The 144,179-nt window shown below is 44.0% G+C and overlaps 2 long non-coding RNA genes, 1 other non-coding gene and 1 pseudogene across 4 annotated transcripts; 2 read left to right on the forward strand and 2 right to left on the reverse strand.

Annotated features, from left to right (window-relative positions):
- The first annotated feature begins 9,609 nt into the window (after nucleotides 1–9,609).
- Nucleotides 9,610–89,582, forward strand: LOC124007197 (annotated as a pseudogene). The gene is made up of 17 exons (XR_006833885.1): nucleotides 9,610–10,049; nucleotides 25,707–25,822; nucleotides 33,842–33,898; nucleotides 34,055–34,202; nucleotides 51,935–51,997; nucleotides 53,661–53,765; nucleotides 59,379–59,507; nucleotides 60,649–60,795; nucleotides 66,962–67,165; nucleotides 69,705–69,891; nucleotides 77,418–77,432; nucleotides 81,652–81,761; nucleotides 82,181–82,313; nucleotides 82,653–82,783; nucleotides 82,903–83,054; nucleotides 83,265–83,423; nucleotides 85,424–89,582. The product of XR_006833885.1 is annotated as a formin-binding protein 1-like (transcript).
- On the reverse strand, nucleotides 89,120–91,090 carry LOC124007198. The gene is made up of 3 exons (XR_006833886.1): nucleotides 90,729–91,090; nucleotides 89,979–90,624; nucleotides 89,120–89,262 (listed from the first exon to the last, which is right to left on the reverse strand). It is a non-coding gene; the product is annotated as an uncharacterized LOC124007198 (long non-coding RNA).
- Nucleotides 91,091–91,192: 102 nt separating this feature from the next.
- LOC124006659 lies at nucleotides 91,193–93,528 on the reverse strand. Its single transcript, XR_006833815.1, has 3 exons — nucleotides 93,291–93,528; nucleotides 92,877–92,919; nucleotides 91,193–91,210 (listed from the first exon to the last, which is right to left on the reverse strand). It is a non-coding gene; the product is annotated as an uncharacterized LOC124006659 (long non-coding RNA).
- Nucleotides 93,529–93,808: 280 nt separating this feature from the next.
- Nucleotides 93,809–93,936, forward strand: LOC124007596. Its single transcript, XR_006833975.1, has one exon. It is a non-coding gene; the product is annotated as a U6atac minor spliceosomal RNA (small nuclear RNA).
- The last annotated feature ends 50,243 nt before the right edge of the window (nucleotides 93,937–144,179 follow it).

The following is a 144,179-nucleotide window of genomic DNA, read 5'->3' on the forward strand; positions in this document are numbered from 1 at the left end:
ACTCACCGAGCGCCTCCTGGCGCACTCGAGGAGGAACACTGGCGGAAACGGAGGAAATCATAGATCACAAACGGTCCAGCACGTCCCGAGAAAGAACCCAACTCCTCTCCGCAGGACCGTAACGGAAAACGATAAAAAGGGAAACTAGGGTACTACTCTAAAAAAAAAAATGAGACACGGGTAGAGAACTGAAAGCTTTAGAGCAAACAGGACCAAACAGGACAGGAGAGTAACAACTAGGGACAGACTGAGACACAGCAAGGGCAGGAACAAGAACAGGAGAGATGCGGTGGCAGGGAACAGACTGAGACCCAGCAAGACCAGGAGCAGAAGCAGAAAAAAAATTACCAGACTTATTCTGCGCGCAGTCCGAACACGCAGCCACGAAACGGCGCGTGTCACGCTCCTGAGTAGTACCCCGAACGCCGGGGTGGCCAGCTAACTTGGCAGAGTGCGCCCACTGAAGAACAGCCAGACGAGTAGAGACAGGAACGAAAAGAAGGTTACTAGGACAAGCGTGCGGCGACGGAGTGTGAGTGAGTGCTTGCTTAACCTGTCTCTCAATTCCCCAGACAGTCAACCCGACAACACGCCCAACAGGAAGGATCCCCTCGGGATCGGTAGAAGCCACAGAAGAACTAAAGAGACGGGATAAAGCATGAGGCTTGGTGTTCTTAGTACCCGGGCAATAAGAAATAACGAACTCGAAACGAGCAAAAAACAACGCCCAACGAGCATGACGCGCATTCAGTCGTTTGGCAGAACGGATGTACTCAAGGTTCCTTTGGTCAGTCCAAACGACAAAAGGAACGGTCGCCCCTCCAACCACTGTCGCCATTTGCCTAGGGCTAAACGGATGGCGAGCAGTTCACGGTTAGCCACATCATAGTTACGTTCCGACGGTGACAGGCGATGAGAAAAATACGCGCAAGGGTGGACCCCATCGTCAGTATCGGAGCGCTGGGACAGAATGGCTCCCACGCCCACCCCCGACGCGTCAACCTCGACAATAAACTGTTTAGTGACGTCAGGTGCAACAAGGATAGGAGCGGATGCAAAACGCTTCTTGAGGAGATCAGAACAACAATCATACGACCGGTGAGGAGGAAGGGAGTTGGTTCTGGACCGACTGAAGACCGTGCGCAGACCATGATATTCCTCCGGCACTCCTGTCAAATCACCAGGTTCCTCCTGTGAAGAGGGAGCAGAACAAACAGGAGGAATAGCAGACATTAAACACTTCACATGACAAGAAACGTTCCAGGAAAGGATAGAATTACTAGACCAATCAAAAGAAGGATTATGACACACTAGCCAGGGATGACCCAAAACAACAGGTGTAAAAGGTGAACAAAAAATCAAAAAAGAAATGGTCTCACTATGGTTACCAGATACAGTGAGGGTTAAAGGTAGGGTTTCACATAATATACTGGGGAGAGGACTACCATCCAAGGCGAACATGACCGTGGGCTCCCCTAACTGTCTGAGAGGAATGTCATGTTCCCGAGCCCAGGCTTCGTCCATAAAACAGCCCTCCGCCCCAGAGTCTATTAATGCACTGCAGGAAGCTGCCGATCCGGTCCAGCGTAGATGGACCGGTAAGGTAGTACAGGTACTTGACGGAGAGGACCGTCTAGTAGCGCTTATCAGTCGCCCTCCGCTTACTGATGAGCTCTGGCCTTTAACTGGACATGAAATGACAAAATGACCAGCGGAACCGCAATAGAGACAGAGGCGGTTGGTGATTCTCCGTTCCCTCTCCTTAGTCGAAATACGAATACCCCCCAGCTGCATGGGCTCAACACCTGAGTCAGTGGGGAAAGATGGTAGTGTCGGAGAGAGGGGAGACACAGTTAACGCGAGCTCTCTTCTATGAGCTCGGTGACGAAGATCTACCCGTCGTTCAATGCGAATAGCGAGTTCAATCAAAGAATCCACGCTGGATGGAACCTCCCGAGAGAGAATCTCATCCTTAACCTTAGCGTGGAGTCCCTCCAGAAAACGAGCGAGCAACGCCTGCTCGTTCCAGTTACTGGAGGCAGCAAGAGTGCGAAACTCTATAGAGTAATCCGTTATGGATCGATTACCTTGACATAGGGAAGACAGGGACCAGGAAGCTTCTTTCCCAAAAACTGAACAATCAAAAACCCTTATCATCTCCTCTTTAAAGTTCAGATAATCGTTAGTACACTCAGCGCTTGCCTCCCAGATAGCTGTGCCCCACTGCCGAGCCCGACCAGTAAGGAGTGATATGACGTAGGCAATCCGAGCTCTCTCTCTCTTGAGTATGTGTTGGGTTGGAGAGAGAACACTATATCACACTGGGTGAGAAAGGAGCGGCACTCAGTGGGCTGCCCAGAGTAACATGGTGGGTTATTAACCCTAGGTTCCGGAGACTCGGAAGACCAGGAAGTAGCTGGTGGCACGAGACGAAGACTCTGATACTGTCCTGAGAGGTCGGAGACCTGAGCGGCCAGGGTCTCAACGGCATGCCGAGCAGCAGACAATTCCTGCTCGTGTCTGCCGAGCATCGCTCCCTGGAACTCGAGAGTAGAGTAGAGAGAATCCATAGTCGCTGGGTCCCTTCTTGGTCGGATCCTTCTGTTATGCAGGTGAATGAGGACCCAAAAGCGACTTGGCGAAAACAGAGTCTTTATTCCAGTAAAGGAAATAGGCAATACTTCTGGACAATCAGAGCAGAAAACAAAACATAAAAAACTTAATTCCACTCGTAGTGACGAGGATAGACTGGAGACTCGACCATTAACTGTAGGTTGCCTCGGGAAGGCACCGACCGTAGCAGACTCAGACACCTGCTCAAACGCAGCATCTGAGGGAAACAAGACACGACAGGGCGAGACAAAGACACAGCACGGCGAACAGTATACAAGGATCCGACAGGACAGAAACGGAAAACAAGGGGAGAAATAGGGACTCAAATCAGAAGGCAAGATAGGGAACAGGTGTGAAAAGACTAGATGATTGAGTAGGAGAATAGGAACATCTGGGAGCAGGAACGGAACGATAGAGAGAGGAGAGAGAGGGAGGGAGAGAGAAAAAGGGAACGAACCTAATAAGACCAGCAGGGGGAAACGAACAGAAGGGAAAGCAAAATGACAAGACAAGATAAGACAAAACATGACAATAACGTAAACTCACCCCATTCCGTACAAATGTGCGCAACCGCAACTTTCAAACGAGGCTACAAAGAAAACTAATGGGACTGTAGCAACTGTGTTGACTTCAAAACCGGGGGTGTGAACTAGGTTTCCATTCAAGCGTTGATCAACATGGTAATGGCTCTGTAGTATTGGATAAAAGTTGAAAAAAATGGACCCTCCGTTACATCGTGACGTGTCATGTCGTAACGTACAGCACGCATAAAGCAACTATTTCCGTCTTACAATCTCTCTCCACCAGGTGTAGAACTTCCCCCATCATTTAAAAACAAGAAATGGACAGTGACGGGGGTAAGGGGGGATACCTAGTCATTTTTTGCGCCATAATTGCATGCAATCAGCATTCTCAAAGCCGCTGTTCAAATTCGACACAAACCTTCAAATAGGTATGTAATGACACATTATATAAACTCTTTATAGTGTTTATTTACATCTTAGAGGCGATAAGGTGATAAGTTGGACAGAATGAGTGAAACAAAGCAATTTTTCCACACAACATCTCTCCTTCTCACTATCACGCATTAGTTTCGCTTCCCCACCCGACAGGGCTAATTGTCTTCGTGAATTATGCAGAAAAGGGCAGCGTTTAGGTCATGTAATTGATTCTGTTGGAAAGGGGAGAAATTGTGCTTTACAATGGTATTGACATTACAGTTGATCTGGAAGTATTACGTTTTTGGGGCGCTAAAATAAGGTGTTGTACAAGAGTGAGTGAGTTTACGTTATATACAAGAGTATGTGGACACCCCTTCAAATGAGTGGATTTGGTTATTTCAGACACACCCATTGCTGTTAGGTATATAAATCAAGCACACAGCCATGCAATATCCATAGCAAAAACATTGGCAGTTGAATGGCTTTACTGAAGAGCTCAGTGACTTTCAACGTAGCACCCTCAGGATGCCACCTTTCCAACAAGTCAGTTCGTCAAATTTCTGCCCTGCTAGAGCTGCCACGGTAGAGCTGCCCCGGTCAACTGTAAGTCATGTTAATGTGAACTGGAAACGTCTAGGAGCAACAACAGCTCAGCTGCGAAATGGTAGGCCACACAAGCTCACAGAACGCGATCACCAGGTGTTGAAGCGCGTAGCGCCCACTACCGAGTTCCAAACTGCCTCTGGAAGCAACGTCAACACAATAACTGTTTTCGTCGGGAGCTTCATGAAATGGGTTTCCATGGCCAAGCAGCCACACACAAGCCTAAGTGCTATGCCAAGCGTCAGCTGGAGTGGTGTAAAGCTCTCTGCCATTGAACTCTGGAGCAGTGGAAACACGTTCTCTGGAGTGATGAATCACACTTCACCATCTGGCAGTCCGACGGACGAATCTGGGATTGGTGGATGCCAAGAGAACGCTACCTTCTTGAATGCATAGTGCCAACTATAAAAGTTTGTTGGAGGAGGAATAATGGTCAGGGGCTGTTTTTCATGGTTTGCGCTATGCCCCTTAGTTCATGTGAAGGGAAATATTAACGCTACAGCATTCAATGACATTCTAGAAGATTCTGTGCTTCCAACATTGTGACAGTTTGGGGAAGGCCCTGTCCTGTTTCAGCATGACAATGCCCCCGTGCACAAAGCAAGGTCCATACAGAAATGGTTTGTCGAGATCGGTGTGGAAGAACTTGACTGGCCTACGCAGAGCCCTGACCTCAACCCCATTGAACACCTTTGGTATGAATTGGGACTACTAGCCAGGCCTAATCGACTACTAGCCAGGCCTAATTGCCCAACATCAGTGCCCAACCTCATTAATGTTCTTTTGGCTGAAGGGAAGCAAGTCCCCACAGCAATGTTATAAAATCTAAAGCTTTCCCAGAAGAGTGGAGGCTGTTATAGCAGCAAAGGGGGGACCAACTCCATATTAATGTCCATGATTTTGGAATGAGATGTTCGACAAGCAGTTGTACACATACTTTTGGTCATGTAGTGTACTTGTTAGCATTTTGTTAGCATTCTGGTAAGTTCTTTTTTTGGGGCTTTGAATATTAGTTTATTTTTTAAATAAATACCTGCAGTCAACTTGTGCACTAGGTAATAGATAAAGCAGATCACATTCATAATTTTGCCCCTTAGATCATTTTTTATGATGAAGCTTTTTCATCATGAAGCTTTTCCGGTACTAGGTTCCCAAAACAGAGGTTTGAGCCAGTCACTTGTGTTTGTTTACAAAGAAGCACAACAGGCAAAATGGAAGCTTCGTGAGGTGAGTCACTCCTGCAGCTCAATGTAAGTGCAGTGATCAAGTTACACTTGTATGAAATTCACTACTGTTTGCCAGCTATATATCTTAGAACTATTGAATTATAACTGCACATTCTCTCCAGCTGGGTTTTGCAAACTAAGTGGCTAACAATAGTTTGCAAGATCAAGCTTCTTAGGAACAGCAGCAGAGACACTCCCCTCCTGGAATAAATAATTGTTAATCTAACTGCAGTGTCCAATTAACAGTAGCTATTACAGTGAAAAAATACCATGCTATTGTTTGAGGAGAGTGCACAACAACAAAACATTTTTTAGCCCGGCAACTGGTTTGATACATTCACCTATGAAGGTAAATGAAGTACTTACATTGAGTAATCTTGCTCTGATTTGTCATCCTGAAGCCACTCCTTCGTTGCCCGGGTGGTGTGTTTGGGATCATTGTCATGCTGAAAGACCCAGCCATGTTTCATCTTCAATGCCCTTGCTGATGGAATGAGGTTTTCACACAAAATCTCATGATACATGGCCCCATTCATTCTTTCCTTTACACGGATCAGTCGCTCTGGTCCCTTTGCAGAAAAACAGCCCCAAAGCATGATGTTTCCACCCCCATGCTTTACAGTAGGTATGGTGTTCTTTGGATGCAACTCTTCTTTGTCCTCCAAACACGACGAGTTGAGTTTTTACCAAAAAAGTTTGGTTTCATCTGACGATATGACATTCTCCCAATCGTCTTCTGGATCATCCAAATGCTCTCTAGCAAACTTCAGACGGGCCTGGACATGTACTGGTTTAAGCAGGGGGACACGTCTGGCACTGCAGGATTTGAGTCCCTGGCGGCGTAGTGTGTTACTGATGGTAGGCTTTGTTACTTTGGTCCCAGCTCTCTGCAGGTCATTCACTAGGTCCCCCCGTGTGGTTCTGGGATTTTTGCTCACCCCATAGGGTGAGATCTTGCGTGGAGCCCCAGATCGAGGGAGATTATCAGTGGTCTTGTATGTCTTCCATTTTCTAATAAATAATTGCTCCCACAGTTGATTTCTTCAAACCAAGCTATTGCAGATTCAGTCTTCCCAGCCTGGTGTAGGTCTACAATTTTGTTTCTGGTGTCCTTTGACAGCTCTTTGGTCTTGGCCATAGTGGAGTTTGGAGTGTGACTGTTTGAGGTTGTGGACAGGTGTCTTTTATACTGATAACAAGTTCAAACAGGTGCCATTAATACAGGTAACGAGTGGAGGACAGAGGAGCCTCTTAAAGAAGAAGTTACAGGTCTGTGAGAGCCAGAAATCTTGCTTGTTTGTAGGTGACCAAATTCACTGCTCAAAAAAATAAAGGGAACACTAAAATAACACATCCTAGATCTGAATGAATGAAATATTTTTATGAAATACTTTTTTCTTTACATAGTTGAATGTGCTGACAACAAAATCACACAAGAATTATCAATGGAAATCCAATTTGTCAACCCATGGAGGTCTGGATTTGGAGTCACACTCAAAATTAAAGTGGAAAACCACACTACAGGCTGATCCAACTTTGATGTAATGTCCTTAAAACAAGTCAAAATGAGGCTCAGTAGTGTGTGTGGCTTCCATGTATTTGTATGACCTCCCTACAACGCCTGGGTATGCTCCTGATGAGATGGCGGATGGTCTCCTGAGGGATCTCCTCCCAGACCTGGACTAAAGCATCCGCCAACTCCTGGACAGTCTGTGGTGCAACGTGGCGTTGGTGGATGGAGCGAGACATGATGTCCCAGATGTGCTCAATTGGATTCAAGTCTGGGGAACGGGCGGGCCAGTCCATAGCATCAATGCCTTCCTCTTGCAGGAACTGCTGACAGACTCCAGCCACATGAGGTCTAGCATTGTCTTGCATTAGGAGGAACCCAGGGCCAACCGCTCCAGCATATGGTCTCACAAGGGGTCTGAGCATCTCATCTCGGTACCTAATGGCAGTCAGACTACCTCTGGCGAGCACATGGAGGGCTGTGCGGCCCCCCAAAGAAATGCCACCCCACACCATGACTGACCCACCGCCAAACCGGTCATGCTGGAAGATGTTGCAGGCAGCAGAACGTTCTCCACGGCGTCTCCAGACTCTGTCACGTCTGTCACATGTGCTCAGTGTGAACCTGCTTTCATCTGTGAAGAGCACAGGGAACCAGTGGCGAATTTGCCAATCTTGGTGTTCTCTGGGAAATGCCAAACGTCCTGCACGGTGTTGGGCTTTCTCTTGCATTTCAAAGACGATACCAAAAAAAATGAAACTGCATGTTTTTTTGTTTTTATTATCTTTTACCAGATCTAATGTGTTATATTCTCCTACATTAGTTTCACATTAACACAAAAGTGTTTCCTTTCAAATGGTATCAAGAATATGCATATCCTTGCTTCAGGTCCTGAGCTACAGGCAGTTAGATTTGGGTATGTCATTTCAGGTGGAAATATTTTAAAAAGGGTCCGATCCTTTTTAACAGAATAACCACCATTCAGGAGGATACAGACAGATCAAGGTGCTATCTCGACCCTAAAAGTTTTTTTTTAGCTGTCCCCATAGGAGTACTCATTGAATTACCCTTTTTGGTTCCAGGTAGAGGGTTCTACATGTAACCCAAAAGGGTTCCCTTATGGGAACAGCTGAATGACCCTTTTGGAACCCTTTTCTAACAGTGTATGCTTAGATATGCAGAAAAATAAACATATTTTTGACATAGAACTAAGCATAATGACTATGGCTCATGTTTGCTGGAAATAGCCATCCTCACATCCTTTATGCCCCCTCAGATTTTGGGGGTGCATGACATCCCTGCACGTTACGATAGCTTATAACTGGAATGCTCTGAAGAGTTTCCCTTGCTTGCTGTGGTCTGGGCCTGCATAAGCCTAGTGTTGGTAGCCTTGGAGAGGGATTGAGTCTTGCGTCTGAAATGGCAGCCTAGTACTTAGTGCACTACTTTTGACCACTACTATGGTCTGAAGTAGTGCACTACATAGGGAATATGGTGGCAATTTGGATTCAACCACAGTGCTATCTCTGGATAGCTGGTCCTCTGGGCAGGGGTGCCATTGTCGTGACATTACATTCACTGTTAACTGCTCGCCCTTGCCCATTAAACACGCCGATGCTCAGCGTGAGTGCTAGTCTGTGGCAGGGCATGGAGGCTGCCAGTTGGCTGTATGTTTGGGGCTTAAGGTTGATTCGTTGATGTAAAGTAGTAGGGCCACTAGCTAGCATGGTAAGGCCTACAGTAACAACAACACAGGGCCTGCACCGTGCAGCTGGGAAGATGTGGACTAATCGGAATCATCCTTCCATGTCACCCAGCCACCCAATGTTATCAAGGTCTAGCACAGGGTTGGGAAACTTCTATCCTCGTGGGCCGGAGTGGTGTCACACTTTCCCCCCCATCCCTAGCAAACACAGCTGTTAAACTAATTGCGTTCTAAACTGAAGATCCTGATTCGATTATTGGAGTCGGGTGTGTATGCTGGGGCTGGGGCAAAAGTGTGACACCAATCAGGCCCCTGAAGACTGGAGTTGCCCATCCCTGGTCCCAGACCAGATCAGATCCTGAACAGAGACCCTCTAGAGCAGAGGTGTTCAACTCATACCCTACAAGGTCCAGAGCCTGCTGATTTTCTCTTCGACCTGATAATGAATTGCACCCACCGGGTGTCCCAGATCTAAATCAGAGGTCCATAGTTGAGTTTGAGGGCTCTAGAGTATTGGAAAGCTGTATGGGTTCCAATTTCCTTATACAGTATGGATGTGTTCCAATTCCCTAATATATTATACCAGCAAGAGCCTATAAGCCTATAGTTCAGTATGCTTTAGGCTATATGTTTTTCCACCCACTCTTCATCTGCAGAGCGCTATCACATGGTTGGTTAAATCCTAGAAATCTCTCTTCATTTTCACCGTTTGCCTTTTATTCTAGACAAAATGCGATTATGTAAGAAATAAGACTTTGATCTCTTTCAAAAATAACAAACTCTGAAAAACAGCTCTAAGAACAATGGCTGACGTGTGTTCATTGGCCCGATGTAGTAATCTCAGAGAGAACGGTGACATTTGATTGGGTGGTGGGGTAGCGGGGGGGTCGGGGTGAGGCGAAAGGATTTGTAATCAGATTAATAACCACGTCAAAACCAGGTTTCTACTGAGTCATGTCATGAGTCGTGGGCATTCTGGGTAAAGGCTGGTCATGTTCTAGACTGGTTAGATTGGTTCTGGAAGTCTCTCTTCATCCTTGGTTTCTATCTTTGTCCCTTTTTGTTCTTTCACCCTTTTTTGTTAGAATCTTTGGTCTGTTGGACTTATTGTTGTGATCTACAAAGGACATCTTGGTCAGAACGTGTATTATTTTCCTCCATTGCTTTTTTCACCTTCTGAAATGGATTAAAGTCCTTGGCTGCCCTATACCATTCTCCTAAATTGGTGTGCAATGACCATGAGCATGTTGCGCAGGCGGAGTGAGTTCTTTGGACTCCTGGACACTGTGTGCTCGCCCAAAACAGACACGATGAAAACGGATGTGCTGAGAAGGGCCTCGGCGCCGAACCCGGGGATGGGTGCCGGGACGGGGTTGAGCCATGAGACCCAGCAGCTGACCCCGTCTGAGGAGTATCTGCAGACCCTACTGCAGATGAAGATTAACAGCTCTGTGAGTGTACATCAGTAACTGGTGATTCTCTCCTCATCTTCAACATCTCTGTCACAGTTAGGAGACAGTTACGCACCTGAGCTCCACAGTCTGTACAATACTGCATTACTTAAAAAAATACATGAATACACCTTACTTGGTTTAAATTAAATGTAGGCTATGTAACACTAGCACAAATCTACTGTCACTTGGTGTCAGTTGAACTTCGGAGCTCAGGGACAGGGCGTTTATTTGTCACATGGCGGCGGTTAGCCTAGTGGTTCGACTGTTGGGCCAGTAACTGGAAGGTTGCTGAATCGAATCCCCGAGCTGACAAGGAATAAATATGTTGTTCTGAGCAAGGCAATTAACCCACTTTTCCCTGGGTGCCGTGGATGTTGATTAAGGCAGCCCCCCCACACCTCTCTGATTCAGCGGGGGCTGGGTTAAATGTGGAAGACACATTTCAGTTGAATACAATCAGTTGGACAACTGACAAGGACTTTCCCTGATGAGCAAAGCCCAAATGATTTCTGCTGTAAAGGCCTCAATGAATGAGTCATTACCACCCTTCCAGTTACAGTGACTCACAGCCAGGGATCTAAATTAACATGTTTTAATTGGTAACACTGGTGCTCCAAACTTAAACAAGGCAACAATAAACATGTTGTCTCCCACAATTTAGGCAGCAACCCCCCCCCCCCGCCTGGAATTTGTGATAATTATTCAAACAATTAAGTATTTTTTTCCCCTCGCCGGAAATCCGCACTGATAGCTCACAATGGATGGGACGTCAGAGAACGGACTCGACTGCTTGATAGAGAGATGCATTGAAGTTTTCAGTTATTACTATAGCGCCTCCCTTTTGCCAATCAGTGTAATTTTTGTGAATGACGGATCTCCGTGGCGAGACACATCATTCACCCAAGTTTCGTCAAAATAGGGCCAGTGGTGTCTGAGGTATCGTGTGTAACTAACGCACGGCGATAGATTCATAATCCCACCCATTGCCAACGTTAATACATTGTTAGCTGCTTCTGTATAGAATTACAGTGCCTGTAGATAGTCGACACACTCTTTCAAAATGTTCACCATTGGTGAATGGGCGGAGCTTCTAGATCCTTATGGGAAACTTATTTCTCATGAGGAGATGCATATATGTACAGTGGCTGGAGAAAGTATTCACTCCCCCCGGGCATTTTTCCTGTTTTGTTCCCTTACAACCTGGAATTAAAATAGATGTTTTGCGGGGTGTTTGTATCATTTGATTTACACAACATGCTAAATATTTTTTTATTGTGAAACAAACAAGAAATAAGACAACAAAAACTGAAAACATGAGCATGCATAACTATTCACCCCCCAAAAGTCAATACTTGTAGAGCCATATTTTGTAGCAATTACAGCTGCAAGTGTCTTGGGGTATGTCTCTTTAAGCTTGGCAAATCTAGCCACCGGGATTTTTGCCCATTCTTCAAGGAAGAACAGCAATCTTGAAGTCATACCACAGATTCTCAATTGGATTTTAGGTCTGGGCTTTGACTAGGCCACTCCAAGACATTTAAGTGTTTCCCCTTAAACCACTCATGTGTTGCTTTAGCAGTATGCTTAGGGTCATTTTCCTGCTGGAAGGTGAACCTCCGTCTCAGTCTCAAATCTCTGGAAGGCTGAAACAGGTTTCCCTCAAGAATTTCCCTGTATTTAGCACCATCCATCATTCCATCAATTCTGACCAGTTTCCCAGTCTCTGCCGACGAAGAACATCCCCATAGCATGATGCTGCTACCACCATGCTTCACTGTGGGGATGGTGTTCTCGGGGTGATTAGAGGTGTTGGGTTTGCAACAGACATAGCGTTTTCCTTGATGGCAAAAAATATCAAGTTTAGTCTCATCTGACCAGAGTACCTTCTTCCATATGTTTTGGGAGTCTCCCACATGCCTTTTGGCAAACACCAAATGTGTTTGTTTCTTTTTTTTCTGGACACTATTTCATAAAGTCCAGCTCTGTGGAGTGTATAGCTTAAAGTGGTCCTATGGACAGATGCTCCAATCTCTGCTGTGGAGCTTTGCAGCTCCTCCAGGGTTATCATTGGTCTCTTTGTTGCCTCTCTGGTTAATGCCTCTCTGGTGGGCGGCCCTCTCTTGGCAGGTTTGTTGTGGTTCCATATTCTTTAAAAAATGTTAGGATGGATTTAATGGTGCTCCGTGGGAGGTTAAAAGTTTCAGATATTTTTTATAACCAAACCCTGATCTGAACTTCTCCACAACTTTGTCCCTGACCTGTTTAGAGAGCTCCTTGGTCTTCATGGTGCCGCTAGCTTGGTGGTGCCCCTTGCTTAGTGATGTTGCAGACTCTGGGGCCTTACATAACAGCTGTATATATACTGAGATCATGTGACATTTAGATTGCACACAGGTGGACTTTATTTAACTAATTATGTGACTTCTGAAGGTAATTGGTTGCGCCAGATCTTATTTAGGGGCTTCATAGCAAAGGGGGTGAATACATATGCACAGACCAATAAATATTTCTTAATTTTTTGAAACAAGTAATTTTTTTCATTTCACTTCACCAGCTTGGACTATTTTGTCTATGTCCATTACATGAAATCCAAATAAAAATCCATTAAATTACAGGTTGTAATGCAACAAAAATAGGAAAAACATGAAGGGGGGTGAATATTTTTTACAAGGCACTGTACAAAATGTCATGACTGTAGCTCATAAGGGACAGGATATATGCTTGTTCAAAGTTTGGTGGGGAACATAAAAAATGCAGGAAATATAATGGGCCGAGCTTATAGGTCCTTATGAGGGTTGAATGTTTTCCCAGTATTTTACAAAAGTTCCATCCCAAGAATAAATCACTGTTCTCTCGGGAAACCTGGTATTTCCCACCAAAACCGGAAGTCATTCAAAAGCATTATAAAGCATATACAGTACATTCGGAAAGTATTCAGACCCCTTAACTCTTTCCACATTTTGTTAAGGTACAGCCTTATTCTAAAATTGATGCAATAGTTTGTTTTCCTCATTAATCTACACACAATACCCCATAATGACAAAGTGTAAACAGGTTTTTAGAAATGTTTGCAAATGTATAAAAAAAATGTAAAACAGAAATACCTCACTTACAAAGTACCCTTTGCTATGAGAGTCGAAATTGAGCTCAGGTGCATCCTGTTTTCATTGATCATCCTTACGATGTTTCTACAACTTGATTGGAGTCCACCTGTCCTAAATTCAGTTGATTGGACATGATTTGGAAAGGCACACACCTGTCTATATAGGTCCCACAGTTGACAGTGCATGTCAGAGCAAAAACCAAGCCAGACGGAAGCCACTCCTCAGTGAAAGGTCCGCTTGGAGTTTGCCAAAAGGCACCTAAAGGACGTTCAGCCCTAGTCCTTATGAGAAACATGTTGCTTAAGAGGAGATGCAAATACTGTATGTACAGAATGTCATGACTGTAGCTTGTTCAAAGTCTGGAATTTTAGTTGATTACTATAGCCTATAGGAAGGAGGTGAAATCTAGTTTTTTGTTTATTATAAAAAGCTAAAATGTTGATACAAATACCTGCAAGCTGAGATCTACTGCTCAGATTTATTTTTAAAATGATTTAAAAATCTTAAGCCTATGCAACAATAACCTATTCAAAACAGTCTGTAGCAATGAGGTTTGTGCATATTGGCTAAGCTTGAATTGCCTTGCTGATGTTGTTCTTCTCAGACCATTTCCAAATGATATTTCAAAACGTAAGGTTTATGATCACAACGGTAATAGATCAGTTGTTGTATTGCTTGTGAGGCACAGCTGAGTGGGCATAAACTTCTTTTTTTTCTTTCAATTTACTGACAATGCCTGCATCTGATGATCAGTCTCAGCGGAGGGAGGGAGGGAGCAGCCCTCTGCTCTCTCACCGTCCGCTGAGACTGACCATGACCAAAAAGGGGACACCGTCTTCCAGCTGATGGCGAAACTCGAGTCACTCCGCATTATTTTGGCCTCATCCACAAATTCATGTTACTCCTATGACCAGAGAAAGTGAAGTATTTCCACTAATAACAACAATGCAAGCCTTTTGATACACTCGTTCATTGCAGCTGCAGTGCTGGTTGAAGTGGAAGAAGGGAGAAGCTTGTTTTACGGCGTATAAAAGTGTTGAATAAAAAAGGGGTTGACAGAGCTGAATGAAAACGTAAACATGAACTCACTCATAAAAACAGCAGCTCTTTGCTGTATTCGTCGACAGTCTCTCTTTTAAACGTTTGGAACTCTCACAGTGTCCATTTTGCTGTCCTCTGGAGGAAGCTGCAGACACTGTAATCGTAAGCCATCTGATTGACGAGCCTTAGGCCTATAGGTGCACTATAGGTGCCCGCGAGGTATGGCACATTCGGAGGCAGCACTACAGCAAAGCCTAGCCATAACAACGATTATTCCTGGTGATTGTTTTTCTTCTTCTCCCCTAGTCATATCATCAGCTGATATCTCAAAGTGCTGTACAGAAATCCAGCCTAAAACCCCAAACAGCAAGCAATGCAGGTGTAGAAGCACGGTGGCTAGGAAAAACTCCCTAGAAAGGCCAAAACCTAGGAAGAAACCTAGAGAGGAACCAGGCTATGTGAGGTAGCCAGTCCTCTTCTGGCTGTGCCGGGTGGAGATTATAACAGAACATTGCCAAGATGTTTAAATGTTCATAAATGACCAGCATGGTCGAATAATAATAAGGCAGAACAGTTGAAACTGGAGTAGCAGCACGGCCAGGTGGACTGGGGACAGTAAGGAGTCATCATGTCAGGTAGTCCTGAGGCATGGTCCTAGGGCTCAGGTCCTCCGAGAGAGAGAAAGAGAGAATGAGAGAATTAGAGAGAGCACACTTAAATTCACACAGGACACCGAATAGGACAGGAGAAGTACTCCAGATATAACAAACTGACCCTAGCCCCCCGACACATTAACTACTGCAGCATATTGGTGAACATATTGATGCTCTCAAAATAAAATTCCAAGTAGCACAGCTAAACATTTAGGAGCATATGCAACCACAATGGCCTCACTTTAGAGCCCTGCTAACAGCAGAACGCACACACGTGTGGACAGACACACCATGACTAGCCACGGTCGTGTTGCTATAAATATGTGCGTGGCATGCAAACAACAGCACTAACACACATGCTGATGTCAGCACACACTCAGACAGCTGCGTTTATGCAAAAAAAGGATGTGTGTGTATACATATTTTTAGAGGGCCGCTTTGAATACTTTATCAACAGCTCAACTGGGTGGAGTAAAACTCTCCGACAGCTGAAACAAAAGTGTGCTTATAGGAGGCTAAATATTAAGGGAGAACTTACATTCTAAACGCCATATGGGCTTTTTATATTGCATGGGGAAGATCAGAACTGGTTTTAGTCAGGGTGATGTGGAGTCATTGCTTGTGGTTCAGAACAGGCTGAAACGGCCACAAGAGAAGGGAAGGAGGGAGAGGTCTAGGTTAATGATTAGTCTTGTGTAAAGTCATTGTTTAGGGGGGAGTAGGGCAGGGGGGCGGTGGGGTTGAAGGGGGCACTTAAGGTGCTTTTGTGCCTTTTTAGTTCAGCAAGGCAAATGTTTGTGGTGATACTCACTGTCCAGTGGAGACCTGTGTGTATGTGCATTTTTGTGTGGTGTGTGTGTCCCTTTGTGTGTGTGTGTGTCTGTCCCCTCCGCCTAGGGGTTACTGAGTCCTCCAGTGGAGATTATTATTCCTTCCCAGTCCAATGGACAAAGCCTCTGTGTGCTCGGGGCCCAGGTCGGCATCTCCCACTAAATATTTGCCCTGGTGGTCGGACGCCCAATAATCGTGAGACACGCTGGAGTAGCCTAATGCATTGATAGGGCCGGGAGGAAACAAAACAACTATTTTGCAGAGTACAACTCTCCTCTCTGCTCTACTGTGCCTTTGTGTTGAGGTCAGAGAGAGAGAGAGAGAGAGAGAGAGAGAGAGAGAGAGAGAGAGAGAGAGAGAGAGAGAGAGAGAGAGAGAGAGAGAGAGAGAGAGAGAGAGAGAGAGAGAGAGAGAGAGAGAGAGAGAGAGAGAGAGAGAGAGAGAGAGAGAGAGAGAGAGAGAGAGAGAGAGAGAGAGAGAGAGAGAGAGAGAGGGAGATTGTTATATGTCATGACATTTGTTGGTTGTTTAGAATAGGAAAACTACTGAGCAATCATACATTTTCCTCCATGCTGCTGTAGTTTATTAGACAGGCAAGGACTAGAACTTCTGTCGGTGCATGTGGACTTGTTAGCACCAATTGGATATTCATCACAAAGAGCTAAAGACCGATTGGGCGGGGCGGAGGGGGGTGCTTTTACACAACCAACCATCCGATCAGGGATTTATTGTTCATCAGAGTTTCTCGTTGAGAGTTATTCTTAGGAAGACCTAATTGAAACCCCCCTTTCACCTCCCACTCTTGTGAAGTAGATATGACATACAGAGATCAAAGATAATGCCGTATTAGGAAAGTACTTTGTCCCTGTTAGCTAAACAACGATGATGCTGATGACCGTTTGCTCTGTATGTTTAGTTTAAATAATGAGTTGCAAGGACCACAAGTCCTAAGGACTTCAGGCTACATCATATGACTCGGTGCGTAGGTCCAGTAGTTCGGTATCTCAGCAACAAAAACACTTGGGGCAGCTTTCCTCAAGTTGCTAAAATCAGGATCGGATTCCTGATTATTATCCTGGTCTGTTATTTAGAAGAGACCAAATCACCCTTAATTGCGCTACTGTTAATACTATGTGATACTTTTCAGTGGAATGACTTATTCCTCGTGACAAGGGCCGGGAGTTTGTCTCTGACCATGTGAACTGACCAGGAAAACCTCTGGGCCGTAGTAAGACCTATAGCCAATCCATTTTTCCTTGTCAGGTCATATGATCAGGAAAGTCTCCTCTGAGCCCTACTCATAACATCTGGTCCACACTTCTGTCCTACGACACACTTCTATTCTATTCTACTGTGATGTGAAGGATCTCTGACCGAGACAATGACTTTTGTGCCCTCGTTAGTTATAGTCCCATTGTCTATCCTGTCTATCCGCCCAGCAGAACATCTGTCCCCTCTGTCTCTCTGTGTCACCTCTGTTGGGACATCTGGTGTCCCTCTCTCTCTCCACGTGTGTCCTGTGGTATGACTATTATTTCCGGAGGAACAGTGGGAGACGATGCCACTTCTGGCTCCAGAGTGGCGCAGCGGTCTAAGGCACTGCATCTCAGTGCTAGAGGCGTCACTACAGACACCTTGGTTTGAATCCAGGATGTATCACAACTTGCTGTGATTGGGAGTCCCATAGGGTGGTGCATAATTGGCCCAGCGTCATCCGGGTTTGGCCAGTGTAGGCCGTCATTGTAAATTGTAAAATAAGAATTTGTTCTTAACTGACTTGCCTAGTTGAATAAAATAAAAATACATTATTACTGGTGGTATTCATAATTTTTTTATATAACTATGTAAATCAGTTATGAACAAATTCTTATTTACAATGACAGCCTCTATATATATATAATAATTTGTTCATAACTGATTTACATAGTTATATAAAAAATTATGAATACCACCAGTAATAATGTATTTTTATTTTATTTTATTTTTTATATATATATAGTAGAAATAAATAAAAACCCTTGAATGAGCAGGTGTATCCGGTACTGTGTATATATATATTATTTGTACTATTTTCTACATTGTAGAACAGTCAACACATCAAAACTATGAATTAACATATAAATCATGTAGTAAACAAAGCATTTGTGATTCTTCAAAGTAGCCACCCTTTGCCTGGATGACATGATGTGTTTGAAAGCATGGTGTTTTGTAGACTCACTCCCATTTATGAAATTTCTGTGACTATGGGATAATAAGCTACCTATGTGTAGGCCTATCTTTAGCATCTGGTTGGTGTGTGCGTGTGTGTGTGTGCATGTGTGTGCATGAATGTGTGTGTGTGTGTGCGTGCGTGCGTGTGTCCTTAAGGTTTTGTGACCCACAGAAACATGTAGGTCCATGACTCTTGCTCACTTGGACAACTACTTAACAGGCTATTAGATAGTGTTCTCTTTCAGCTGACCTGTTCAACCTTAAACACGGACCCCCCTCTCTCTTTCTAATGGCCTATTGAATGCCTCTTCCTACTGGGCACAGCTTTCCATTTATTGAGAACACTGACCTGTATAGAAGGGTTGGAGGTAGTTGGTTGTGGATGGGCAGGCTACAACATTTGGATTTTAACTTATGGTAAGGTGTGAGACAGACTTGTCCTTGCCTGTAATGATCAGCAGGGTTTTTGAGTCTGTCCGGTCAACTAGTCTTTCATTGGTATGAATGGAAAACAGTAAACCACCAACCTGGAGTTAGGTGCCAATAAAATAATGGGAATCGCAATCTAAAAAGCTTATAGAGGAGGTTTCTCTAGATCTGGCTTCCTTGTGTCCTCTCTCCTGTCAAGAAGAGAGGGCGCCGTCTCAAACGTTTCATTAGAAGTCGTTGTCTTCTTCCAAGGCCTGTCGTGGTGAATCATCCTATGTTGGAGCTTACAGGGCCGTTATTATACACGTCTTGTCTCTGGGAGATTGCGGCTCTTTGGTGTTCTGTTCTGAACAGAGATTAAACAGAAGCAACAGCAGCAGTCTCTCTGGAGAGTTGAGATGTCGAGGGAGGGAGGGAGGTTCGAGGGGGAGAGAGAGAGAGCTTTCCAAAATATTTGGCAGTAGTCAATGATTTGCAGACCCTATCTAAGTGTTGTTGACCACCTTCGGGGGCCAGCATAATGGGGGCATTGTTGTTACCCTCTGTAGGTTATTGCCTAGGGGGCTTTATGCAAAGTCATTGCATTATTCTTCAGTGCCAACAGAAGTAATATTTTACCTTTCATTCTGTGTTAGATTACAGTAAGGGGCTAAGGAGAGAGGAGAAGGAAGAGGATGAGAAGTAGGAAGAGAGAGAGAGAGAGAGAGTGATACAGAAGGGTATCAGAGAGAGAGAGAAGCCTGGATAATATCAGGCGTGACACAGAAGGGTAGCAGAGAGAGAGAGAAGCCTGGATAATACCAGGCGTGACACAGAAGGGTAGCAGAGAGAGAAGCCTGGATAATACCAGGTGTGACATAGAAGGGTAGCAGAGAGAGAGAGAAGCCTGGATAATACCAGGCGTGACACAGAAGGGTAGCAGAGAGAGAAGCCTGGATAATACCAGGCGTGACACAGAAGGGTAGCAGAGAGAGAAGCCTGGATAATACCAGGCGTGACACAGAAGGGTAGCAGAGAGAGAGAGAAGCCTGGATAATACCAGGCGTGACACAGAAGGGTAGCAGAGAGAGAGAAGCCTGGATAATACCAGGCGTGACACAGAAGGGTAGCAGAGAGAGAAGCCTGGATAATACCAGGCGTGACACAGAAGGGTAGCAGAGAGAGAGAAGCCTGGATAATACCAGGCGTGACACAGAAGGGTAGCAGAGAGAGAGAAGCCTGGATAATATCAGGCGTGACACAGAAGGGTAGCAGAGAGAGAAGCCTGGATAATACCAGGCGTGACACAGAAGGGCCGAGGTCGGGCCGAGGTGCACTCTGAAGCTTCATCATGTATTAGCAGCCCAGGAGAGATGACCAAACCAAACTATGGGATTAAATATAAAATCAGATTGCATTCGCCTGCATGCTAATGCTTGTCAACTGGCCTACCTACACAGAGCCATATAGTAGTATAGAGATATATAGGTAAGCATATAGGCATAGGCCTTAAATAAAATCCTTTGCTAAGCTACTTTATCACAAACAAGCACACCTTTGTGCATTTTTGTAACATACTGTACAGCATTAGCCTCCTTAGTGCCTCCTTTGTTGTTCATTTCAAGCCTTCGCACATCTCATGGAGGAGTGGGGTGATATAGCCTACGGTACGGTATATTGATTTGACTAAATATAATTAAATGGGCCGATCCGATGTGCAGTACAATAGTGGATCGGATGAGGCCTGAAACAACAAGTGTAGGAACGGCTGTGCCTGTCCCAGATCTCTGTGGAAATGAAGTCAGAGGTTACAGCTGATACAGAAGTGGGGCACGAGCAGGGGGCCATGGGATAGGAGGGGGTGAGAGGAAAGAATGAGAGGAGGGGATGAGAGGAGAGAGAGGGACTGCGCCCCATAGTCAGGATGTTTTCCTCAGGAATGAAACAATGGGACAGCGTGAGGGGTTTTGAACACGAAGGCAGATGCCGACAGGGAATTTCTATAGATTTCAGATTCAGAAATAGATTGAAACAATGAAGATGGAGTGTCTCATGAAGCCGAGCGCCCAGGATTCTGATGAGCGAGACTACAAATGCTGTGACTGTCTGGCCCCCTGCCTCTTCCGGATTGTCTAAACACATTGTTTTGACGTGTCAAGGCAGTAGAGAATTGCGGTGATGGTTTTCTGTGATATCAGAGTGCACCTTTGACACAGATTCCTATACTCTCTGTCGTTTTCCTTGATATTTTGTTCTGATATGCAGTGTTATTCATTATTTATTAGCACTTTTTCCGCCTGTGGGAATCGCCTGGCCAAGGTGTTTTTTTTTCTCCCTTTCTAGAGGAAAGCCATTCGCTCCCTTTCTTCTCTCTCCTCTTTCTGAGATCTCTCTCTCTTTATGCGGTAGAACGTGTCTCCTTAGTCGTGTATTCAGACCACGTGTCACCATTGTGACACATCTTTTCCCAGAAGTGTCCCCCACTGTCCTGCCTTGGGTTGTCCAGCTAATGAATGAGGGGATGTCGGTCATCTGTATTATCTTTCATCAAAGTGACCCCTCCCTCTTTCTCCAGTCCAGTCCCTCTAAACCCATCCTATTCTTTCTTCTCCACCATATTTTACGTCCCTCTACCCCCCCCCCTCTCTGAATCATTCCTCCTCTGACATCCCACTGAGTTCATCTCACGCCTGACGGAGCATTTAGCTTGCATGCTCCCAGGCTACGGCTGGCCGCAGATGCAGAGTGTGTGTAGGAGGAGTGTGTGTATGTGTGTCTCAGTACTGTATCCCTCTCTCTTGCTCCGGGACACCTTCCCTTCGTTCTCTCAGACACACCAGGGTAGATTTTGGTCTCCTTGGTGAAAATAGGGTCAAGGAATGGTGCGCTTGAGCCTTCGAATGGTCACTGGACTTCCTTGGTAACCCTTTCTGTGTACTTTCAATGGGACTGGATACCGACAGTATTTTCTGGAGAATGATACCCTTTCCAACCGAACCACAGTGAGGCTTGACTGGCTGTTCCACTCTGGGCAGAGGAGAGTTGGACCTTGGTTGGATTTTGACGTTGGACAAGGGTGGATCTCCCCCCCCCTGCGACTATAGGGTACCATGCTGCCTCAACTGCCTCAACTAAGAAGGGTAATGTGATTTAGCCTACGTATTTCGGGTCAAATAATACATGGGCAAGATATGCATTGGATCCCAGAGGGTAGAACTTGAAACATGAATTTCCAAAGTGGTCCTCCTACTTCTGTGGAGGGATGCGTGTATGAGTGAGGGGGATGTTTGTGCGTGTCAGTGCGCGGCGTGTTTGGATGCAGTGGGGGTGTGGAGAAGTTCCGTATTATAGTACATTTTCATTTGGAGGGCGCTCATTATGTGGTTGTATGGTGAGATCCTGTCGAGTGGCTGCTATCCAGTGTTTTAATTAACCAAACCCTGTGAGGAGATCTGCTGAATCTATTTGGCACAGAGGCTGGCAATGAGTGGCGAGCACCGCTTCAGGGACGAAGGGATGAAGAAGGGAGCAGAGAGAGAGAGAGAGAGAAAGAAAGAGGAGAGCATGCTGCAGAGAGTGCGTGAGAGAGGGGGGAGTGAGGGATAAAGACAAAGAAAGAAAGAATATGATATGAGAGGAAGCTACACGGGCATGTTTTTTTTATTTCAATAGAATAGCCAAATGTTTTACAATTCTCTTCACATGAGTGGGTCCACTGAGGGATGTTTGTGTGTAAACCTTCAACCGAGTACGTATATGCCTGCTACATCAGGTTAGTGCGGGGCAGGGAGAGGAGATAGCACGATGGAGAGGGATAGAGAGCAGTTGTTTCGCAAGCTATCTCTACCTGAAAATACATGATCTAAGTGATTGATAGCTGCTATTCTGCAGTCATAAAAGTATGCCTTGTTTACTTTGAAGAACTACTAAAATAGTGATTGTGTCAGACAGCATAGGCGGCAGCTCTATTGAGATGAGATGATAACTTGAAATGAAATAATAAAGTCGTCAAATTAAACACATTTTAATATACACTTCAACTAATATATTTTTAAAAAGTAAAGCAATGTGAATAAATAAGCAGTAATGGGAAGTCACGACCATCATGGGACTTTTATTAATTGTTTTTTATTTTTATTTTTTTACAGCATTTTGCAACCCGCATAATGCATAGCGTTTACAAAAATAGTGGAGACTGAAATCGAAACTTGATTATTTGTTAATAATTTAACCCGACACTGAACCAACCTAAAGAAGCACTATTCGCTCAGCACTAATGATAGCCTACAGAAAAAAAGGACTGTCCCCCAAAAAAGTCTATATTTTTTTGGCATCAAGCCCATATACTAAACTGCAGAACCCACATCCACTTCCTGTGCCAATGAGCTAGCTAGCTGTAGCAGGCTGGCTGTTTAAAACGATGGATTAAAGCAGCACAAAAGACACCCCCACTAAGAACGCTGTCATGCTGACTGGGACGGTAGCTCGGTCGACAGTTGGGGAATATCCTGCACCGAGGGATTCTGCTTTGGTTGAGGTGGACTACAGATGATGGGGGACTGTTGGAGCTATACCAAGGTGGATTTGTTACTGTCAATACTGTAAGTGGACAGTAGCTGTAGAGAAGCATGATTGCGCGATGATTTGTGGTGCACTGGAGTGTGTTATCCTCTACCACAGTAGGAATGTTTTTTGTAAGCTACACACAAAAATGTTAAACATCTAAATACTACCAGATGGGGGTTATTTGGCTTATAACTGTTGTTGAACCCTTTTTGGTGATACAGTAGAACCCTTTTTTGAAGGTTCAGTAAAGAACCATCGTCATAAGGTTCTAAATGTTCGCTGCTCTGGCTCCCCAATGGTGGAACAAACTCCCTCACGACGCCAGGACAGCGGAGTCAATCACCACCTTCCGGAGACACCTGAAACCCCACCTCTTTAAGGAATACCTAGGATAGGATAAAGTAATCCTTCTCACCCCCCCCCCCTTAAAATATTTAGATGCACTATTGTAAAGTGGTTGTTCCACTGGATGTCATAAGGTGAATGCACCAATTTGTAAGTCGCTCTGGATAAGAGCGTCTGCTAAATGACTTAAATGTAATGTAAATGTAAATGGTGCTATAAGGAACCCTTTCCTAAGGTTCTATAAAGCGCCATTAAAACAGGTTATGTATAGTGGCCTCCCGAGTGGCGCATGGTCTAAGGCAGTGCTAGCTGTGCCACTGGAGATGCTGGTTTGAGTCCAGGCTCTGTCGCAGATGGCCATGACCGGGAAACCTATGGGGTGGCACACCATTGGCCCAGCGTCGTCCGGATTAGGCGATGTCTCAGCAATGTCGTCCGGGTTACGGGAGGGTTTGGCTGGCCGGTTAGTTCTTGTCCTATTGCGCTCTAGCGACTCCTGTGGTGGGCCGGGGTGTACGGTGTTTCCTCTGACACATTGGTGCGGCTGGCTGCTGGGTTGTGTTTCAGAGGACACATGGCTCTTGACCTTTGCTTCTCCTGAGTCCGTACTAAAGGTTCTATATACCACCAAAAAAGGGTTCCGCTATGGGTACAAACCTTTTTGGGGCTATATAGAACCATTTTTTTGTGTTCTTTATAGAACCTTTATGGAGAATCTGAAAGCTTCTTTCGAAATCATTTTGAGGAACCATGCAGTTAAAAAAAAATCCTGGATCCGCACAAATGCTCTCCATCCAACCTCACTGAGCTCGAGCTGTTTGCAAGGAGGAATGGGGAAAAAAATCAGTCTCTCGATGTGCAAAACTGATAGAGACATACCCCAAGCGACTTACAGCTGTAATCGCAGCAAAAGGTGGCGCTACAAAGTATTAACTTAAGGGGGCTGAATAATTTTGCACGCCCAATTTTTCAGTTTTTGATTTGTTAAAAAAGTTTGAAATATCCAATAAATGTTGTTCCACTTCATGATTGTGTCCCACTTGTTGTTGATTCTTCACAAAAAAATACAGTTTTATATCTTTATGTTTGAAGCCTGAAATGTGGCAAAAGGTCGCAAAGTTCAAGGGGGCCGAATACTTTCGCAAGGCACTGTATATATATACATGTATTCCATATGTGTTATTATTGTATATATATATATATATATACAGCTACCCTGTTTGTATGGTATTTAGATTTTTTCCTGCCACGTGGTGATTTTGCTGAGTTTAGCTTTAATAACATCATTAAGTTTTTCTCTATTCTACACATACTTAGGCTATATGACAGAGGAGAGACGTTGCGTGAAAAGGATTCGTGTGACTATCATGTACCTCATGCTTCCTGTTCAACTCCAAGGTACAGATGAGTACAGTTAGGTTGAATAACTGAATGAATCTATGAATAATTGTGGGTTAGCCTTTCACAAGACACCGTCACTGGCCATAGTCATGCATTTGACTGTAGGCTAAAAGTATCCTACAGTGAAAGTCCTTTTACTTGGAAGTGAAGAGAAAGCTGAATGTGTTTTTTTGTAAATGGTGGGGTCAAGGAGTTCGTCAGTGGAAGTGTTTCTGCTTGTAACCACTAGTGTACAGCAATACTACGGGGCGCCAGTATCTCATTTAAGAGACTCGGAGGACCATGGATGTCGTACCCACACTATTAGCTGTTTAGAAGAAGAAAGAAAACCAAAACCCCACAACGGCACCCAATACATGAATTACACATATCAGACAGTCTATAAAGTAAGTCAAGCGCTGTGTCTGATTGGTGGCTTTGGCTGGTAAAAACAGTCTCTTTGGAATCGGTACCGCGAGCTCCAAGAAGTACCAGACCCATAAGACTTTTACTAACAGACAAACAACGCTAAGTTAGAAAGGCTAGCTAGACCCACTGTTCAATTAAGTGACCTCAACTCTTTCTGTTTTACCCTGTTGCCTTATTAGAAGGCAGGTGTGCCAAATAGACTTGGATAACAAGTTAAGTGGAAGCAGCAACACGAGTGAGTAGGTCTAATTGTCGATTGTAAAACCCTTGGCCTTTTGAGAAGGAGAAAATATTAGCACAAACAGTGTTGCCGTGAGTAATTTTGTGTAGGCAAGGTACAGCCATTATAATGGATACCTGGAACTGTTAAACCTCTTGACATTTCAAAGCTGCTGCCGCATTATCAACACGCATGGAAAAGGTCATGTAGTCAACTTTTGGTCCTTGGCAACTACTGTAGTGAGGTTTGTGTCACTGCAAGATGGCTGCCCTTAACCAAATCTCAGAATGCTGCGTCAAAAACGCTAGAACTGTATTGGGATGTTAAATTCATTCTTGCATCGTTCTCTCTCTCTCTCTCTCTCTCTCTCTCTCTCTCTCTCTCTCTCTCTCTCTCTCTCTCTCTCTCTCTCTCTCTCTCTCTCTCTCTCTCTCTCTCTCTCTCTCTCTCTCTCCTCTGTTTACAGGATCAGTTTGATAACTTGGAGAAGCATACACAGTCGGGCATCGAGTTTGTGGAGAGGTACACCAAATTCGTCAAAGAGCGATCGGAGATTGAAATCAACTATGCAAAGCAGATTAAGTGAGTTCTGCTTCTTTATTGCCCAGTTAAGACCTTAGTATAGGCCTCTGTCTAGATGTTTCACGGGTGAATGAAATGGATAGTACTCTTTAATAATGTAATCATTTCAGTCTCAGCCTTCTTCAGCGTACTGAGTATATAATGATTATAACATATAAGATATTTCACTGCCATTAAAAACAAGCACGTCATGCTTCCGCACAGGCAAAGTCAATGACAGTTTGACGGTGTTCATCTCATCCAGCCTGCAGTGAGCACATCACTACTGTGTTGGTTTTTGTGAGGTCGTATCAGAGAGCCTGGCAGACTCAGCGATGTTAGCTTTTGTCAGGTGGAGGGCTAAATAAACAGAAAAAGGATGCCTGGAGCAGTAGTCTCTCTCTTTCTTTCTTTCCATCTCTCTCTCTCTTTCTCTCTACCTGTCTGTTCTCTCTCAGTCTCGCTTTCTGTATTTCTCTCTTCGTCTCACTCTCTCATTTCTCTCTCTCTCTCTCCCTCTGGCACGATAGTGTTTTTCTCTCGCTGTTTTCCGCTGGAGGCGAGAGGAAGTAAGGTGGGGGGTGGGTTGGGGGCATGTGTTGCCATAGTAACGAGGTATCATCATTATCAACCCCAGCCAGCGCTGACCCACATTTATTTTTTTCCAAACACGGGGGAGTGTCAGTCATTTAGTCCCGCCCCCCTTTTAAAGCTGCGCTCTTCCTCCCCTCAAATTCCATCAAACCACATTTTGGGATTTGGTTCCCCAGGAAGGAGGGTAGGGGTGAGGGGATATTCTTCCTAAGTCCTCTTACACCCCAACAACAAGCAGCAGGGATCTTCCCCCCAAATCCCTTATCTTGTTCCCTAGAGAGGGCCCATAAGAGGGCTAAACACTCTAAGTACTGACTACTGACCAACCCCATCCAGCACCCCTCCTCTGCACCCCTAACCCCTAACCCCACCTCCTTCTCTTTCTAGATAAATCTTCCTTTACCAAGGAGATAATAGAATTAGTAGTTCCTCACTCTCTGTTTGCATGCATAGCACACACACACGCATGTTCGTACACACACATACACACACACACACACACCACATGCCCTAATTAGTTTCCATCCGTGTCGGACTTTGGTATCTGTAACACAGCGATAGTATTTTATGGAGCGATTTCAGTGCCAACCAGCCTCACAACCACAGACCATGTGTATGGCGTCGTGTGGACGAGCAGTTTGCTGATGTCATCGTTGTGAACAGAGTGCCCCATGGTAGTGGTGGGGTTATGATATGGGCAGGCATAAGCTATGAACAATGAACACAACTGCATTTTATCGAAGGCAATTTGAATGCACAGAGATACCGTGGCAAGATCCTGAGGTCTATTGTTGTGCATTCATCCGCCGCCATCACCTCATGTTTCAGCATAACGCATGGCCCTATGTCGCAAGGATCTGTACACAATTCCTGGAAGCTGAACATGTTCCAGTTCTTCCATGGCCTTCATACTCACCAGACATGTCATCCATTGAGCATGTTTGGGATGCTCTGGATTGACGTCTACGACAGAGTGTTCCAGTTCCTGCCAATATCCAGCAACTTTGCACAGCCATTGAAGACGAGTGGGACAACATTCCACAGGCCACGGGTTTTCTGATCCACGCCCGTACCTTAAAAAATAAAAGTATCTGTTCCAACAGATGCACATCTGTATTCCCAGTCATGTGAAATCAATAGATTGGGGCCTAATGAATTTATTTCAATTGACTGATTGACTTTATATGAACTGTAAAAAATCTTAGAAATGATTGCATTTTGCGTAAGTATAGTTTTGTTCAGTATAGTTGAAATGCCCTGTCATAGCCCTTCTAGGGATAGCCTCTCCACTCCCTATTTAATATGTCTTTTGTGACTGACTGGGTTTAGAACCCGTTCTCCTGCGTGTCGCAAGACTGAGTTAGTCCACTTAGTTAAAGCCTATAAAGATAAGTTCATGTAAAGGACGACACGATGCTTGCTTAACGAGTACCCCTTCCCCCTGATTTAGCTCATACCGAGACGCAAACTCAGGACCTCTGCCTCGCAAACACGTGACCGCTCACCTGAAGCACTCCAACCCACCGCGCTATTGAAAATTGTGCAAGGAGCGACACTTCAGGCTGATAAGTGAGTTTCACAGATCCCTATCTGCTACATTCACCTCCTTAACTCACTCCACAGCGCCCCCAGTGGCTGAACCAGCACAACTGTAGATCTGAGTCCTGTGACACCATTGCAATGGACGTCACGCTGCCTGCTTAGCGAATACCGCTTCCCCCTGATTCAGCTCATATGGAGACTTGAACTTAGGACTTCTGCCTCGAAAACACATGTGACCGCCCTCCTGAAGCATTTCAACCCATCGTGCTATTAAAAAAAGGCCTACTTCAAATTGCGCAAGGGCCGATACTTTGAAATGAACTTCTACACTAATACAAGTCTTCGAAATCCAGCAAGGTGACTTGGCGTGGTTTGGAGATCCATGCTTATGTGATGAGAACCTTGCCTGAGACCTGAAAACGTGTTAGTTTGACATGTGTTTGTTTGTGTTAGACATAGTCTAGTTTCAAGCAGGGCAGACTGGCCACCTGGTATTTCGTGCAAATGCCAGATGGACAGGTAAATTTTTTCGCCCATTGGGCCTGTCTAACATGTTTTGGCTAAGTTATTTGGCTAATAATGGGGGCCGCATGGGAGAGGAATGGGCCGGTGTATTCAAAATGCCAGGGCCAGGTTTTGGTCCCAGTCTGCCCCTGGTTTCAAGTCTACAGCAAGGGTAGTCATTATAAGAAGAACATTTGACTCGGTTGAGACTGTGTAAGCCTGTTGAGCTAAAGCCTAGGCTAAAGCCTAGCCATTGGTCCTGTGACTTGGATGGATCTCTTCAAGTCGGTCAAAGGAGGGTGAAGTGTAACACAGGTGGTTCTGTGACCACGCTCGTGTGATAAGAAAGTTGCATTTTCTAGTGCACAGGAGACCTGTGTTATAACCCAGTCAGTCAAACTAACACGTCTTCATGTCTCAGCCAAGGTTGTTCATTACATGGCCTCGCGGGCAGTCTGATCCCACACGCTTACATGAACGGTTCGCTACAATCGTTAATCAGTCTGGTATTTACGAGGTTACTCATCACATGGATGGATCACCAAACCGCCTCTGTTGCACTCTCATTAAAAGAGGTGCAACAGATCCTTCTGCTTCTGTTTGCCAAGGAAAGTGTTGTGGATGTGCAGTAGGCCTGATTTCGAACCCAGTCAGTTATATTAGTGTCGTGTTCTCTGAGTATGAGGTCAAAGAGGGGTGAAATGTAACCCGAGACTTGAAGACTTGTGTTAGCTTCCTGGACTAATCCCTATGGGCTTCGTCTAAGTGGGCTAATACAGTCCTGTGTCATGTAGGAGACCTGGTTTCTCACCCAGACGACCTACTGCTATCACAGAAAAATATGATTTGCAAGTGACAGAATAGATAGCCCTGTTTCTAAAGCATTCAACAAGGTTATTCTGTTTTTTTTTCTTTGACACAATGTGCATCATTGTATGTGTATCTTTGGACTAATTAGTCTCCAACCAATCAATTTAGCTCGTTAAAGCAGATCGAATCTACCTGGATCACTCCTAGATCCAATAAACGCTAATGAAATTGGCCCTTGGATCACCCGCCCCTCGTCACACCTCTATGCTGGAGGAAGTTAGATTTATAGTTTTTTTTCTTTTTCTCTTTTTTTCTTCTCCTCACTCTCTTTCCTGCCTCTCTTCTCCCCCGTGTGTGTCTCTTTTTCCTCTCCTCCCTCTCTTGAACCTTTTTTGAGGTTTTATCCCCCTCGCTGCTGCTATTCTGCTGTAGCTTGACCTTGTCCGTGTGAGTTCTGATAGAGCTGTTGGATCTTTTGATAGACCTGTTCTATGGTCTCTGGGCCTGAACATGGCGACAGCTCTCTGCCGTGTATGAAACACCTCACAGATGGGTTAGCATCTCTGCATCCGCTATTAGAACGGACTCCATGACAAGACAAATACCTCACTCTGCTCCGCAGATACCACGGCACCACAATGGTCGAAGAGAAATGGTCGGAAATTAGACCAGAGGCATACAGTGAGCTCAAAGTATTGGGACAGTGACTCATTTTTGGTTGTTTTGACTCTCTATTCCAGCACTTTTGGATTTGAAATAATACAATGACTATGAATGGATCGTGAATAAGACATGTTAGCTTCTCACCATTACATTAACAGGGGAGGTTAGCATTTTTGGGGGGGGGGTATGATGTTTTTGCGGACAGTCTGTGCGTTAACCTCATAGTCACTGTATCATTTCAAATCCAAAGTGCTGGAGTACAGAGCCAAAACAACAACAAAATGGTCACTGTCCCAATACTTTTGGAGGTCACTGTATTTAAAACCGTGCATGATATAGTGTGTAGACAGGCGGCATGGCTGGCTGCACAATACACAGTACACAGTACCATTAGACCTACCATTTCACCAAACCAAACAGCATGCGCTGGTATAATCTATGTTAAATCCTCCTCCACTGTACCGAATGGATAAACGCACAATGTTTCATTATAGTACAGAAGGTTACAGTGCATTACGTTTCCTCCCCCAAGCACAGTAACACACATTGGCATAATCCACAGTACAGTAGAGTACAGTAGGCATTGTGCATACTACTAAGAAGAATGGGGGTGTGGGTGTTACAAACACACTGTCTAGAGAAAATGACACAGTATCATCCAATATGGGGCACACACACACGCGCGCGCATGCACGCACACACACACACACACTGGTCTAATCCCTGTTAAGTCCTATGAGCACCCCCTGTCTGTCTGTGTGTTGGTTAAATACTCTATGGAGGAGGAGGAGGAGGAAAGCCAAATGCATTTTGAAATGACATCTGGCCATGAGAGACAGGCAGGGTAAAAGCAAGAGAGAAAATGAAGGAGAGCGGGGGAAGAGATAGATCTGCCTGGCAACAGAGCAGACACCAGGGGAGAGTAGTAGGGGGTTGTGGTGAAGAGAGAGAGAGAGAGAGAGCGACAGTGAAGGAGCAGACATGCTGTAGTGTTTTGTTCATTCCTTCTTTTTTTTAAACACATCCCATGCCTGGCATTTCAATGCTAGTACTGCCGAGGAGGAACACGTGCATGTCTCACTGGCAGAGTTAGGCCCACATGGTAGCCTAATAATGACCTTTGCTACTGTCAATGGCCATAACAGTTGTTGTACCAACATTATTAATATTGCCTCTATTATATTGCCGCAGTAGCTAAGTCGTTGAAGAGGCAGCGGTCATTTCGTATCCCCCCCCCCCCGCCATTGACCATTAATATTAATGACCACGACGTCGCAGGGGCTCTGTTGATATTCTAGTGTTTCTATTGACCTTCATTGTGCTCACCATGAACCTGACCTCCATTCCCCAAATGAGAGGGTTAATGGTCCAAAGATCAGCATAGTAAACAGCACACCATGCATGAGTGAGAAGGCCTAGCTACAATATAGCAGGGTCCAAACACACCAGGAAAGTTGTGAAGAGGGCACGCCAAGAGAGCATCCTGACCGGTCGCATCACCGCCTGGTATGGCAACTGCTCGGCATTCGGCTGTAAGGCGGCTGCAGAGGGTAGTGCGTACGGCCCAGTACATCACTGCGGCCATGCGTCCTGCCATCGCAAGACCTATGTACTAGGCGGTGTCAGAGGAAGGCCCCAAAAAGAATTGTCAAAGTCATAGACTGTTCTCTCTGCTACCACACGGCAAGCGCTATCAGAGCGCCAAATCTAGGTCCAAAAGGCCCTTTAACAGCTTCTAACCCCCAAGCCATAAGACTGCTGAACAATTCATCAAATGGCCACCCGGACTATTTACATTGACACACCGCCTCTTTGTTTTTACACTGCTGCTACTCGCTGTTTATTATCTATGCATAGTCACTTTACACCTACCTACATGTACATATTACCTCGACTAACCTGGACCCCATGTATATAGCCTCGTTAGTTTTTATAAATGTTTTTACTTTAGTTTATTTTGTAAATATTTTCATAACTCTGTTTCTTCAACTGCATTGTTGGTTAAGGGCTTGTAAAGTAACTGCATTGTTGGATAAGGGCTTGTAAAGTAACTGTATTGTTGGATAAGGGCTTGTAAAGTAACTGTATTGTTGGTTAAGGGCTTGTAAAGTAACTGTATTGTTGGTTTAAGGTCTTGTAAAGTAACTGCATTGTTGGTTAAGGGCTTGTAAAGTAACTGTATTGTTGGTTAAGGGCTTGTAAAGTAACTGCATTGTTGGTTAAGGGCTTGTAAAGTAACTGCATTGTTGGTTAAGGGCTTGTAAAGTAAGCATTTCACGGTATATTCTACACCTGTTGTACTCGGCGCATGTGACAAATAGCATTTGATTTGATCTACGCTCTTTACAAGGAGCACATGTGCTCCGAAGTTGAAAGATGTAGGTGCACACAAATTCATTTAGGAGCACAATGAAAAAATATTTGAAGTAATAAAGCTAGAATCCTTCATTTTTCGAGATGTACTTGTGCTCCTAAAAAAATTTAAAAGTTCCAGGTCGCACAGCCAAATATTTAGGTGCGTATGCGAGTAAAATGGTGGCATAGTGGAGCCCTGATGTGACTCACCATTCGCTGCCTGGCTGCTGTGCAGCACGCCTCATTGCTTCCTGATTCGCTCTGCATCTGTCTGCTGAAGTCTTATTGGCTTGTGTGGTGTGTTGCCGTTTCTAGGTGGATTCTTCTAATTGGTTTACCTGTTTTTATTGGCTGTCTGGTAGAGTCTACTGTACATACACTGAGTGTACCAAACACCTGCTCTTTCCATGACAATGACTGACCAGGTGAATCCTGGTGAAATCTATGATATCTTATCTATTGTTACATCCACTTCAATCATTGTAGATGAAGGGGAGGAGACAGGTTAAATAATATTTTTTTTAGGCCTTGAGACAATTGAGACATGGATTGTGTATGTGTGCCATTCAGAGGGGGAATGGGCAAGACAAAATATTTAAGTGCCTTTTGAACGGGGTATGGTAGTAGGTGCTAGGCGCACTGGTTTGAGTGTGTCAAGAATTGCAAAACTGCTGTTTTTATCTTGCTCAACAGTTTCCCGTGTGTATCAAGAATAGTCCACCACCCAAAGGACTTCCAAACAACTTGAAACAACTGTGGGAACTATTGGAGTCAACATGGGCCAGCATCCCTGTGAAAACCTTGTAGAGTCCATGCCGCAATGAATTGAGGCTGTTCTGAGGGCAAAATGGGCTGCAACTCAATATTCGGACGGTGTTCCTAATGTTTTGTACACTCAGTGTAGATTGAGTAACCTACTGTGTGTGCGTGCATGTGCGGAGTGCGTTCATGTGACTGTTATTAAACTGTGTGACATATAGCAGGTACAGAGCGATAACCGGAAATTTGTGCGGAGTTGAGCCGACTATCGCTAGCAAACAGAGAGAGAGAGAGAGAGAGGCTGACAGAGAGAAAGAGACAGGGGAAATGAAGGAGACAGAGTGAGGGTTAAAGAGAGAAAGGAAGGAAGGAAGGAAGCGAGAGAGACAGAGATTTTGTCCTGGCCAGGTCACGTGGTCTGGAAAATCTTCTGGCCCTAACCATAACTCCCCCTTTTTCAACATTCTACTAGTGCTGGCCTGTTCTATTCTACTCACTCGTCTCATGCATCTTCTTGGTGACTGATTGTGTATTCGCACTCCTGAGGCCATAAGCATTATTACTGGAACAGGGGGATGGGTGGGGGGGGCGATTGCGTAAAGCACTCTGGCAGATTGAACAGTAGTGGATGATCCATTGGCACAGTGACATGGACATTAGTAATGGAGGAGGCATTAGGGTATTTCAGCCCGCCTGCTGTCCTAATGTATCAACCCAATGGGATAGTATACACATGCTTAAAATAGTAGAAAGAATCCAACATATTGTTACCCAGTACTGAAATAACAGACTACGGTTCTTCTCTCCTCACAGGAATCTATCAAAGAAGTATCAACCCAAGAAGAACTCAAAAGAGGAGGAGGAGAACAAGTGAGTTTGAGACTTTGCAATGCGACCATTGCAAAGCATTGATAGTTGTTTTTTCTTCAATGAATGACACGACTTGAGCATGTTGTCAGGACCCATCAATTGCTGTGTCAGCCCCTCCTCCTCTGACATCACTTTCTTTGACCTCTGACCTGTCAGGTACACGTCATGCCGGGCCTTCCTGTCGACACTGAATGAGCTGAACGACTACGCAGGTCAGCACGAAGTCATCGCTGAGAACCTGACCTCTCAGATCATCACAGAACTCTTGCGGTACCTCACGGAACTCAAGGCTGAGAGGAAATCGGTGAGACCACACTTCCTTTTTATATTCTGATGCCCTCCGTGTACTGTATATTATTTTCTATGCTGTTCGACTCTATTAATTTATACGGTATGTGATATCTATCTTCTATGTATTTGTACCCATCCATTGATCCATCCATCCATCTCTCTGGTCTGTCTCTCAGTAGACTGGTCTGTCTCTCAGTAGACTGGTCTGTCTCTCAGTAGACTGTCGGTCAGTGAAGAGGCGACTCCGGGATGCTGACCTTCTAGGCAGTGTTGAAAAGAAAAATCCATATCTCAGACTGGTCAATAAAAATAAAAGATTAAGATGGGCAAAAGAACACATACACTGGACAGATATATGCCTTTATCTTTGCAGCTCTGCCTAGAAGGCCAGCATCCCGGAGTCGCCTCTTCACTGTTGATGTTGAGACTGGTGTTTTGCGGGTACTATTTCATGAAGCTGCCAGTTGAGGACTTGTGAGGCGACTGTTTCTCAAACTAGACACTCTACTGTACTCGTCCTCTTGCACTCTACACTGTATTTCTTTCAAAAACAAAGACATTTCTAAGAGACCCCAAACTTTTGAACGGTAGTGTACATATGAAATGTGTAAAACAGCATGTAAACATTATTAAAGTGACTTGTGTTCCATTATTAAAGTGACCAGTGATTCTATGTCTATGTATATAAGGCAGCAGCCTCTAAGGTGCCTGGTTGAGTAACCGGGTGGTACCCGGCTAGTGATGGCTATTTAACAGTCTGATGGCCTTGAGATAGAAGCTGTTTTTCAGATGTCCTTGATTATCTTTTTGGCCTTCCTGTGACATTGGGTGCTGTAGGTGTCCTGGAGGGCAGTCAGTGTGCCCCCGGTGATGGGTTGGGCAGACCGCACCACCCTCTGGAGAGCCCTGCAGTTGCGGGTTGTGCAGTTGCCTTACCATGCGGTGATACATCCCGACAGGATGCTCTCAATTGTTCATTTATAGAAGTTTGTGAGGGTCTTAGGGGCCAAGGGGGAATATACACTGCTGTGACTATAACCGAAGAGAATTCTCTTGGGAGGTAATACGGTCAGCATCCCGACAGGATGCTCTCAATTGTGCATTTATAGAAGTTTTGTGAGGGTCTTAGGGGCCAAGACAAATTTCTTCAGCCTCCTGAGGTTGATGAGGCGCTGTTGCGCCTCCTTCACCACACTGTGTGGGTGAACCATTTCATATTGTCAGTGATACAGTGGGGCAAAAAAGTATTTAGTCACCACACTGTGTAATTTTCATCATAGGGTGAACCATTTCATATTGTCAGTGATACAGTGGGGCAAAAATAAAAGACACCTATTTAGTCAGCCACCAGAAACAAAATTGTGACCTGCAAGGCTTCTCCCACTTAAAAAGATGAAATGGAAGACATACAAGACCACTGATAATCTCCCTCGATCCTGTAATCATGTCATCAGAACCACACGGAGGGACCTAGTGAATGACCTGCAGAGAGCTGGGACCAAAGTAACAAAGCCTAGTTCTCCCACTTAAAAAGATGAGAGAGGCCTGTAATTGTCATCATAGGTACACTTCAACTATGACAGACAAAATGAGAAAAAAAAATCCAGAAAATCACATTGTCTGATTTTTTCTGAATTTGCAAATTATGGTGGAAAATAAGTATTTGGTCAATAACAAAAGTTTATCTCAATGCTTTGTTATATACCCTTTGTTGGCAATGACAGAGGTCAAACGTTTTCTGTAAGTCTTCACAAGGTTTTTACACACTGTTGCTGGTATTTTGGCCCATTCCTCCATGCAGATCTCCTCTAGAGCAGTGATGTTTTGGGGCTGTTGCTGGGCAACACGGACTTTCAACTCCCTCCAAAGATTTTCTATGGGGTTGAGATCTGGAGACTGGCTAGGCCACTCCAGGACCTTGAAATGCTTCTTATGAAGCCACTCCTTCATTGCCCGGGCAGTGTGTTTGGGATCATTATCATGCTGAAAGACCCAGGCACATTTAATCTTCAATGCCCTTGCTGATGGAAGGAGGTTTTCACTCAAAATCTCACGATACATGGCCCCATTCATTCTTTCCTTTACACGGATCAGTCGTCCTGGTCCCTTTGCAGAAAAACAGCCCCAAAGCATGATGTTTCACCCCCATGCTTCACAGTAGGTATGGTGTTCTTTGGATGCAACTCAGCATTCTTTGTCCTCCAAACACGACGAGTTGAGTTTTTACCAAAAAGTTATATTTTGGTTTCATCTGACCATATGACATTCTCCAAATCTTCTTCTGGATCATCCAAATGCTCTCTAGCAAACTTCAGTCGGGCCTGGACATGTACTGGCTTAAGCAGGGGGACACGTCTGGCACTGCAGGATTTGAGTCCCTGGCGGCGTAGTGTGTTACTGATGGTAGGCTTTGTTACTTTGGTCCCAGCTCTCTGCAGGTCATTCACTAGGTCCCTCCGTGTGGTTCTGGGATTTTTGCTCACCGTTCCTGTGATCATTTTGACTTCACGAGGTGAGATCTTGCGTGGAGCCCCAGATCGAGGGAGATTATCAGTGGTCTTGTATGTCTTCCATTTCCTAATAATTGCTCCCACAGTTGATTTCTTCAAACCAAGCTGCTTACCTATTGCAGATTCAGTCTTCCCAGCCTGGTGCAGGTCTACAATTTTGTTTCTGGTGTCCTTTGACAGCTCTTTGGTCTTGGCCATAGTGGAGTTTGGAGTGTGACTGTTTGAGGTTGTGGACAGGTGTGTTTTATACTGATAACAAGTTCAAACAGGTGCCATTAATACAGGTAACGAGTGGAGGACAGAGGAGCCTCTTAAAGAAGAAGTTACAGGTCTGTGAGAGCCAGAAATCTTGCTTGTTTGTAGGTGACCAAATACTTATTTTCCACCATAATTTGCAAATAAATTAATTAAAAATCCTACAATGTGATTTTCTGGATTTTTTTAAACTCATTTTGTCTGTCATAGTTGAAGTGTACCTATGATGAAAATTACAGGCCTCTCTCGTCTTTTTAAGTGGGAGAACTTGCACAATTGGTGGCTGACTAAATACTTTTTGCCCCACTGTATATAGGCCGAGGACCTTGAAGCTTTTTACCTTCTCCACTGTGGTCCCATCGATGTGGACAGAGGCGTGCTGCCTCTGCTGTTTCCTGAAGCCCACGATCAGCTCCTTCGTTTTGTTGACGTTGAGCGAGAGGTTATTTGCCTGGCACCACTCCGCCAAGGCCCTCACCTCCTCCCTGTAGGCTGTCTCGTCATTGTTGGTAATCAGGCCTACTACCGTTGTGTCATCTGAAAACTTGAAGATTGAGTTGGAGGAGTGTGTGGCCATGTTGTCATTGGTGAACAGAGAGTACAGGAGAGGGCTGAGCACGCACCCTTGTGGAGCCCCTGTGTTAAGGATCAGTGAAGTGGAGGTGTTGTTTCCTACCTTCACCACCTGAGGGCAACGGTTCACCATCTATGCATGGTTTCTGGTTTGGGTAGGTTTTAATATTCAGAGCGGGAACAACATGCCCTATACACTTCCTGTTGAACTCAGTCACCGTGTCCATGTATATGTCAATGTTAATCTCAGAGGCTACCCAGAACATATCCCAGTCAGCATGATCAAAATAAACTTGAAGCATGGATTCCGATTGGTCAGATCAGTGTTGAGTAGATCTTAGCACAGGTACTTACTGCTGGAGTTTCTGCCTATAGGAAGGTAGGAGCAAAATGGAGTCGTGATCTGATTGGCCGAAGGGAGGGCGGCGGAGGGCTTTGTAAGCATCCCGTAAGGGGGAGTTACATTGGTCAAGTGTTTTAGCAGCGTAGGTACTACAGCCAATGTGTTATAGAACTTCGGTAGCATTTTCCTCAAATTTGCATTGTTAAAATCCCCAGCTACAATAAATTCAGGCCTGTTTCAGTGTATTTCCTTGAGGGCCGTCCTGGTATTGGCTTGAGGGGGAATATACACTGCTATGACTATAACCGAAGAGAATTCTCTTGGGAGGTAATACGGTCAGCATTTGATCGTGAGATATTCTAGGTCAGGTGAACAAAAGTACTTTAGTTTCTGTATGTTATCACAATCACACCATGACTAGTTAATCATGAAACATACACCAAAGCCTTTCTTCTTCCCGGAGAGTACTTTATGCCTGTCTGCGCGATGTACTGAGAACCCAGCTGACAGTTTTTCCGGAGAGAGCCATGATTCCGTGAAATAGAGTATGTTACAGACGTCTCTCTGGAAGGATATCCTCGCCCTGAGCTCGACTACTTTATTGTCCAGAGACTGGACATTACGGAATAATATACTCGGAAGTGGTGGATGGTGTGCACGCCTCCTGAGTCGGACTAGAAATCCACTCCGAATACCTCAGCCTCTGGAATAAGTTCAATTGCCCTGGGGGGTATAGACAAAGGATTCAATTCGGGAAAGTTGTATTCCTGGTCATAATGTTGGTGAGTTACCGCCGCTCTGATATCGAAAAGTTATTTCCAGCTGTATGTAATAACACAAAAAAACATTCTGGGCTAATAATGTAAGATATAACACACAAAAAAAATGAAATACTGCAAAGTTGCTTTGGAACTAGAAGCAGGGCTGCCGTGTCTGTTGGCGCCATCTTATCGGGTTGTCTATTGGTCTATGTTTGTGGTCAGTCTTGCTCTTCTACACAAGTTACCCATAACCATACAGTTTATTTTATAGACAGTAAAACTTTCAAGCTTTATCCAGAAACCCAGACACACTTGGCCACAGGAAAGAGAGAGAGCGAGGCCTATCCCGTCCGCTTGCCCTATCCTGTACACTGAGGTCATAATTGTGTCAAGACACTGTAGATACACAGCCAGCCGCCCAAAGACTTGCCATTGGGCAAACACATGACTCCTATGGGTGTGTCCCAAATGGCACCCTATTCCCTATATAGGGCACTACTTTTGACGAATGAGAATAGGTACCATTAGGGTTGCAGCCTATGACTTATATGGAACAAATCTTAGATTCATATATCATTTAGAGGATATTTTTCTCTTATAAACTTTTAACACATTTGTCCTTCCCATTGTAAACATGCATTAACACAGTAGTAATATCTTAGTTAGGATTCAAGGAAAACAAAATAGAGGCCACCTTTTAGACATGAGTTTTGGTCAGAGGCAAGGAGAAACTACTCAACTAGAAAAAGAGCAGTTTGTCAGAAAAACTGTCACGGCCCATCATGTCACGGAAGCTCTGCCAGGGAATACATCAGAGTTGAAAACTGTAAAGAGCTGCAGGGCGTCAGTGGCTGACATGACTTTTCCCAATGACCTCTCTAAGCATGTGTCTACACACCACACAGTCAAGGACAAGACACTGTATGCCCTCCCTCTTGAGCTTCCCTTAAAAGACCACAGCAGGAAAACAAGGAACCCTGAAGGACTATTGATTCAGCCATTTTTTTCCTAAAGCTCAGTTAGAACAACATAGAGATTGCGAACACAGAGAGGGGGAGCTCTTCTAAATGTCTCTTGAGTTTGTTTGAAGAAGAATCCTCAGGCCCTCAGGGTTTGCCCTGGTCTGTAGGCTTTGAGTCTGGTTTGGTCTAGCCGGGCTCGGCTCGGCCTGGGTCTGGCCTCAGGTCTGGGTCTCTGTCTGTCTATTGTCTTGTGTTTGGCCCCGATCCCAAAGGATTGGCCCTCATGCACTAGAAATGTTCCCCTCAGACTGCATGCAGGATGCTATTGCAACCGACCGGCACACTCGCGCACACCCTCCTTTTCCGCCTCCTCCGTCTCTCTGCTTTTCCCAGGGCAGTTTGCTCTCTTTTCTTATTCACCTCTCTTTTTTACAGTCTTTAATTTCTTACACATACACACTCGTCACCTGGTAGTCCGTCATCCATCTTCCTGATCAATTTAATAACGTTTGGCTACAATCACAATGTTGCCTTGAGGACTGCAAACTAGCCTCGTATCTAACTCTAAACCAACAAATGCCCACATCCAGCGATAGTAGCCTCTCTGTAAGCCAACATTGAAGGGGCTTTAAAAAAAAATTGGTTTTAAGGACAGTAAATTGTTTTTATCTGCATGATAGAGATGACTGATGTAACGTCTGCTTCCAAGTCACACTCTCAAACACAAATATCCCCTGAACTCGGCTCACTTTCCAGCCCACTTTCCAGCTCACACACTCAAACACATACAAATGAAGTCGGAAGTTTAAATACGTGATATATTCACAGCATCACAATTCCAGTGGGTCAGAAGTTTACATACACTATGTTGACTGTGCCTTTAAACAGCTTGGAAAATTCCAGAAAATTATGTCATGGCTTTAGAAGCTTCTGATAGGCTAATTGACATCATTTGAGTCAATTGGAGGTGTACATGTGGATGTATTTCAAGGCCTACCTTCAAACTCAGTGCCTCTTCGCTTGACAACAGGGGAAAATCAAAATAAATCATCCAAGATCTCAGAAAAAAATGGTAGACATCCACAAGTCTAGTTCATCCTTGGGAGCAATTTCCAAACGCCTAAAGCCACCACGTTCATCTGTATAAACAATAGTAAGCAAGTATAAACACCATGGGACCACACAGCTGTCAGACCGCTAAGAAAGGAGACGCGTTCTGTCTCCTAGAGATGAACGTACTTCGGTGCGAAAAGTGCAAATCAATCCCAGAACAACAGCAAAGGACCTTGTGAATATAGTGGAGGAAACAGACACAAAAGTATCTATATCCACAGTAAAACGAGTCCTACATCGACGTAACCTGAAAGGCCGCTCAGCAGGGAAGAAGCCACTGCTCCAAAAACGCCATAAAAAAGCCAGACTACGGTTTGCAACCGCACATGGGGACAAAGTTGTACTTTTGGGAGAAATGTCCTCTAGTCTGATGAAACAAAAATAGAACTGTTTGGCCATAATGACCATCGCTATGTTTGGAGGAAAAAGGGTGAGGCTTGCAAGCCGAAGAACACCATCCCAACCGTGACGCACGGGGGTGGCAGCAACATGTTGTGGGGGTGCTTTGCTGCAGGAGGGACTGGTGCACTTCATAAAATAGATGGCATTATGAGGGAACAAAATTATGTGGATATATTGAAGCAAAATCTCAAGACATCAGTCAGGAAGTTAAAGCTTGGTCGCAAATGGTTCTTCCAAATGGACAATGACCCCAAGCATACTTCCAGAATTATGGCAAAATGGCTTAAGGACAACAAAGTCAAGGTATTAGAGTGGCCATCACAAAGCCTTGACCTCAATCCTATAGAAAATTTGTAGGCAGAACTGAAAATGTGTGTGCGAGCAAGGATCCTACAAACCTGACTCCGTTACACCAGCTCTGTCGGGAGGAATGGGCCAAAATTCACCCAACTTATTGTGGGAAGCGTGTGGGAGGCTACCTGAAATGTTTGACCAAAGTTAAACCATTTAAAGGCAATGCTACCAAATACTGGGGGAATGTAAACTTCTGACCCACTGGAAATGTGATGAAAGAAATAAAAGCTGAAATAAATCAACTATTATTCTGAAATTTCACATTCTTAAAATAAAGTGGTGAACCTAACTGACCTAAGACAGGGAATTTCTACTACGATTAACTGTCAGGAATTGTGAAAAACTAAGTTTAAATTGACTATTTAAAATTACTGCAGATTCCCTGAATGCAGCTCACTCTCCAGATCCCAATCACCTGAATTCTGATCACCTGTTCACACACCTGTATATCATTTACACACACTATTCAGTTCAGTTCCTTTGCACCCCATCATTATGAGGTATTGTTTTTTGTTGTTGTTACACGTTCTATTCAGAGCTCTGTTTATATCCAAATTAGTCCTCACGTGTATCATAGTTTTTAACAACGCCTTTTTGCCTGTTCCCCTGCCTGTCGTCAACCTCTTGCCTGATCTCACAGACTACGTTATTAGCCCTTTTCCCTGCCTGTACTGACACCTTTTTGGAGCCCCTGTGTATGACCTTCTGCCTCTCCCCGGACCCAACTACCTGCCTCCTCCTGTGGTCCTTTGCAAATAAACACCTGCTGCATCCTGCGCTTGAAGCCAGCACTCTGTCTCCCATCGTATTCATTCCAACTGACTCTATTCTCCAGTATTCAGCTACAGTTTCTTATTATTCCCTTTGTAACTAACCCTAAGTCAGTCCAACCCTGGTTTATTGGCCCATAGAGACACTGTCTGGGGCTCGATTCTGGCCCTTTGCTCAATGTTGTCCTTATTTCCTTATTGGTAAGAATACCACAGCATTTGGAAGTGGTTGTTTGTTGTGCTACCAGGTTGTTAGCTTTTTTGTGGAGTGCTGTAACCTGGTGGTCAGTCTGTTTTTAGCTCTGTCTAGCAGCCAACTTCCTCGTCGTTGTCATGCCAAACACGCAGCAGAAACCGACTGGAACAGGTTGTTGTACAGAGCACCTGTGTTGTGACGGTGTTGTTGAAAATAGAACGTTGTGTCTGTGCATGTCGATAACAGGCGAAGCCCGAGAGCTACACATGCTTATTCATAATTTATGAGCGTATCTGTTTACTAGTTTGCTTGTAGTAACATAGCATTGGCTATATGAAGCATCAGAAGAAGCAGTCTAGAATAGAAATAGGTGTCCTTCATCAGGGAGACCCTCTACGCTAAGCGTGTGGCCCAGAGTAAGTAGCCTAATATGTATAGATACTGGACTGTTATTTAGCAGTGAGGGAACGGGAGTAAGTTCTGCCTCTCTTTTAATCTTTTGGACACATGCAAGCATTAACACAGTCATCAGTATCTACTGTAGCCATTTGTTTTGCTGTAGAAACAGACCGATATCTGCAGACACAGACAGACAGAGGGATTATAGGATGGCTGAGTCAGTCTTGTCTACGGATGTCCCTTCTGGGGGCTTACAGTGGCCTACTGGCCTTTCAGTGGGTCAGCACAGTGCAGGTGTAATCGATCTACAGCACAGAATGATAGGAGCATTAAATGAATACCTTAACCTCCATTAATTCCACAGTTATGGAGCTGGGTTTTGGACTGGAACCCCCCACCTCCTCGCCCCTCTCCCTCCCTGCCTCCCTCCCCCTCCTCTTCATCCTCCCATTTCTCCCTGTTTGAACCCTCAGAAAGCCCAGCTCTGGGGGACAGGGGGAGGTGGGGAAGGGGGCAGACGATGTGAGAGGGCGGTCAGTCCTCCTCCTTCCCAGATGCTTCTGAGCTTATGGTATATGGCAGTCTCTCCGCTGGGAGTCAGGCTAGGTGGGTCTGGTTTATGTAAGTGGCTGTATCCCTATTTTTGGTCTTAGTGCTGTAGTAGGCCCCTAGAGGTAAGAAGAGTCACTGCCGCCTGAAAGTAGGTGCTGCACACATACACACTTTTACATACAATTAGGCCAAATACATACATTGAAATATGTGTTCATTGAGTCATGTAGAGTGGGAGATTTGAGTGACACATTTGAGTGAAGCATGCTGGTCTAGAACATTAATGCTGCCATAAAAACACAGCACAGTCCATATCCAAGGGTGGATGAGGCTAGCCAGATGACAACACATGGTGTGTATAGAGCAGGCAGGGTTAATATGGGATGAGACGGCTAAGTCTCTGAGGCCTTAGTACAGTTGCTGAGTTTATGCTGAGGAATCATTAAGATGGTCACTCAGCAACAACACACAGCCTGCCCTGAGTAGCAGACCTGGGTTCAAATACTATTTCAGGTATATCAATTAGTCTTCAATACATTTCAAATCAGGTTTATTCAGATAGCCTTTATTTGAGAAAAACAAGTAGTTGAGTATTAGAATGCATTTGGAAAAACACTTGGAAAGTATTTTAAAATAGTAAAATGCTCTGACTCAAATATACTCCCATACTTTTAACCCAGGTATTTGAAAATAGTATTTTAAACCGTTTTTGAAAAATACATTCAAGTACAATTTGGTTTACTTTTTAAAATAAAAAATAAAAAATAAATAAATAACCATTCAAAGACTCAAATAAAAGTACTTCTTTTGGGCTGTGTATTTGAAAATACTCAATACACAGAACAAAGTATTTAAATAACAATTGCTCAAATACACATGTATTTGAACACATGTCTGCTGACTGTCCTCTATGGACCTCCATGCCCTGCCCCGCTCAGAAGGCTTTAGCTGCATGCTGTAGCCTAATAAGGGCCTGGAAAGACCTCGTAACGTTAAACGCTGTTAAACGCTGTCGAGAGCATCTGGGATTGCTGATTAGTTGGACTACTTGTAGATGTCATGATGGACGTCTGAATGGTATTTTCATGTATTTCTGTGTTGTTATATGAAGTAAACATGCTGGCAGTAGCGCTGGGATTAGATGATTAGTAAGTACGCTTGTAGAGGTCTTGATAATGGGTCTCTGATGATTTTATCAAATTAATTGCCTGATCTGTTTAGGCCTATTTTGAAAAAAACAACAACATTGCTCTAGCAGTGTGTTTGAGGATTAGGAGGTTGCCCAGAAGTTCTAACCAGACCACAATGTGACAACTGTCCACATCGGCCATAAAATATAAACAAAACCAACTGTTAGAGATGTGAAAAAACGATTGAAAGAATCTGTTGAAAAACTAAAAGGGAAAAACAAAAGGGTCATAAATGTCCTTGGCGAGCTTGGCGAGGGATACAGCTCTCATTCATCATGGGAAGAACAGTGCAGCTGAGTCGTTGAGAATGTTTCGTATCTGGAGCTGGTCTGGAGGCCGGGATGGTCTGCTTTGCTCTGCCTGTTACATTCCTCTCCCGTTTTGTGGAAAGACAAATCAAAACCAAAGAGAGTAGGTGGAAGAGGAGGGGAGCAGAAGGAGGATGAGGATGAGGGGAGGGGAGGAGGAAGAGGTGGGGGGCCGAGGTCTCCTGTTCTCTCCCCCCAGACAGACCCAGACCCCAGTCATAAATGACCGCACCTCACTGTGACTCTATACTGTCTGAAGTGTCCTTCAATGAGCTAAACACGAGGGTTAGTGTTTCACTAGGTTTTCGTAGCGTCTCATATATGTCTGTGTCTGTGCAGACACACTGGTGGATAAATTGTGGGTCTTTATATCCGCCAGTCAGAGTTAGTGTGTATGTGTGTCTTCGATACGGTTAGCTGCACTCGGGTCACTAATTCTCCAGACCTGACAGTGAAAAATGTGCACCTGCGCACTGATCAGAATAGCTGGTGCCAGAGAGACACAGAGAACCCGATAATACACATCTGATCCTCTTGCCCGGTCCATCTATACCACTCCAGTCCCACAGCTCCCACCATAATACATATGGTGAGCCTGGCATGGTGTGTGTGTGTATGTGTACACGTGAGAGAGAACCAGGGAGAGAGAGAGGGAGAGAGAGAGAGAGAGTGTGTGTGTGTGTGTGTGTGTGTGTGTGTGTGTGTGTGTGTGTGTGTGTGTGTGTGTGTGTGTGTGTGTGTGTGTGTGTGTGTGTGTGTGTGTGTGTGTGTGTGTGTGTGTGTGTGTGTGTGTGTGTGTGTGTGTGTGTGTGTGAGAGAGACTTTTTAAAATCATTTTTAAATCCCCTTTATTGGGTCAAGACCGTACATTGCTTGAATATTCAATCTGAAATCATGCACCACCGCGCTCATGTGTACCAGCCTGTGAAAAAAACAGCAGTTTGAGAGGGTTTAAGAGAACAACTCCAGATCCCACTCATTGCCCAATGTATAATCCTCCATTGGAGGTCAGCTGTCCATTTGTCGATTGGCCGCTTGTATAGCGATCACCAACAGCCTTTTGGGGAAGTGCCTGAACCAAACAACTCAGCCCACCTCATTGACTTCACCCCTTCCAGAGAACGTGCATTCACACCTGTTGTGTACATCACATTCTTTCCAACTGCCTTGAACTCCCCAGTTCTGGGGCGAGACCTTCAGACCCTCCTGCACTGCCCACGCAACATCAGCAGTGACATTCAGGGCGGGGAGGACTCACTCTTGGCCCTCAGGCCACTGGTCAGAATGTGTGCTGTGGGACGCAAAACCTTGACAGATTGCTGGAAAGGACTCACAGACCACCTTTCTAATCTGCTTTAGCAGTCGGGATGATGACTGGCTTAGATATGAGATATGATTTTATATTCTATTCTGCACACAACAATGCTACAGGTCTACCATTAAAAAAAAACAAAAATCTTTTTCAAATCTCTCTCTCTCTTTCTCTCGAACCGGCATAAAAAAAACATTTCTAAGTGACCTCAAATCTTTGAACGATATTGTATATAAAATGGTTTATTTGGCCTCTGAAGAACTAAAGAGATTGTGTGGTTCAGGGGGTTCACTCATTTTTTGTAAGGTGAGTCCTAAATGTTGGTGTGTGAGAGAGAGTCTTTTCTGTACCAGGAGCATAGTGCACAAACCCTTTGTCTGGGAGAAGAACACGTGTCCAAGTAAAAGGCTACCAACTGAAACTGACATCACATGAGACACTTCATCTTACCGATCTTTTCAAAATCTCTTCTACCTGACTTGGCCTCAACCCGCATTCTTAATCATTATCCCAAAATCTAGACAACCAGCAAAGATTTTGGAGAAAGTCAAGAACATGGTCATTTAGACTGAGGAGAATACAAGCCAAAGTGCATGATTGGAACATTAATCAGCCTATCAATAATGCATGTTTCTCTGCCAGTCTCCCGTCCTCTGAATGTGAGATCCTTCAGCGCTTCAGGTCATTGACCTGTTAAAATGCCAGCGGGCTCCTTGGCAGCCCCAAGCCCCGGCAGTTAACATGTTGCTGTTCTGAAGAGTGGAGGAGAGGAGAGGGGAAGGAGAAGGGGAGGCTATGTGAGAGGGGAGATAAGAGGTGTGTTCCCTTCGCCTGGTGTGGACCATACGTTCTGGATGGACCGGGGCCAAGTGGATCACTGCAAGGCAGTCCAGTAATTTTAAATGGCCAGATAGACTGGCAGACACTGAGAAGCACTGTCTGTAGACTATGTTGCCCATACAGATGCACATGTACAATCTTAGGGGAAAAAGGTGCTATCTAGAACCTAAAAGGGTTCTTTGGCTGTCCACATAGGATAACCCTTTGAAGACCTCCTTTTGGTTCCAGGTAGAACCCTTTTGGTTCCATGTAGAACTCTTCCCATAGAGGAACCCTTGAAACCTTTTTTTGTTTTGTTTTAAAAGTGTAGTATATGTTCTCATCAGACTAGACCTGCAGCATCTTTATTGCAGATGGGTCTGAATCAGAAACACGAGGCAGACTCTTTGTTTTAGATGGTGCCCATGCCTCGTAAAGATCTCCAGGTCAGAATCATACACTTAGAAAACTCGTTTTACTTTAGACTCGCTAATGTTTTCATGTGGCGTCCATGCATCGTATCGCCATATATCTCTGCCACATACCGTAGGACTATATATTCCATCACAGCCCTCCGTACTACAGTACTGAAGCATTGGTTGTTCTCAAGAGTAGCTTGTTTGGGGAGGAGTGTTAGTGTCTCAGTTTGTGTCCCTTATGGCACCCTATTCCCTATGAGCCCTGGTCAAAAGAAGTGTACTATATAAATGGAATAGGGTGTAATTTGGAACACAGCCTTAGTGTGGTTTGTTTATCTTTGATGGGATGGAAGAAGGGTTGATTTGAAATGACATGGAGAGTTGGCTATCTTCCCCCTAAAACACAGTCTCCGTTGCCTTTGCTTTCGTAAACTTCCCTCAGAAATGTTGTCATGGAGAAACAAATATTTGCTTCACGGAGAGAGTTGGACATTAACAATGTCACTTGATCCTGTCCTTTCAGTGTCATGTGTCTTGTGAAATGACTTGCCGCCTGCCTCTCTGTGTGGCGACCTGAGGAAGTAAATATTATTCTATTCTTAGTATATTTTCAGTTAAAGAGCTGAGACACTTGACTACACCACTGGACTCCCCAATGCATTTTAAAGGGTAGGAAGCATGTAACACCACAGTATGGTCAAAGATGTATTAACTTAGTTGTAGTCACGGTCTGGTTACCTGTACGTACAAACAACCTTTTTGGGTTGTATAAGTTTATACAACGGGTGGCTGTAATCCTGAATGCTGATTGGTTAAAACCGCATTCCAGCCCGTGTCTATTCCACAAGTTACCACCGGCTGAATCTTTGAGGTTAAAATGCCTATTTACTCTGTTCCATCTGACTGCGCAATCCACTGTCCTTTCAGCCAAGCCAGGCAATTTATAAACTTGATCTCCACTATAAAAAGCATCTTGTCACGTCTACTCCCGCTCCCCCTCTCCAGCCCTCGATGTTGCCAGTTTACTCATTATTACGCACACCTGCCACCATCGTTACGCGCACCTGCACCTCATGAGACTCACCTGGACTCCATCACCTTCCTGATTACCTCCCCTATATCTGTCTCTCCCTTTGGTTCTTTCCCCAGGTGTTATTGATTCTGTTTCTTTGTTTCATGTCTGTACGCTACTCGTGTTTCTTGTTTTGTTCCGGTATTTACTAAATTCACTCCCTGTTCTTGCTTCCCCATTCTTAGCGTACACTTTACACATCTAGATGTTTTCTCACAATTCTTTTAGACTAAGATTTAGTTTTCAACAGCGGAGATTTGTATAAACCTTGCTGTCTGTCTCTCTGACATTTGCAACATTGTTTCAATATTCAAAATCTCCACCTGTCCCATAGTTATGAACGAGTTGGGAGTCGGGACGAGACAGACAGACAGACAGGCAGGCAGCATCTCTCAACCAGTTGAAATCATGAATCAGTTGGCCACATTTTTATGGATATATACAAAGATATGTCAATTGAAAAAAGGTCTAACTAAACGATGTGCAGCTAGTTTGCAGTCTTTCCAGCTTCAGTTTGAAGTGATTGTGTTAGCTGTGTTGTTGGCTAGCTCCTCTGAACAACAGTGTCCTGACGAGAGAGCACATTTTCTATGCCAGGCGAAATCACGCCTCATTAGCTCATTGTTATGTATCCAAATAAATGTCACCTGAAAACAGCTTAAAACAATCGCAAATGCAAATGCAAATGCAACTACTGTTGTTATTCTGGCTGCGCTGTGTGACGTGACTGTAAATTAGCCGTAGTTGGCTAGCTAGCAAGAAAGAGATAAGAACGCTCCCAGCCAGTATGGCAATGGAACATTTAGAACAAACGACTGGGTCGCATCCATAGATACAGGTCAAAGAAACTGCATTGGGACTTTTGATGTGTATCCTAATACAAATCCATATGTTACATGTGGTTACGTTTATGCTACATACCCTTTAACGTGGCTCACACCATTGTGTGGGTGATCCATTCCCTTTAAGAACTAAAGGACTTCCTCTGAAACAGTTGAGGACTTCTTCCTTTGACAGCTTCCCCAAAGATAGTCATAGTTTTACCAGTGAGATAGGGAAGTGAGAATTGAGATTACCAAGGTCAACCCAGTTCATTCATAAAGCCTAGACATTGATAGACATGTACTGTATGTAAGGGTTTTCTGGTGAAAGAGAAGCAGACCAAAAAGCAGCATGGTGGTTATTCATGTTCTTTAATTTATAAAGAAACTACACATGAGATAACTAACAAAAACAACAAACGTGAGAAAACCTAAAACAGTCCTATCTGGTGCAAACACACAGACAGGAACAATCACCCACAAACACACAGTGAAACCCAGGCTACCTAAGTATGATTCTCAATCAGAGACAACTAATGACACCTGCCTCTGATTGAGAACCATACTAGGCCGAAACATAGAAATTCCCAAAACCTAGAAAAACAAACATAGACTGCCCACCCAACTCACGCCCTGACCATACTAGCTAAATACAAAACACAGGAAATAAAGGTCAGAACGTGACACTGTAACTATTTAATTGGGGAGACGTTAATTCTTTGTTAATTTCTTGACATGTGTGTTTGTATGTGTGTTTGTGTGTGTGTGTGTATGTGTGCTTGTGTAAGTACGTGTGTGTGTGTGTGTGTGTGTGTGTGTGTGTGTGTGTGTGTGTGTGTGTGTGTGTGTGTGTGTGTGTGTGTGTGTGTGTGTGTGTGTGTGTGTGTGTGTGTGTGTGTGTGTGTGTGTGTAACTATTTAATTGGGGAGACGTTAATTCTTTGTTAATTTCTTGACATGTGTGTTTGTATGTGTGCTTGTGTGTGTGCTTGTGTGTGTGTGTGTGTGTGTGTGTGTGTGTGTGTGTGTGTGTGTGTGTGTGTGTGTGTGTGTGTGTGTGTGTGTGTGTGTGTGTGTGTGTGTGTGTGTGTGTGTGTGTGTGTGTGTGTGTGTGTGCGTGCTGAGTACAAGAGTTACTGGCAGAGGCCATTTAGATTAGAAGCACTGACACGTCACTGAAATACAATCGCTGGGATTTTCATTCTGTGTAATAGCCTGTGTCCTTTATTGAACGCCTGGGGTAGATATTCAACACAGCTACTGAGGCTGAGACCAGCACAGACTGGTGCCTGCTGAGGATAGCTCTCTTTCATTCGTTGTTGATTTCAACTGCTTCAGGAGCGATATATTAGTAGACCTTTATAACTGATAACGCAGATTGTCCGTTTATTAATCTTTCTTTTTAACATGTTCAATGACAATCCAGAGAAGAAGTATTCGCTTTTTTATATACCAGTATACATTTTTTTCCACTAAGAGGGCTGCAGAGAAACGTGCTCTGTCTTTTGGCCACGTGTGGTCTCAGTCATCTCCTTCTCTCATTCTTTCCCTGGAGGGGGGAGGCCAAGGGGGGCCTGTTAGAAAAATACCCAGCGTGTTTACTGAGCGTGCCCAGACCAACAGCTGCCATGTCCTCCGTGCACAATATGCCACGCTTGGCAAGGCTGGCACTGGCAGCCATCTTAGAATATCTCTCTCTGTATCAATCTCTATCTGTGTTTGTCTGGGTATGTCTATGTCCTTTCCTGCTGCCCTTTAATATCTCCCTGTCTTTCCTGTCTATGCCAACATTTTCTGTCTCACTATCTTTCCTCTTCCCCCTCCATTTCTCTTTCTTTTCTCTCTCGCTCTCCCCCCCTCTCTAAATCCCTCTCTCTCGCTCTCTCCCCCCCTCTCTCTCTCACACACAGACACACACACATACATACACACACACACACACACACACACACACACCGTCCATGGTCATGCCTCAGTACAGCCTAATTGTTTTCTGGGCTCTAGCCACCCGTGTTACATTGGGGGGGGGGGGAGATGGGTGTCCTATCCCCAGGCATGGTAATCATCAGTAGCTTGCTCTCACCTACCTGTAATATGTCACTAGTGTCAGAGCATGTGACGATTGGTTGACAAGTTGAATCAGGTGTGCTTGTTGTCCATGGTTACAATACAAAATGTGTACTGTTGGGTGTACTGGAGGACCAGGGATTGGGAAACACTGCTCTAATTTATCAACCAGCTTCTGTTTTGTTCTGCATTTTTTTTTTCATTTTTAAAGTAACATTATGTTGGATGTTGTAATGAGAATCTCCTGGTGTTTCACGGCATGCGTCCTGACAGAAACGTCAACCACCCCTCATTTCATCTGCCTTCCTTCTCTTTCATCAAGGGCAAACTCAGCATTTCTGTCCCTCTATTTCTTTACCCCCCCCCCTTGACTTCTTGATCCACTGCCCTTGTAGATATGATTTATAAGCAGACATTGTAATAATAATAATCTCTCTCTCTCTCTCTCTCTCTCTCTCTCTCTCTCTCTCTCTCTCTCTCTCTCTCTCTCTCTCTCTCTCTCTCTCTCTCTCTCTCTCTCTCTCTCTCTCTCTCTCTCTCTCTCTCAGCATTTCCATGATGGACGTAAAGCACAGCAACACATTGAATGCTCGTGGAAACAGCTGGAGTCGGTGAGTACTGTGTGCAGTGTAGTATTACCGACTAGAGTATTATAGTCAGAGTACTACTACAGTTATGACAACGCAGCAGTCATAGTGTGCATGCAGTTGCTACATTGCAGTATGGTAGGTGGAAAAACTGAAGCCCATTACCTGGCAGTGAGAATGGCAGCTAGTCAAGTTTAGTGGGTATTGAACTGTTGAATAAAAATCACTAGGCAGGAATTTACACAGGAGTATACTCATAAAATACAGCCGTAATACAGCCTTCCTCCCGAAGCCATTCCATCCCAATGAGAAACTAAACCGAAACAATTGCCCTTTTATTGGGAATGAGAAAGTGTGTCGAGACTAGAACAGCAGAGCTCAAAGTTTATCAACGGTCATAACTGCATCTCAGATTGAGATTGAGATTAGATCAGATTGAGAAGTGAAGTGCAGGTGGGGAAATTGTGTGGTGCCCTATGCTTCCTGGACAAGTGGGATTTGTATCAAAGGTTTCATTTATGATAACATTTGACCATTAGCCTTGTTAAATGCACTGCCAGAGACTGGTCAGAATGCATTGAAGCAGATTAAGATATTCCCTCATTAACAGGTTAACAGGTCAACAGTTCCGAGGTTCTCAGAAACACGGACGCTTTGTTATCAGGAACCTCTGATCTCAGAACAGCTGTGTTGAGTAGAGTTTCAAGGACACTGCAGCAAATTATTGTGCATTCCTGAAGCATTTTTCCTGGACAAGCCTAGAATAAAGGGTTCTCTCCAAGCTGATCTCAAGTCGTGAAGCAGGAGAGGCCAACAAAATGAAGGCGTGGAAGAAAGGAGTGGAAGGAGTGTCTATGTGTTTGTTTTCTCTGTAAAGGAGAGCCTATCCCTGTGATTTATTTTGGGAGCCTGTGCAGGGCATTCCCTATCACGGTGTGGTTGTCCTTTGAGGGAGTGAGAGGAAGAGAGAGAAAACAGAGAGAGGAAAACAGATGAAGAGAGAAGGAGTGAGGGAGAGAAAGAGGGAGAAAACATAGAGAGAGGAAAAAATATACTGTACATAGAGAAAGAGAACATGGCAGCTCTCCTCCCTCTCTCTGTCCTCAATGTCCCCATTGTGCATGGAGCAGCTAGGCAGGGATCAGAGTGCACCCTCACAGAACAAACACTAATTGTTCAGAGCAAGAGATGGAAGAAGGGATGGTTTTGCGCACAAACGGCCACCATGAACATTTATTTAATCTTCAGACAGACTTGACTTTGAGAGAGAGAGAGAGAGAGAGAGAGAGAGAGAGAGAGAGAGAGAGAGAGAGAGAGAGAGAGAGAGAGAGAGAGAGAGAGAGAGAGAGAGAGAGAGAGAGAGCCTCCGGCTGTGTCAGAAGCCATATGTCCAATGTAGGATAACTGACGTCTATGGCACACAATGTCTCATTTGCAACTATATGCCGTCCACTCTGTGTGACGTCAAATCCCTCTCCATTCTCCCAAGTTTCCAAAGGGCAAATGTATATTAGCCTATATTATTAGTGAGCATGTCTAGGCCATACTGTATATGAGTGAAGTCTGTAGCATAGTATACTACAGTAGATATATTGCACCGACTGAGGTAATGTTATATTAGTGAGCTGATCTAGACCATAATATGTATGAGTGACATCTACATGAACTGTGTGACTTCTCCCCTTAGAGTAAACGGCGGTTCGAGAGGGACTGTAAAGAGGCGGACAGGGCGCAGCAGTACTTTGAGAGAATGGACGCCGACATCAATGTGACGAAGGCAGACGTGGAGAAGGTATGTTCTGTCACTGCTCTCCCGCTTACCACAAACCAATCACAGACTCTCCTGCTTAACACTAACCAAACAAATGCAGATGCTCACTGCTCTCCTGCTCTACACCCGACCAATCCCTCTCTTTGTACTGTACCACACCCCCCCCCTCTCCCTCTCTCTCGCTCTCTCTCTCCCTCTCTCCCTCTCTCACCCACCCCATGAGGGTGAGGCACCAGTAACAGTTTGTTTCGCTGCAGGGCTTTCTGTACAGGCTGGCACTGTCTCTCTCAGTCAGCAGCAGCACAATGACAGTGATCTCCCACTTCTCACCACGGCTGATAGCAGAACTGACTGAGTCCTCATTATCACTGCTGGCCAGGCCAGAAGCAGAGTAGCCAGTCACTGTGGCCTGCCTGTCTACCGTGTCGCTTGGCAGCACAACCAGCTTTGTGTCCGTGTGTGGGCTGAGGGAGGGGGGGGTTGTTTGTGTGTTTGTGTGTGTGTGTACATTGTTGTCTCTATCCAAGCCTCCATCCATGCGTGCTGGGAAAAGTAGTATTTGAGTCGTGTGAATATCTTGTCTGTTTATCTGTGTTTCTGCTCTCCCTGGCAAATTCCACCAGTCACCTCAATTGTGGCCTTTTTATAAAAAAGCTTTTGGGGCCTTGTGTCGATGCCACCTCATGTGTCCCGAATCATCGGTCGGGAATTGGGATAGCCTCTGACGTCCTTGCCTTTAACCCACACAGTGCCGCCCACGCCACGCCATGCTGCAAGGCATCATGGGTCACCACCGCCAGCATCCTGGCGTGTTGCTTCATCAGCAGTCCGCCCAGCAGCGACCCAGGCTTAGAGCTCAGAGCTGAAATGGCTCAGATCCGATTATGATGCTAATACAGGCCTGAACAAGAAGCCTCTATGTCCCCACTGAGACTGACTCACAGCCAAACAGCCACAATGGGTGGGCTCAGACCATTGGCTCGGACCAGAGCAGCACTGTACAGAACTGGACTGACAGGAACTGAACTGAGATACAATATCAGCCCTGATTCTCCCTCAACAACAAAAACCACATAACCAAGTCTGGGAAACAAGAGTGGCACTGAGTCCCCTATATTTTTGGAAATGATCTCTCAATGATCTCTTGATCTCTCAAGTAATTCCCTGCTTGGTTATGAGAAACCAAACAGGGATGTTTTTACTGCATGTGAAGATTGATGTTAGTCCACGTAAAATTGGTGACACTCTATATATAATGTTATGGTAAGGGAAGGCAACATAGCTCTTGGGAGTCTTGTATGTAGAGCTTATCATTGCCAGTGGATTGTCTGATACATTAACATTCCACTTGTGGTAAACAGGCCCAGTCATAGATAAGCACGGGTCTGTAAGTACTCACACTCTACCCCCACACACAGTACACACATTGCTGTGTTCACCAGTTGTGTGTTTTTCTATCTAACGGAACACTGCAGCAGTGTTAACAGTTCCTACATTATTCGTACATAGTATCTGTTGCGTGGGTGTTTTTGTCTTGACTCTGACCGCACTCTCCTCATTTAACATACTCCGATTCGCTTTCTCTTCTGAAGACATGGAGAAAAACAAAACGCGGAAATCGATAACGCTTTTATAATACACCCAGCTGACTTTGGGACGTTCATTTTCAATTTTTCCCTTCCTTTTTGTTATTTTTGAGACAAAATTTCCCGGCATCTGCTCTTTTACTCTGTGCCGTCTTCTTTCCAACAGTTACTCAGCCTTTGTCTCGTTGCTGTTGTCATGGCAGACCATAAGCGGCCCGCTATCGTTCTGATCATAGTGTCAGATGGGGAAAATGTGTGTCTTTCTGTTTCGGTCTGGGAATCGGAGAGCTGGGGTGGAATGGTGCCTTATCTATTTTAACGTGACCTGTGTTCCTCAACTCTCTCTCTCACACTGGCACATAATATCATCACGGACACAGCATTGCAAACACGCTGAGATCACTAGTACAAAGTCGTGTACCAAATCCATCACTTTCTATCACACACAGAGCGATTCTTGTTATCCTTGAACAAATCTACTCTGAAACAAAAGGTGCACATCTCACACACGTGCTTACGGGTTTAGAAAAAGGAGAGGGCGCCTGTACCACGTCAGATTGAAATGTGTTCCGTTTTAAGGTTGCATCCCAACATTACACTTCACACACATCCCTGACGACTGAAATAGAACGAAACTGTTTGACATAGAAACACTGGATTCTCATCAGGTTTTCATTACGAAACATATGAATAACGTTCCACCCGCGAGGCCAAAGAGGGCGCTTTCGGTCACTGACTTAGGAAAGGGCTACCCCAGGCCATGTAAGAGGCTGCTCGATGATCCTGGCAGACAGTTCAGCCGTGTGAAACCAAAACGCCTCCATGTGTTCTTGCTCCTACTCTGTCTGAAGAGACCGATTCCCTCCCTCGGTCATTTTCGAAGACCTTGGGAGTGTTACGAAGGCATGACATGTCACCACCCCAACCATGAATACGTTGATTTGAGTTATGGTGGTGATTGGATCACTCAGTGTTGGATTGTGTTTTTATGTGTTTATCTTGTGGTATGTTATCACAAGCACTGCCGAGAGAATTCGGTAATGCGGAAACTGTTGTAAATCTTAACCTTAATTACACTCCTAACTATGTTTAAGATAATAGCAGTATTTCACATGGGATATATTTGGACTAGGGAAATCCAAGGCTGTGTAGTCTAAGTTAGGACCATATCTCAGAGCGGTCGGTAATAATCAGAGAGACTGGAGTTTGTTGAGCTGGGGTTCTTGTGGTTTTAGTAAGCAGCTGGCGCAAACCTCACAGCTTCCTGTCTTCCACTGATGGGGAAAAAAATACCACAATTACGGTTTGGCTGCTTCACCGCTTAGATTTAGACAGGTCCCCGTATGGCTCTGTGTGGACCCCGTACTTTCACTGAGTCTCCTATGGAGTGTTGTCTTAGTTGGAAAGCACTGACGATGGTAGAAAAGAAGCTCTACTGCTCGGTGCCCCTCACGCCTCAGTTGTAAAGTACGCTAAAAGGGCACGATAGAGGCCTACCACTTGTAAATGATGGACATTTCAGTGGGTATTACAAACATTTAGAAGCCTTTTTAAAACTCCAATACACTGCTTTTCAGGAAAAATTCTCAGCAACAAAAGAGTGATTCTGTATTTGTTTAGCTACTGTGGTTAACAATACCAGTGTTAAAGTAGCCCTAACGTGATGTTGTTACCCTGTTCTGGCACAGCTTTGTGTTAATTTACCCATCATCCGCGTACTTCCCCCTTCTCTGGATGAACTCGTCCTCATTGGTCGAGGACATGTAGCAATGACTCAGTGGTGGAAAAAGTTGCCAATTGTCATACTTGAGCAAAAGTAAAGATATCTTAATAGGAAATGACTCAAGCAAAAGTGAAAGTCACCCAGTAAAATACTACTTGAGTAAAAGTTTTTAATTATTTGGTTTTAAAATATACTTAAGTTTCAAAAGTAAGTGTAACTGCTAAAATATACTTTATATACGATAAATCATTTCAAATTCCTTTCCTTTCAAGAATTAAGCAAACCAGACGGCACCATTTTCTTGTTTTTTAAATTTACGGATAGCCAGGGGCACACTCAAACGCTCGCGCAACACAAGTGAAGCATTTGCGTTTGGTGAGTAGGGATGACCAAGGATGTTCTCTTAATAAGTGCATGAATTTGACTATTTTAATGTCTTGCTAAGCATTCAACATGTAATGAATAATTTGGGGTGTCAGGGAAAATGTATGGAGTAAAAAGTACATCATTGTCTTTAGGGATGTAATGAAGTAAAAATTCAAGTTGTCAAAAAATATAAATAGTAACGTAAAGTACAGACACCCCAAAAAAACTACTTAAGTAGTACTTTAAAGTATTTTTACTTTCGTTTTTTTTACCTCTCTGCTAGGACTAAACTGGGTCCTGTTCAGCAGGAAGTGGCTAACACTTTTGTGTGTGTATTTTTGTTGTTGTTATTTATTTTCCTGCCATACCTTGAAGCGAAGTTCCCACAAGGTAGGTCCACACTGGGCAGAGCATGTGTTTATATCTGTGGGAACGCACACACACACACACCGTCTCGAGTCTCGACCTTGTTTCTCAACATACACACAGGTCACCCCCAAAAACACAATCACCTGTTCAAGCCTTGCTAGTGACCACACCGACTCTCATTGAGCACTGTCCTATATCTGTACTCTGTCCAGTACTGGACAATGTCCATATGTCCTCTCAGGTATATCTGTTATAGCTCTGTATTGTAGTTTTTATTTTATTTTTACCTTTAATAACTTATCTTTGGTGTCTTTGTATCGTTGTCTTTTTTTTCTGTGTAAGAACAGAGAATTGATATCTCAGTCACTCGATATGTGTAAACTTCTGCTTTGCTTTATCCTCATACCGTTCACATGAATCCACATCTTGCTCGGCTTATGGGACTATGCAAGCAAAAGCATCTATAAGTTATCTCTGTCCATTTTCTTCCTTTCCCAAAACACTCCCACTACCATTACCACATTTTCGCCTGTAAGGTACATTGATGTGTGTAAGACATTTCAGTCTCAGAATAGCTTTGAAGCTTTCGGTTTTGTTTTCGAGATTGAAGCGTCTTCTACAGAAGAGGTGGGAGTGGCGTGTGTGTGTATCACAGAGGTACGTAGGTTAGCTGCTGTTTACTTCCTAGAGCGTCGACAGGATGTGAAAGGGGCTGAGAGGTTTTGTCATCAGTCGTGTTGCCATGGTGGTGTGTGCCTGTCCTTCCGCACACCTGCCTCTCTCTTACACGCATTCACGGGCCTTCTGTATAAGTGTGGTAGCGAAGAGTTTGTGTCCTTCCCCATTAGCTGGCTGTGTGTGTAACTCTGGTTAATGTGTGGGTGGAGAAGTCTGGGCTAGACTGTGTCTCTGTCCTCCAAGATGTGTAGGAGGAGGAATGGGGAGATGAAAGTGTGTGTGTGTGTGTGTGTGTGTGTGTGTGTGTGTGTGTGTGTGTGTGTGTGTGTGTGTGTGTGTGTGTGTGTGTGTGTGTGTGTGTGTGTGTGTGTGTGTGTGTGTGTGTGTGTGTGTGTGTGTGTGTGTGTGTGTGTGTGTGTGGGGAGGGGGGGAGGTTAGGGTTATGAAACTGGACGCTGTCCTTCTAATGCTCCTGCTAGGACGCTGAGATATAGGAGACTTTGGCCATGTCCTTTGACATGTTTGTTTTGTCGATGTTGGTGGTTTATCAATGACAGATGGCATGATAATCAACATGACAGATGAGATGACATAGAGCTTGTTAGTCTGTGGTGAATTCCATTCCTCCCATTCAAGGGTTAAGTTGGGAGTATTTGTCGCTCCTACGGTTCTTTCCTGTTCACGTGTGTGTTTCTCACTCATCCCCAATGGCTGCTGCCGCTACTGCTACTCCCTCCACAGACCTGCACCTGTGATAGTGTGTGTGCGTTTCTGCTTGTGCGTATGTGTGAGTAATCTCTCTGTATGTGCGTGTGTGTGTGTGTGTGTCATGAGGCCACCAAGTTCATTAAGTGTGTGCGTGTGCGTGTGTGTGCGTGTGTGTGATGTGTTTGTCTTTGTTGTCCTCCTCAGGCGCGGCAGCAGGCTCAGATGAGACACCAGATGGCTGCTGACAGTAAGAGTGAATACTCCAACTTCCTGACCAAGTTCAACCAGGAACAGAACGAGCATTACTACACTCTCATCCCCAATATATTCCAGGTAATTCAGTACTACACTCTCATCCCCAATATATTCCAGGTAATTCATTACTACACTCTCATCCCCAATATATTCCAGGTAATTCAGTACTACACTCTCATCCCCAATATATTCCAGGTAATTCATTACTACACTCTCATCCCCAATATATTCCAGGTAATTCATTACTACACTCTCATCCCCAATATATTCCAGGTAATTCATTACTACACTCTCATCCCCAATATATTCCAGGTAATTCATTACTACACTCTCATCCCCAATATATTCCAGGTAATTCATTACTACACTTTCATCCCCAATATATTCCAGGTAATTCATTACTACACTCTCATCCCCAATATATTCCAGGTAATTCATTACTACACTCTCATCCCCAATATATTCCAGGTAATTCATTACTACACTCTCATCCCCAATATATTCCAGGTAATTCATTACTACACTCTCATCCCCAATATATTCCAGGTAATTCATTACTTCACTCTCATCCCCAATATATTCCAGGTAGTTCATTACTACACTCTCATCCCCAATATATTCCAGGTAATTCATTACTACACTCTCATCCCCAATATATTCCAGGTAATTCATTACTACACTCTCATCCCCAATATATTCCAGGTAATTCATTACTTCACTCTCATCCCCAATATATCACACACACACACACACACACACACACACACACACACACACACACACACACACACACACACACACACACACACACACACACACACACACACACACACACACACACACACACACACACACACACACACACAGGTCCAGAGTAGCTCCGAGTGGAAGAAGAAAGTATTTCAATTCTTGTATGTCTCTCTGAGAGCCAATGGAAAAATGTGGAGCTCCTCTAAAACCACAGTCCTTTTCACTGGATAGAGAACAATAGAGAGACAGAGAGTACATTTTCAGACCTATGGAAGGTTCTTGAAACCACTGTGCTCAGAACTTTTGGTGGGGCATTGACCCGACGTCTTCTGACCTATATGTCTTTATATATCAGTCTGTTTAGTCCTACCCCCTCAGCAGCGTAGTGTGGGATAACTTCAGGGCCACTGTGAGCAGGTGTTTGTAATAGCATTGTCATGCGTGCTGAACATGACGTGTTTGTGTGTAGAAACTCCAGGAGATGGAGGAGAGGCGGATCGAGAGGGTGGGTGTGTCCATGAAGACGTACGCGGAGGTGGACCGCGAGGTGCTGCCTATCGTAGGGAAATGTCTAGACGGAATGACTAAGGCTGCCGAGTCCATTGAGCCTAAGACTGTGAGTACACACACACACACACACACACACACACACACACACACACACACACACACACACACACACACACACACACACACACACACACACACACACACACACACACACACACACACACACACACACACACACACACACACACACACACACACACACACACACACGATTGTGAGTTTAGTACTGTACCAAGTCACAACCATGTGGGTGCTATGTGTTGTTGATGGTATTCGCTCCTCACCAGAGTCCTTTGTATGACTAAATTCAAAAACACTGGAGGTATGTGCCTCAAATGCTCATCTGCTCGGTCATAGTAGAGCCTGGGATTACAACTGGTGTGACTCTTTTCCCTGGAGCCCTGTCACTCACTCACTCAGCCACCTGACTCAACCAATCACCACTGAGCTAATTTAGACCCCGTCTCCTGACACTCCTAAAGTTAATGGTTTCAGAGAGCGAGCTGGGAAAACAGGAGGGAAGCAGGAGCAATAATGAAAGTGGGAAGCGAGAGTGAGAGAGTGAGTGAGTGAGAGAGTGAGTGAGAGAGTGAGTGAGAGAGTGAGCGAGAGAGTGAGAGAGTGAGGGAGAGAGTGAGGGAGAGAGTGAGTGAGTGAGTGAGTGAGTGAGTGAGTGAGAGAGAGAGATGTGAAGGAGAGAGAGAGAGATGTGAAGGAGAGAGAGAGAGATGTGAAGGAGAGAGAGAGATGTGAAGGAGAGAGAGAGAGATGTGAAGGAGAGAGAGAGAGATGTGAAGGAGAGAGAGAGAGATGTGAAGGAGAGAGAGAGAGATGTGAAGGAGAGAGAGAGAGATGTGAAGGAGAGAGAGAGGGATGTGAAGGAGAGAGAGAGAGATGTGAAGAGAGAGAGAGAGATGTGAAGGAGAGAGAGAGAGATGTGAAGGAGAGAGAGAGATGTGAAGGAGAGAGAGAGATGTGAAGGAGAGAGAGAGAGATGTGAAGGAGAGAGAGAGAGATGTGAAGGAGATGAGAGAGAGATGTGAAGGAGAGAGAGAGAGATGTGAAGGAGAGAGAGAGATGTGAAGGAGAGAGAGAGAGAAGGAGAGAGAGAGATGAAGGAGAGAGAGATGTGAAGGAGAGAGAGAGATGTGAAGGAGAGAGAGAGAGATGTGAAGGAGAGATGTGAAGAGAGATGTGAAGGAGAGAGAGAGAGATGTGAAGGAGAGAGAGAGATGTGAAGGAGAGAGAGAGAGAGAGAGAAGGAGAGAGAGAGATGTGAAGGAGAGAGAGAGAGATGTGAAGGAGAGAGAGAGAGATGTGAAGGAGAGAGAGAGAGATGTGAAGGAGAGAGAGAGATGTGAAGGAGAGAGAGAGGATGTGAAGGAGAGAGAGAGAGATGTGAAGGAGAGAGAGAGATGTGAAGGAGAGAGAGAGATGTGAAGGAGAGAGAGAGAGATGTGAAGGAGAGAGAGAGAGATGAAGGAGAGAGAGAGAGATGTGAAGGAGAGAGAGAGAGATGAAGGAGAGAGAGAGAGATGTGAAGGAGAGAGAGAGAGATGAAGGAGAGAGAGAGAGATGTGAAGGAGAGAGAGAGAGATGTGAAGGAGAGAGAGAGAGATGTGAAGGAGAGAGAGAGAGATGTGAAGGAGAGAGAGAGATGTGAAGGAGAGAGAGAGATGTGAAGGAGAGAGAGAGATGTGAAGGAGAGAGAGAGAGAAGTGAAGGATGTGAGAGAGAGAGATGTGAAGGAGAGAGAGAGAGATGTGAAGGAGAGAGATGAGATGTGAAGGAGAGAGAGATGAGAGAAGGAGATGAGAGAGAGAGATGTGAAGGAGAGAGAGAGATGTGAAGGAGAGAGAGAGATGTGAAGGAGAGAGAGAGATGTGAAGGAGAGAGAGAGAGAGTGAAGGAGAGAGAGAGATGTGAAGGAGAGAGAGAGATGAAGGAGAGAGAGAGATGTGAAGGAGAGAGAGAGAGATGTGAAGGAGAGAGAGAGAGAGAGATGTGAAGGAGAGAGAGAGATGATGTGAAGGAGAGAGAGAGAGATGTGAAGGAGAGAGAGAGGGAGATGTGAAGGAGAGAGAGAGAGATGTGAAGGAGAGAGAGAGAGATGTGAAGGAGAGAGAGATGTGAAGGAGAGAAGGAGAAGGAGAGAGAGAGATGATGAAGGAGAGAGAGAGATGTGAAGGAGAGAGAGAGAGATGTGAAGGAGAGAGAGAGAGATGTGAAGGAGAGAGAGAGAGATGTGAAGGAGAGAGAGAGATGATGAAGGAGAGAGAGAGAGATGTGAAGGAGGAGAGAGAGATGTGAAGGAGAGAGAGATGTGAAGGAGAGAGAGAGAGATGTGAAGGAGAGAGAGAGATGTGAAGGAGAGAGAGAGAGATGTGAAGGAGAGAGAGAGAGATGTGAAGGAGAGAGAGAGAGATGTGAAGGAGAGAGAGAGATGTGAAGGAGAGAGAGAGAGATGTGAAGGAGAGAGAGAGAGATGTGAAGGAGAGAGAAAGAGATGTGAAGGAGAGAGAGAGGGAGACGTGAAGGAGAGAGAGGTTCGCTTTGAGAGCGAAAATTCACAATTACACTCATAATTAAACAACTGTCTTTGCCAACCTCCTGTCTTCGCCAAGGGGCTCTCTCTCTCCTCTGCCTGATGGAGAATGTTGCTAAGTTAAGTATCACGCTACATCAGGGGTGTCAAAGTCAAATGGACGGAGGGCCAAATAAAAAATTTAGCTACAAGCCGAGGGCCGGACTGTTCGAATGTTCATTGAAAATTTTTTAAATGACGCATATAGTCTAGTGAACCTAATTGAACCTACTGAAAACCTAACAAATATATTCCAATATGATCAGATAAATAAAGCAATATTTTCTTATGGCTCTGTCAGTAATCTTTAATTTTCAACAGACACAAAAGACAAATTTCCTTTATATAAAAATCCCCATAACATGAACATTAAATGAAAGAAACCGGTATTCAAGGCACCATCAGTAGCCTATATTTTCTATTTTAGCAAAAGTGGGCTAAATTTACTTCAAAGAAAAAAACAATAATAGCAATTTTCTATCATCCACTCAACTGAAATATTTTAAAAATATAATTGGATTGAAATACAATAAAATAAAGTGCAAAAATCTATTAATCAAAAACAACACTTTGTTTAAGGAGAAGTAACATGCAGTGAAAACAAATATTAAACTTTAACTTTTAAACTTGAACTGAGTAAAAACTCTAAATATGTGATTGCACAGTAATGTTCACTTGTTTGAGGTTGAGGGTGATACTTGGTGGTGTCCCATCTTTTCCACAAGTTCATCAATGTTCGGGGTAAGGCTCTGAGCTGAGGAAATCCTCAGAATTGAGTGGAGGTGTTCAGCAGTAAGTCGACTTCTGTGTGATGTTTTGTTCAAGTTCATCAAAGAAAACAGTTGTTCACACAGGTATGTGCTGCCAAACATAGACAACGTTTGAGCAGCCTGGATGCGCAGCTGGGGCATTGTGTCGGGGAGGAAACGGGCGAACTCCGCAGCACCCACTGCCGCATATTTTGCCCTCAGTGCATCATTGCATTGGAGGTCAATCAACTCCATTTGGAGGTTTGGTGGTGAGCTTTCCACGTCAACAGCAAATGGGTTACCGAGCAGTTCCAACCTGCTTTTTGTGCTTCAAAGTCAGCAAATCGGCGTCGAAAGTCAGCGGCAAGCATACCTATTTTATCAGCCAACTGTGCGCTCGGGAACGCACTGGTAGAGAGCTTCTCTTTCATGGTCTGGCAGCTGGGAAAGTGGCTCAAATTTTCTTTCCGCATCTGCGTCTCCCACAGAGTCAGTTTGGTTTTAAATGCCTTCACTGTACTGTACATATCAGAGATGACACGATCCCGACCCTGCAGCTGCAAGTTCATTGCATTCAGATGACTCGTAATGTCACACAGAAAAGCCATTTCACACAGAAACATTTCGTCTCGGAGTTGTGTTGTGTCTTTCCCTTTGCTGTCCAAGAACAGACAAATCTCCTCACGAAGCTCGAAACATCTTTGAAGCACCTTTCCCTGGCTTAGCCATCGCACCTCTGTGTGATAAGGCAAATCACCATGCTCCGTTTCTAACTCCGTCAGAAATGCCTTGAACTGGCGGTGATTCAAACCTTTGGCTCTGATAAAGTTAACTGTGCGCGTGATGATGCTCATTACATGCTCCATTTTCAAGGCTTTACCGCACAACGCTTCCTGGTGTATGATACAATGATAAGCTGTCAGCTCACCTGTCGCGTTTTCCTCTTGCATCTTTTCCCGTATCTTCGCAACCAGTCCGCTCCTGTGTCCACACATCGCAGGTGCTCCGTCGGTTGTCAAACCCACAAGTTTTTCCCAAGGCAGCTCCATCTCATTTACACATCTTGACACCTCTTCATACAAATCATGCCCCGTAGTTGTGCCATGCATAGGACGTAAAGCCAAAAACTCCTCTGTCACGCTTAGGCTGGAGTCCACTCCGCGGATGAAAATTGACAACTGGGCAATGTCAGAAATGTCGGTGCTCTCATCCACAGCCAAGGAATATGCAATGAAATCTTTTCCCTTTTTCACAAGCTGCTCTTTTAGATTGATGGACAACTGGTCTACTCTCTCGGCAATGGTGTTTCTGCTCAGACTCACATTTAAAAAGAGTTGCCTTTTTCTGGGCAAACTTCGTCACAAACTTTAATCATGCAGTTTTTGATGAAATCCCCCTCCGTAAATGGCCGGGCTGATTTAGCGATCTCTTCTGCCAAAATAAAACTGGCCTTGACAGCAGCCTGGCCTTGTGATTTGGCTTTTTTGAACAGAGCCTGTCGAGATTTGAGGCCTCGTTTTAATTCCTCTGCCTTTTGTAGCCTTTGTTCCATGTCCATATTCTTGTTGTTGTCCGCGTGTTTCGTTTCATAATGTCGTCTCAGATTATACTCTTTCAGTACCGCCACACTTTCTCCACACAGAAGACACACAGGTTTTCCAGCTACCTCCGTGAACAAATACTCCGACTCCCACCTTGTTTGAAACCCCCAGTTCTCAGTGTCCACCTTCCGTTTTGCCATTTTTGATGGGTATCTGAAAGTTAATTTTACTGTGATGCTGACAACTGCTGTACCAATAAATATTGAAATGAAGCAGCCTACTGCTCGGTGCGTCACCGTTGCATTGTGGGAAATGTAGTATTGGTGCGTGTAAAAGATCTGCGGGCTGCCGGCTTGCTGCGGTCTGCGGGCCGGTTCTAATAATAAATCAAGATCATCCCAGGGGCCGTAAAAAACCTTCTCGCGGGCCGGATGTGGCCCGCGGGCCTTGACTCTGACATATGTGCGCTACATCATGGCAGGAGGGAGCAGCTTTTCTGGATCTGGCCAGTTTATTGTCTGCACACTCAAAGTTAACTAGCAGTTCCCTACAAAACTGGGAGAAGATGAACTGATGCACTTAACCAGATAACAAACACCAATGTTGTTATTTTATCTCAAGTCATTGAGGCATGAGTCATTCATATTGGCCAACACAATTAGATTTTTCAAGCATTCAATCCAGTATGCTAAGATGGCGGACCATATCTTAGTGCAAGCAATAGAAAATCATCAGCTTTTGATGTGTTTGTGTGTGGGTTAGAGAAGGAAGGGGAGATGACTAAGCTAAGGCCTGTGCTTTTGCCTGTTCCGGGAAACAAAATAGGGATAACAGAGGCTGATGACCTCTAACCTTTGACCTTATCAGTATAGATAGGATAGAGATCAAGACCTCACAGCCTGCTGATTAACGAGCTTCTTCCTGACTGTCAGTCCCTGACGTTTGGTGTTTTCACCATAGCTCCTGTGTGACAGTTCCAGGTCGTTCCCCTCTCCCTCAGTTCAGGCTGTGGAGCCTCCCCGACCTCCGGTCACCCCCTGCATCCATCTTGATTGAGCCGAAGTAATGAACTGATAACAACAACTGGAAATAGTACAATAACAAATCAAGTCTTCCTGGTCTAGGACATTTCTGTCCTATGCTATTTCTGGACTTGGTTGAGGGAAACACAATCTGGTTTTAGGAATAGAAATAGAGTGAACAGAATTGTTTCTTTTAGATCAGTGTTTCAATCCTGTCTATATCTTTTCTCCATCCAGTCATATCCAAATGTTTGCTTAGCCATAAGATCTGAATTCCCCCTACTATCTCTCTCCCCACTTGATCCCACCCCACCAGGACTCGAAGCAGGTGGTGGAGTCGTATAAGTCTGGGTTCGAGCCCCCAGGGGACGTAGAATTTGAGGACTATGGGCCAGGCCAGTCCATGAAGAGGACGGTCTCCGAAACCAGCCTGTCCAACTCACGAGGAGAGGCCAAGGAACGACCCAGCGGGGGCAAGAGCAAGGGCAAACTGTGGCCTTTCATTAAGAACAAGAACAAGGTAACACACACACACTCTCTCACACACCTACTCGAAGGTCAAGACTAAATTTGGGGGGGGGGTTGACCTCACTTCACTTCATTCTCCCTGTACAAGAATAAAGGACAAGAATGTGCATTGTTTTTGGCCATACTGTCTTTAACAGGGCTCCGATAATTGTCAGAGACTTGTTGTAGGTCTTGGTGTTACTGTGTAGTAAATAACAGTAAAATGTGACTTTAATGTTTCATTTGGGTTGTCATTATAGTTCTGTTGGGTTGTTATTTATTGTTCTGGTCATTTTGTGATTACAGTACGTTAGTAGTGTTGTCAGTGTTATTATTTGCCACCCTTTACCCCCCCCCATCCCCCTGCTGGTTACTCACTGGTCATCAACATCATCCTCACTGTCGTTGAGCCACCAACCAACTCTTAACTTTAATGTGTTAACATAACAAAAACAACCAACTAATGCATCCTCCATAACTGAGTCCCACCCCTCCTCCCCCTCCTCCCTTCCACTCCCTCTCTCTGGGCCGGACAGATTAACTCACTCCCCTGCACACGGACCGTCTGTCCTGTAGCCTAATAACAGTCTCCTTCATTGACCCTCCTCTTACATCGGGGGGTCTGTCTGGAATGGCCTCTTATCCCACAGCACGGCCCCTTGGTTCTGTATGGCTAGGCTGTCTAACACGGGGCCATTTGGGATGAGGGTCTAAGGTTGGAAGTGGCACCATTCGTACCTAATGGTGTCACTTCGTGATAGAGCTAGGGTGTGTGTGAGCGTCTGTGGCGTGTGGGTGTGCATGTCACTCACTAGCGCCGACTCCCTGCGGTTTGAGCATGATGTGTGTTGTTTGTTTGGTGTTCGTCCTGTTATATTGTAAGTGTGTTATATTTATGAGACTCTAAAGCGTAAGGGACAACTAATGACAGGGTGTTTGTCCTTAGCTTTTTTTGTGAGGCCATGCACGTACTGTACCCCGAGAGTGTTAAGGCGTCCGGATGCTTCCCATCCAAAACAGTTTGAGCGTATATTACGATAACATTTTGTGACGTTTTTTGTTTGTTTTTGGTCTTCGCCAAGGTATGTTTTTCTGCTGTTCGTGCACACAATATTTTTTCTTGAGGCAAGCCCAAGGTGGGAAGCCGAAGTCTACGCCCCATTCGCCGGTGATTGGTCAACAGTAGGGTTTCTTCAATTAAGTCATTCAAGGAGAGACACCTCGCTTTCCTGCACATTTTTTCACTCGAGAAATACTGCACCAAACATCTGAGATGTAAAATTGAGCGACCAGGATCTCCTCTGCAAAAACGGCAAAATGAATGACAGATTTCTTTCAGTTATCTTCGATTAATTCTGACTATTTTAAGAAAGTGTATACTGGCTACGGCATCCCAAGAGGGACAAACAGTCCTATTGTTTTTCAAGCCAAGGTCTTAAAAAGGGCACATTCGTTCAAACCAAAGCATCCTGATGCCTTTAAGGGGAACAGAATGTCCTGGAAGGACAAAGACACACACATTACAGGGAATCAGAGAGGTGCGGGTGGTTGTCATAATCGACCTCTGCTCCTTTGGTGCCCGGGGAAGTGTGGGTTAACTGCCTTGCTCAGGGGGCAGAACAACATATTTTTACCTTGTCAGCTCGTGGATTCGATCTAGGGACTTTCCAGTTACTGGCCCAACGCTCTAACAAGTAGACTACCTGCACAGTGAAAACATGTGAGACTTGTATCAGAGCAGAGCCGATAAGGAAGACACGTGTTAGATATTCTATAGATAGCAAAGGGCTAGGATCTATATCCAACTAGAACTCCTCTCTGAATTAAAAGAGCAGCAAACCATTTACTTGATTTATTTACGTTTCATTAACTTTGGTTTTAAAATATGGGTATCCAAAGCGCTTTCATGCATGTTCTCTCACTGAGTATCAAAGCAATCTGTCAGTACAAATGGCAGATCTCTCTCTAGCTCCCAAAGGGCCGATCGCTCATTAATTGAGCGTTAAGTGGTTTGGGATTGCAGGAGTTCGGTTTCTGTGATTGAAATTCAGCCACTGTCACATCTCGGAGGATATGGTGAATTTCTAGTCCAAGAGCTCGCATGTGATGACGTCCCCCCCAAAAAAACCACTTGCTACAAAATGGAAGCTTGCATGTGCTTCCTGTAAAGCTGTCTGTTTAAATGTGTGGCAGCTGCAGCACCTTGCAATAACACTCTACTAACACTTCTGACTCACTCTGTTTAGAAATGTTACGGCCGTCGCTTGACAAGTTGTTTTTACTTCACGTTTGTTTGTCTGACAAGATTATACCACATAACAGCTGGTTACTTATGACACTGGGTTTGTTTGTGTTTGATACCTCTTTTGGTTGTCTCTGTTCCCGTTGGGTTTTTCTGTTACCTGTTTTTAACATTATTTGGGCCCTTATTTATTTATCTCGTTTTGTGTTCCTCCCTCCTTCCTTTTTTGTCCTCTTGTTTTGATTCTGCCCCTTTTCCTCCTCCTCCTCTTCTTCTTGTCCTCCGTCACGGCTCCCTCTCATACTGGTAGCTTATGTCCCTGTTAACGTCCCCGCACCAGCCCCCCTGCCCCCCCAGCCTCCAGCCCCCCCTCACCCTCTGCTGTTCCCAACGACCCCCAGTCTCCCAAGCAGAACAAGGAGCCCCTCTCCAATCGCTTCAATGAGTTCATGGCCTCCAAACCCAAAATGACTTGCCTCCGGAGCCTGAGGCGAGGGGTAAGTGTGTGTGTGTCATGCTGTGAGTGTTTGTGGTTGTGTGTCTGTGAGAGTGTGGTGAGTGTGTGCGTGTGCGTGCGTGCATGTGTGTGTGCTCGCCTGTCCCTGAGCTCTGTGGCGTCGCTGTATGGGGGAGGTTATACTCCAGCTGGCATCAGGCCTAAATTCTTCAGGTATCTCTTAATAATCTGTAATTGGCTATCGATTAGATCTTCATGATTTCCCAGTGTGCCAGAGATAACATCTCAACCTTACAATGAAATTTGCTGGTCCAAATCTATTTAGGACAACTCTGTCTATCCTCCAGCCTCCCCCATACGGCGTTCTGTGTCTGTATCTGTGTTACGCTTCTCTAGCATGCTTCCATAGTTCTGCGCTAGCGGAATCACATATTCAGTCGTCTGTCTGTCTGTCTTTCCAGACATAAACTCATGAACTCTCCAACCTGTTTCCTCAGTCTCCACTTTGAACTCTAAAACTGCTTCACACACAATGACAGTGTCACCAGAGCTCCCTCCCAATGACAGACATGTGTAGGTATCCTACCACATTGTAGCTCTCCTTGGAGAGTCGCCATGATGATGCAATGAACGAAAGCACAAGTAGTACATTTGCTAGGTGTAGTAATAGGGAGAGTATAAGCAACTGGAAGAAGTTTTGTTTTTTAGTCAAGAACTACTTCCTTCCTTCCGCCTATCTGGGTCAAACTGAAAATCAGTAACAGTATAACGTGTTAAGGTTATGCATAAAGTCAAAAGTCACAGTATATTGATTAGGACGTTGCGCTGGCCGCTATTGGCTGATTGAGTCACTGAGTCTGTCGGGCCGGGCCTGGCCTGGCTTGCAGCAGGGCTTTTTTTAGACGGCCCTGGGGTTCGACACACCCTCTTTATCTGCAGGTACACACACACACACACACACACGCTGCAGCTATGTGGTGTCATGGCGAGTTTCTATTCCTAAATCAGCCAGAACCGTGATCCCTGTCCAGGTCACGCCCACGGGGCCGCCAGAGGTCCCTCTTGAGGTCAAGAACGTGCTTAGCTGCTCACGTGTTCCTTCCGGCCTCAACTAATACAGTTTGTTTATGTTCGTATCTTTTGAAGGGCAACAGTTAGAATGCACTACTAGAGCCATGTATTTCTCATAGCCCGGCCCACAACCTATGATGTCTGTGAAAGCAAAGGAACAATAGTAGTAGTAGAGTAATAAAAACAATGTTCTCTCTGTGATAAATTATTGAAGGTCAGGAGAAGGAGGAAGTAGGGCAAATCTAGCAGGAAGTGAACATTTCCCAAACAGGAAGTGGAGTAATGGCCATCTTCTAAACTGGCAGGCCAGGGTAGTTCTATATCTGAAGCTTTGTTTTCTGTTAATGTTTGCAGATTCAAATGAGTTCATTCCTGTATGACCTTTCTGTAACATTTGAATGAAGTGAAGGGAAAGAAAGGAAAAAGGTCAGGTTTTTGTTTTGGTCGGGCAGGGCGATGTATTGAGCACGAGATTGCCTAAGTTTTAAGATTAATAGTGCTAAATATGAATCTCTCAACATTCTCTTCACTCCTTTTCATTATCGATATGGATGAAGTATTTCTGTTGTTTTTGTATGTGTATATTAACGTTGTTAAGAATACTCGTAGACATCAGTTTTGTGTTAAACTTTCTTTTCTTTTAGGAACTCATTTTAAAAGCAGTAGAGAAGTCAGTTCAAACATGAGCCGTCTGCTCTGCACAAGCTGGAACGGGCGGCCATATTGCCTGCCCTGCAACTGCACAGCACCTCAGTGTCATAGTAATCCACAAGGCCTCTTAAAGAAGCCCTCTATCACTGGTCACACGCATAGAGATCCTATTAAATGACTAGAGGTGCTATCTCAAACCCCTCAAAGTTCCAGCATGGTATGAAAATGGCAGCCATACATGTGGTAAAGAGGTGAATCGTACTCGACCAAAACAATGGAAATGCCATGGTAATGCATGGGGGAAGATCCTGAATCTCCTCATTGCCCCACAGGAAAATGAACCTACAGTTAGGCTATTGTTTATATGTGTATTTCATACTATGTTGAAGTAAAAATTGGAGTAAATTGCTTGTATGGATGTCGACCCCAACACATGTTCATGTCATCGTCACCAGTCAACTGCATTACAGTTAAAAACTACCAACACTGGTTTCTGTAGGGAAAGGGGGATACCTAGTCAGTCAACTGCATTACAGTTAAAAACTACCAACACTGGTTTCTGTAGGGAAAGGGGGATACCTAGTCAGTCAACTGCATTACAGTTAAAAACTACCAACACTGGTTTCTGTAGGGAAAGGGGGATACCTAGTCAGTCAACTGCATTACAGTTAAAAACTACCAACACTGGTTTCTGTAGGGAAAGGGGGATACCTAGTCAGTCAACTGAATGCATTCAACCGAAATGTGTCTTCCGTGTTTAACCCAACCCCTCTGAATCAGAGAGGTGCAGGGGGGGGGCTGCCTTAATCAACATCATCAGCGCCCAAGGAGCAGTTGTTGTTGGTTAACTGCCTTGCTCAAAGGGCAGATGGGCAAATTTTCCCACCTTGCCGGCTCAGGGAATCGAACCAGCAACCTTTTGGTTACTGACCCAACATATTTAACCTCCAGGCTACCTGCCGCTCAGGTATGCTAGCGATGCTACCAGCTTATACGAATGGGAGTTAGCATTTAACAGTCATGTCTTTCGAAGCCTGAAAAGGGACAGCTTCTAAATGCTATGCAGAGAAAACTGCCCAAAACCTAAAAATCTAACTGAAGTCAGCACATTGTGTTCCTGTTACAATACATAAAATTCGGACGGATTTGACATATATCCACTTTGTTCGATCAGATTTGTTGAATGTGGGCCAATCCGGCGTCCTTCTTCTACCACCCATTGACCTCTTTATGGCATCCATTGTGGTCAGGGAGAAATCCAAACCAGTCTAATTGGAATGAATGGCACTAGAGGGATAGGTGATTCATTTCCTGCTTTTAATTATGAAGGAAATTTAAAGTAAGGCATGTGATGAATCAGTATTTGTGTAATAGAATTATTGTCAACCTAAAATATTGTCATCAAATTAGTTTCTAAAAATTGCCTGTATGAATAGCCTCTAAAATATATATGGAAATAGACCATAAATGTCCCAATGTTTGTTTTCTTGGAAAGCTTTGTCCTATTATTATACAGTACTTGTTGCAATTACAACTTGCCTATGTCCTATCATCAAATGATTTCAGCCTGGGTATGGCTATAGGTTGACTGCATTGTTTGTATGGAATGTTATATTGACAGGTAATTTGAAACTTTATTGAAATCATTCCACTTAAACTGGCTGGCTGGCTAGCTAACAAACATACTGGGCAGATAGTCTTCAAATTCATTGTTTTACACAATATCTCATCACAGCATTGGCTGACCAACTCCCTTACCAAAATGGCTGACCTTTTGTACCGCCATAAGAAGATTAATGTCCGTTGTAGTATTCTAATTCCTAATTCTATGGTCACATGAACCAAGTTATTTGTCAATCGTAGTACAGCACTACACTGCACAGGTGCGATTAGTGAGTGAAAATATGAATATTATCATTTCAATAAACCTCAGTATTGACTGAGCAAAATATTAGTTATGAAATGTGATATCTTTGATAGGGCCAATGGCTTTGAGATAGCCAATGTCCGTTTTCTTTCCTTATGACAGGTTATATAACATGTGATATGAGTGTGTATTTTAATGTCATGCTAGTTGTGTCTGTAGGTTGGTTCTGGGTTCAGTCTTTGGCCAACAGCTGCACAGCAGAGGTATGCTTTACCCAGCATCCCCCAGTGGGAGGGCTTGTCATTCCTCAGCCCTCTGGGGCGAGAGAGAGAGAGAGAGAGAGAGAGAGAGAGAGAGAGAGAGAGAGAGAGAGAGAGAGAGAGAGAGAGAGAGAGAGAGAGAGAGAGAGAGAGAGAGAGAGAGAGAGAGAGAGAGAGAGAGAGAGAGAGAGAGAGAGAGAGAGAGAGAGAGAGAGAGAGAGAGAGAGAGAGAGAGTGTGTGGTGGATATAGCAAGGATAAATGATGACAGCATCATCAGAGTTAGTCAGAGAGTGTTTCTGTGAGAAAACACAGAAAGAAAGAGAGATGGATGATGTAAGTCAGTGTGCGTGTTTGTGCGTGTGTGTGTGTGTGTGTGTGTGTGTGTGTGTGTGTGTGTGTGTGTGTGTGTGTGTGTGTGTGTGTGTGTGTGTGTGTGTGCATGCGGGGGAGAGTGAAAACCCATTAGCCTCATTAGTAGCCCTGTGCTAATTGATGAAGCTGTGTTGTTCTCTCTCATAACCATGGCAGCAGCCTCCTACTCGCCCTCTCTCGCTCTGTTATCACAAAGACTGGAGGACTCAGGGCATACCCACGTACGCTTTCGAGGCCAGACAATATGTCGTAAGTGTGTATGTTGGCCGATGCGTGCGTGCGTGCCTTAATTAGGAAATATGTGTGTGTGTCTCAGCCATGTGCAGCACAGACAGTAGTCTCATATCATGATGATGCACTGACAGTATATACACTACCGTTCACAAGTTTGGGGTCACTTTGAAATGTCCTTGCTTTTGAAAGGACATAAAATAACATCAAATTGATCAGAAATACAGTGTGGACATTGTTCATGTTGTAAATGACTATTGCTGGAAACGGCAGATTTCACATGGAATAGCCTTCATTTCTCAGAACAAGTATAGACTGATGAGTTTCAGAAGAAAGGTCTTTGTTTCTGGCCATTTTGAGTCTATAATCGAACCCACAAATGCTGATGCTCCAGATACTCAACTAGTCGAAATAAGTTTTATTGCTTCTTTAATCAGCACAACCGTTTTCAGCTGGGCTAACATAATTGAAAAAGGGTTTTCTAATGATCAATTAGCCATTTAAAATAATCAACTTGGATTAGTTAGCACAGCGTGCCATTGGAACACAGTAGTGATGGTTGCTGATAATGGTCCTCTGTACGCCTATGTAGATATTCCATAAAAAAATTGTCCCTTTCCAGCTACAATAGTCATTTACAACATTGACAATGTCTACACTGCATTTCTGATCAATTTGATGCTCATTTAATGGACAAAAAATGTGATTTTCTTTCAAAAACAAGGATAATACATAGAAATAATAATTTATTTCCAGTCAGACACAGTTGCATATTTTTGTTTCCTTCTAAATGAGGCTAGTGTCTGTGACTGCCTCACTGTATTTCACATGGCCCTTCTGCCCTGTCGTAAGACCACACTATCCAAATGATCAGAACCAGGGATGACCTCATTTCCTGTCCCACATCTCAGCTTGTGGCTCTTTCTGTTGCAACACCACCAACCCCAGAATTGCATTGGACTCCTGCTGCAGTGCACATTTTTGGTAGGGGTCAATTCTCAAAGTGTCACAAGCACGACCCTTAAACTAAGGAAGTGGGATTGGAGCGTGGTGAATGATGGGTCTCCCCACCATTTGCTCCTTCATCTTGTTTTCTGGGGTTCACAACATTGGGTTATGGTGCTCATAACACTTTTTTCTGGTGGGGTTTAATCTACCCAGAATTCACCCCTCCAGCGCATCCTTCTATGTGCTGGCACCATGGCACCATAGCCTATCTGTATACCATGTACCTGTATCTACCCATCTGTCTGACACGTCACGTTTTGACCCTATACACTCAGCTACAACAGATACTGGGGAACAACAGACCTCCCCTGTCTATTACACCAGCAAGTTCTTAACGGAAATACCACAGTGAGAACAATTGTCAATGTCGAGAGAGATAATTAGGCACGATGGGGAGGCTGATCGAAGGCCCATTCCAGGTGAATGACTTGATTACAGGACCAAAGGGAGTATGGCCTGGCCTCATCATGGCCCCCCCGAGTGCGGCCTTTGAGCTGTTAACTGGATTTACAGGTCGTTCGCTGTAGCTGGAGCGACCCAGTGTGTGTTAAAAGTATCTCTTTCCTTTGCTTCCTACAAACTATGCCCTCATAGTAAGTCATTACAAGGATTAAAGCTGGAGCGACCCAGTGGGTGTTAAGAGTATCTCTCCTCTCTATAAGCCATGGAGCTCACAATAGGCTCTAACGATCTTTAATAGTGCAATCACTGTATGTGCAATTAAACCGAAGCAACTTACATTGTGAATTTTCCAGTTCTCTTTTTCTTCTTCTATTATTTGCCTTAATTGGCCTTTAAATTAAACAAATATAATTAATAATGAATCTTTGATGAACCAAGTGGTTATGGTTGTAGTTCGAACTCATTGATAAAGAAGGCTGCTACTAGCTCCTGATTACTTGTGCTCATGGGCATGTATCCTGCCTGGTATAGCTTTGAATCTATGAGCTTCTCCCTAGTCTGAGTGCCAGTCTGTTTGTGCTTTCTTGACAACTCAGGCTGGCCCAAACAGCCTGGCACTTAGGCTCACCTCTCCCATGAGTGAATGTCACTGTTTGAAACATATCGTCTCTATGTAAACATGCAAACTGTCATCATGCTTTACTGTGACACACCGCCCCCTGCTGTTAAATGCTGTCATTGTGTGTGTGTGTGTGTGTGTGTGTGTGTGTGTGTGTGTGTGTGTGTGTGTGTGTGTGTGTGTGTGTGTGTGTGTGTGTGTGTGTGTGTGTGTGTGTGTGTGTGTGTGTGTGTGTGTGTGTGTGTGTGTGTGGGGGGGTACAGGGAGAACAGAGAGGGGGGTGTTATCATCCATCCCCTGTCCTCCTGTTTTCCTGCAGTGGGTGTCTCGACTCACCTCTCTCTCTCTGTCTCTCCTTCTCTCACTTTGCTCGCTCTCATTCGCCGTCCTGTGCAGTCTAGACTTGTGAGTTGGCTTCCTTGTCATCGCCTCAAGTCATTTTAAAACCCAACTCTTATTTTGTCATTCATCCCTGAAACCTGACGTTGAACTTCACCAGACGAGAGAAGAGTTAACTAGAGCCATACGTTATATCGGGAGATAGTCCTGAGAATGACTGGTTATTGTCTTGGAATAGCGTCTCGCTGAGGTATTGCAGACCTAATTTTTTCCATTGTAATCAAAACAAACTGTGGGAGCGTCCAAACGAACCAGCATCTGCAAAGAGCCTCAGACCTGTTGCACCTCACATATCAGATCTGCCGTTTTTCACAAATGATGATGGGTCTATGCATTTGCTGTTCAGTTTGTGAAAGCTCTGGTTATCACCTTGGTCAAGACGAACATCTTCGAATCCAATGACCGCAGCAATCTACCATATACAAAGCATCCAAGACTTCTACCTTCCCCTTTCCAGGTTTTGAAACACCCAATTATTTTCCTCATATGGTGAAGTTTGGCTAAGGAACTGCTTTTTCTTCTCAATATCCATGTCAACAACTAACGACATGCTGTGCATGCATTACCAGGAGGAACCACAATGGACAATTGCTATGTGTTATTCTGCTGTTGTCTGACTTTTATCTGTTCTCTTTCTCTCCTGCTCCTCCTGCCGTTTCTCTCGCCTCTCTTCTACCCATGAAGCTTTCTCTCAAGCTGGTAAGCATGACCGTAACACTGCATGACCGTAGTGGCGTGAACCGCATTCTGAGCGTCGCGTGCACGTCCACCTAGCACCACGACGTGGTTGAGAAGTCTTGTGTGGCCGCTGTTTGTTAGCGTTTGGTTCCTGTCGTCCGTTGTCTTTAATTTATTTGAGTCATTTTGTTGTGACATGAGGATGGATTTTGCCAATGCAGACCCGTGTTGTTGTCTCCTAATTTTTGTTTTTGTGTATATTATTATTGTTTGTTGTGCCTCTCCCCACTGTGCCTGTGTGCTCTGTGCAGATCACACTCAATTCCCACGTCCGGAATCTTATTGAGGTGATCAGAATTACAGTTCATGTTTTGTTTGTCCGTCAGACCTGGGTTTTCGAATACTATTTGAAATCGTTGAAGTCGTTTTCTCTTAGTTTCATCGCAACAGACAAGCTCAGTCAAGTATTTTGAAAGGATTTCAAATAGTATTTGAACTTAGGTCTGTCAGTCTGTCTGTCTGCTAGTTCCATCCCCTTTGATTTGTCCTCATACTCGTTAGATGCAAAGATGGACGATTCCAATAGATGCATCATAATCATGGCTGATATCAAAGATATAGGGTAGATACTGTAAAATCAAAGATGTGATACATGCTGATTTTGATAAATAGTAATTAGCAGTGTTCTTAGTATGCACTTTGCAAGCCTCTAAAGATTATGTTTTTCAGCCTTCGCTGCCAAGCTCAGAGTGGTTCTGATGTAGAAATTAATGGCCCAAAAAGAGCTCAACTAAAATGTCCAGACGATGCCGAGCCTTCCAGGAATACCAAGTATTTTCCACTGAAATTCAGAACAGATGGGAACAAATGAAATTGAGCTTTTTTTTTGTCTCAGTCAGGTAGAAACTCAGAGATCCTATTACATTACTAGAGGGGCTATGTCATAAACCCTCAACGTTCCGGAATGGGGTGAAAATGGCATCCATATTGGTCAGAGAGAAATAATCAAAACCATTCTTATTTGAATGAATGGCAGTAGAGGCATAATCCTGGAAAATAAAAGTAAGGCATATATCAGTAATTGTGTACTAGAATTATTGTCAACCTAAAATATTGTCATATAATATAACAGGTTTTATACCAATTGTATGTATAAAATATATGTAAACAGGCCATAAATATCTGAATTTTGGTTTTCAATATCAGTACTTGTTGCATTTACAACTTGTCAAAGTCTTATCGTCAACTGATTTCAGCCAATGTACTGTATTGGCTGTGGGTTGACCACATTGTTTGAATGGAATGTTGGCATATTGGCTGTTTAATTTGGAAACATTTATGGAATCATTCCTCTCAAAGATCAATTCTGTAAATGCATTATTTTACACAATATCCTATCACAGCACTGGCAAACCATGGTTGACCAAAATGGCAGATTTTTTGTCCCATCATTAGAAGTATCATGTCCATTCTAATATTATACGTCCTAATTCTATGTAGAAACTAACCTCTTCCCAAGGCTCAATTGCTGCAGAGAGAGAGAGAGAGTTGGTGGTGGAGGAGATTAGGTAGAATCTTATTTCAAATTCCATCTAGGGCAGTCTTCAAGGCCTCTGCATCAGACTTCTACATTGGAGCCCTGTGGGAATTTTGATTTGATAAATCATAAACTACAGAATCCACTGCCTCAAAATAATTGCGGTAAATCTCCTTAGTCAACCCCAATAACATAAGCCACGTGATGATCATTAGTTCATTACTTTGTGTGTAGTAGTAATTATTGAGTGGTCAACATTGACAAATGCATGTCAAACAAATCATTTGGCAAGAGATTAGAAAGGATCGAGATCAGTTGACCAGTGGTTAAATGTAATCAAGTAGATATGCAAATTTATATCTGAGTGTGAAATGTATGTTGAACAGGTAAGTTTCTGGGTAAAGATACACAACATGACCAAAAGTATGTGGACACCTACTTGTCGAACACCTCATTCCAAAGTCAATGGCGTTAATATGGAGTTGGTCCCCCCTTGCTGTAATAACAGCCTCCACTCTTCTGAGAAGGCTTTCCACTAGATGTTGGAACATGCTGCGGGGGACTTGCTTCCATTCAGCCACAAGAGCATTAGTGAGGTCGGGCACTTATGTTTGGCGATTAGGCCTGGCTCGCAGTCGGTGTTCCAATTCATCCCAAAGGTGTTCGATGGGGTTGAGGTCAAGGCTCTGTGCAGGCCAGTCAAGTTCTTCCACACCGATCTTGACAAACCATTTCTATATGGAGCTTGCTTTGTGCACAGGGGCATTCCCCAAACTTTTACCACAAAGTTGGAAGCACAGAATCATCTAGAATGTCACTGTATGCTGTAGCATTAAGATTTGCCTTCACTGGAACCAAGGGGCCTTGCCCGAACCATGAAAAACTGCCCCAGAGCATTATTCCTCCTCACCAATCTTTACACTTTGCACTATGCATTGGGGCAGGTAGCATTCTCCTGGCATACGCCAAACCCAGATGGTGAAGCGTGATTCATCACTCCAGAGAACGTTTCCACTGCTCCAGAGTCCAATGGCGGCTAGCTTTACCACTATAGCTGACGCTTGGCATTAGGTTTGTGTGCGGCTGCAACAGTTCTTGTGCTGACATTGCCTCCAGAGGCAGTTTGGAACTCAGGAATGAGTGTTGCAACCGAGGACAGACGATTTTATGGGCTACGCGCTTCAGCACTCGGTGGTCCCGTTCTGTGGGCTTGTGTGGCCTACCACTTCGCAGCTGAGCCGGTGTTGCTCCTTGACGTTTCCACTTCACAATAACATAACTTACAGATGACTGGGGCAGCTCTAGCAGGGCAGACATTTGATGAACTGACTTGTTGGAAAGGTGGCATCCGATGACGGTGCCACATTGACAGTCACTGAAGTCTTCAGTAAGGCCATTCTACTGCCAATGTTTCTCTATGGCGATTGCATGGCTGTGTGCTCGGTTTTATACACCTGTCAGCAACGGGCGTGGCTGCAATAACTGAATCCACTAATTTGAAGGGGTGTCCACATAATTTTGTATATATTGTGTCTCACCTGTATAGCACCTTGTCTCATGAAATAATTATCGCCTGTGTGGAATATTTTGTTTTTACATCAATCAACAGCAAGCAGGCTGTTCTTTATTCTAGTGATCAACCATTTGTATAAATCATGTAAGTATGAATTTGAGCATGAACCAGATAATGTTGCATGTTCACTGGATGGTAAAGTGTTGCACGCAGTGCAGCTAGATGAGGTAAGGAAAGTCATCGCCATGGTAGCCTGGCCTGCTGCTGTGTTTATATTGGCTTTCTCACCAGTAAACCCCAGTGACCTCTGACCCTTGACCACTGGTGAAGTAGGACATTGACCTTTGTCCCTTTTATGATACAAGTATTGTTGTCTGAGCCTTAACATATCCAGTCCAAGCACATGATCAGATAAATACCATGAATACTATGGCTAGTCAAAGAAGCCAATCTGAAAGCAATATATAAATGTGAGGAAAGCAACAATGAATCCCATTTGAATTGCTAACAATACAATGACAATTAATGTATAATTATCCATTGTATTGTATTGCTGTACAGTGATTTGTGACACAATAATTGCCTGTGTAAGTAAGAAATATGACCAAATAGTACCACCAAGTGGTGTATCTATGAACTGCAGTATATAGTGGAGCAGGCCCAATTGAACACAGAAAACAGACAGAATGACTCATCATCAGCGATGAGTCATCAGAGACGATCGATATTTATTCTATCCAGGAAGCTCCTTCATTAGGAAATGCGATCCTCTGCCCTTAAATGGCCCCACAGTTTCCATTTCAGATACACTACCTCCTTTTACGCTTCTCTCTTGGCAGTTATGGTGATACTGAAATATGAACACCGAAAATGTGATTTAACTGGATATGAAGTAATGTGATGCATCCTAATATCTTTTCAGGCTTGGGACTGAATAGGTTAAAGGTGCTTGAATGGCTCACAAGTACACAGAGAAACCCCCTAAGGATTCTAAAGCACCTGAATGATTCTGGTGTTACATAGAGATACTGAACATCTGAGAGGGGTGTTAGAATATGTTATACTGTATATTCATCCGTTTAGAGACACGATATAGAATGCTCCTGAAACTCACTTTGTCCACAACTTTTCTTCCTCTCTTCCACTATCTCTCTCTCTTTTTCATTTTTGTATTTATCTCTCTCCATAAGGGCTCTGGACCAGAGGACTTCAGCCACCTGCCCCCAGAGCAGAGAAGAAAGAAGCTTCAGGCCAAGATAGACGACTTAAACAAGGACATCCAGAAAGAGATGGACCAGAAGTAAGTGTGTGTGTGTGTGTGTGTGTGTGTGTGTGTGTGTGTGTGTGTGTGTGTGTGTGTGTGTGTGTGTGTGTGTGTGTGTGTGTGTGTGTGTGTGTGTGTGTGTGTGTGTGTGTGTGTGTGTGTGTGTGTGTGTGTGTGTGTGTGTGTGTGTGTGCGTGCGTGCGTGCGTATCTGCAACATAAGCCTCAGCCATATTTGTATGGAAATTATGTCCTAACTCCTCCATAAAAGCTCCCCCATGTCTTTACTGTCAGTCAGACTTTTTATGGACCAAACTTTGGCCAGTAAAACTTTGGGACGGATATTAATACTCAGGGGTAGATTTAGGGGAAATGTGGTTGTCTTGATCAGCTTTAGACTAGGCTATCTATTTGTCGGAGTATTCAGGTGTCACTCTCTCTTCCTCTGTCCATCAGAGATGCCCTAACTAAGATGAAGGGGGTGTATGAGAAGAACCCTCAGATGGGTGACCCTGCCAGTGTGGACCCCCGCCTAGTAGAGTTGGCAATGAACATTGAGAAACTGCAGTCCGAGGTGCAGAAATTCGAGGTGAGTCATGAGTAACCCTCTCAAACTATCCCAGATAGGAATGTACTGTATTTCTAGATGCTGGAGGTACTCAGTGTTGTTAGTAGCATAGTTATCTTGTTTGGCTTTGCTAAGGCAGTACCTCATTAGATCAAACAGTAAAGTGCTCCAGAGTCCTGACTTCTCCTCTTCCTTATTTGGAAATGATGCACTGCCTTGGCGGCCTCTATTTGTTCTGGCTTGGTGTAATAGAGAAAGGAGCCTTAGTAAGAAGGCTATATCTGACTCTGGACTGCACTGCACTAGCAAATCTCATCTCACAATCCTAACGTAAGCGTGTGTGTGTGCGGTGTGTACCAGGGATGGCTAGCTGAGGTGGAGGGGAGGTTACCATCGAAGAGCGATCCTCCCAGGAGACAGAGTGGTCTGTACGAGACACAGAACAGCAACAGCAGCACGGTTGCCAACAACTGTGCACAGGACAGAGAGAGGTACAGTAAACACACACACACACACACTCCATTACTCAACACTTTGTAGTTTGTCACTGTAATGTTGTGTTGTGAGGTTGCTATAGTTACTGTGTGTGTGTGTGTTGGTCCTTGAGCAGCCCGGATGGCAGTTACACAGAGGAGCAGAGTTCAGAGACTCAGGTCAAGGTGGCCATAGCCAACACTCCAGAGTTTGATGATGAGTTTGACGACGGGGATGAGGAGACGCTGCCCACTATCGGCACCTGTAAAGCCATCTACCAATTTGAAGGTAATACACCTTTAACAGGTAATACACCAATCAGAGACAACAACACGGGTAATGTGGGCTTGAACATCTATTTGACTATTTGAGAGATATGCAACAATAACACCCTTCCACCTTGTTTTGACACTTTACTGCCTTTCTCTCTCTCCCCCCCTCCTTCTCACTTTCTCTCTTTCTATTTCCACCTATTTTCCTCCTCCTCCCCTCCACTAGGTCATAATGAGGGGACTATATCAGTGACAGAGGGAGAGCTGTTGTATGTGATAGAGGAGGATAAAGGTGATGGCTGGACACGCGTCCGCAGAAACGAAGAGGAGGAAGGCTACGTGCCCACGTCTTATGTCGAGGTCCTTTTGGAAACAAACGCCAAAGGTGCTATGACGTACATTTAACTGAAGGGATTTTCTTTTGTGGCCGAGGGCATTTTTTTTTTTAGTTTTCAGGGGGAAGGGGGGGGGGGGGGCTCGGGGAGTCGAGTACACTCCTCCCACTCTCTTCCACTCTGAATGATGGACCAACCAGAAGTCTCCATGTGCTTCTGTCATGATTACCATGTAGCTGAGACCGGTCCCATGCACTGTGGTGTTGTATGTGATGGGAATCTCAATGCATTTGGGAGACAGAATAGTTTTAAAAGAGGTATTGGCTGTTTTTGGTGTAGGGCGAAGTTATCCCTAGACACTGATCTTGGGTCGTTTTTTTACATTTCCCACAATAATGGTTAAGATCATGATTGGGGGTGGGGAAGCTGTTCCTAGATCTGTACCAAGGGGGAAACTTGACCCTGGAGCGTTCTTTTCCCACTGGTTCTGAGATAATTCTCTCCTCATTACCTCTTGTTTGCCAGGAGAACTTTCTGTCGTTACTTCCAGTCAACTCGATGGGAATCAGGGCCGGTTGTACGGACGATATCAATGAGTGCTGTTGTCTTTTTTGTTCTTGACATGCTTGCAGTCATTTTTCCCCCAAAATCTTCTTATCACCTGACAAAGGTGTATTTTATCATATAGAAACTGGCCTCAAAGGTAGACTAGAGTTGTGGTCAGGATGAAAACCAAAAGGCAAAATGTAAGTGTGTGTGTGTTTGACTACAAATGTTGATGGTCTTAACCACCGAATCATATTCCCACAGAGGCCAGTATCGAGGTGATATTTGGAGAGAACAAAATATTATAATACACTTTTTTTAGGTTAAACCACGGGACCGTGTGTGTGGGGAAAAAACTGCTTGCTGTCCCCAGTAGTAAAGCATGCTAGATTGTACAATGTAGAAATATGCAAATTATTATTTGATTCTGCTGTAAAAAAAAAACACAAAAAAACATATGCAATCATATTTTTTTTGTACTGTGACAAATGAATGTACCGAATCACAATGCTTCACCCCCATACATAGGACTGCATTCTGTAGCTCAGGAGGCTATTATAGCGCTCAGTGAATATCAACTCCTCTATCCTGGATTGTCTCACTCCTCTACTGTTAAAGATGCACGAATGTCACAGACTAAAAGGTCCAAGGAAGGGGCTATTTTTTAATCTTCTGGGCCTTTATTTTCCAGAACGGTTGTAGAGGAATTCAGGATTGAGAATGAGCTGTACCATTATTCTCTCCCTCATTCTCGGTGAGAACATTGTGAGAACAGATTTTTTGTTGTTGTGTGGCTGATTGTAACATCGGTGCTTGGTTGCCAGATCATGCATGGGTTTTGACTAGCACCTCGGTGCAGATGAGTCCATTTGAGAAGCATGGTCTGTGCTACAGTATGGTGTTGAAACTGTTTCATGCCACTAAAACATCCAGCCATTTCCCTTTTAAAGATTACTGAAGTGTGCAAACGTAGGGCCAAAAGGCATGCTGGAAGAGACTCCAACTTTGTTGTCAAATCTCAAAAAGCTCAACAAATATGCTTCCGCAACTCTTTCTCCTATACCGGTGAAAGTAATCCCGTCTCTGACAGTGCTATTAACACAACCATTTCATCACCCTGCTAAAATGGGGGTCCAAATGAAATGTGAGGCATGTTATGGTGGTAGTCATTTTCTCCCCCCCCCCCTTTTTTTACGTAACATGTTTTGGTGCATGTTACAAGCTTAAGTGTCTCTTTTTCGTTTTTGTGAATGATAGATTCACACCAGACTTAACATTTAGAAACAGTATCATAGAAAATATGACTTTTAAGGTACAGCAACTGATATTAACGCCAGAGAACAGTATTATTTCCTTTCAAAGGCAATTGCAAAGAGTAGTTCTTCTTCCACCTCATTTAGTATGTGAACTATATTTTCTTTCTCTGAGATCTCTCTCTCTAACGTGTTCTTTTTTTTTCTTCATTTTTTGTTTGTTTGTTGTTTTTTTTTCTTTCAAATTGCAGATTCCTAAAAGTGTGAGAGGCTGGCTCAGAAATGGCAGGGCAAGCAGCCTCGGAGACAGAGCAACCACATTCACGTTCCTTTTATTGTCATAGAGTCAGAAAGAGAGAGAGACATAACCGAGACAAAAACGGGAGATCGATAATGATGCATCTCAAATTCCAACCCGATACATACGTAGAGTTCTCTTCTTTTGCAACAGTTTCTGACCAGAAGCAACAATAATAAGCATCACAATTTTGCACCCGTAAATCTTTTAATAGTCCATTACACATTTATAATTTTGCTTCCGTTGTCGCTGCAAAGCTTCGCTTCTCGATGTACTAACTCAGCTTCCGCAACCCGGCGTTATCATGGCGGCTGTTAGCTCTCTCGCCTCAAATCCCAACCCGCTCCCATGCCACCCCTCCCCAAACCCCTTCCTCAAGCACGGCAGGGTGTGGTCAGAGACAAGACCAGCTCCCCCTCATGGAAGGGGGGAAGAAGCAACACAATCTCCCCCCACAAACCCGCTTGCTTACACCCCACCCATACCATCTCACCTGACCAGACCATCAGACAGGAAGGCTGGAGAGGAAGCCAAACCGTGTCCCTCCAGTCCACCCTTGCATTCAAACCAATCAGGTGGATACAGTTGCCGTATCTCTCTCTCTCCCTCATTGACTCAGAGCCATCATCATAGAAGGAACCGTCCAGATTCAGCATCACTTGGAGAGCCGTGGAGTACCCATGGAAACAACGCAGTCATTCCACTCTCTCAGACCGCAGCTCCATATTTTGCAGGTTTCAAATGGACTAAAACATGGACCGATTGGTCATCTTACTGTATGTGTGTATGAAAAAGCTTCATTTATGGTGTTTGTCAGTATCATGTGCATCCTCCATACATGACTGGGGAGGGGACAGGACTAGGAGCTCCAGGACCGAGAGGGGTTGGGGTGGGAAAGGGGACAGGTTCACTTTACTTCATCTCACCTGCACTCTCTCCCTACCATACTATCATGTGTTGTTACTGGCATCCACTCAAAGTGGTGGAAAAAGTATCCAATTGTAATACTTGAGTAAAAGTAAAGATACCTTAATAGAAAATTACTAGATTAAAAGTTAAAGTCACCCAGTAAAATATTACTTGAGTAAAAGTATATAAGCATTTGGTTTTAAATATACTTAAGTATCTAAAGTAAATGTCATTGCTAAAATATACTTACGTATCAAAATTAAAAGTACAAAGGATTTCACATTCCTTATATTAAGCAAACTAGGAGGCACTATTTTCTTGTTTTTTAAATTAACAGATAGCCAGGGGCACACTCCAACACTCAGGCAGCACTCAAACAAATATCAAACGAAACATTCTTGTTTAATGAGTCCACCAGATCAGAAGCAGTAAGGATGACCAGGGATGGTCTCTTGATAAGTGAGTGAATTGCAACATTTTTACTGTCCTGCTAAGTATTCAAAATGTAACGAGTACTTTTGGGTGTCAGGTAAAATGTATGGAGTAAAAAGTACACTATTTTCTTTAGGAGTGTAGTGAAGTACAATTTGTCCCCAAAAAATGAATAGTAATCCCAAAAAATGACTTAAGTAGTACTTAATAAAAATATTTTTAATTTGAAGTACTATACACCACTGATCTCGTCTGCTCCTCTCTCTGGCCACACCCCTCCCCTCCTCAAACCCCTCCACCGCAGGTGGCAGATGCTGGTCATTGGCTGCGTTGATGGCCATGTCACAGCTTAGGATGGGGCTCCTCTCGGGCAGTGCGTGCAGTATGCATGCATGCCCTGTCTCCTCTTTGACTCGCCACCCTACAGCTCGGCTCCGGGGGGAGGGGGGGGGTTGCCTATGCCGCTTTTTATTTCAGTTAACTCACATTGCCTGTTACACTTCTTAACCTGTTTGTCACCTTTTGGGTTCTGTGCCTGGGGATCCTCTACTAGCGCTTCCGTATTTTGTTTTGTTGTTGTTTGACTGTTCCTCGTCTCTGAAAGCATGTTCACCTACCTGTGTTTTTTTTAACAGTGAGTGTGTGCTCTCCCTCACAGTAACCCCCTCCTGCTCAAAATCTCAGCTAAGAAAGTTTTGGATTCCCGAAACTTCTGTTTCTGAATTATTTTATGCATACAGTACATGGTTATAAAATGTCATTTGTCAATTTGTTATACTGTATGTAATGTTGTTTGCTGACATTGTACATGTTTGAGAAGTGTGTCGAAGACAAGTGGTCGTTAGCTTCCACTAGCCTCATCCTGTGGATACATACTGTGCTGTGTAACGTCTCCACTGTATATCCTACCCAACAGACAGAATGTCCCCGGAAGAAAACTTGAGGATTAGTGAAATGTCTCATGTAATTTGCATGGTCCACTTACTACTGTATATGGAAGTATTGTAATACTGTGATCCACACACACACTTTCTTTCCCACAAGGTTGTGTGCGACTGAATATGAGACGAGACAGACTTCATTTTGGGCCTTAACTAGTTTAATCCATAGACTTATATAGACATCACATCATTGTATCTGTCCCATTATGGCATCTGTGAGGGCATGGACAGCCCATTGAGGCCATCTCCATTTTGAAGTAGTCAATTTTCTTCTACCATGAGTTGGCAAACAAACTGAAAGGGTGCATATTGCCAGCTGGAGTGTGTATGAACAGGTTTAAAGCCAAGGTTGGCAATTTACTGCCACCTGCAGTTCAGGAATGTTTGCTCATGCGTATACTTCATTGGCTGATCCCTCCTGGTGACCTGGATGGAATTATGTGATCCTTCCTTAACCCATAGGAAGTCCCACCCAGTTGACTACTTCAAAATGGTAAAAGTCCTCAATGGCACTGCCCATGATAAAATGGGCTTTTAGGCACAAAAGTCCTCCATCTCTGTCTATGGATTTATCCTACCACTTAGTGTAAAGACAGATGTCATTCTATTATCTGTGGTATGTTGAATAGGTCAAGACATCTCTTGTTTTATTTTTTATAAAGGTTTGGGGGGGGGGTTATTTTGTACGTGACAGTCAAGGTAGATTACCCATAACATCTACAGAGATGATGATGTCCACAGTTTCCCTCTCTCAAAGGCACATACATTTTTTATTTTGTTCATTTGATTTATCATTATTTTTTACCAATTTTGGGTCGATGAGATTGTAGCTTTTTATTGTGTAGCTAGTTGTTTCTTTAGCTGGAAAACTGTTGCACCTGAACTACAAACCACCTATAATGATGAAACCAGTTGTTTGATCTGCCTGAAGTCACTGCAGACGAAGTAATGAATAACAAATATTTGTTTTGTCTAATGAAGCCGTTAGTGATGGCACCCTATTCCCTATTTCGTGCACTACTTTGACCAGGCTCAAGAGTGTCTTGAAACTTTTCTTTATTACAATATTACTACTCAAGCAACATTTCAAAGGGCAGCAACTGAAATTGTATCAATGCAAACCGTGTATATTATCATTAGAACAACAAACGAACAGTGATCCATCATCATTTGGAGTCCCCGTTACTTGTCATAATATAAAAGCAGCGCAAATCTATAAGTTATTTGGCCGAGAATCAGGTCAGGTCTCCTTTTGCTATTCCCATCCGTCCATCTCTTATTTTGATTATTGTGGATGTTGATTTGGCAGTTGTTTTGTTTGTGAGAAGTGAAAAGTGAAAAGGCAAAACTGATTCCCATGCAGACCGTCAGAAGGTGCATATCTGTAGTGCGCCGACAGACAGATAGAGCCACTCAGAAGCGAGCCAGTATAGAGGGGAATCTGCTCATCTCCTCTCCTGCTAATACTGGACTCGGATCATCCTAGACCTTCAGCCTGGCCCCAGTGCACCTGTACAGAAGAAATGGCTTGTTGGAATTAGAGAGAATATATATATAAATATATAAATAAATATTGATTCAACTAAGACAAAAAAAATGAAATAAACAGTCTATTTTTAAGGTTTTAACGATTAAAAGGACCTACCGTTACTTTTTTTTCTCTCTCGCTTTGCTAAGACTTTGTTTTATTGTTTTTGTTTTGTAAAGTCTGCCAAATGGTGTTTCGCACTTTTCTGTTGTTTGTGTTCCATTTGGTATATGCTTGCATTTCAGAGCACTGAATACTTTGTATTGTGTTAACTGTGCCAATTAAATACATGTTGAAAATAACTGGTCTTCGCTGTTGTCCGGAGAACAACACTGCCACATTGTGCAAGGACAATTTGAGGGGGGAAATTCCATTATCCATCATTTGTGGAACTTCTGATGCTCTCCAAGTCTAAGACTGGCGTTCGTTCTGCTGTCAAATAGCCCCACAAATGCTCCTCTTTCCATCATGTTTGGAAATGCTGATGGTCCCTGACTGTCTACCTTTTGTTTTAGCGATTTTTAGCAGGCTAATTTTGACACTTTGTCATTTCTGCCCAGTTTAGTCATTCAAGTCAGTTTTTTCCAAGAACAAACAACCTGGGTTAGAGGTTAAAATGGAATAAACTTGACTAGAACTGAATACAATTTTGACAATACCAGGTGAATCACCTGAGAATGGGGAGGGTGTTCGCTTACCTCAGCGAGGTCCAGTATAACCACAGGTTGCACAAGTCCACGATCCACCGCAGATTTAAACTCAAGTCACACACTGTCCACTGGGGGAGAACCGGGAAGGTGGGAAAGGCGAGGAACGTGTTGGTCAGAAGAAAAGTAAAACTATTGACAGTGAAATCGTCAGATGACTGGCATATTACTTGCCTGGTATCATCACCTGTTGTAGTGAAACCATCTCGGAAAAAAACAGAACCCTACCAGTGAGAAAGATTAGATAACCAGTACATGCAGTATAAAGACTTGCGTACAATAACATTGATTTATAAAGCCCTTTTACATCAGTTGTCGGGCACACTTTAAAATACTTGCGTATCAGTGAAGATAAACATTAGAGAAAGAGGAGAAAGAGGAGATGACAACAATGCCGTTACACAAATGGAGCATCCATACACCTACTACATGAAGTAGCAGCAGTTCAGAGCGAGAAAAAAACAAGACTACAAGCAAGAAACCGATAGAGTTGAAGGAGTCGCTGTTCAGGCCTCTGACTGTACCTCAACCTGCCAGCGGTCTAAGCACAGGCCCCAGTCTCTCCAGGGTGAAGTAGGGATGGTTGGACAACTTTGGGTTGGAGAGGCTCTGTCTTGGGGCTTGCCTAAACATCAGACTGTTTTCATGGTTACTCCATGGATTTTCTGTCTGACTGAAGTCGCACTAAAAAAGACAGTCTCTACAAGACAGAATGTGGAATAAAATGGTATTTACACTTACTTTTCCGGTTGTACATACTGCTGGTCCTTTTGGCAGTAGGAGTTGGAGATATCCACTGGAAAGTGTTGCTAGGTTCTGTCGCTTGTATTTTCATTCTCTTGGCCCATTGAACATGACGCGCAATATGTAAACAATAGTAGAATGTAACTGAATGTAGTATGAGTCGTTATATTTGAGGTGATACACGTGTCTGTTATGATGAGTTGTAGTGTCGTCCAATAATCACTATTGCGGCATTCTAGACCTCAGCTGAATCTGGTAATGGCTGTTGAACAAGTTGAGGAGACTAAATTACTTGGTGTTACCTTAGATTGTAAACTGTCATGGTCAAAACATAAAGATTCAATGGTTGTAAAGATTTAGGAGAGGTCTGTCTGTAATAAAGAGATGCTCTGCTTTTTTGACACCACACTCCAAAAAGCAAGTCCTGCAGGCTCTAGTTTAGTCTTCTCTTGATTATTGTCCAGCTGTGTGGTTGAGAGCTGCAAGGAAAGACCTAGTTAAGCTGCAGCTGGCCCAGAACAAAGCGGAACGTCTTTCTCTTCATTGTAGTCAGAGGGCTTTTATACAGCTGAAGTCGGAAGTTTACATACACCTTAGCCAAATACATTTCACAATTACTGACATTTAATCCTAGTAAAAATTCCCTGTTTTAGGTCAGTTAGAATCACCACTTTATTTTAAGAATGTGAAATGTCAGAATAATAGTAGCGAGACTGATTTATTTAATCTTTTATTTCTTTCATCACATTCCCAGTGGGTCAGAAGTTTACATACACTCAATTAGTATTCGGTAGCATTGCCAATAACTTGGGTCAAACGTTTCTATAGGTTTGAAGTCAGGGCTTTGTGATGTCCACTCCAATACATTGACTTTGTTGTCCTTATTAAGCCATTTTGCTACAACTTTGGAAGTATGCTTGGGGTCATTGTCCATTTGGAAGACCCATTTGCAACCAAGCTTTAACTTCCTGACTGATGTCTTGAGATGTTGCTTCAATACATCCACATACTTTTCCTACCTCATGATGCCATCTATTTTGTGAAGTGCACCAGTCCCTCCTGCAGCAAAGCACCCCCCACAACATGATGCTGCCACCCCCGTGCTTCACAGTTGGGATGGTGTTCTTCAGCTTGCAAGCCTCCCTCTTTTTCCTCCAAACATAACGATGGTCATTATGGCCAAACAGTTCTATTTTTGTTTCATCAGACCAGAGGATATTTCTCCAAAAAGTACAATCTTTGTCCCCATGTGCAGTTGCAAACCGTAGTCTGGCTTTTTATGACTGTTTTGGAGCAGCGGCTTCTTCCCTGCTGAGCGGCCTTTCAGGTTACGTCGATGTAGGACTCGTTTTACTGTGGATATGTATACCTTTGTACCGGTTTACTCCAGCATCTTCACAAGGTCCTTTGCTGTTGTTCTGGTATTGATTTGCACTTTTTGCACCAAAGCACGTTCATCTCTTGGAGATAGAGCGTGTCTCCTTCCTGAGCGGTATAACGGCTGCGTGGTCCCATGGTGTTTATACTTGCTTACTATTGTTTGTACAGATGAACATGGTACCATCAGGCATTTGGAAATTGCTCCCAAAGATGAACCAGACTTGTGGATGTCTACAAAAAAAATTCTGAGGTCTTGTCTGATATATTTGGATTTTCCCATGATGTCAAGCAAAGAGGCACTGAGATTGAAGGTAGGCCTTGAAATACATCCACAAGGACTCTCCAATTGACACAAATGATGTCAAATAGCCTATCAGAAGCTTCTAAAGCCATGACATAATTTTCATAATTTTCATAATTTTCCAAGCGGTTTAAAGGCACAGTCAACTTCTTACCCACTGGAATTGTGATAAGTGAAATAATCTGTCTGTAAACATTTGTTGGAAAAATTACTTGTGTCATGCACAAAGTAGACGTCCTAACTGACTTGTCAAAACTATAGTTTGTTAACAAGAAATTTGTGGAGTGGTTGAAAAATGAGTTATAATGACTTCAACCTTAGTGTATGTAAACTTCCGACTTCAACTGTAAATACTATGCATGCCAGTCTCTCTTGGCTAAGAGTTGAAGAGCGACTGACTGCATCACTTCTTATTTATAAGAAACATTAATGTGTTGAAAATCCCAAATTGTTTACACACTTACCCCACCAGACATGCCACCAGGGCCACCAGTCTTTTCACAGTCCCTAAATCCAGAATAAATGCAAGAAAGCGTACAGTTTTATATCGAGCCATTATTGCATGGAACTCCATTCCATCTCATATTTCTCAAATAAACAGCAAACCAGGTTTAAACAAAAGATAAAGCAACACCTCTCCCCTATTTGACCTAGATAGTTGCTGTATGTATTTATATGTGTGCCTTAAAAAATGTATGCAGTTCTGTCCTTGTCTATTAATGTTATTTCTGTATTATGTAATGTTTCATGTTTTGTGTGGACCACAGGAAGAGTAGCTGCTGCTTTTGCTATGAGGATCCTAATAAAATACAAAATGTACAAAAAAATACCAGTTAGTTGAATATTACATTTTACAATCGAGGTATAGACATAATTACCTCATATACCAACGTCTCATGTGTAACGCTTCATACTATACACATCATTGCTATCAGCTGACAGAGGCTGGAGGGGAGAAAACCGCAGCGAACTACTACCAAACAACATTGTTAGTCTTCGAAACAAGGGCGAAAGTAGGTAGACAACGAACAAATCAGACACCTAGTTGTTTCATAGCGTATCGTTTTGTTTTAAAACGATCTGGCTTCAATTCGAAAATATTTAGTTGACTTCCGGGATTGAAGAAACGTGGTATCTATAACTCAATGTCATTGGCCCACACTAAAAATATGTAAATAAAATACACTGCATTCTGGGAAGGTTATATTAAATCAACGAATAAAACGTATATAACCACTGATTTGGATGTTAGAAAATATAACACGTATGGGGACATAATACGTTTTACTGTTATTGTATATTTACCCAAAATGTCAGATTCAATTTCACCAACCGTGAACGAGAAGTTGATGTTCTAGTAGTGGATTATATGCCGATGATTTCCACATACGTTGTTGTGTTGTATGAAAGGAGAGAAGGTTAGCACTCCCCTTGACAAGGATGGAAGAGGCCCTAGTGGCCTTCAACACACATATGGTTAAGGCATTGCCACTTACTTCGTGGCATCTTCAACCAAGTTTTTAATTGAAACCTTGTAATTAATTTAATTCTCACAGAAATATGTACTTCACACACACACAAAAAGACACGATAAGAATTATGAATCATTATGCTTACTGGGACTGTTATTTCATTGGCTGCTTTTGGTTTGAAGAATTAACCATTTGCATTAATATTCACAAAATGAAGTTGCTACTCATGCCCCAAAACATAAGAAAACAGATAACAAACAGCACATGACAATGTACTGAGTGCCTCCTACTGGCCCTCCAACACCACTTCCAGCAGCATCTGGTCTCCCATCCAGGAATTGACCAGTACCAACCCTGCTTAGCTTCAGAAACAAGCCAACGGTGGTATGCAGGGTGGTAGTCAGGGTGGTTTGCTCCTGGCCAATGACCAGAAGAGACCAGAAGAGGGCAGTCATGTTCTACCAAAGACAGAACAAGATAAATTCCTGCCTCAAACCATATCCCTCATAAAGGTATGCCTGGCCAGCGGGTGAAGTGTCTGTAATAAAGATTGCTAAAATATTTGTCTATGTCTCTGTGTAAGACATCAGGGCCCTCTGCCCAGACCACAGACCACAGCAGGACACCTCGGTGTGTGTGTGTGTGTCTGTGGCTCCTGCGTCAGGCAGGCAGACTGGTGAGATAGGTATTGCAGCAGTGTATGACTGGGTTTCTCTACTGCTCTAGCTCTATCTAATATGTGCACCCTGCTGAAACCAGTATCAAACCTTTGTCATCAATGACTTTGATACGATTTTGATGTTGTAGCCAGCAGGCCTGGAGGCGGGTAGTAGCCTGGACTGAACTGAGAGAGTTCCGGGCTACTGAGATATTAAAGTCTGTGCCAGTATAGAGGTGAACAAGTTCTTTAGGCTTTGTTATATTAGGTTTTTGTCATGTTCAATTTCAGCTCTAGAGGAAGACGTGAGGGGCCCGTAACTCTAACACCCTGCACCGCAGAGCTCAACCGTGTTGTGTGTCATCAGTTCCAGTCCCTCCTCAGTAATTCTCGATCATGGGGAGCCCTTTTTCACAGCCAAGACTGTTTGCATGATTTCCATTGAAATGAGTATGTGAGCACTTCATGAGAACCGAATGAAAGGAAACGCAGTCAAAACACAGACAGCATCGGTGAAGAGTCAGGAGTCAAGAGTCCCTGGACCACTGACAACAAACCCCACGCTGTCAGGTCGGCTTGCCTTTGACACAATTACAAATGTGGATAGACACAAGTATCCACATTATTATTTTATTTTTAAACCCACTTCAAATCCATGGTGTTTGTTCTATTTGTTTTTGTTTTTGCTTTGTTTTCATTCAATTAGTGAAAGAACGGCAATTTTTTAACCATCTGTACTTCATGGTAAAAAAAAAAAGGGGGGGGGATTCATTTTGAAAAGCAGGGGGTGAAAAGGGATGATGTGAGAGTAAAACGTAGGTCAGCAGCAGCTGGGTCTGTTGGTCGATCGGTCCTCTTCTCCATCTGGAATAAATATGTCGTCACCGCCGCTCTGCTCCGCTCCACGCAGCTAGCTGAGGCTGAACTGAGCGCTGAGGTACTCCTTGAACCAGGGCTGTCTGCAGCCCAGTGGAGCTCCATGGCTTATTCAGTGCTGTGCTGGTCCCAACAAAAAGCCCCAAACGCTGTCCAACTCCCCTGCATCAACATCATGACCATGGTCAACTGCCAGTTGGCTTTAAGACCTTTACATGGTCAACAACAGTCTATTAAAAAAGGTTATTGGTGATAAGGCCTACAATATTAACTATTAAAAAGGTTATTGGGGATTAGGTCTACAAGGTTACAGAGAAGCAGTATAGAATAATAGAATAATTATTGAGATGAATTATATCTGCCTCCCCTTGCATCCATTTGTAGATAGATAGACCTATAGTATGTGTGTGGACAATACATGAACACACCATTTTAGGGCTTTCACAGCTACAGTAGCCTAGCTGGTGGTTCGTAAGCCATCTCTTGATGATGTTATCCATTTACAATGCAGGCTTGCCTATGTTTTATGACCTAAAGTTTAGGAGCAACTTTTCACTTTCCTGCAGGCACTGAGCAGTCACTCCGCTGACTAGCCTATAATTTTGCCTCTCTCATTTGCTGGGTGCTTATTAGTAGGGGAAGGAAAGGTGGAAGCAGAGTTGACCTGGGGAGACGGAGACTGAGATATTTATTCTCTCTCTCTCTCTCTCTCTCTCTCTCGAATGATCGAATGAACTTTGCGGGTGTAAAGAGTAGAGTTTCCTGTATTTTCACATGAATAGGATACATGGGTTCATGTTTGGTTGCACAGCCTAGCTAAGCAACGCCAGCTCCTTGTCTGAACAGTTTCCTCATAGTTGTTCTACTTCACAAAAACATTTCTGTATAGATTCACTGGAAGTTCATTGATAAACCTTTGAAAAATCCTGTCTTAAGAGAGAGAGAGGGAAAGACTTGCAGAGGTGCAGTGTTAGAATTTGGTGATCTGATTTTGTCCAGCTATACTGAACAAATATACAAACGCAACATGCAAAGTGTTGGTCCCATGTTTCATGAGCTGAAATAAAAGATCCCAGAAACGTTCCGTATTGTTTACATGCCTGTTAGTAAGAATTTCTCTTTTGCTAAAATAATCCATCCACTCTACATTGAGCACAGGTGTCTCTACATCCACTCTACATTGAAAAGGCCACTCTACATTGAGCACAGGTGTCTCAAGTTTTGCAGACTGCCAGAATGGCCACCAAAGCTGTTGCCAGAGAATTGAATGTTCATATCTCTACCATAAGCCTCCTTCTACGTCATTTTAGGGAATTTGGCAGTATGTCCAACCGGCCTCACTAGTCCCCAGTCCACCTGGCCGTGCTGCTGCTCCAGTTTCAACTGTACTGCCTTATTATTATTCGACCATGCTGGTCATTTATGAACATTTGAACATCTTGGCCATGTTCTGTTATAATCTCCACCCGGCACAGCCAGAAGAGGACTGGCCACCCCACATATGCTCTCTCTAATTCTCTCTTTCTTTCTCTCTCTCGGAGGACCTGAGCCCTAGGACCATGCCTCAGGACTACCTGACATGATGACTTCTTGCTGTCCCCAGTCCACCTGACCGTGCTGCTGCTCCAGTTTCAACTGTTCTGCCTTATTATTATTCGACCATGCTGGTCATTTATGAACATTTGAACATCTTGGCCATGTTCTGTTATAATCTCCACCCGGCACAGCCAGAAGAGGACTGGCCACACCACATAGCCTGGTTCCTCTCTAGGTTTTGGCCTTTCTAGGGAGTTTTTCCTAGCCACCGTGCTTCTACACCTGCATTGCTTGCTGTTTGGGGTTTTAGGCTGGGTTTCTGTACAGCACTTTGAGATATCAGCTGATGTACGAAGGGCTATATAAATCAATTGGATTTGATTTGATTTTGGCCTGGGGGGATTTACTTGGCTCATTGCACTCTAGCGGCTCCTTGTGGCAGGCTGGGCGCCTGCAGGCTAACTCTAGTTGTCAGTTGAACGGTGTTTCCTCCGACACATTGGTGCAGCTGGCTTCCGGGTTAAGCGGGCGGATGTTAGGGAGTGTGGTTTGGCGGGTCATGTTTCGGAGGACGCATGACTCAACCTTCGCCTCTCTCGAGGCCGTTGGGGAGTTGTAGCGATGAGGTAAGATCGTAATTGAAGTTGGGAGAAAAAATGGGGTAAAATAATAAAATACAAAAATAAACATTCTGTTAAAGTAATGAAATACCAAGAATATAACTGGTTTTGTTTGTTTCTTAAATGTGCTGAGAATGTTTCATAGCCAACCAACTTTCCTGCACCATTCCCAGAAAGTTGTGGGAAAGTTGTACGCAAAATAACCATAGGACAACCACGTTCTCACCAAGCTCTAAGAAACATATGGTTCTCGGGGTGTTATGTGCTAGCAGTGGAGAGCTATGTCCTGCCAAGAAATGTGCTTATTTCCTGAGAAACATCTGGAAATGCTAAGAAAAATATATTGATGAAAAAATAGAAAAGGGTACAATGTAAAAATTATTTATTTTGATTTAATTCTTCTCAAAAATCACCTCTTGCTGGGCCAAAGATCAGCAGCTGGCATTTGGCTTGTGAGAGGGGTAAGATTATTGACTGAAAGTGACCATGGGGTTATAGCCCAGACAGACTGATCCAAGAGAACTGATGCCAACTCATCCCCTCTCCTTTTCTTTCTTGATTACTTTTTATTTTCTAGTCTCCTTTCTCCTAGTCTTGTAATCATTACCCAGCTAACACATTTGGTTCCTTGTAAGTTGTGGGAATGTATGTTTTTTGGTTTCACAATGATTGTGGGAACAGAGCCATATATTTCCTGAGTGGTGAAAATGACTGTTTTTTAAACATTCTGAGAACAAAAGTGAAAATTTTGTCTGTTCTGGGAAAGTTTTACTTTGGTTCCTTTAATGTTTTCCTGGAAGGTTTAATTAACACTCTGAGAACTGGAAATTATAAGTTATTTGAATTTTTAAAAATAACTTTAAAACTTTCACTGAATCCCTCCCTGGTAGCGCAGTGGTCTAAGGCACTGCATCGCCGTGCTAGCTGTGCCACCAGAGATTCTGAGTTTGAGTCCAGGCTCTGTCGAAGCTTTACCATTGAATGCTTACCAACAGTGCAGTTTTAAGAAAAATAATAGTGAAGAAAAAAATAAAAAAATTAACTGAAGTTAAAAATAAAAGAGCAACAATAAAATAACAATAATGAGGCTATATACAGGGGGTACTGGTACAGAGTCAATGTGTGGGGGTAAAGGTTAGTTGAGGTAATTAAGGTCATATGTACATGTAGGTAGGGGTAAAGTGATTATGTGTAGACAGTAGATAATAAACAACGAGTAGCAGGGCCCCCCTTTTTTTACGCTGTTCAATGCAAATAGTCCGTGTAGCCATTTGATTAGCTGTTCAACAGTCTTATGGCTTGGGGATAGAAGCTGTTAATTAAGAAGCCTTTTGGACCTAGACTTGTAGCTCCAGTACTGCTTGAGAGAACAGTCTATGACTAGTATGGCTGGAGTCACAGCCTGGTATAGAGGTCCTGGATGGCAGGAAGCTTGGCCCCAGTGATGTACTGGGCCATACGCACTATACCCTCTGTAGCGCCTTGCGGTTTGAGAGGATCTGAGGACCCATGTCAAGTATTTTTAGTCTCCTGAGGGGGAATAGGCATTGTCGTGCCCTATTCACGACTGTCTTGCTGTGTTTGGACCATGTTAGTTTGTTGGGGATGTGGACACCAAGGGACTTGAAGCTCTCAACCTTGCTCCACTACAGCACCATTGATGAGAATGTGGGCATGCTCTGCCTTCCTTTTCCTGTAGTCCACAATCATCCCCTTCATCTTGATCACGTTGAAGGAGAGATTGTTTTCCCTGCAACACACTTCCAGGTCTCTGACCTCCTCCCTATAGGCTGTCTCATCGTTGTTGGTGATCAGGCCTACCACCATTGGAGTTGTGCTTGGCCACACAGTCATGGATGAACAGGGAGCATAGGAGTGAACTAAGCACGCATCCCTGAGGGACCTCCATGTTGAGGATCAGCATGGCAGATCTGATGTTACTTACCCGTACCACCTTGATGAAGTCGGTGATTGATGTGGTATTCTCCCCAATGCCATTGGATGAGTCCAGGAATATATTCCAGTCTGTGCTAGCAATACTGTCCTGTAATTTAGCATCTGCGTCACCTGACCACTTCCTTATTGAGCGAGACACTGGTATTCCCTGCTTTAGTTTTTACTTGTAAGCAGGAATTAGGAGGATATAATTATGTTCAGATTTTTTTCCCTTTTTTGCACATAGAAATGAGGTAAAATGGATTTAAGTTTCCCTGCATTAAAGTCCCTGGCCGCTAGGACTTGGGCTCTGGATGAGTATTCTCTTATTGCTTTTTACAACTCGTTGGGTGCGATTTTAGTGCCAGCATTGGTTTGTGGTGGTAAATAGACAGCTACAAAAAATATAGATGAAAACTCTCTTGGTAAATAGCGCTAAACAGCTTATCATGAGATACTCTACCTCAGATGTGCAAAACCTTGACACTTCCTTAATATTTGATTACGTTTTTGACAAATAGACACCTTGTCTTACCAGAGGCAGCTGTTCTGTCTTTCTGATGCATGGAAAAAGCAGCCAACTGTATATTTTCCACGTTGTCTTTCAGCCACGACTAGGTGAACCATAAGATATTACCGTTTTTAACGTCCCTTTGGTAGGATAATCTTGAACAGAACTCACCCAGTTTATTCTCCAATGATTGCTCGTTGGCCAATAGGACAGATGGTAAACCTTTGTCCAGTTCGAGGTGAATAATCACTGTTCTGATATCCAGAAGCTCTTTTCGGTCATAAGAGATGGTGGCAGAAACATTATGTACAAAAAATGTTAGAAACAACACGACAAAACACACAAAATAGCACAATTGGTTAGGAGCCCGCTAAAAGGCAGCCTTCTCCCCCGGCGCCATTCTCATATAAAGTATTTTAGGAAACTTTCTGTTAAAGTAATGAAATACATTTTTTTTTGTCAAGTTCCTTAAATGTACTGAGAATATACCAAAGCCAAGTAACCATTCCCAGAAAGGTGCAGGAAGGTTGTATGCAAAATATCCGTAGGACAACCACATTCTCACCAAGCTCTAAGAAACATATGGTTCTCAGAACATTATGTGCTAGCTGGGTAAGTAGTGTTTTGTAATTATGGATTTCCCATGGTCCTATTACAATTAATACGTTCTCTATCAGGCCAAACATGGGCTGGCTAACTATTTTGAGTCTGGGGTTGCATTCAAGCCATCGAACTGTTTTGTTTTGTGCAATGTAATGATACTTATTGAATAGAAGGAAATGTAATTTGTCTCAATCAAATCAGTGTAATATGTCATGATTTGACTTACAACGTTAATCTGAAGACTGTTATTTATCTAATCAACTAAATATGTTTAATTGTTACCCAATTAAATGAATCATGTAACAATTAACTCTTTAGGATCTGCGGCACCAAGAGAGCGGTTCTATAAAGCGTTACCATCTCCCAAATTAAACTCCAACGGTTGTTACCTATCACATCTACAAACAGTCAACTTATTAATCATAACTTTGTATCATATCATCATTCTGAACAGTTGTGATCTCCTTGCATCTGCAACAACTGAACGGTACAAAAATAGAGTATTCGACTATTTTGCTATTACAGTTCAAGTAAGTACACTTACATATGATTCAGTACTACACAAATTGGTTTCATTATTTGTTTACGAGCTAACTAAATGGTAACACAGGATAGACATACACACTTAATACGTTAAAAACAGGTCCCTAGCGGACTGACAACCTATATGGCTGCTTGTTACAAAAGACATGGAGAAGGGGGCAAAGAGGTACAGAGACACTTGAAAGGAAACACTTTGAAGTTTGTGGAAATTTGAAAGGAATGTAGGAGAATATAACACAATAGATCTGGTAAAAGATAATATAAAGAAAAAGCAACCGTTCTTTTTTATTTTTTTGTTTTGTATCATCATCTTTGAAATGCAAGAGAAATGCCATAATGTATCATTCCAGCCCAGTTGCAATTTAGATTTTGGCCACTAGATGGCAGCAGTGTATGTGCAATGTTTTACACTGATCCAATGAACCATTGCATTTCTGTTCAAAATTGGGATCAAGACTGCCCAAATGTGCCTAATATGTTCATTAATAACTTTTCATGTTCAAAATTGTGCACTCTCCTCAAACAACAGCATGGTATTATTTCACTGTAATAGCTACTGCAAATTGGACAGTGCAGTTAGATTAACAAGAATTTAAGCTTTCTGCCAATATCAGATATGTCTATGTCCTGAGAAATTGTCTTGTTATTTACAAACTCATGCTAATCCAATTAGCCTACATTAGCTTAACCATCCCATGGAAGGGACACCTATCCCAAATAATTTTTAAAACACAGGGTAGCACCATGCCATAGCCGGAGGACAGCTAGTTTCCATCCTCCTCTGGGTACAATGACTTCAATACAAAACCTAGGAGGATAGTGGTTGTCAACCCTTTCCATGGAGTTACAGAGTAATTATGACAACTTCTGGAGAATGTCCTCCAACCTATCAGAGCTCTTGCTGCATGAACTCACATGTTGTCCACCCAATGAAAGGATCAGAAAATTAATCTAGTACTGAAAGAATAAGCTACAGCTAGCTAGTACTGCAGAGCATGAAATGTGGTGAGTAGTTGACTCAGAGAGAAAGACAATAGTTGAACAGTTTTGAACAAATACATTTATTCAAAAATGAAGTAGAAGCAAGAGAGAGAAAGAGAGAGCTAGATATATGTTGCTGTATTTTTCCCCCTTACTTAGCAAATGCAGCTAGCTATTTTAGCCTACTCGAAAACACCCGGCTCAAACAGGGATGCCATGTTAGCTAGCTGGCTATGGTTATCCAACTTTTGAACTTTTCCAAGTCATGGTAAGCTTTTGGTTGTATTAATTTCTTTGCCACCGGGGCCCGCTGGTGTAACTGCTAAACTGCTTGCTGACAGTACACTGTACTGCATGATTGTAGCTGGTTTACTAATGCCTTAGTTCTAGTAGCTAGCTATGTTGACTATGACGTTAGGTAAAATGGTGACAACGATGTAGGCTGTTTGTAGAGGTTAGCAGTTACGATATGAAGGTTTGGCTTGGAAAGGTTTTTTCCCCTGGTCACAGACAGCTGATGTGTTATTCACTAAAGTCCACAAGTGAAGGGAAAACGTGAGAGGAGAGCGAGTAGATGCAAGAAGGAATTATACAACGATCAAAGGGATCATGCTGTTTGTACTGTATGTGGCTGCTATGAAAAATGTTTCTTAATTGGAAGCAAACGGAATGAAACTGGAATAAACATACCTGAATTTGTCCAATAGAAACTCTCGTTTGCAACTAATTGACTAATGATTACACATTAGATTAGCTAGATGCAGGTAAGAGTGTGCAAGGCGGCATTGCATGTGTCAATGCCTGTCACCTTGATTACTCCAATTTCTCTCGACCTGTGCACCTATGCTGTATACTTTCGTTAATAGGCTAGGTTGTACTGTAGCAACCTCATGATGGGTATAGGGAATTTTGACCTATCTATGTTACATTGAGCTTTGGTAAATGGAATATGAAAGTCATCCAATATGCTATAATAAGAAATAAGGCCATGCTCCAAAAAATAATAATCATCCTCCCTCATCTTAAACGGCACCGACCGCCACTGGTACGTACGCTCAAATGCAATAACACATGGGCACACACACTCTTATTCCATTCCGTAAGCCATACAGTGCATGTGCCAGTATGGAACATGACATTGGGGAAATGAATGCCTGCTGCGTTTTCCGTCGGGTTACAATGAATGCCAGAACGTTGAGTGAAAGGAATATGTTTTGCCACAGCACAAAGGAACCCTTGTTTGCCTAACCACTCTTTGTGGTCTTAATGGACATTTTTGGAAGGGCCTGTTTTTTTTGTTGCTCCTCATAAACTGTGAGTTTCTACCATGTGTGACTGCAGCAAGATGGACCGAGAGGACGGACGCTTCGGATCTTTTTACTATCTCTGACTCTTCAACAGCCAGGACACCCCACAGGACTCTCATACTGGGAACACCAGAGATGGGTAAACCAATCACGTGGAGCCAGTATGACCAATGCTGAACCTCAGATGACATAGTGCCTAACCTACCAAAATCCCCAACATATGCACACAGCCCCACTCACACACAAATTTGCGCGAACATACACAGACACGCACACCTATATAAAGCAAAACTATGATACAAATACTGTATGTGCCCCCAACGCAGCACTTCGTACGAATCAAGATATATTGCTTCCTGCTCCCTAACGCTCCCCATGTATGTACTGTCTTTACCCACTCTTCATTCTGTCTCTTTCTCTCTCCCCTCTCTACCATCAACTATTTTCTGTTCTATATGTTCTCTCACTTTCTCTATTTCACTCTCACTCAAGAGAATATCGCCAAAGATCACAATTGGCTTTAAGAAAAACCTCTTCTTTTCACAATGTCTCCTTTTCTTTCCTTCTGTCTTTCCCTTGTGTGTTCTGTTACTGGCATGAATCCTAGTTAACCCCTGACAAGGCCCTGATTGGCCAAATACACTTTGTGTCCAGGACGTGTCCTCCAACCAGATCCCCCCCAGCCTTGACCCTACGGTGATGGGGGGAGCCAGGAACCACTGATCCTCATTGGTTAGATCCCAAATGGAAGTTCAGATAGAACTTTGGACTCCAAATGTGTTGTCTTGGGCTGTGTTTTTGAATGTAATACTATAGCAAAGCAAATATACTGTAGGTCTGAACTCTATCAATCATCTTTTCACTCATCAAAGGAAACTGGGATTGCTGACAGCCTGTTTGACTTGACTATTGCATTATTAACAGTGTAACAGATGTAGTTTCTATTATGAAGCCATCACATTGATTGCTTCAGCTGACATTGAATTATATCAACATTTCCTCCCTTCAGCACGAGAGACCTAAAAGTAGTGCTGGACATAGTTCGGTTACTGTCCGTTTTCCAGGAGGGCGGAGGCTAGGGTGGAGAGTGGAGGGAGGCTGTGCATGCTGTGTAGTTGTGCATAGTGGATCCTAGTTGTGGATAGTGGAGGTCCTATGGGAAATCATGGTTTAGACCCCAGCCAAATGGGTCAGCATTACAAACAAGCAGGCTGTTTATGAAAGGCAGCTGCTAAGGGCGGTTTCTTTATTAGCATCACAGACATGGATGGAGAAACAGCTAGCATCCTCAGTGGACATTCCTCCCCTGAGCTGATGCTGGAACTGTAAACGTATAATATATATCTTACCGTCCAGGGGAGGATGCTGCATTCCCATGTTCTTAAGGTCCATGTAGGGCTGGGCCTAAAAAACGCGAGGCTACACACCAAATCTTGGTGTTTAAGGTACCAAGTGTTGTGAGTGTTATATCTGAGTGTTGATTCTAGTGGGGTTAACACTAGTGGGATGGAAATTGACACCACATGCAGTGAATAAATTAAGTGCTACAGTGGCATCAACACTGCATGGTGTTTTTGTTAATCGACTGTGTTGACTTAATTGTGCTTAACCTGCTGAGTGTGGGATGTGGGAGGGATCTCATTATCATTCTTCCCAGAAGGCTCCGTTGAAGGTTGATTTTTAGAAGTTTGTTTAATATCTATGTTTCCACATTCACATTGGTTGATTCATTGATCTTATACTATACAAAAATAACTTACATTTTTCGAAACTAATCCAATCTGTAAGGGGATGGATTTATTGCACCCGTAACTGAAATGGTTGTTCCAGTTTAGATGGTTTAACTAGTCTAATATTGCAATTATTTTGCCATGGTAGTCACTCTGAACACAGGTTGTGGGTAATAGACTATTTCAATTTTTGGATTCTGATAGGAATTACGATCAGATTGTGCTGAATACATTAGGTGTTGATTTTACCATGAAATGTCTCGGGGTACAAGTGCCTTCAATAAGTATTCATACCCTTTACCTTTCTCCAACATTTTGTTGTGCTACAGCCTGAATTTAAAGTGGAGTAAATGTTTTTCTTTTATTCACTGGCCTACACACAATAACATATAATGCTAAAGTGGAACAATGTATTTCTACATTTTTACAAATGAATTAATAATGAGTAATAGTCAATAATCAATAAGTATTGATTATCAATAAGTATTCAACCCCTGCATGGCCTTCAGCCGAAACGCGTTGGTTTTAAAAAACTTTGTTTCTATTGAACATGCCATACTAATAAAGGCATTTTAATTAATTATATGAAGAGTGCCTTGGTCCTTCTTTCTTTTTGATTACCAATTGACCCCTTTTACCATAGAGCACCTTCTATCTACCAAAATGTACTATTGTGTACCTTAGTAGTGCTTCCATTCCTCCTCTTTCTACAAGTATTCAACTCCTTTCTTATGGCGAGCTTAAATAAGCTCAGGAGTAAATATTTGCTTAACAAATCATAAACTGCATGGATTCACTCTGTGTACAATAACAGTGTTTAACATGAATTCAAAGTTATTGACCGTCTCCACGGTGGCCCCTTTGATGAGGATGGGTGCGTGTCCAGCCTGGTTCCTCCTGAAGTCCAAATTCAGCTCCTTTGTTTTGCTAACGTTGTGGGAGAGGTTGTTTACCTGGCACCATGCCATCAAAGTGCCTACCTCCTCCCTGTAGGCTGTCTTGTCGTTTTTGGTAATCAGGCCTAATACTGTTGTGTCGTTGATGGAGTTAGAACTATGTGAGGCCATGCAGTCGTGGGTATACAGGGAATACAGGAGGGGACTGAGCACGCACCCTTGTGGGGCCCCCGTGTTGAGAATCATTGTCGAGGAGGTAATGTTGCCTACCTTCACCACCTGGGGTGGATTAACTGTTCAGCAGTCTTATGGCTTGGGGGTAGAAGCTGTTCAGTAGCCTTTTGGTTCCAGACCTGGTGCTCCGATACTGTTTACCTTGAGGTAGCAGAGACAACAGTCTATGAATTGGGTGGCTGGAGTCCTTGATGATTTTTAGAGCCTTCCTCTGACAAAGCCTGGTAAAGAGGTCCTGGATGATAGGGAGCTCAGCCCCAGTGATGTATTGGGCCGTTGACACTACCCTATGTTGTGTCTTGCGGTTGGATGCTGAGCAGTTGCCATACCAAGCGGCGTACACATCACAGACAAACTGAATTGGTCCACCCACACAGACAGCATCGTGAAGAAGGCGCAGCGGCGCCTCTTCAACCTCAGGAGGCTGAAGAAATTTGGCTTGTCACCACAACCACCCGAGCCACTGCCTGTTCACCCTGCTATCATCCAGAAGGTGAGGTCAGTACAGGTGCATCAAAGCTGGGACCGAGAGACTGAAAGACAGCTTCTATCTCAAGGCCATCAGACTGTTAAACAGCCACCACTAACATTGAGTGGCTGCTGCCAACACACTGACTCAACTCCAGCCACTTTAATAATGGGAATTGATGGGAAATGATGTAAAATATATCACTAGCCACTTTAAACAATGCTACCTAATATAATGTTTACATACCCTACATTATTCATCTCATATGTATATGTATATACTGTACTCTATATCATTTACTGCATCTTTATGTAATATATGTATCACTAGCCACTTTAACTATGCCACTTTGTTTAAATACTCATCTCATATGTATATACTGCACTCAATACCATCTACTGTATCTTGCCTATGCCGCTCTGTACCATCACTCACTCATATATCTTTATGTACATATTCTTATCCCCTTACACTTGTGTCTATAAGGTAGTAGTTTTGGAATTGTTAGCTAGATTACTTGTTGGTTATTACTGCATTGTCGGAACTAGAAGCACAAGCATTTCGCTACACTCGCATTAACATCTGCTAACCATGTGTATGTGACAAATAACATTTGATTTGATTTGATTTGATGCAGCCAGTTAAGATGCTTTTCATGGTGCAGCTGTATAACATTTTTAGGATCTGAGGGCCCATGCCAAATCTTATCAGCCTCCTGAGGGGGAAGAGGCGTTGTCGTGCCGTCTTTCATAACTGTGTTGGTGTGTCTGGATCATGATAGGTCCTTAGTGATGTGTACACCTAGGAACTCGAAACTCTTGACCCGCTCCACTACAGCCCCATCGATGTGAATGGGGGTATGCTCGGCCCTCGGCCCTCCTTGCAGGAGAGGTTGTTGTCCTGGCACCACACTGCCAGGTCTCTGACCTCCTCCCTATATGCTGTCTCATTGTTATTGGTGATCAGGCCTACCACCATTGTGTCGTCGGCAAACTTAATGATGCTGTTGGAGTCGTGTGTAGCCATGCAGATGTGGGTGAACAGGGAGTACAGGATTGGACTAAGTGTGCACCCCTGAGGGGCCACCGTTTTAATGATCAGAGTGGCGGATATGTTGTTGCCTACCCTCACCACCTGGGGGCGACTTGTCAGGAAGTCCAGGATCCAGTTGCAGAGGGAGGTGTTCAGTCCCAGGGTCCTTCCTTCATGATGCACTTGAAGGGGACTATGGTGTTGAACGCTGGATCTTGGTTGAGATGGTTTTTTTGGGGCGAGGTTGGTCTGGTGGAGTGCTTGATGGTCTGTCTGTGTCCTTCTGTTGGGGGAGGGGTCTAGGCTGGCAGCAATTGGATGGAGTGGCAGTTTTGGTGGCCGCTGCTGTATCCAGTGTTGGCGAAGGGGTTGGTGCTGGGACTGGAAGCCATGGGTTGGTGCTCGGTCTGGTGTTGGAGATGCTGGTTCAGGATCTGGGTCTTAGGTTGGTGCTTAGTCTGGTGCTTGGACTGAGTGGTGGGAACCAGGAACCGGGAACCGGGAGCCCGGAACCAGGAACTGGGGATGGTGCAGGTGCTGGGTCTGTAGAGGGGAGGAAAGACAATCTGAGGAGCATGCAGACCCACCAAGGAGCCCTAGACCCAGAGGTCAAAGGTAGTACTCGCCTGTGGCCTGCTCGCTCCGGGTAAAGGTCGTGCTGGATCTGCAGAGGGGAGGAAGAACAACCTGAGGAGCGGACAGACACAGGACGAAGCCCTAGACCCGGAGGTAAAGTAGTGGCACACCCCTATGGACTGCTTTCTCCGGGTGAAGGTTAAATCTTTGGTCCCTCCTCTGCGCCTCTTCTTATGGTGTTGGTACTGGTACTGGTGCCAGTTAAAACTGGTATTAACTGAAGCAGCCATTTAGGTGCCCCAATTCAGACGTTGTCTTAGTCCAGGACCTAGCAGCTGACTTGAGGGTTGTGAACCCACTGAATCAAACTTGTGTCATAGTCCTGGATGCATTCATTATGAAGCTGTACTGTAACTACCTTTGATTCTGTGTCTGAAAGTGGAAATGCTCTAAATCTACTAAACAAGGCCAAATCTTGGAAATGTCTGAATTCTGACCAAAACTGTTCTACTAACTGGGTGGTCTTGACTTTCAATGATTCTTGTGGCCTTGGGTGTTTCACCAGGGGGTTCAGGTCAGACGGCACAAAGCCCATAACTCTCTGGAGAACTGCCCTGCTGAGGACAAGGGGGCAGAGGGAGTAAAGGCTAGTCACAGCAGCGCTTCTACTCACCTCAAGGGCTGCTGTCCATTGTCTCATCCTCAGGTAGCCGGTCCTGTTCTGGATGCTGGGGGTGGTCTGGAGTGGTCCGTGAATATGGGTGTCAAGTATGGCCGCGGTCAAAACACTGATACCGTTCCTTATTCCGCAGCCCTTCAGGTGTTGTGGTGGTCCGCGCACTAGAGGAACAGCACCAACTGCAATCAAGTCACTCTTACATGCACTGTCTGCTAGTCCATCGAAATAAAATAAAATAGAAGAGAGTAGAGAAAGGGACGCAACCCCAGAAAATCTCCACCGCACATGCCTCTGCATAAAGAAGAGAAACCAGAGTGCTGATCCTTAACATGTGTTGACAATACAACAGAACAGAACCGGAATGATATTTACTCTCACGTGTGGCCAAAAACAACTATCTGCAAGCCATGCCCCTACACAGCCATGCCTTCAGTCTTCTGATCTGACCCGGTGGATCATTGCTCAATAACCCAGCATCAACAACCCAACTTAAAGAAAACAATGGGTTGTTTGTAACCCAACTGGCTGGGTCAAAATAACCCAATGTGTGTTCTGTCCAATATTTACCCAAATTGGGTGTTTTTAATAACCCAGGATTTTTTTGAGTGAAGGCTGTAGTCACACTCCATTCATACACTCAATGACAAACACTATGGGACCAGTCCTTTGGATGTGTTTTTAAGTAACTCAGCGTTTGGTGTAAATCATGCACTGGCACATTAGCAAGAAATAAGTGAGAAACGTGAGTGCGTGCAACTTTGTGTAAATGAGAAATCATCCCTACAGTATGTGTGCTTTATGTTTCAATTTACTGTTGTCCTTATCAATGCTAGTTTCTAGTTAGACCTCTTTCTCAGTTTTAGAACTGCGATCTGTTTCCCTCATCTTAGTTCACATGAGGGTGGAGAAGTCTACAGGCTAACTTCCAGCCCTTAACTACTAGATATTGACTTTCAGGGCTGTATCCTGTATGCTATTTTAAAGTCCCAGCAGCTAACATACGGCAACATATACCGTAATTAAAACGTCAACACACTACAGGCGGCACCACATACTCCTCTACATGCCACAATTAAAACGACCAGCCATATCTCTGTTGTTGAAGTTATTGCGAGGTACTGCATTTTCTTTGGAGATTGTGTTGGGTATTCACCAGACTCAGGGAGGGACAGGCGGCTACAGAACCTCATGCTGTTCCTCCCCAGTCAGGCAGTCACATTCACATTCCCCTGGAGTCATCAGACAGGTCAGCCACACGCTCTGACACAACCTCTTTTTCTCTTCCATAATTTATTGATGCAAAAAGTCGCCTAGCAACCTCTACATCACCAGACCCCCACCTCACCTCCCTCTCCCATCATACATCTCCTTCTGTCTCTCTCGCTCCCTTTCTCTCTGACCGGTCCCTTGCCCCCCCCTCTCTCTCTCCTACCCGCTGTCTTTCTCTTTCTCTCCCTCTATCTCACTCTCTCTCCCACTTTCTCTCTCTCTCCACCCACCTCTGAATGGGCCATTTGCAGTTGACCTATTTAGACAGACCAACATCTGGTGCAGCCTGACTGTTGCCTTTGGGATATCCAGGTACCATTGGTAGTCTGGGGAACTTCCAACTGTCTGAGTCACAGACTCTTGCTCATGGAACAGACGAGGCTGACACACACACACTCACACATATATATATTTTTTTACACACACACACACACACACACACACACACACACACACACACACACACACACACACACACACACACACACACACACACACACACACACACACACACACACACACACACACACACACACACACACACACACACACACACACACACACACACACACACACACACACACACACACACACACACTAATTTCTCCAACAACATGTTTTTTCATCTCTCTCCCTCCCTCATCTCTCTCAGATGGGGGATAACCCGACAGTGTGTGCGCTTGTGCGTGTATGTTCCATGAGCAAGTGTCCGTGACTCAGACAGTCCTATCCAGCATACTAATCAGAGCAAGATCTCTCTCTCTCTCTCTCTCTCTCTCTCTCTCTCTCTCTCTCTCTCTCTCTCTCTCTCTGAATTCATCATTGTTCAAGCTCTTGACTCTTCCCCTTCTTCCTCTGTCTGAAACCAAATGTTTTCAGTTGAAAAATAACAGGATCAGAGCGCGCTGCCTCCGGTCTGCCTTCCTGACATCATGCAGCAGAGCACACATCTGGAACCTTTACACTCTTAGTGTGTGTGTGCGGGAGACGGGAGATGTGAGAACTGGAGGAGAGGAAGGGGGGTCTGTGACACATCGGCAGCTAGAAAGAGTGGGGAGAGAAAGAGAGAGGGAGAGGAAAGAGAGAAGAATGAGAGACAAGAGGGGAGAGAGTTGGTGTGTTTAGTTGAAAACATAGACAACGAAGAATGCAGCCTAGGCAAGAGAAAAAAGAACTGGGCAAACACATTCTTGGCTAAAACACTCATGTATTTAGAGCTTTCGATCTTTAAACAATACATTTGACATTTTAGTCATTTAGCAGATGCTCTTGTCCAGAGCTACAGTGGTGAGTGCATACATTTTCATACTTTAAAAAAAATAAAACCTGCTAAGCAGTTTTGTTAGACTTATCATTCCAGCTGAGAAACGTGATGTTAGATCTATTCTTAAGGGGTATATTCTTAAAGGAATGCTGGGAATCGAAGTGTCGGTGTGGTGGAAGAAGGTATCCCAGTAAACATGACCCCATTGGCCCCATGTGGGTATTTGTGGGCAAGGTGGGAACAGGCTAGCCCACACCAAGCCCACATCAGACCAACACGGGCCAGCACAGACCAGCCTGACCCATCTTAGCCCACAACAAGTACAACACAGGCCAACCTACACCAAACTCACAACAAGCCCAACACAGGCTAACCCACACTAATCCCACACCAGACCAAGACAGGCCAGACCACACCAAGCCGAGCTAGAGCCGGGGGCTCATTAGAATATTTGGGTGTGTGGTTTGCACACAATTATTCTTCTGCAACCGTTACTGTGTGTGTCGTTTAAATGTCCTCTTATGGGCCGTCCACATTAACTTGTATTTGTATATTGCCAATAATAAAGTATTATTCTCTGTCTAACTTGGTTGTCTTTCTAGTACCATGTTTGTTAAATCCCTTTAAGGTTTAACAATTATGCAGTTCATGCATTTCATTTCATTCCTATTAAATTGCGAAGGTGTTTTTGGCCCAATGTGGGCATCCTACATGGGGCAATATTTTTGCCCGCATTGGGCCTACATCGTGCCAATGTGGGCATGCTTGCCGGGAAAATATGGGCTTACTTCTGGCAAAGTGATATGGGCTGCCTGCTTTGGGACCGCATCGTTCCAATGAGGGCATGTTGGCTGTATCCCATTTCTGTCTGTTTCTTCACTCTCTTCCTGAGTGTAACATTCTCCACTCTAGCCTTGCCTCCTCCATTCGGAATGCATTAGGGTGATATGGCAACAGTGAAAAGGTATACACCTAGCTGTGTGTTCCCAAAGCCTCCCAGACTGCTTGGTTCCAGGTCCAATATGATAATAACCCATCCACCCTTAGAGATTTTCTGTTTGATTTGTTTGCTTTCTTCTATATTTACTCTATTGGTTTTAGTGGGTTTAGGTTTAGTTGTTTATAGAATAAGAGCATCTCCAGCTGGCCTGTCTGGAGAGGGTAAAGGTGTTGTGGTGATGATACGTAGGGAGGGAGCTGGCTAGTTTATATTTTCACCACTAGAGGGCAATCTAGTTTCCTTACAGCCTTCTGATCAAACTGATGGCATATGAATGCTTATTAGGGGCAAACAGTATAATGTAGAGTCATAGAGTTTCTAAACCCAGAGGCGCAACAATGCAAACATTTCCGGGAACGCTTAACGAAACAGATCAAGCTGGGGTTTGGGGTTTGATTTGACGGCCTGCACATGCAGAGTTCGGCACGAGACGACCGTTAGAACCGATGACGTGTTTCTGCGCATGAGCTTAGCTAGCCAATGTCACCATGAATGTGATCGGAGATTTCTATTGCAGAAGCAGTTGATGCCTATCTTCACACTATACTGTCTTTGGTACAGTTTTCGGGCGGAGGGTATTGGATCAGCAACGGCTTTAATGAAAGCCAGAAGGACATGACGTTGGATCGAAGTGAGCAAGTAGACAACCTGTACCAATACACAGGTTGACATTGAAAGACAGGAAATGACAGAGCACTGAAAGATGTGAGTGGCACAGATGAAAGAGCGAGAGAGATGTTTGCCAGATGTCTCTGTTCGGGTGACTACAGTATTACCAAAGATGAGAGAGAGAGAGAGAGAGAGAGACAGAGAGAGAGAGAGAGAGAGAGAGAGAGAGAGAGAGAGAGAGAGAGAGAGAGAGAGAGAGAGAGAGAGAGAGACAGATGTCTCTGTTCGGGTGACTACAGTATTACCAAAGATGAGAGGGAGAGAGAGAGAGAGACAGAGAGAGAGAGAGAGAGAGAGAGAGACAGATGTCTCTGTTCGGGTGACTACAGTATTACCAAAGATGAGAGAGAGAGACAGAGAGAGAGACAGAGAGAGAGAGAGAGAGAGAGAGAGAGAGAGAGAGAGAGAGAGAGAGAGAGAGAGAGAGAGAGAGAGAGAGAGAGAGAGAGAGAGAGAGAGAGAGAGAGAGAGAGAGATGTCTCTGTTCGGGTGACTACAGTATTACCAAAGATGAGAGAGAGAGACAGAGAGACAGAGAGAGAGAGAGAGAGAGAGAGAGAGAGAGAGAGAGAGAGAGAGAGAGAGAGAGAGAGAGAGAGAGAGAGAGAGAGAGACAGATGTCTCTGTTCGGGTGACTGCACTACTGCCAAAGATTCTATACACCGTAGAAAAAACAACTCCTTGGATCAAAAAAAAAAAAAAAAACTTAAACTGGTTACAAGTAAATGAGTTAGGATTTCTCAATTGAAAAATATTACGTTGTTGAAACCAAGTATATGATTGAACTGTTTTATTAGATTATTACCAAACCTAGCGTAGCACCCCATATTATCTGCATATTCAACACTATTTAAGAAATATATTACCTTCGGCAGTGTTATTTTGAGATCAAGCCATCAACGTTTTATGATTATTGGTGTGGTAAAAATGTTAGCTAACGGTTTAGCATGTTTGACAATATGTCCCGTATTATCGGCCTCCTTACCATATATCTGTTTCCTTTTGTTCAAAACACAGACACCAACCTCGTATCCGAAGTGTTTAATAGATAGTTGACTAGTTGGCTAGCCTTCCAGTAAAAAATCAAATGACTTGCCGGTCAACTTTTCATTGCGTAGCCTGGTGCGCCCGCCTGTAGACGGCAAAATGTTTTTTCACCAACATCTTCTTCAGTGTTGTAACCAAATAACGTGTCATTATTTGTTTTACAGACTAATCTTGTGTTTTGAGAAAGCAGATAAAAGTTTAAAACAAACATATAAATGGGTATGAATAGTTTAGGCAAAAAGTTGGATATTAAATTATGTGTGATCTGCCGTGCAGTCGAATTCTGCATTGTACAAGTAATAAATAATTGTACAAGTAATATATATACACATTTATATACAAGTAATATATATACACATGTATCTACAAATAATATATATACACATTTGTATACAAGTAATATATACACACATTTATATATAAGTAATATATACACACATTTATATACAAGTAATATATATACACATTTATATACAAGTAGTATATATACACATTTATATACAAGTAATATATATATACACATTTATATACAAGTAATATATATACACATTTATATACAAGTAATATATATACATATTTTGTGGGACACGATGTTTTGCAATTGCCATTTGTACATTTGTATTTATTTAATTTAGCAGACAACTTGTAACACAGCATATTACCATTGCAGGGTGAAAGTGGGCCCAAAAAATGGCAAACTATTTAAAAAATGGTAAAGAAACCTTTTAGCATTTTGAAAATACAAATTACATCTCTCGAAAGTAGCTTGTTACAAAATACATTGGAATGTAGTTCAGCCCAGTGTAATAAAAATGACAGAATACTCAGAAGTAGTTGAAATACACATTTCAAACACATGTAACAGAAATACTGCCCATCTCTGTCTGTGGTATTACTCAGTTAGGGGAGTTCCTTTCTCAACGTTGGTTTATCTCTCATGAACTACCTAGACTAAACCACATCTCCTCTCTCCTCATTTTTCATGTGAATCATCCATTTCTTTCTCCCCATCTCGTTTGTTGTTTACCTTTCCTTCCTTTCTTCTCAGCTCTTATTTTTTTTAACCTCTTCTCTGCCATTGTATCCTCTCTTTACTCATCCATTCCTCTTCCATCCACACAGCTCTTCCACTCAAATTTCCACTTCCATTTTCTCACAATCCTTACTCTCTCTTTTCCACGATGCTGTCTGTCCTATGGGCTGGTTTGGGGCCAATTTAAATGACTGCAATAATGAATCTACACAGATTACAAAGAAAGGGGGAGGAGAGTGAGGTACGAGTAAAGTTGGGATAGAAAAGAGAAAGATGGATGAGAGAGAGAAGGGATAAAACAGCAAGACAGAGAGTTTAAGAAAGAAGGGGGGGAGGGACAAAGTGCAAGAGAAAATGAAATGGTGGGAGAGAGGGAGAGTGTATGGAATGCAGTCTCCCCAGAGAGCACACATGTGTAAGGTTAGAGATTCGTGGAGTCAAGCCTCTCTCTCTCTCACACACATCTCTGTTGGAACAGAGAGGCCTGCAGCGCAGCCAGGCTGCAGCACAGTCATCTCCAGCAGGGCCTGTAGAACACACTGGACCCTACAGTATGTTAGAACAATACCACAACTTGCTCCTCCTGCAGCACTGAGCACAGAGCCAGGGAGCACAGCCACTGCAGACCCTGACACTGGAGAGGACACTGTCTAGCCCCTTTATCCAATGGAGTTCTTCTTTCCCTCTTTAAACTTTTATTTTCCTCCTTTCGGCTCCACAGTTTTCTCTTTAACTCCCCCGTACTCAGTGGAACTGAACTGTCATCATGGAGTCTCATTCAGTCTCTCCCTCCACCCCATCATTCCGTATGAGAATGTCCCAGAATGTTTGGGTTTCGTTTCAATCTCTGAACCTCCGAATGTCAGTCAGAACCCCCAGACGTTTTTCCCTTCACAGCAGAAAAGTGAGTCACAGTGATACATTCCAAAATGTTATGTTCTGGCGGATTCTCAAGGGAAGCCATTAGTATGTTTTACTGTGCGTACTACAGTATAAGCTCAGTGGAACTGGATTCACATTTGATAAATGCAACAGCGCCAGGATATCATTTGATATAAAAACGCATACATTTTTACCGTACTACAGAAGCAGAGATGAGGCTATTGGCCTGCAGTTTTTAGGGAAAACCATTAGCTGACAATAGCTGACTCCAATCCTGCTTCTCCTCTTTCTGTGCCAAGATCTCCGGCTATTTCTTCCTTCTGGTGTTTTGCGTGTCTCACATTTTCCATGTTATTGTTTTTTCTTCCTGGGGAGTAATGACTCTTCAGTCACATTGTAGTTGGACTGTGCTGTGGTCGTTCAAACACTTCAGGCAGAGCGTGGCTTCTGAGGGGTAGATATGATTTTGCATCACGCCAGTTTCTGGGCTAAGAAACAGTCGTTCTCTGTGCTCATGCTGGTTGTCTTGGATTTGGTTGTACATGGTTACTCCATGGTATTATTAATATTTGTATTCGTGCACAGCTGGTCAGGCAATTTCACATTCAATTTCTTCCCACTGGGCAAAAACTGATTGAATCAATGTTGCTTCCGCATCATTTCAACCCCAAAAATCAATGTGATGACGCTGAATCAATGTGGAAAACTAATTTGCAAAAAGTAATCAACGTGGGGGCATTTCGTCTTTTTTCACCCAACTTTTAACATAAGACCCCTTTCACAGCCCCCATACTCAACTGGCGGACCACGGTCCGGAGTCAGAACCGGTCAATATGGGCTGCGGGTTTTGGAGAATTTGATAGGGCTTCGATCCCTGGTATCGTATAAGCACACACAAGACATTTGTAGAAATGCAGGAATAAGCTTTAAAATGTCTACATTTACTTCCGCCAACAAGAGGGGTGTGAACAGATTGGGGGTCGCATGGGTTGGGAGGTGAAGTGTGTTACGAGACCGATACATTTCAATATCCATCCGACCTTTGCCACCCAGAAAATGTGTGTGACTGGATCTTCTCAAATTGTTCTTGAGTACCCCTACTCTAGAGGTTTCAAGAGAATACCCTCAGCTATTCCTTTTTTTGAGGAACAGCCTGTTCAGCCAACATTCTGCAGTGAGCCAAGTAAAACTATGGAAGCCCATCCCCACCACCAAAATAAAAGTACAATGTGAATCGTTGATTTACAAAAAGGACATGTTTTTTCATTTTTAACATGGCACCACAGGTCCCAGAGGGGTGGGGTGGATTTGTTTCCCCTGGGGCCCTGAGTTTTTTCCTGTTCTGGTAGGCTAACCTAACCAACTCTGGACCCTAGTTGTAGTATGATATAGTAATTAATCAGCTGTAAAAAAATGGTTGTATTTTGAGTGATGATCTGACCAGACAATTCTTCTAATCAGGGTCATATGGTTTAAAATTCCTGGCCATAGGGAGGATGAAAACATTAAAACCCTGTCAAACTGCAGCAACCTTGTACTTGTTCAAATAAACTATATTTAAAAACTAACATGGGGTGGGGGGGTCCCACAGACAAAGAGACAACAACTGTGATTGGATAATAGAACTAATAACAGGGCTGATGTCACGTTGGTATAAATGGGTCGGGAGACAGGCGCAGGAATGCGTAAACATTTTTTTGAATTTCTTACCCAAATTTCGGCGTGCCATGTAAAGGCACGGGGATGAAGACCATTCAAACACTATACAAAATACAGGGGAGAAACCCAAACAAAAGAGTGAGGAGTACCTTGAATAAATAATACAAGCCCACAATGAGTATCACATGGGACGAGACCCGTAATCATCTGAGCAATCTACAATGGTACGAAAGCCAAAACACACAGCACAGGTGTTCACACGCACCAACGGATATTGTAACAATAATTGACAGGACACTGGTAAACTAAGGGCACACTTACACAATTACTAATCAGTGGGAATAGGGGCCAGGTGTGCGTAATGACAGTTCCGGAGGGATCCGTGACAGCTGAATCTGTTTTATGCAGGGTTGCATCGTGTAGGCCTTTTCATCTGTAATTAAAAAGTTATTCATACAGTATGCCATCACTATTTTGTTTATTGATTAATTCCAGTCAATAATTTGGGATTAAAAAGGCCTAGGTCCACCCAATGTTTGAATATAAACCAAATTTTATCAAATTCACATTTTCCCAGAACTCAAATAAGTGGGCCCATAATAAACTATGAATAATCTTATGTTTCCCCAAGAACGACAACATGAATAGCATACAGCTGGCAGGTTTTACACTTTTTCGGCAGGATAGAACAGCTACTTCTGGTAAGACAAGGGGTGACGGTCTATGTATATTTGTAAACAACAGCTGGTGAACGAAATCTAAGGAAGTCTCAAGGTTGTAGACCACACTATTTACCAAGAGAATTTTGATCTATATTCTTCGTAGCTGTCTATTTACCACCACAAACCAATGCTGGCACTAAGACTGCACTCAATGAGCTGTATACGGCCGTAAGGAAGTCGCTCACCAGAGGCGACGCTTCTGCTAGCAGAACCCCTCACCAATAGCCAAGGAAATTGCAGGGCGCCAAATACAAATCAACAGAAATCTCATAAATCAAAATTCTTAAACATACAAGTATTAGGCACCATTTTAAAGACACAATTCTCATTAATCCAGCCACAGTGTCTGATTTCAAAAATGCTTTACAGCGAAAGCTCCACAAATGATTATGTTAGGTCACCACCAAGTCACAGAAAAACCCAGCCATTTTTCCAGCCAAAGAGAGGAGTCACAAAAATCACAAATAGAGATAAAACTAATCACTAACCTTTGATGATCTTCATCAGATGACACTCATAGGACTTCATGTTACACAGTACATGTATGTTTTGTTCGATAAAGTGCATATTTATATCCAAAAATCTTATTTTACATTGGCGTGTTATGTTCAATAGTTCCAAAACAGGCGGTGAATTTGCAGAGAGCCACATCAATTTACAGAAATACTCATTATAAATGTTGATGAAAATACAAGTGTTATGCATGGAACTTTAGATAAACTTCTCCTTAATGCAACCGCTGTGTCAGATTTCAAAAAAACTTTACAGAAAAAGCATACCATGCAATAATCTGAGTACGGTACTCAGAGCCCAAACCAGCCAAAATAAATATCCGCCATGTTGCACAGTCAAAATTAGTCAGAAATAGCATTAGAAATATTTACTTACCTTTGATGATCTTCATCAGAATGCACTCCCAGGAATCCCAGTTCCACAATAAATGTTTGATTTGTTTATATCCATATACGTCCTTTTGTTAGGGTGTTTGGTAAACAAATCGAAACGAGTGTGCAACTTCCAGCGAAAGGTCGGACTAAAATCCAAAAAGTTATATTACTGGTCTTAGAAACATATCAAATGATGTATAGAATCAATCTTTAGGATGTTTTTATCATAAATGTTCAATAATGTTCCAACCGGAGAATTCCATTGTCTGTAGAAAAGCAATGGAACGGGAGCTACCTCTCATGTGAATGCGTGTGACAGACCTCTGACTCATTCCCCTCTCATTCAGCCTTCCTTCATAGTAGAAGCATCAAACAATGTTCTAAAGACAGATGACATCTAGTGGAAGCCTTAGGAAGTGCAACATATATCCCACTGTACTGTATCTTCAATAGGGGCTGAGTTGAAAAACTGCAAATCTCAGATTTCCCACTTCCTGTTTGGATTTTTTCTCAGGTTTTTGCCTGCCATATGAGTTCTGTTATACTCACAGACATCATTCAAAGTTTTAGAAACTACAGAGTGTGTTCAATACTACTAATACTATGCATATATTAGCATCTGGGACTGAGTAGGAGGCAGTTTACTCTGGGCACGCTTTTCATCCAAAAGTGAAAATGCTGCCCCCTAGCCCAAACAGGTTAATGCAGGGAAACTTATATTGATTTTACCTCATTTCTACCAGCATGCTAAAAGTGCAACCAGAGGGAGAAAAAAAATCTACAAAAAAGTGATCAGATGAAGCAGATGCTAAGCTACAGGACTGTTTTCCCACTGTAGCACAGACTTTTCCTGGATTTTCCGGGATTCTTCCGATGGCATTGAGTACACCACATCAGTCACTGGCTTCATCAATAAGTACGTCGATAACATCATCCCCACAGTGACTGTACGTATATACCACAACCAGAAGCCATGGATTACAGGCAACATCCTCACTGAGCTAAAGGGTAGAGCTGCCGCTTTCAAGGTGCAGAACTCTAACCCAGAAGCTAATAATAAATCCCGCTATATCCTCCGACGAACCATCAAACAGGCAACACGTCAATACAGGACTAAGATGGAATTGTACTACACCGGCTCTGATGCTCGTCGGATGTGGCAGTGCTTGTAAACTATTACAGACTCCAAAGGGAAGCACAGCCGCGAGCCTACCAGATTTGAGGCAAGTAGCCGATGTTAGATCTTTAAACAGGTCAACATTCAAGGCCACAGGGCCAGATGGATTACCAGGACGTGTGCTCCGAGCATGCGCTGACCAACTGGCAAGTGTCTTTACTGACATGTTCAACCTGTCCCTGACTGAGTCTGTAATACCAATATGTTTCAATCAGACCACCATAGTCTCTGTACCCAAGAACGCTAAGGTAACCTGCTTAAATGACTTTCGACCCATAGCACTCACGTCTGTAGCCAAGAAGTGCTTTGATAAGCTGGTCATAGCTCACATCAACACCATTATCCCAGAAACCCTAAACCCACTCTAATTTGCATACTGCCCCAACAGATCCACAGATGACGCAATCTCTATTAAACTTCACACTGCCCTTTCCCACCTGGACAAAAGGAACACCTATGTGAGAAAGCTATTAATTGACTACAGCTCAGCATTCAACACCATAGTGCCCTCAAAGCTCATCACTAAGCAAAGGGCCCTGGGACTAACACCTCCCTCTGCAACTGGATCCTGGATTGCCTGATGGGCCACCCCCATGTGGTAAGGGTAGGTAACAACACATCCGCCACGCTGATCCTCAACACGGGGCCCCTCAGTGGTGCGTACTCAGTCCCCTCCTGTACTCAATGTTCACTCATGACTGCATGGGCAGGCACGACTCCAACACCATCATTAAGTTTACCGATATCACAACAGTGGTAGGCCTGATCACAGACAGAGATGAGACAACCTATAGAGAGAAGGCCAGAGACCTGGCAGTGTGGTGCCAGGACAACAATCTCTCCCTCAACGTGATCAAGACAAAGGAGAGGATTGTGGACTACAGGAAAAGGAGGACCGAGCATGCCCCCATTCTCATCGACGGGGCTGTAGTGGAGCAGGTTGAGACCTTTTAGTTCCTTGGTGTCCACATCACCAACAAAATATCATGGTCTGAACACACCAAGACAGCCGTGAAGAGGGCACGACAAAGCCTATTCCTCCTCAGGAGAAGATTTGGCATGGGTCCTCAGATCCTCAAAAAGTTCAACAGCTGCACCATCAAGAGCATGGTTGCATCACTGCCTGATATGGCAACTGCTCGGCCTCCGTCCGCAAGGCACTACAGAGGGTGATGTGTACGGTCCAGTACAACACTGGGGCCAAGCTTTCTGCCTTCCAGGACCTCTATACCAGGGGGTGTCAGAGGAAGACCCTAAAAATTGTCAAAGACTCCAGACACCCTAGTCATTGACTGTTCTATATGCTGCCGCCCGGCAAGTGGTACAGGAGCGCCAAGTCTAGGTCCAAAAGACTTCTTAACAGCCTCTACCCCCAAGCCATAAGACTCCAGAACAGCTAATCAAATAGCTGCTGCTACTCTCTGTTTATTATCTATGCATAGTAAATTTAACTCTACCTACATGTACATATTACCTCAATTACCTCAACTAACTGATGTCTCCATACATTGACTCTGTACCAGTATACCCTGTATATAGCCTCGCTGTTGTGATTTTACTGCTGGTCTCTAATTATTTGTTACTTTTACTTCTTAATATATAAATATATATATTTTTTACTTATCTATTTTTTACTTGACACTTATTTTTTCTTAAAACTGCATTGTTAGTTAAGGGCTTATAAGTAAGCATTTCACTGTATGGTCTACACAAATGCAATTTGATTTGATTTGATTTGGTGGCTAATCATTAGTGTATGTGTGCATGTAGCTAGCTAACATTAGTTATGTATTTAGCTAGCTAATGTTAGCAAACACATTTTTTTCTCCAGCAGCTAACTCTGAGTAAGATTACCTGCAGTCAGATGCTACCTAGTTATCAAGGCGGGAAAGCAAAGATAGCAGATTTTTTAACTAACTAGCTTTCTGTAGCCATCCTGATATCTTCCCCAGAAAGTGTTTGCTTGTAAAGGCCCTTGTAAGAGAGGTGCGCCAGCACAAACTGTTTCTGCCTTGATACATTTGATTACTGCACCATTCGTATTAGCTACACTCTTAGAAAAAAGGGTTCCAGGGTTTTTGGACGATGATTCATGATTCTTTGGAAGGTAAGATGATTTGTTTGGAAGAAAGAAGGGTTCTACATAGAACTGTATATAATATTCCCCAGCATGCTCTATTGCAGCGAGAATCTCTGAATTTTTTGTTTTATGTGCATTGATTGGTTGATTCATTTTTGCTCACAAAGATAAATTTAATTTATTTCTAAACTAATCCAATTTATTTAACCGCTCAGGACAGGGAGAGGCCACTAATTATACAGGTGAGTGTACAACAAAAGTCTTTAGTGTTGTAATGATATACAGTGTATGTGTACAATGTTGTTGACTCTCTCTGTGTGTGTGTGTGTGTGTGTGTGTGTGTGTGTGTGTGTGTGTGTGTGTGTGTGTGTGTGTGTGTGTGTGTGTGTGTGTGTGTGTGTGTGTGTGTGTGTGTGTGTGTGTGTGTGTGTGTGTGTGTGTGTGTGTGTGTGTGTGTGTGTGTGTGCGTGCGTGTGTCCAGGTGCTACAGTTGCTGTGTCAGGCCTGGGCAAACCCCAGTGCCAACCCTCTCTGGAGCTACACTCAGGTATCACCCCCCAATTGTGGATTTCAGGAGACGGCAGAGGGAGCATGCCCCTATCCACATCGACAGGACCACAGTGGACAAGGTGACAGATTCAAGTTCCTCGGTGTACACATCACAATCTGAAATGGTCCACGCACACAGAAGAAGAAGTCGCCTCAATAGCGCCTCTTCAACCTCAGGAGGCTGAAGAAATGTGGCTTGGCCCCTAAGACCCTCACAAACTTTTACAGATGCACAATTGAGAGCCTCCTGTAAGGCTGTATCATCGCCTGGTATGGCAACTACACCAGGGCTCTCCAGAGGGTGGTGCGGTCTGCCTAACGTATCACCGGGGACTCATTGCCTGCCCTCCAGGACACCTACAGCACCTGATATCACAGGAAGGCCAAAAAGATCATCAAGAACATCATCTACCCGAGCCATGGCCTGTTCACCCCACCCTCATCCAGAAGGCGAGGTCAGTACAGGTGCATCAAAGTTGGGACCGAGAGACTGAAAAATAGCTTAAATCTCAAGGCCATCAGACTGTTAAATAGCCATCATTAGCCGGATATTCAACCCTGCACCTTAAAGGCTGCTGCCGTATGTACATAGACATGGACTCACTGGTCACTTTAATAATGGAAGACTAGTCACTTTAATAATCTTTACGTACAGCTTTACTCATTTCATATGTATATACTGTATTCAACTGTATTTTAGTCAATGCCAATCTGACATTGCTCATCCTAATATTTATATATTTCTTAATTCCATTCTTTTACTCTTAGATTTGTGTGTATTGTTGTGATTTGCTAGATACTACTGCACTGTTGGAGCTCGGAAGACAAACATTTCGCTACACCCGCAATAACATCTGCAAAATATGTGTACCTGACCAATAACATTTGATTTGATTTGAACACGACATCACAGTATTAGGTCAAACGATCAGAGCTGTTCACACTACCTTATGACCTGTCCGCCTCTGGGTTGTGTTCATATGAGAAATGGAAAACATTTCCCTACGTGAAACGTCAATGAGCGTTTTGCTATGGGCAAATGAACACGACCCTGATGTTCTTCCACCTGTCAGAGCTGCATGCCGGTAGGGATGCAGAGTCACCTGGACGGCGGCTTAGTGTGTGTGAGTCGGCATGGTGATGAGGGAGTGTCTCCGCTCCTGTATGGACATCAACGGAGCCAACCTCAAATTCGAGGGACAGTACAGTATGACACATCCCCCAAGGTTTTGAGTGCATCAATAGCCTGAAGTGGCTCAATGTCAAAATGTTCTGTTCTCTGCTCATTCTGATCTGAAAGAACTGGACGGGTGAAAACAAGTAAGAAAGTGCTTTCACATATCTGCTGTTCAGATCACTACAAATGAATGAAAGGAGATAGAGGAAGCCACTGTAGACTATTTGGGTTGCACCACTACAGTATGCTTTGGCTGCCTTGCTATGAGTTTAGGACCCAGGTAAGGGTGTGTGTTAGGTGTTGTGTTGCTCTCTCTCTCACTATGAAGAGACCATGGAGCTACTCTCACTGATGACTCCACTGTCTGATGAAGAAACAGAACCACTTGATGACAGATTGGATCTTCCTCAAGAGGTCAAATGGCAGACTGTACTTTCTCAGGCAGCACCATCCCAGGCTGCTTTAGTGGACCATAAATCAGATAAAAGATAGCAGTATCATAATCAAACCCATAACACTCTGTGGTACCTCTTCTTATATAACTACATTCATGAACATAATGTTGCTTGTGAGACTGAAGTTTTATATTTCATTCAAATCACTACAACTTAATGAGTCTTCCCACGGGCAGTTAAGAAGGTATGGCATAGAGCTCGCCAGCTTATAGTCCCAAAAAACTGAAATTCGTTACCTCTGTTTTGTTCAGTCATTCCTGTGGGGGAAAAATAAGGGCTAAGGTTATAGTAGATTTAGGAGATCTAATACGTTTTGGTCTATGAGATAATATCAGTCAGTTAACATGAACTTTGTGAATTATGAAGCTTTTATGTGCTTTTTTTTACTGCATACAGTGGAGAGAACAAGGATTTGATACACTGACAATTTTGCAGGTTTTCCTACTTACAAAGCATGTAGAGGTCTGTAATTTTTATCATAGGTACACTTCAACTGTGAAAGACAGAATCTAAAACAAAAATCCAGAAAATCACATTGTATGATTTTTAAGTAATTAATTTGCATTTTATTGCATGACATAAGTATTTGATCACCTACCAACCAGTAAGAGTTCTGGTAATTACAGCCTGGTTACTTTTTCATTAAGAAGCCCTCCTGTTTTCCACTCATTACCTGTATTAACTGCACCTGTCTGAACTTCGTTACCTGTATAAAAGACACCTGTCCACACACTCAATCAAACAGACTCCAACCTCTCCAATGGCCAAGACCAGAGAGCTATGTAAGGACATCAGGGATAAAATTGTAGACCTGCACAAGGCTGGGATGGGCTACAGGACAATAAGCAAGCAGCTTGGTGAGAAGGCAACAACTGTTGGCGCAATTATTAGAAAATGGAAGAAGTTCAAGATGACGGTCAACACCCTTGGTCTGGGGCTCCATGCAAGGTCTCACCTCGTGGGGCATCAATGATCATGAGGAAGGTGAGGGATCAGCCCAGAACTACACGGCAGGACCTGGTCAATGACCTGAAGAGAGCTGGGACCACAGTCTCAAAGAAAACCATTAGCAACACACTACGCTGTCATGGATTAAAATCCTGCAGCGCACGCAAGGTCCCCCTGCTCAAGCCAGCGCATGTCCAGGCCCGTCTGAAGTTTGCCAATGACCATCTGGATGATCCAGAGGAGGAATGGGAGAAGGTCATGTGGTCTGATGAGACAACAATAGAGCATTTTGGTCTAAACTCCACTCGCAGTGTTTGGAGGAAGAAAAAGGATGAGTACAACCCCAAGAACACCATCCCAACCGTGACGCATGGAGGTGGAAACATCATCCTGGGGATGCTTTTCTGCAAAGGGGACAGGACGACTGCGCCGTATTGAGGGGAGGATGGATGGGGCCATGTATCGCGTGATCTTGGCCAACAACCTCCTTCCCTCAGTAAGAACATTGAAGATGGGTCGTGGCTGGGTCTTCCAGCATGACAACGACCCTAAACACACAGCCAGGGCAACTACGGAATTGTTCCGTAAGAAGCATCTCAAGGTCCTGGAGTGGCCTAGCCAGTCTCCAGACCTGAACCCAATAGAAAATCTTTGGAGGGAGTTGAAAGTCCGTATTGCCCAGCGACAGCCCCGAAACCTGAAGGATTTGAAGCAGGTCTGCATGGAGGAGTGGGCCAAATTCCCTGCTGCAGTGTGTGCAAACCTGGTCAAGAACTACAGGAAACGTATGATCTCTGTAATTGCAAACAACGGTTTCTGTACCAAATATTAAGTTCTGCTTTTCTGATGTATCAAATACTTATGTCATGCAATAAAATGCAAATTAATTACTTAAAAATCATACAATGTGATTTTATGGATTTTTGTTTTAGATTCCGTCTCTCACAGTTGAAATGATAAAAATTACAGACCTCTACATGCTTTATAAGTAGGAAAACCTGCAAAATCGGCAGTGTATCAAATACTTGTTCTCCCTACTGTAAGTTCTATAAAATACGCAAAACATGACGTTAGCTGATGAAGATGATCTCAACAAAACACAATAGATATCCTAAGCTTGTGCTTACCACAGACCTTATTATCAGTGTTTATCCAAAAACTACAAAAATGCCATTAATTTCCCCATACTGTGCCGTGCAAAAGTATTCCCCATCGCATTTTTCCTATTTTGTTGCATTACAACCTGTAATTTAAATGGTAGACTTCGATCTTAGTCCTGTATAGTCTGTTTGATGGTTTGTCTGAGTGCGTAGCAGGTTTTCTTATTAGCGTCCGGTCTATGTCCTGCTCCTTGAAAGCGGAAGCTCTAGCCTTTAGCTCAGTGCGGATGTTGCCTGTAATCCATGGCTTCTGGTTGGGATATGTACAGTGCCTTGCAAAAGTATTCATCCCCCTTGGCGTTTTTCCTATTTTGTTGCATTTACAACCTGTCATTTAAATGGATTTTTATTTGAATTTCATGTAATGGACAAACACAAAATAGTATACATTGGTGAAGTGAAATTAAAAAAAAATCTAAAATAATAAGAACGGAAAAGTGGTGCGTGCGTATTCATCCCCTTTGCTATGAAGCCCCTAAATAAGATCTAGTGCAACCAATTACCTTCAGAAGTCACATAATTAGTTAGATTACACACAGGTGAACTTTATTTAAGTGCCACATGATCTCAGTATATATACACCTGTTCTGAAAGGCCCCAGAGTCTGCAACACCACCAAGCAAGCGGCACCACCAAGCAAGCGCGTCCCAATTTTGCACGTCCCAATTTTTCCGTTTTTGATTTGTTAAAAAAGTTTGAAATATCCAATAAATGTCGTTCCACTTCATGATTGTGTCCCACTTGTTGTTGATTCTTCATACAGTTTTATATCTTTATGATTGAAGCCTGAAATGTGGCAAAAGGTCGCAAAGTTCAAGGGGGCCGAAAACTTTCGCAAGGCACTGTATGTCTATACTGAACTCTATACCATCAACTGCATCTTGCCTATGCCGTACGGCCATTGCTCATCCATATATTTATACGTGCATATTCTCATTCATTCCTTTACACTTGTGTGTATAAGGTAGTTGTTGTGAAATTGATTGCTTGTCAGATATTACTGCATGGACAGATCTAGAAACACAAGCATTTCACTTCACTCGTATTAACATCTGCTAACCATGTGTATGTAACCAATTAAATTTGATTTCATTATATGTTAGAATTTTTTGAACTGGTATTCGTTTGGAAGGCAGTTAATTAAAGCATTTTTATCAAAGCAATCACCTTTGCATGTGAAAAAAGAATCCTGCTCATAACTTACCTCACTTTTGTTTTGAGCCAATTTCACAGTGGGCTTTGAACGGCCGCCTGGCTCCTGCCCAGGAGGGAGTCCGGGTCCAAAACTAATACAATCAACTTTCACCTGTTGCAAAACACGCCAGATTAATCGAATCCCCTCACTGAGTGTGGTTACATGAATGGTCAGATTAATATAATAGTTTGAATTAAAACGTTTACATGCTTCACAAGAAGAACGATTTCCATAGCGATCATGTTTACCTGGGCACATCTGAAATCATGCTACCTGATTGGCAGAAAATCTGCAATCTAAATAAACAACTTATTTTTGTTCTGACATATAAAGTTTGTATGTGAAAACTACTTCTAAGACACATACATCCAGTTGTTACGAATACTTTACTGGCGCTAAAGAGGGAGGCTTGCTCGGCTTGTGCTAACACGAGGTGTCACGCCGATTAAGATAAGCGGAGTAAGGTGTTTACATGATTATTGCGTAATCTGCCTACTCCCACAATTAGTTTATTATCAAATTACTGGTGTGCATGTAAATGTACTTACTGACTGTTCCGTTGACAACATGCACATTACTTACTGATAGGCTGTACAGTATGCTTCCAATCAGAGGATTGCAGGTGTGGCTTATTCTAGGCGTGGCTTTCAGTTAGCTGTTTTTGGTCTCCTATAAGAGGAGACCAGTTAAAAAAACTCTGTTCATAAACAGTGAGCCTATACACTGTCAGATCTGCAGCTTTGTTTTAAGGCTGACATGTGCATTTATTACTGCTTCTCTGCCTTTTGGCTAAGATCAAGTGTAGTGTAGTACCTTTAACAGTGGCTGCATTTTGATTGGAGAGGCGATCGTAGGCCAGAGAGTACCCGGGAAGTTGTGCTTGATTTAGTTTTGTTTAGGGTATTCTTTACATTTTTTTTAAGCCCCTTTTCTCCCCAATTTCATGGTATCCAATTGTTTTTAGTAGGAGACTATCTTGTCTCATCGCTACAACTCCCGAAGGTTGAAAGTCATGCGTCGTCCGATACACAACCCAACCAAGCCGCACTGCTTCTTAACACAGCGTGCATCCAACCTGGAAGCCAGCCGCACCAATGTGTCGGAGGAAACACCGTGCACCTGGCAACCTTGGTTAGCGCGCACTGAGCCCGGCCAGATTGGATTTCTCCGGGAAAATTCCTCCAGGAAGAGCTCGGTTTCAAACCTGTGCATGTGAACTGCATCGCCCTCCCCTATGGGAAAGGCTTCGATGTTAGTTTCACCTGTGTTAGCTTCCTGAGGGAGTTCTGGCGGAAACTCCAGAATGCCCTGAACACCCAAGGGTCCCTTACAGCAATGTTTGAAGTGACTAAGCTGACGCATAATAGCATCAAAACCGGAGGAATGTGCAGTATGGTTGGGAAGGTACTGTCTACCGTAGCCGAAGAGAACAGGAGCCATGTTCACTACCGGGACCAGCCCAAGCACCTGTGAAAAGGTGGTCTGCATGAAATGGGCCACCGCTACAAGGAGTGCACGAACGGAAGGTCCTGCAACCTCTGTGGCTAGCAGTCCCTCCTCATTCGTGGCTAAAAAAAGGGTAAGTTGGAATGGGAGAGCTCCCAGGGGAGGAAGAATCCAGAACCTTCCCCGCCAACTCCTGCAACCAAATCTCCTTTTTAAATCCCGTTTTAACCTCTTCTCCCTACCTTTACCCTGGAGGGAGGGAGAGAAGGTACCTGATAAGTAACCCCTTTTAACTGTTCCAAATGCCTTTCTTTTTAGCACTGTTTTTGCTCACCCTTTTATGGCTATTAACAACACCACTATTAATGTAAGGAGTGTGAAAACAGAGACACGAGGACAGTCGGTTTTTATTATTTTTAGAAAGGTTTAATTCAGATGTGTTTTTATTACAGGGTGTGGTCTACCCTTTTTTCCCCCTCTTACAGCAAATGGGAGGACAAGTGGCAGCACGGGCCTTCCATTTGGAGTGGATCCAGTTTTAATAAAAATGATGGTGTTGCTATTTTAATCAAGACCCCACAGGTGGTGAGGGGGAGCACGGTGGTGGTTGCTGGGCGTGCTCTTTAAGCCAATTGCACTTTTATGGGAGGGATTTGAATGATTTAACCATTTTTAAGATTTAACAATAAACACGACCGGTGTGCACTTTTAGAAGAAGTCCCACATGCTAGGCAGGGATCCTCTAGTGGTGGGTGGGGATTTCAACTGTTTTAAGTAGAGCAGACAGGAGAGGGGCGGGAGAGGATTTTAAGGTAGATAGGTCAAGTGTTTTATTGCAAGGGCTGTGCAGGGATTTTAAACTGATTGACTGTTTTAAAACCCTGAATCCAAGAGCGGAGGGCTTCACCTGGACCATCTGTTTACCCGGGACTGTCCCCCAACTGATGCTAGAACCCCTGCTTTCTTCTCAGATCATGTAATGCGTGCACCCTTTCACCAACTTCGGGAGTGACTGTGGGAAGAGGGCCCTGGAAACTGGACTGCTCGCTTTTAGAAGATGATAGAGTCGTTAGTCAGTACAGGGAGCGGTTCAGCCAGTGGCAGACACTACAATACTTTTTTGACACACATGCACCGGCAAGTGCGGATTTTACATGGACGACGTTAACATTTTATGCACCGACCTGTTATCTGTCGACAGGACCCTGGACAGGACTGACTGGTACGGACGAGCATCTGGGGCAAGACTGAACAGAGGACCACTTTTTCGGACCGTAGGCAGACCCAGACTTGACCAGACTACCACTGACAGTTAAAATGACTGACATAAGGCTACTGGGGGTAAAGTTTGACCGAGAGGGAGGAGGAAGCGGCAACTGGAGTGGGATCCTGGGGAACGTAAGAAAGAGATTGGGTTTTTGGGGATTCGACAGATGACTTTTGAGGGCAAGGTTTTAATCATTAAAGCTGTGATTTTACCTGTGCTTTTATTAATTGGTTCTGTTTTTATCCCCCCCACGAACAACTATTTTAGCGCTGGGATGGATGGTCTTTCAATTCCTGTGGTTAAGCAAGTGGGAGAGGCTGAAGAGGGAGGTGGTCATGAGGCCCAGGTCCAAGGGGGGGAAAGGCTTGCCTGACCACTACTTGTTCCTGGGCAGCCAATACACACTGTTACATCTCACTTTTGCCACCTCCCCGGTCAACTACAAGACCCAGGCTCTAGCACGGTTCTGGCTGGGATCTTACCTCAGGACCCTGAGGCTGATCCCAGTTGACCTGCGAGCCCTAGTATCTTCCCTGCTCCCCATACACTACGTCCAGCTCCAAAAGGTTTTAAAACATTTTAAACTGGAGAAAGAGGCAGTCACGGTTTTAACTGCACATCGCTCTCTTTTCTCTCTTTTGCAGGAGCGGGAACCAGTGTGTCCAGTGCGTGGGCTTGCTCTAAGTGAGCCCACAACGGATTGGCGCAACGTGGCCCATCCTGCTCTGCTGAACCAGCACCGGGACCTGTCCTTGAATGGTCGCCCATGGGATCCTCCTGGTCAGGACCGTTATGCACTCCCGGGGCATGGCAAGGACATCCGCGTTCCCCCGACTAGGCCGCGGCCAAGATGAGTCGGAGAGTCATTTGCTCTGGGATTGCAGAGCCGCCAGGGACATGTGGAAGGATGCAGGCACCCTGATCTCCCCGTGTCTGCCAGCAGGGGAAGAACTAATGCTCATGCTGTATGGCGTGGGCCAAATGCCTATTCCACTGAAAGCCTTCACCAAGCTCTGGCCCCCTCTCATGTGTCTGAAGGATGCGCTGTGGTCCTCCCACAACCTGCTGGTAGCGAAACGAGTAGAGACCACCCCGCATGCAGTGACTATGGTAGCCACGGAAACCCTGGGGTGGTATGGAAAAAAGGGGGCCACGACCCCAGGCGAAGGGTCCCCCACAACACCCAAGGTCCCGGCGGTCATGGCCTGATAGCGCTGCGGCGCCTACCTGTGCAAAGGACCGAAGACAGCTTTTTTAACAAAGTGACTTTTTAACATGTTTTCATGTCTTAAAATTGTTTTACCTTTGTAAAATCAATTGTACACATTTTAAATGGCTTTTACAGATGTGTTATACAAGAACATTTTATTCATGGTTGTTTCTATTGTTTTTAACGTGTACTTTTTAACAAATGTAAATGTAATATTCAAATGCTGTTTGTTATGCTTTTATAACGTTTTTGTGTGTAAAATATATATGTGCTGTTTTTCAATGAAATGCAACAATAAAACTTTTCCAAAAGAAAAAAACAGAATTTAATACCAAAGAACTACAAGATTGTGTCTATAGATAACTGATGTAATTGTAATAATGTAATTGTAATAATCACTTTCCTACCAAACCATCATGTCAGTGAGTGTGATGGATTAACTACAGTAAACTACTGTGAATTTTACAATAGCCCACCTGTAACAAGTGGGAATTTAATTATCATAATAAAAAAAATCCCCATCAAAATCCATCAATTTAAGATAGAGATACAGTTTCTGTTGTTTTGCTTGGACTGCGTTTCAATCCAGTGCATCCGCCAACGTCGCCCATCTGCGATGAAAGTGGCAGAGCTATAGCTGTGTTTGTCAGACCATGGGACATCCTGAAAATCTGTCTTCTCACGGAAATGTCTGTAGCGTCCGAACGTTTTGGCCCACAAACTATGAACCCTCACAAGACTAGTCTGGAGATAGCGTAAGTGATAGTAGATTACTGTACCAGTTTTAAAAAATGAATGAAAGTACAATGCCGTGAGAAAGTACATATTTTGTTTTCTCTTTACCCCTTTTTCATGGTATCCAATTGGTAGTTACAGTCTTGTCTCATCACTGCAACTCCCGTACGGACTCGGGCGAGACGAAGGTCAAGAGCTGTGTGTCCTCTGAAACACAACCCAACCAAGCCACACTGCTTCTTGACACAATGCCCACTTAACCCGGAAGCCAGCCGCACCAATATGTCGGAGGAAACACCATGTCAGCGTGACAGAGCCTGGACTCAAACCCAGAATTTTTAGTGGCACAGCTAGCACTGCAATGCAGTGCCTTAGACCACTGTGCCATTCAGGAGGACAGTTTTCTCTACTTTTGCATATTTTTTATACTGAATGTTATCAGGCCTTCAACCAAAAGCCAATATTAGATAAAGGGAACCTGAGTGAACAAATAACACAACAATGTTATGCAACACCCAATGCTCCTGCGTGAAAACGTTATTGCCCCTTCACACTCAAAAGCTGGTTGTGTCACCTTTAGCTGCAGTGCTTCCTGTATTTGTTTATCAGTCTCTCACATCGCTGTGGGGATGTTTTGTTCCACTCTTCCATGCAGAACTGCTGTAACTCATTTTGGGGTTTTCAAGCATGAACTGCTCATTTCAAGTCCTGCCACAACATCTCAATTGGGATTAGGCCAGTCCAAAACTACACATTTGTTGCTTTTAAGCCATTTTTACGTTGAACGAATCCTCACTATCCTCACTAATAGCATCTGCAATTTACAGTACGCCCAGACCCTTGATTTGAGAATGAAAGATATTTCAGGTTCAAGCTCTCAGCTTAGAGAGAAGAAGCCTTGTGAGGTATTGGTCTGTCAAATGCATGAAGCAAATGTTAATTATGTATTAATTATGAATGATGAATAAGCTAAATCATGCAAATATAACTGCAGTATATAAGAGAACTAACGGGACTGCCCCGGGAGAGCTCCTGACAGATTGTTGGAACCTCTTTAGTTAAATGTTAGAATTGTGTAGAATTTCCACGACAATTTGGCGTCACGAATTGGATGATTCTGCCTGCGGAGCTTTCCAGTGGGGGTCTGCGAGGAAAACCAGTGGTGCATTTTATAATAGCGCGAGGGAAATTCCTGTCTGAGCAAAATAGGAGAAGGACCTGCCCAGACCCTTACTCTGAGCTGCCCAGGAGGAGACACATCATCCGCAAACACGGCAACTGATTTCAGTAAGTCAATTTAAATGAATTTGTATAAAAAATAGATATTTTTAATAATAAAACCAATAAAACTGATACCATTAGTCTTAAGTCAAGTAATAGCACGAAGTGGATGTGAAAATTGTGTGAGTGTGGAAAGTATTAAACTGATTGAAATTAGGATATTAAGCTGATAGAAATGTAGATAATAAAAAATATGATCTTTCCATGACAGAAGTTTGCCAAAAACCACTTCGAAGAATATTCTATGGACAGATGATTCAAAAGTATAACTTTTTGGACGACATGGGTCCCATTATTCCTGCCGAAAACCAAACATTGTATTCTACAGTAAGAACCTTAAACCAATGGTCAAGCATGGTGGCGGTAGTGTGATGGTTTGGAGATGCTTTGCTGTACTCTTAGTTTATGGTTGACGCATCTAGTTGGCAATTTGCGTTTCCCCAAAATTTCAAAGCACGTGATTGCATCCAACTGGTATTTAAAACTTCACAACTGTTAAATTCCCACCACCCGCATGGTTACGAACGCAGCTCTACATGTAATATATTGGGTAGAAAAATGTACCATTATACTAGATTATCCGCACATGTACCCTAAAAGGTACAGACAAGTACCATGTTCCTATGTGTACCTCTGAAGGGAACAACGCTATATTGTAACCGTACTCTTATTTTTGAGAGTATATGGATATATGTTCTTGGTAACAGATAATCATCTGGTGGAACTCCTGAGACATTAATGCACTCCAGACCCCAAGTTGCAAGTTCAAGTTCAAAGCCAGAGAGCATTTATGCACACTTAGGGCTAGACTCTATCAGATCTGCGCTAGATGGCACCCACATAAATTGTTTTTGCGCTGTCGGAGGTGGAACTGTGTTAGAGCTGTCAAATCCACAAGCATGTCCTGGCATTATACCTGAAGTCGAAATTGCCATTGGCTGCATTAAGAGAAATCCCTTGCAGCCTTGTTTACAAGTTGGAACACTGGAATGTGATATGTAATCTACACATCAGTAAGGCTCATAGAAATCTTCATTATTTTCTTTAATGATTAAACATTTGAAAGTCATTATTTCTATATAGTCTACACTTTCATGTTCTGAACTTTGAACACGATTAGGATGGTTGTGGCTTCATGACAATGACCACACGAGCAGCCACTCGCAGATTTGACATCTGTAATGCAGTTACACCTCCAAAACACTGCTATCTGACCACAGCCTGCACAGCCATAATCTGCATAATCTGTAAAGGGGACCAGCCTACCTCGACCCTACTTCCACAAAACCCAGCAACCTGTGAGGGAAAGAGGGCCACTTCTTTAAAACCTGCCTCAATTCTTACCGCGCAAGGGCAAGCGCCTATGCCACCAACCGCACTAACCCAAATTCTAACCTCCCACCACCTCCACCAGACAACAACAACGAAGACCCAGAACCAGACCTTTCCACATGCGCCGCCTAACCCACCACCAAAGATGTCCCAGAAATTGTCCCCAACCGCTCCACCGAAGACCCAGAACCAGACCCAGACCTTTCCACATGCCCCTGCCCAACCCATCACCAAAGACACCAAAGACGCCACCAAAGACGCCCACCCCTTTCACCACCCAATATGCACCAGAAACGACACTCAACCCTGCCGGCGCATCCACCACCATCCCCTTCCTGGCCAGTACCACCTCCCTCAAACCCTGGGCCAGAGAGGAGCTGGTTCCCAAGCCCACCTGCCAAAAGAAACCTCCCCTCCCCTCTCAAAATTCCTCTACTCCTCTGGCAGTGAAGAAGAAGAACCACAATGCCCAGAACACACAAAATCTAGACGAAAAACAAAAAACGAAGACACAACAACACAGACCAGAACAACAAAGACCAGATAATACAAAAAACAGAATCAGAACTCCAAAGCCAGCACGTAGGCTCCTCGAAGTCCTCTACACCTTAGAGGAACCATCTCCCCCTCCTAAACCTTTCCCCATACCCGCACCACACACACACGCACACACTTTTTACCACCCCTGATCCCTCCACCCTAGAAATTGTCTCCCCCTCCTAGATCTCTCAGTATACAGCCTTGCCGCCGCATCGCTCCCCCTCCAGCACCAGCCCAGGCTGATGGACATACTCTCCACCCACCCCCCACCATCCTTCACCATCTCTCTTCTCCTTCCTCCCTCTACACATATCCCTCTCACAGGACCAGATCAGAACCAGGAACTTTGGATATAGCAACTACAGATTGCCCCTTTAAGTCTATTAAAAGTGTACGAGTTTGAGCATGTACCCATTTAGGCCTATGGATTTATTAGTCTTATCATCATGAATTAGATTGAGAAATCAAAGCCTTACTTTTATTCCATAGGCTGGGATACGCACTATGCAGCTGTTGCAAGATCTCATTTTTCACTGGCTATCCATTGGTTTCAAAAACAATGATTGATAGGCAGCTTAAACGTCTTGAATTCAACCATTATTGGGTTCAAATACACATTTAGATTTGTGAACAGCCATCCCCAACCCTGGCCATCATGCATAAAATATATACAAATGAAAGATAGCATTGTAATTTTGAATTTTGTAAAGTTAGTGTTGGAGAGGTGGTAACAAGTATTGTTGTCCGTTAATATTGAGAAGACACCTGGTATTGACAACCTAGATGGAAAGCTACTGAGGATGGTAGCAGACAGTGTTTCCACTCATATTTGCCACATCTTTAATCTGAATCTGAGTGTTTCTCCACAGACCTGGAGGGAAGCCAAAGTGATACCGCTACCCAAGGATGGTAAAGCGCCCTTTATTGTATCTAACAGCCGACCAATCAGCTTGCTGCCAGTTCATAGTAATTTTGTCAAAAATGGCCTTTGACCAAATACAATGCTATTTCTTTGCGAATAATTTCAGAACGCTTATAGGATGGGAACTCAACATGTACTGCTCTGACACAAATGACAGATGTGTGGCTGAAAGAAATGATAAAATAAAGATTGTAGAAGCTGTATTGTTCGATTTCAGTGCAGCCTTTGATTTTTTTGACCATCATTTGTTATTGAAAAAGCAAATGTGTTATGGCTTTACATAATCTGCCACGGATAGAGTGCTAGCTATCTAAGAGAACACTGAGGGCATTCTTTAATGGTAGATTCTCTGATGTTGTACATGTATAGTGGTATTCCACAAGGGAGCTGTCTTGGCCCTTTACTATTCTCTATTTTTACTTATGATCTACCACTAGCCTTAAACATTAGCTGTGTCAGCACCCACAGCTAATGAAATCACTGCAACCCTAAACTAAGGAGTTGCAGCCAGTTTAAGAATGAATGGGTAGGAATAATCCTTAACATATCTAAAACTAAAAGCATTGTATATGGTACAAATCATTCCCTAAGATCTAGACCTCAGCTGAATCTGATTATGAATGAAGAGTCCCTCGACTTCTTGGCACTGACGGAAACATGGATCACCACAGACAACACTGCTACTCCTACTGCTCTCTCTTCGTCCGCCCACGTGTTCTCGCACACCCCGAGAGCTTCTGGTCAGCGGGGTGGTGGCACCGGGATCCTCATCTCTCCCAAGTGGTCATTCTCTCTTTCTCCCCTTACCCATCTGTCTATCGCCTCCTTTGAATTCCATGCTGTCACAGTTACCAGCCCTTTCAAGCTTAACATCCTTATCATTTATCGCCCTCCAGGTTCCCTCGGAGAGTTCATCAATGAGCTTGATGCCTTGATAAGCTCCTTTCCTGAGGACGGCTCACCTCTCACAGTTCTGGGCGACTTTAACTCCCCACGTCTACCTTTGACTCATTCCTCTCTGCCTCCTTCTTTCCACTCCTCTCCTCTTTTGACCTCACCCTCTCACCTTCCCCCTACTCACAAGGCAGGCAATACGCTCGACCTCATCTTTACTAGATGCTGTTCTTCCACTAACCTCATTGCAACTCCCCTCCAAGTCTCCGACCACTACCTTGTATCCTTTTCCCTCTCGCTCTCATCCAACACCTCCCACACTGCCCCTACTCGGATGGTATCGCGCCGTCCCAACCTTCGCTCTCTCTCCCCCGCTACTCTCTCCTCTTCCATCCTATCATCTCTTCCCTCCACTCAAACCTTCTCCAACCTATCTCCTGATTCTGCCTCCTCAACCCTCCTCTCCTCCCTCTCTGCATCCTTTGACTCTCTATGTCCCCTATCCTCCAGGCCGGCTCGGTCCTCCCCTCCCGCTCCGTGGCTCGATGACTCATTGCGAGCTCACAGAACAGGCCTCCGGGCAGCCGAGCGGAAATGGAGGAAAACTCGCCTCCCTGCGGACCTGGCATCCTTTCACTCCCTCCTCTCTACATTTTCCTCCTCTGTCTCTGCTGCTAAAGCCACTTTCTACCACGCTAAATTCCAAGCATCTGCCTCTAACCCTAGGAAGCTCTTTGCCACCTTCCCTCCCTCCTGAATCCTCCTCCCCCTCCCCCTCCTCCCTCTCTGCAGACGACTTCGTCAACCATTTTGAAAAGAAGGTCGACGACATCCGATCCTCGTTTGCTAAGTCAAACGACACGACACCCCTACCCTGTGCTCTGACCTCTTTCTCCCCTCTCTCTCCAGATGAAATCTGCTCTTGTGACACAACCTGCCCTACCCTGTCCTCCCCTGACCATTTCTTTCTCCCACCTCATCAACTCATCACTAACCGCTGGCTACGTCCCTTCCGTCTTCAAGAGTGCGAGATTTGCACCCCTTCTGAAAAAACCTACACTCGATCCCTCCGATGTCAACAATTACAGACCAGTATCCCTTCTTTCTTTTCTCTCCAAAACTCTTGAACGTGCCGTCCTTGGCCAGCTCTCCCGCTATCTCTCTCTGAATGACCTTCTTGATCCAAATCAGTCAGGTTTCAAGACTAGTCATTCAACTGAGACTGCTCTCCTCTGTATCACGGAGGCGCTCCGCACTGCTAAAGCTAACTCTCTCTCCTCTGCTCTCATCCTTCTAGATCTATCGGCTGCCTTCGATACTGTGAACCATCAGATCCTCCTCTCCACCCTCTCCGAGTTGGGCATCTCCGGCGCGGCCCACGCTTGGATTGCGTCCTACCTGACAGGTCGCTCCTACCAGGTGGCGTGGCGAGAATCTGTCTCCTCACCACGCACTCTCACCACTGGTGTCCCCCAGGGCTCTGTGCTAGGCCCTCTCCTATTCTCGCTATACACCAAGTCACTTGGCTCTGTCACAACCTCACATGGTCTCTCCTATCATTGCTATGCAGACGACACACAACTAATCTTCTCCTTTCCCCCTTCTGATGACCAGGTGGCGAATCGCATCTCTGCATGTCTGGCAGACATATCAGTGTGGATGACGGATCACCACCTCAAGCTGAACCTCGGCAAGACGGAGCTGCTCTTCCTCCCGGGGAAGGACTGCCCGTTCCATGATCTCGCCATCACGGTTGACAACTCCATTGTGTCCTCCTCCCAGAGCGCTAAGAACCTTGGTGTGATCCTGGACAACACCCTGTCGTTCTCAACCAACATCAAGGCGGTGGCCCGTTCCTGTAGGTTCATGCTCTACAACATCCGCAGAGTACGACCCAGCCTCACACAGGAAGCGGCGCAGGTCCTAATCCAGGCACTTGTCATCTCCCGTCTGGATTACTGCAACTCGCTGTTGGCTGGGCTCCCTGCCTGTGCCATTAAACCCCTTCAACTCATCCAGAACGCCGCAGCCCGTCTGGTGTTCAACCTTCCCAAGTTCTCTCACGTCACCCCGCTCCTCCGTTCTCTCCACTGGCTTCCAGTTGAAGCTCGCATCCGCTACAAGACCATGGTTCTTGCCTACGGAGCTGTGAGGGGAACGGCACCTCAGTACCTCCAGGCTCTGATCAGGCCCTACACCCAAACAAGGGCACTGCGTTCATCCACCTCTGGCCTGCTCGCCTCCCTACCACTGAGGAAGTACAGCTCCCGCTCAGCCCAGTCAAAGCTGTTCGCTGCTCTGGCCCCCCAATGGTGGAACAAACTCCCTCACGACGCCAGGACAGCGGAGTCAATCACCACCTTCCGGAGACACCTGAAACCCCACCTCTTTAAGGAATACCTAGGATAGGATAAGTATTCCCTCTCCCCCTTTAAGATTTAGATGCACTATTGTAAAGTGACTGTTCCACTGGATGTCATAAGGTGAATGCACCAATTTGTAAGTCGCTCTGGATAAGAGCGTCTGCTAAATGACTTAAATGTAAATGTAAATGAAGAGGAGACTAAACTTATTAATGTTACATTAGATTCTGAACTGTCACAGTCAAGGCATATTGATTCTATTGTTGTGAAGATGGGGAATGGTCTGTGTGTTATAAAGAGATGCTCTGCATTTTTGACCCCACATTCAAACAAGTCCTGCAGACTCTGGTTTTAACACATCTTGACTATTGCATGGCTATATGGTCAGGTGTTCCGAAAAAGGACCTAGGAAAGCTGCCGCTGTCACAGAACAGAGCAGCACATCTTGTCCTTCACTGTAAACAGAGTGTTAATATCAACAAAATGCCTGCCAGTCTCACTTGGCTTAAAGTGGAAGAAAGAGTGACTGCATCACTTCTTGTTTTTATGATAAATATAGCTATGATGAAAATTCCACATATTCTGTATAACCAAATAACATACAGCTCTGACAGATACACATACGTACCCAACCAGACATGCCACCAGGAGTCTCTTCACAATCCCCACATTCAAAACAAATTTAAGGCAACGCACAGTATTGAATAGAGCCATGTTTACATGGTGTGCCCTTCCATCTCAAATTACACAAGCAAACTGTATTTTCACCTTTCATTCAGCACCTAAAATGTTTTGGGAAAATACATCTAAAACATGTATTTTCAATTGAATTTTGCTTAATGGGGATCCATTGTTTTGGACCATTCGTGGGTCTGTTTCACAGAGGCCTTTCTTTGGGATGTGATTACCTTTAAAAATAAACAAAGCCCCGGTACCTACTCTTAATTAAATTACCTGCGTTTATGTTTTCTTCTCCTTTTTCCACCATCGCTGCTCCTGTCTGGTCAATATACTAACTCAAAACAGGGAAAACAGTGAACAGTTAGACACATGCCATTTGGCAGTCACATATCAGAGTGAAAGAGGGAATTAACCAGTGTGTGTATTCAGGTATGTGTTTATGTGTGTGGAGGTTAGAGTTTGATCATATAAATAGCTGTTGTCATGGACTACAATTTCAAAGAGAGGGAGAGAAATAGAGAGTTGCTAGAAAGAGGAGAAAGGAGAGAAGAAACCCCTCTCTTCATTAACTGATGATCATGGTAAATGGCTGTCATTTACTCTCCTCCCTTTTTCCCTTTTCCCCTCCCACAGACATCCCCTCTCTTCCACTTGACACTATGTAACCTCTGACCCCTTACCATCCCAAGCCTCCAGGAGGACAAACTTGACCTCACGTTCTTCCCTCCCTGTCAGCTTTGGTCTCTGTAAGGGGTGGCTTAAATTACCTCAGCTATCATCCAGGGGATCTACACAACCCTTACACCTCAACAACCACCCTCTTCCCTAGCCATAGCACTGAATAACACCGTCTCCTCCAGTCCCCCCTCACGTCCCTCCTAACCTCCCACCTCCCTCTCACAATGTATCCCCTGTCTCTGGATTCCACTCTTGCACCACTGAATCCACTCTCTAGCCCCCCTAGTCTGTAGCCCCCTTCCTCCCACCCCCCAACCCTGGCCCCTGGTACTGCTACACACCACTAGAATCCCTGGAGACAACAGACTCTACCCCAATGTTGATGTATAAGTTCACGTGGGGTCGTGACCTCAGTGGGCTTCCTTCACCTTCATACAGATGATTATTATTGCATGTCCATCTTCTCTAGCTCTCTGCTTCCCCTGGTCTACTGCAGCTGTCCCTTGTTCTCTAATAGACCTGGGTCCAAATAGTGTACATTTTCTCTACAGTTTTGATTAGGCCTGCATGGATTGCCAAATTGACCGTTTTTGCACTTCTGGGACTATTCTGTTTGATCCCCTTGCATCAGGCGAGCTCAGGCAAAGTGTCTTGGCTCTGTGTTAGTGATGCAAGGATAGGGAGTGAACTTCCGACTTCAACTGTACAATCTCTGTCTCTCTCTCAAACACTCTCTCCATGTCTCTTTTGATCTCGTCTCTCCCCATTTCAATCAATTTCGCTCTCGATTTACACTGGCCCATCTCCTCATCTGGAGACAGAAAGAGCAATTGAGAGGGTGCGAGAGGTGAGGGATCAGTGTCAACTCTCCTACAGAGAGTGTACACTTAAGCTGAGCATGTTTACCTGACATCAGATTATATGAATGTGTTTGTTCCTTTCCTGTAGGGCTGGATGCTCATTGATGTCATTAGATCAATTTGTATATGGTTGAAACGCATTGTTGTATACAGTAGAAACATAGTGGAAATAGTGTGTTCCATGGGATTCAGATCAAAATGCGTGCCCTACATCTCTTGCCTAAGTGCGTGTATGTTTATGCTGTATGTGTGTTTGCGTGTCTGTTTACAGTGCATTCGGAAAGTATTCAGACCTCTTGACCTTTTCCACATTTTGTTACATTATAGCATTATTCTAAAATGGATTGAATTTGTCCCCCCCCTTCAATCTACACACAATACCCAATAATGGCAAAGCAAAAACAGGTTTTTAGAAATGTCTGCAAATGTATTAAAAATAAAGAACTTAAATATCACCGTTACATGAGCATTCAGGCCGTTTACTCAGTACTTTGTTGAAGCACCTTTGGCAGCGATTACAGCCTCGAATCTTGGGTATGACGCGACAAGCTTTGCACACCTGTATTTGGGGAGTTTCTCACATTCTTGTCTGCAGATCCTCTCAAGCTCTGTCAGGTTGGATGGGGAGTGTCGCTGCACAGCAAATTTCAGGTCTCTCCAGAGATGTTTGATTGGCTTTGAGTCCGGGCTCCGACTGGGCCACTCAAAGACATTCAGAGGCTTTTGCCAAAGCCACTCTTGTGTTGTCCTGGCAGTGTGCTTAGGGTGGCTGTCCTGTTGGAAGGTGAAGCTTCGACCAGGTCTGAGGTCCTGAGCGCTCTGAGCAGGATTTCATCAAGGATCTCTCTATGCTCCTTTCATCTTTCCCTTGATCAAGACTAGTCTGCCAGTCCCTGCCGCTGAAAAACATCCCCACAGCACGATGCTGCCGCCACCATGCTTCCCTGTAGAAATGGTGTCAGGCCAAAGAGTTCAATCTTGATTTCATCTGACCAGAAAATCTTGTTTCTCAGGGTCTGAGAGTCTTTATGTGCCTTTTAGCAAACTTCAAGTGTTCTGTCATGTGCCTTTTAGTGAGGAGTGGCTTTTGTCTGGCCACTCCACCATAAAGGCCTGATTGGTGGAGTGCTGCAGAGATGCTTGTCCATCTGGAAAATTTGCCCATCTCCACAGAGGAACTCTGGAGCTCTGTCAGATTGACCATCGGGTTCTTGTTCACCTCCCTGACCAAGTCCCTTCTCCCCCGATTGCTCAGTTTGGCCGGGCAGCCAGCTCTAGGAAGAGTCTTGGTGTTTCCAAACTTCTTCCATTTAAGAATGATGGAAGCCACTGTGTTCTTGGAGACCTTCAACGATGCAGACATGTATTGGTACCCTTCACCAGATCTGTGCCTCGACCCAATCCTGTCTCTGAGTTCTACGGACAATTCCTTCGACCTCATGGCTTGGTTTTTGCTCTGACATGCACTGTCAACTGTGGGACCCTATATACACTACCGTTGAAAAGTTTGGGGTCACTTAGAAATGTCCTTGTTTTTGAAAGAAAAGCATTTTTTTGTCCATTAAAATAACATCAAATTGGTCAGAAATACAGTGGAGACATTGTTAATGTTGTAAAGGACTATTGTTGCTGGAAACGTCTGATTTTTAATGGAATATCTGCATCGGCGTACAGAGGCCTATTATCAGCAACCATCACTCCTGTGTTCCAATAGCACGTTGTGTTAG

Source organism: Oncorhynchus gorbuscha, linkage group LG20 (assembly GCF_021184085.1).
Source record: "Oncorhynchus gorbuscha isolate QuinsamMale2020 ecotype Even-year linkage group LG20, OgorEven_v1.0, whole genome shotgun sequence".
In the NCBI taxonomy this organism is placed as follows: domain Eukaryota; kingdom Metazoa; phylum Chordata; class Actinopteri; order Salmoniformes; family Salmonidae; genus Oncorhynchus; species Oncorhynchus gorbuscha.